Genomic DNA, 133,815 nt, shown 5'->3' with positions numbered 1-133,815 from the left:
GCAGCAAGGTTGAAAGGGCCGTTTAGGGCTGGTGTTGTTGCTGTGGATCTTGGGAGATTGCTGACAGAACCTGATGTTCCTAGAGACAAGATATATGGGAAGCCAAGTATATGAAGGTCTATCCAGAAGGTATCCAGCCATGTGATATGAGAAATAGAGACATTTATTGAAGAAGACACAGGATACAAGAAACATTGTACACAGGACAATGACACCTCAGTCCCCTTCAAAGTAGGCGCCTTGAGACCTCACACAGTTTTCCCAATCGCCATTAGCTGCCCCATCGTATTTTCCTGAATCCCATTGACAGTCTGAAATCTCTTCCCTTTCAAGGGTAATTTTAGTTTTGGGAAAAGTCGGAAGTTGCAGGGCACCAAATCTGGGCTGTAGGGAGGCTGAGTCACCTGGGTGATTTGATGTTTTGCTAAAAAACTCTGCATGAGACGTGATGCATGAGTGGGTGTGTTGTAATGACACTGCCAGTCACCAGTTGTCCATAGCTGTGGCCTTCTGATTCACCCAAATAGTTTCCATGGAGGAATGTTCAAGCTTAATGCAAAACTTGATACAGATCCATTGCTCTACTTGCTCAGTCATTTTGAATGTGACAGCCATACAGTACATATGTTCACTCAACGGTGTCTACCGCCCCCACTGACTAGTAGAGTGAAGTCATCATTGCTCACACACGCACATTCCAGTCCACCCGCCTTGGCTGCCAGGTTACCTTGATGTTGTGCAAACCGTTCTCATTATGTTAACAATGGCTGGACTTTTTCTGGACAGACTTCATATGTACAAATATATTACATATAAAAATGTAATGTATATATTTATATTCTAGGGGAGATGGGATACACAAACCACCCCCAAATATTTTGGCCACTGTATTAGGGTAGGGCAGGGGCATATACAGATAAAGTGGTAAGGGGTCCATGTACTCTGGCTTCTAAGTATATAATTGCAATGGCCATATTTAGCAGACGGAAGAATGCTCATTTCGGTTTTTTGATAAGTAATAGCTACTATAGTAAGAGAAGCCAAACAGAAGTCCCTGAAGCTGTCTCTTTCAGAAAAGCTAGTAAATAAAAGCCAATATTGCATCCAAGGGTCATGGTAGAGATTAGTGTCATCCTAAAAGACTTTTAGGTACAAGGGTTGTGTTTCCCACTTGTGCTTATATAATTTACCAGTTTGGCACCTGAAAAACCAAGATAGATCATGGCAAAGCATTGTGGATCTTGCAAATTGAACCAAGTTGTAACCCAATCGTAGCTGCTGTGTTGGATGTAGTATCTCTACCAGAGCAGCTTACAGCCTCAAGCACATAGACTCTGGCTAGATAAGTGCATTCTTTTCCAAGACCATTGTGAAAGAGGACAGAGGCATCTCATGTTTATATACAATGAATGATAATACACATGTATGGTCTTGCTACAGGTCTCTACAATTTTATATAAATGTGCCACAATATAGTCAGAAGGGACCCAGACCATTTGAACATACCACAGAACATCAACTTGTTCTACTACTGTACTGATGATATCGGGTAATAAACAATAGGAACTTGAGGATGACAAGTGACAGGTACCCTGGAGGCTGTGATTAGATACAGGAACTCCAGATAATGAGAGATAAATCCTATAAATTTTTGAGGGCTTGTAGAAAGCCAGGGCATCTCATTCAAAGGACAGTTATTATACGTTGCAATTTTACCAATAAGAAAAAAGCATTTTGCTTGTTGGGCTTGTCAAGTTTTTAAGGTAATAAACTCTACTTTGGGGGAGATTGTTCTGATTGCATTTGTTGAGTGACATGGGAAGCTCCCAGTCCTGAGTGGGGCCAGAAAAAGGGGGGCTCTGCAGCAGGAGCGGACTGTGGTGCAGCCGTTCTGTCCCTTGGGTCCTATGACTTAGCAGTCCCTATGGTAGGAGAGAGACATGGAAGAAACAATGTAGAGTCTATGGTCCTCTCCAGTAGGGGAATCATAGCACAGACCTCTAGGGTCCTGGACCAAAGCCATGCCATCCGCAACAAAGAGTCTCCATTAAAAAATAGCTCGTAGTATGTTATTTAGCCCCGGCAGACACGAACTGTGGTAGAATATTTAACCACAGGGTATCAGCTGAGTTTGGAGCCAGAACTAACCGTTGGGGAGTGAGTGCTGTTAGACATAAACTTAGGGTGGTCCAGAAGCAAGTCATTGTGAAACGGAAGTGGTACATACATAAGAAAATTCCCACTAACACGTGACTCAGACACCCACATAACTTAACTACCTCTACTGATCGCATCATGACCTCTCCCTCAGTCACACATTTGACCTCCTGGGGGAGCTCTCACGGTCAGACCCAGGAAGGAAATCCCTGAAGGCAGTTCTTGAACAAGTTGACTGGATTTGTGACTTCAAGCCAAAATTGGATTGCAACAGGGGAGAGGCTTGAGAAAGTACCCACGGGAGTGGGCACAATATATGAGGATGTGCTCTTCACATGGAGTGTTAACCCACCAGAGAGCATCTATTTACAAAGAAGCACGCAAAACTCCCATTCCACCGCCTTGCTGACATTACTCCCCTCACCGAGATTTTGGTAGGAGTTTCATTAAACCTGTGTATTAATTTGGGGAGAATTGACATTTTTACAATGCGAAGACTTCTAACTTATGAACAAGGTATGTTTCTCTAGTTATTTTGATTTCCTTTATCCATGTTTTGTGCTTTTTAGAAAGTAAGTCCTGCATATTTGTGTTTGATTAATACCTGAGTATTTTATTTTTGAGTGATTACAGATGGTACTGTATTTTTATTTTTAGTGTCTATGTGTTCATTGCAAGTATATAGAAATACAGTTAATTTTTTTTGGTGTGTATATTTATCCTACATCCTGTGATTTTGCTGAAATCCCTAATTAGTTGCAGGATATTGTTTTAAAAATTTTTTGAGAGTCTATATACAATCATGTCATCTGCAAACAGGGGAGATTTTCATTCCTGCTTCTTCCCTTTCTGGCTGTTATTTCTCTCTCCTGTTTTACTGCGCTGCCTAGAACTCCCAGCATGGTGTTGAATATGACTGGGTAGAGTGGGCTGGGCATCCATTCCTGTAGCAAAGGCCTTGCTCCCGGTCTTGGTGGGAAAACATTCTGCCTTTCACCATTAAGCATGTGAACTGTAGGTTTGGGTAGATATTCCTTATCAAGCTGAGTCCATTCCCATCTATTCTCATTTTTCTGAGGGTTTCATCATGGAGAGGTGTTGAATTTTGTCAAGTGAATTTTCTGTATCAGTTGATGTACTCCTGTGATTTTTCTTTAGCTGGTTGATGTGGTAGATGTCTAGATTGACTTTTGAATATTGCATGAAACTTGCATCCCTGGAATGAATTCAGCTTGGTCATGGTGCGTATTTTTTATGTGTTGTGGAGCTTTACTTGCTATTATTTTAAGAATTTTCACATCTATACTTATGAAGAATATTGATCTATGTTTTTATTTTTCTATATCTTTTTTTTGGTATAGGTGTAATAGCAGCTTCAGAAAGCTAATTGGGAAGTATTCTCTCCTCTTCTATTTTCTGGAAGAAATTGTGTGGAATGGGTGTTGCCTTCTTTAAAAGTTTGGTGGAATTCTCCAGTGAAACTATCTGGGCTTGGATATATCATTTTTGGGAATTTTAAAATAACAAGTTCTACTTACTTAATACTTGCAGCATATATAAATTATCTACTTCACACTGGGTGAACTGTGGTTCTTTGTGACTTTTCTGAGGAACTGGCCTGTTTCATCTAAGTTTTCAAACTTATTTCTGTTGAGTTACTTATAATACCTCCTTATTGTCCCTTTGATGTTTACCGGGTCTGTGCTGATAACCCCTGTGTCATTCCTGAAATTGGAAATTTATGTCTTCTCTTTTTTTCTTTGCCAGTCTTGTTGGAGACTTGTCAATTTTATCGATCTTTTTAGAGAACCACCTTTTGATGTTATTAACTTCCCCTATTGTTGTTCTGTTTTCAGGGTGATGGAAGGACTAAGTGGGCCGGTCTGAAATACAAAAAGCCAGCGTGTAGTCAGAAAAACGCTTATTGACACTTTAGCAGTTTGGCTTCCCGTAGAAAACCAATCTGAGCGGTAACTCCTTTTATTGACCCTGCATCACGCCTGTGCATTTATGTGCATATGTGTATGTGCATGTTATCCACCAGGGCTTTTGGTATGTTGGAGGTGAGGCTATGATTGTCTGCCTGGAGGTCCTCTACTCTGCAGAGAATGTTCAGGGAATTCAAAACCATAACCCAACTGGCAAGGAACCTAGGAGACTTATGAAAAAGAACTGGTCCACAATTGGGGTTGACATAAGGTTATTTGACAGATTGGGGAGCTCCAAGGAGGCTTGACTAGCAAATGAGAGCAGTAACAGAGCTGTGGGGCACAAGGCAGAGAGGGCTGAAGGTTGGAGGGGCCACGTGCCAGGGGCAGAGTGAGCTTAGGTCAGTCTGTTTGCATCTTCTCTGCCATTCAAGTGCCCGAGCACCCTGGGAAGAAAGAAATCTGTGGGGGTATGGGTGGCCTAGGTCTATGTGGGAACTTCTCGTGTAAAACTAGGTCACGAGAGGCACAGGGCAAATCTACACGGCTTTGCAGATTGGGAAAGCCGTGGAGCGCTGCAGCTCTGGGTCACGGGACTGAGGACCACAGGCCTGCCAGGAGTCCCCCACCCCACCCCTATGGAGCCTCCCAGAGAGGAAAATTAGAGAGGGGATTTATGGGGAGCACTGTTCTTTCATGCATGGTGGCCCTGGGAGACACGGCCCTGGGTGACTGGCAGGTAGGGCTGACCATGAGGATATTTGTGCTCGCCAGCTCAAGACTGGGGTGAATTCGTGACTTGGACATTAATACGCGTTGACCATGCATTGTGTGTAAGGCGGTGTGCCTTATACCCAGGGTGGGGCAAACGTAGGTTTACAGTCTATTCTTGCAGTAGTGTTTATTCATCGTATTATTTCCCACGAGAACAACTGTAAACCTACATTTGCCCCACCCTGTATATTACCTTTTTTCATGTAGAGGAGGTGTTATCTTTTTGATAAAGGAGGAAACAAAACTGAAGCTCAGAGTGGTAAACGCTTTGCCCACGTGTGTGCATCCAGTCAAGGCTAGAGGGGGAACGGACTGGATTCCAGTTTGGTGTTGCCCCCGTTACTAAAGCCCCGCCCAGACTGTAAGTCTAGCACTCCAGAGCTGGGACCACACAAGGGGCCTCTGTTCTTTCTTGCTCCTACCCTGCATAGTATTGTCTTCCAATTGGAATGTGGCAAATAACGATTGATTTGACTACATCAAAACAGCAGCTGCACTGTTCAGGTGTGGCGAAGGGGAGGCAGTCTGCAGGGATGTGCAGAAAGGGTGCTCTCTCCCAGCAGGTGGTCAGTAGGGCGGGGAGCATAGAGCTGGTGTCCCTGTGGGTTGAGCTGTTACACCTCCGCTCAGGAGTCTCTCAGAGCTTTCTGGGGCTGCACATGATCCTTGGGAGGGCCTTCTGTGGGCAGCTCCTTACAAGTAAATGGTTGAACTTTATATTATTTTTAAGGTCGATGATGAAATAAATCATAGGCCTGGGAATAGTGTGAGTCTGGAAGTTGGAGTTCTTCAAATTTCACTTCCTTTGGGGAGGGTTAGAGCTGAGGTTCTTTTGTTGCGATAATGATGGACTGTCAGTGTCTGTCTGCCAGAGTTCTGCTCCCTGAATGCACGCTGGTAATTGCTAATTGCTTTGAGGAGAGAACTGACTCACAGCCTGACAGTGTCTTGCATATCAACGTCGCAGGCCCCCTGTGCTGGCTTTCTGTGCGGAGCCGGACCGGTTGCTGGACTCCGCGCTCTTGCTTCTTCATCTTTCTGTGGGGCGGGCCGATGCAAGTGTGACTTTGGCCAAGAGGCATCGTCCTTGGAAACTTAACACGCGGGCAGTGGGATCAGACTCCGTGTTTCTGGCCATTTGGGCCTGCAGATCTTGTCTTTTCTCTCATACACAGTGGAGAAGATGAAAAGCACTTGATTACATTTCTGCAAGCCAGGCACCCTGGAGCCTCTGGGTGGCTACCCAAGCTTGCCAGAAGCATCCTTAAGCACCTTTCACTCTGACTGCTTCTCCGAAAATATATGAGCCTACCACAGGTCTATGGCTATGTTAGATAGACCCAGATGCAGCCGCAGGGACACCCTTTTCGTCAGGATGATTTTAAAATAAAAAGGGCAGCCCCCGTGCCCCACCCCACATTAGGGGCGTTTTCTGACTTGCCAGTGACCCGAGTGAACATGGGCATGAGACCACTCAGAGTCACTGCTATCGATTGCTGCCCTCTTCTACCTTAGCCATTCAACTCTGTGAATTTCTGGCTCGTCGTTTGCTCCGGATTGAAAGAAACTTTACAGGCAAGAGACTGTAAGGGGAGAACTCCATGAGCCTGAGATGCACCGTAAAGGGGAACCATTCTTAAGCCCCCCGAGGGAGAAGCCCTGCTCCTGACCTCTCCAGTGGAATTCAAGGTGTACCTCTGATCCCCTTCCCATCTTTTTTAAAATTTCTTTAAAGATTTTATTTATTTACTTTTAGAGAGGGAAGGGAGGGAGAGAGAGAGAGAGAGAGAGAGAGAGAGAGAGAGAGAGAGAGAGAGAGAGAGAGAGAGAGAGAGAGACATCAATGTGCAGTTGCTGGGGGTCATGGCCTGCAACCCAGGCATGTACCCTGGCTGAGAATCGAACCTGGGACACTTTGGTTCCCAGCCCGCACTCAATCCACTGAGCTACGCCTGCCAGGGCTCCCTTCCCATCTTTTATGCTGCATTCTGAGAGCTGCTGTGTGTGAGCCAGAAACCACCCATTCCGGGACACTGCCCTGGGCTGTCTCCCCTCCCCTCACACAGGAGAGCAGGACAGCTCCTTGTCCCCACTGTGCCACCAGCCCAGAAGGCACCCACGTGAGGACCCCCTGTGGAACTTGTAAACAGTCCTGAGGACCAGGATCCACCTCCAGACACTGAACTGATATAATTCATCCAAGGCTGGGATCAGGCATCCGTATTTTTTTAAATTTGAAACTATCAGGTGATTTAGATGTAATGGGGGTGAGAGTCACTTCTACACAAAGGGATTCTAAAATGTTAACCATCAAAAACCGCACAACTGTCTTTTTTACTGAAAGCTTTCTGCACATTGTTTCGTTTCATGCTCAGGTCAGTTGCTAGCGATTTTGCTGAGACAGAAGCAGGCTCTGAGAGGCTGAGGTTTATCTCTTTATTTGACCATAAAATAAATAGTCTTGCACAAGCCCTGCCACAGAAAAAAGCCTACTTAGAGATAATAGATATACTTTTAAGTAGTAAATATGCTCTTACCTCATCTTTTCTTTTTACTAGTGTATGTAGTGGTATTTTTCCAACCATAAGCCTACCTCTAGCTTTATTTTTCTCTTTTCCTTTCTTTTCTTTTCCTTTCCTTTCTTTTCTTTTCTTTTCTTTTCTTTTCTTTTCTTTTCTTTTCTTTCTTTCTTCTTTCTTTCTTTCTTTCTTTCTTTCTTTCTTTCTTTCTTTTTTAAAGATTTTATTTATTTTTTAGAGAGGAAAGGGAGGAAGAAAGAGAGAGAGAGAAACATCAATGTGTGGTTGCTGGGGGTCATGGCCTGCAACCCAGGCATGTGCCCTGACTGGGAATTGAACCTGCGACACTTTGGTTCGCAGCCCATGCTCAATCCACTAAGCTATGCCAGCCAGGGCCAATTTATTTTTTAAAATATTAAAATAATTATTGTTATTCAATTTCAGTTGTCCCCAGTTTTCCCCCCTTGCTCGCCCCTGCCCTACCCACCTGCCTCTCCCACATTCAATCCTCCTTCCCTTGCCCCCCGCCCCACCCCCTTGTCCTTGTCCCTGGGTCCTTGATATACATTCTCCTTGACTTGACCCTTCCCCTACTTTCCCTGCTATCCCCCTGCTCCCTCCCCTCTAGTCACTGTCAGTTTGTTCTTTATTTCCATGTCTCTGCTTCTATTTCGCTCGCTTGTTCGTTTTGTTGATTAGGTTCCACTTACAGGTGAGATCACATGGTATTTATAGACTTTTATTTGTATTTCCTTGTATGCCATCTATAAGCTTCAGGAATAGTTTTTCAAAGAAGGAGCATCGTGTAGAAGTCAAGAGCATAATTTTGCAATAACTTACTATCTGGGTGGCTATGGAGGACGTAATCTCTCAGCCTTGATGGCCTCGGTGGCAAACAGGATCCTGGAAGTGTTTCCCGATCAGGCTGCTGTGGAGACTAAATGAGATCGTAATTGTAAAGCCCTTGGCAAAACCCCGGTAAATAGTTTGCACTTGATGAGTGTTCACAATATCCTCACCAACATCTTAATTATCATCGAAAGGGGCGTGCAGTGAGTGTGCTGCCGAGGCACTGTATACTCCCAGATAGCAGTGGGCTGGCTGGTTTGTTTGGTTTTGGCAGGCAGGTGTGGGAGCTACCTACTCCTCTAATAGCCTCTCTTGGCCTCTTCATTGCAAGTGAACAAGGTCAGCAACCCTTCAAATTCCGGCTCCATCCACATCACAGGTAGGCCATAGCAGCTACCAGTTTTCATTGCACTCTCATGCTTTTGAATACAAAGGACTGTATATTTTTGTTGTACCTGCATTGCAGAATGTGGCTCGGCCACTGTCTGTGGGGGTGTTGGGCCAGCAGGAAAAGAGGGCTTGGGAAGGGGGCTGAGGGGATGAAGGTTTTGGTGGGACACGAGGTCCCCTAGCCATTCTAGAAAGAGAGTGTAAGGTGGACTTGGGAGGTTGCCTCGGGCTCAGCCTGCAGAACCACTTGGCTCTATCGCACGTCCATTTCCGCATTAGTCAGCTGAAGCTTGATACCATTGTTTTACTAGAAGGGTCACAGACGGCTGAATATCAGAAATTTCCATTGAGGTGTCTCTCGTCTCTGCTTCTGTCCTTCCACCTTAGACAGAGTCATCTCCATATGAAGTTGCAGCCTCAGAATGGAGCTCTGGTGCAGTCGGGGATGGGAGGGGCGAGAGGCTGGTGACCAAGAGATGGAGAAACAGCAGGCCAGGGAGACAGCTCCGGTGACAAGTTGGACACATGTGGCATTGTGCATGTGGTCCCTTTGATAAGGCTTTTTACTCTTGCATGATATCCAGGACCCACAGGTTCATTCAGCCATTTCTATACGACCAACCAGGATGCTCTGGGACATCATGTGTTCAGCTCTCCGAGTGGGCGGAACTGAATTATGTCTTTATAGGTCTTGAACACTCGAAAGATGATGGTTCCCCTGCTCTGCATAGCACATCAAAATAGTGAAAAATACTCAACAGTAAGAGAAGAAATTCCAGCCAGGATTTTGAGTTTTTCTATTATAATTCCATGGGTGCTTCCTTAGGGAATAGTATCAAAATTCTTTCAATTTTCTCTCTCTGCCAGTGTGCCTCTGTTGATGGTCCTCTACAGCAGTGCATACCTAGTGCTAACCGGAAAGCTTGAGCACTTCTGCCAGTTTCAGGCTGAGCCAGGAGAATTTTGGATGAAGCCCAAAGCCTCCTTGTGTCCCTGCCAGGGCTGGGAGGGTCTAGAGGCTTCGGGTACACGGCCCAGGTAGCTCAGAGAGGGTGGAGCCTGCAGCTAGTCCAAGCCCTTCACAGGCTGGTCACGAAGCCTGTCTCCAGGGAGAAGATGGGATTAAAAAAGGATTGAAGTTTCCCCTGGTTTGGACAGAGAGCAAGTCTGTCTTGTCGGTCTCTCTCAGGAAGGGCACGCAAACTTAATACGGAAGGATATCTAGTCCCATAGACTTCTAGTTACTGTGGTCTGTTTTGCTTTTGCAAAAGACATCTCCAATTAATTCTTTGATACATACAATAAACAAAGCCTTCTCAAGATGCAGATGATAGATTTGACCTACAGACATGGGCAAAGGCCCAGGTGGCCAGCAGATGGCCCCTGGAAGCCCCGTGACTCCACAGGAGATGGGGAGGAAATAAAACAGGGCTCTTGGATCACTTCTCAATATGAAATCTAACTTAAATAGGTGATTCCCGTCATTTCCTTTTGATAAGTGGGTTAACTGGCATTCCCATTTCTTCTCTCAAAGAGCATTTGCTTCTTTTACTCTTGTCCTAAAATGCATATGAATTTTTAAAGTCAGCTGCTGAGCCAGCCCACTTCTGCCAGGGAACTGTTTGTACTTTGCAGGCTGCCTGGCCGCTCCTGCTATCTGGGTCAGAAGTTGGAGGGGAAGGCGTCTGAGTCATGGTCGAGTATCTCCAAACAAGCTGATGTTTTGCGTGGGTTTCTGTGTACACACTGTGGCTTCTGGATGTATTATGCTCCCAGGGCTGAGTATGTTCCCTGCCTCAGCCCGGGGTCAGAAGAAGGAGGAGTTGGGGTGTGGGGTCATGGGTGGGCAATCCGAGCACAGCTTCAGTACTAGGGTCATCGCACCTGCTCTCATCCCCTTGACACCCAGGAGAACGATGCGTCTTCTGGACAGCCATTAACTGACTCAGACAGGTTTTAACACTTTTCTGCCTCCCGAACCAAGGGTGGCTGAATGCTGGTGCATCAGAAAAGAGCACAGGGCTGCTGTGTTTGCTGTAACAAAGGAGGCATCCTTTCCCCTACCACACCTAGGCATAAAGTGGTTTCATCTTTGCTTTGGGGTTCTGAAAGGAATAACTCATTTCCCGTACCTGACCGTGAACGTAAACCTGCTTCTAAGGTAAGCATCTGGGGATTTAGGTGTATAGAGCTGGGCATGGATGCTTCTTCCTGGTGAGCTTTCAAAAGGACAGACAGCTCTAATCACCCGACTTCTCTGCTTAAAGGCCCCTGTTGGCTCCCTGCTGCCCGCTGACCAAAGCATACGTTCCTTACACAACACTCAAGGTCCTCTACAATTTGGCTTCAGCCAAACTTAAGGTTTCTTCCCTCACTCAGCTCTCACCCCTATCCCGCAGTCACAGGCCATTTCTAGCAGGCAGCACTTTCCATTAAAAACCATTTGGCCTTTTCCGTGGAATAAGATGATTCTAAAGTTTATATGGAATTGCAGAGGGTCAAGAACAGCAGAGTCAGCCTTGAGGACCAAGAGCACAGTTGGAAGCCTGTGGCAATAAAGACTCGTCGCAAGGTGATGGTATCTAAAATAGCGTTACTAGACCGATGGGACAGCTCGAACAGAAACAGACACACACACACAGCTGCCTGAATTACAGCGTAGGTTGGATGGGTCACAGGCGTGAATGAGTCTTTCCAATAAATGGTGCTCGGCCAGTGGAGTGTTCATATGGAAACAATGACTATTTTACCTACTTTGCGTCATACATATGAATATATTTCAGGTGGATTATGAGCTTTGGAAGGTGAACGCTTGTAGAAGAAAACATAGGAGAATGACTTCTTCCATTTGTAGTGGACAAAGATGTGTTAAACAGGACATATGAGACACTGTCATTGATAAAATTCAACTCTATTACAAGATAGAACTTTCGTTCATCCAAATATGCCAGTTAAACAGAAAAAAAGAAGCCCCAGAGGGAGAAAGATACTTTCAATACATATATCCATAGAATGTGAAGAACTACATGGCACTAGAAAGTGACATGTAACCCAATAAAGAACAGTCAAATGCTTACGTAGCCATTTCGCGAAAGAGATTCCCAAATGCCAATAAGGATATGAGACACTCGGCTAATTACTATCAGAGGAATGCAGATTAACTTATCAGAACATAGCACTGTGTGACACTAAGATGTTACAATTGTTAAAAACTGAAAAGATCAGAAGTCAGCAAGGATGCATCACACTGGAAATTGCTCGTACACGTTAGAAGGAGGGTAAACTTTAGAGAACCACTCAGTGTTATTTACCAGGCAATTCCACCCCCAGGCATGCACCCAAGAAAACTGCATACGTATGTATGCGCACCAGAAGATACGCACATGCTAGCCTCGTTTATGATAGCCTGAGACCACAAACAACCCAACTGTCCATGCATGAACAGCAGAAAGAATGAATACATTATGGTACATTCACACAAAGTATGAAGGCCCTTGTAGGTCATGCAAAATGATGGGACTTGTGTTGGGACTGTATGTTTTTCTTTTCAAAAGGTTCATGTTTATAGTTCTTATTCTTTCCAATATGTAATCTAAAAAAATGTAATATAAAAAAATATTATTATTTTTGTATTGTTGTTCAAGTACAATTGTCTCCATTTTCACCCCACCATGCCCCTCCCACCCCACCCATCCCCACGTCCCACCCTCAGACCTGTCCCCTTTGGCTTTGTCCATGTGTCCTTCATCCATGTTCCTTGATGGCCCTTCCCCTATCATCCCCCTCCCCCTCCCCTCTGGTAACTCTCAATTTGTTATTTTTTTGTTATTTTTTTAGATGTTATTTATTTATTTATTTTTAGAGAGAAGGGAAGGGAGGGAGAAAGAGAGGGAGAGAAAGATCAATGTGTGGTTGCCTCTTATGTGCCCCCTACTGGGGACCTGGCCTGCAACCCAGGCATGTGCCCTGACTGGGAATCTAACCAGCAATGCTTTGGATCACAGGCCAGCACTCAATCCACTGAGCCACACCAGCCAGGGCTGTCGGTTTGTTACTTATTTCAGTGCTTCTGATTGTATTTTGCTTGCTTGTTTGTTTTGCTGATTAGGTTCCACTTATAGGTGAGATCATATGGTATTTCTCTTTCACCGCCTGGCTTATTTCACTTAGCATAATACTCTTCAGTTCCATCCATGCTGTCAAGAATGGTAGGATCCTGAAACACCAATTCAAAAGAACCTATGCACCCAAATGTTCATAGCTGCACGATTTACAATAGCAAAATGCTGGAAGCAACCTAGGTGCCCATCAGTAAATGAATGGGTCAAAAAACTGTGGTACATTTACACAATGGAATACTACACAGCAGAGAGAAAGAAGGAGCTCCTACCCAGTGTGACTCTGAAATAGCTGTTGTCTTACAATAAAGTGCTTTTGTGTCAGCTACTTCCATATTTTAAAAAAAATCACACATAACAACTTAAACTATGCTCTAAATTCCACCCTATTGAACTTCTTTTTGCTAAGAATGTAATTTTTGCTATTCTTAAAATAGCAAATTTATTTTTTAAAAAGTAGCTCAGAAATGAAATGTACCTATGTCTGTTTTCAACTCTAGATGTTACAGCAGAGGATTCTTTTCTCCATACAGTTCGTTGGGCAGTCCTAGATGAAAGTGTCATGCTTGTCAAGTTTTAAGGACAAACATTAGAAATAACATATGAAGAGGAAAACTCACTTCTATTCATTCGTTTTGAAGTGCTTACCCAGAATCAAAGTCATCTGTTAGTCTGGTCCTTAGACTCCTTACCTACATTGCATCACGTACCTGGAGAATATTCTTTTTAAACAGATCAGTTATCATGCGTGAACGAGAAAGACAAGAGAAAAATCTAAGTTTGTATCACTATCAGGTTTTCTTTATTAGATATATATGTCATTGTACATTATTACATGCAAGAAAATCACAATACAGCCTAAAATGTGTATATATTCTGGCACAACAAAAGTAGAACAATGCAACGTTTTTATTTTTGCATACAATTACCTTAAACAGTCAAATAGAAATAATGTAAAAATACCTCGGCGATATGCTTACTGATGTATGAGCCACCGTTTTGATCTGGGCATGAGACCCTGTGATTCGGCAGGTCGCCCCTCTGAAAGCTACAGCCGATTATCCTGCCCTGCTTGGAAATGCACGTAACATGTGAAATGTTAGCTTCGTCTTTACTGCAAGTGAAAATATTTTTCAACAGTGAGAAACATTGTGATGGGACTAACACACTAATTACAACCAAAACAACAAAGAGAAAACAAATTTAGCAGACCATCAAAATGAAAAGTGTTTGTTGTATATTATCAAACATTCCTCTCTGTGTGTTAGCACAACTATCAACATATTTATTTGTCTCTATTTTTGCAGCAGGGACATGTCGGTGAAATAGTGTACAGATATCCAGGCTGGCATTTTTGACTTACTGTGATAAAGGGAGATGCGGGAGAAGGTATGAAAAGAAACACAGGAGGCATGGTGTGCTCGTCGTTGTTAAGTCTGTGGATTTCATGCTATGTTTGAAAGCTGTGCTTTCACTTACTTTGATACAAAACCTGTAAAACATGGACTGTTCTACACTATGTGTTACAGGTGGGCACTTCCATTTGCTCTGTAGATGTTTGCCCGCTGCAGAGAAGCCGAGTCCAGAGGCAGAGCAGCGGGGCTGCGTCTCCCCTTCCAGCCCCCACACTCTCACGGGCAGTGATGGGTTCCGTTCCTCTTGCAGGCCCCTGACTGGGAGCCACTAGAATGATATCAACTGGTAGAAAGTCGATTGTTTAAGTTAGGTTTGCCTTCTGAAAAAGGAAGTAACAATTCTGCCTTCTGAAAAAGGAAGTAACAAGTCTTTGTTTGCCATTTCTATTGCTGGGGGAAAAGGTAGTTTGTGGGCTAGAGTTTTTTTTTTTTTAAATCTAAGAACTAAGTAAGCCACAGAGAATCTCATTTAATGAAACATAGTCTTTGTAATATTTTGATTTCTCTCATGGAAACATTCATGGGTATTTTTTAAAAAACTGTGTTTTTAGTTACCTGAATTTCAAATGTAATTAAAAATATATGGTACAGTTCTTTTCTAATGGAAGTTATCTTTGGAAAGCAAAAAACATGTCATTAATGTTACAAAAAAATTTAATGAGCTCTGGCTGATGTGGCTCAGTGGATTGGGTGTCGGCGTTGCCGGCCAGTTCTCTAGTTAGGGGCCTGCGAGAGGCAACCGATAGATGTACCTCTCACACACTGATGTTTCTCTCCCTCTCTTCCTCCTGTACTTCCCCTCTCTCTAAAAATAAATAAATAAAATCTTAAAAAAATCAGTGACAAGTGACGGAGCACATAGTCTTTGTTTTCACACATTTTAAGACTTGCCCATTTGCTACATTTGACAGAGAAGGTTTTTCAATTTTTTAATTTTTTAAAAACTTTTGTTCCGCTTCCAAAATGTCCTTTTTTCCCCATTCAACAATAAAATAGAGGGGAAAAAAGAAAAAACAAAAACACTTGAAATTTATTTCCAGAATTATTAAACAGATTAAAAGTTCAGAAAATGCATCGCCAAGCAAAAGGTGAGTTAGCAGAAACTGGAAATTCTTCTTTAATTGCCCCTCAAATTAATGGGAACTTATATACTGATATAAATACGTGGTAAGTTTGCATGGGTATATATAGGTATATACAGTCCCTTTATATATGCCATTTACATTAGGAATATAGTGGGAATATATATACCAATATTTTTAATTTAATTCCCATTAAGTTAATGGGAATTTATATTTTGATAGGCGTAGAGTAGAAGTTTTTATGGTGGCAGTATTAACTTATAAATTGTAACACCGAATTTTATGGATTCAAGATTTATGATCCATCAAACTTTTCAGTGAATTTGATGTCTTGAGTGGAGATAATAGCATAATTTGACATTGAAATGAAGATTTAAATCGGGAAGGCATCGTTGAAAGCGTTTTCTAATTTTTATTTTAAATTTATGTCCAGAGTTTAAATGTAAATAATGAATTTGCTAGGAATTTACTGATTGTGGACTTTCAAATAAGGAGCTAAGAACTTGATACATTTTGTTGATTGCTATTTTGATTGCAATCCCCATATAACTTCTGAGGCTCTACTCTGTTGTGCTGTGTGTGTGTGTTGGTGATATTTATTTTAAAATGTACTGCATAACGCAGAGCATTTGAATGGTAACAGAAACTTTGACCAAAGCAACCATTTGAAAAATCACAGGGTCCCCTCCTCCATGAGAGGCTGTAGAGTGATTCCAACAATCTGGGAAGTTACATGTTTTTCAGGCCAGGAACTAAATAAGTGTCTTCGAGAATGTATTTGTCAAATGCATGTAGATGTTCTCATGAGAAATAAAACGTACATCTAAAATGTTACTGGCGTTTTAGTTTTTCCATTATAGATTTTCCAGAACAGTGGGCACTCAACTCCAATTATACTTCTATGTGGGAGTCACCAATGTTATAGACATGGTTGCCATGAGCTTTTTAGACTTAAAAACAATATACAAATACAGATACAACTCAAAATTATTTTCTTTTCACATAACAGAGCCAAACTGACTTGTGTGTATAGATCCAACCTGATCTTAATTTCCTATTTTTATAATGATATCTGCGCACCATGCAGAAACAGAGAGGAAACACATTCTGTTTTTAAACTGATGTCCGAAACAGTGTGGCTGTTATGAGGCAGTTAGAATTTACTGGACTCCCGCTCCTCTCCCGCAGCTCTGCATGAGCTACAAGGCAGCCCTTTCCCGCACGGTGTCTGCCTTTAACTGCTCAGCTCCCGGCTGCCGCTAAGTGAGAAACCAGCCAGTTAAACAACCAGCACCGTAGCCTCCATAGTCTTCAGGATCCATAGGAAATGAACCCATTTGATTTCCCAGGTTCCTACTGGAAGCCTCAGTCTTGTCATGAGAAAAAGATACTTCAAAAGAGATACTCCTATTTTTTAATGTGCGTGTTCATGTGTAGGGGGTCGAGCCGCATCTGGGTACGAGTAACTTCAATGGGCTGTCCCAGTTCTCATTTTTCACTGGAATTTCACGGTAGTCAACATTACTTAAAAGGAAGAGATCATCAGCCATTATTAGGGATTATATTGTACCATTTGGTTAATGACTTTGGTGATGATAAGGCTTAGTTCATTCTTAGAGAAGGAAAGATTTCATAGTAAAGATGAAAAAGAAATGATGTAATCAGGATTATTTCCATCCCTATCCCCCCGTAAATGGATAGGATTTACCAAAACAAAGAAAAACCACTGGACAGTTGTTCATGTAAACACAAGTGTTTCTTATTTTTGTTCTTTCCCCCCAATCCATGTAGAAATTATGTGATTGGCTCACAGGTAGCCAGGGGATCCTAAGAACACTTGCCAGATTCCACTATTTACAATATTGACTTTATTAATCTTGAAAAGAACCTGATGCTGTTTGAAACTAATTTTTATAGATGCAGTAGATTGCAGTAGATTCAAGCTGGGTAAGAGGCCTATTGGTTTTCTCTGTTCCCTTGAGAAATAAGGGCCATGAATTTCCATACCCAAGCAAATGAGTTTTGAGTTAATATCGCAGTGATCAGTAGTAGCTTCCCACTGAGTCAGAGCACTGGGTGAGCCCAGAGGCAGATGGGAACACAGTGTCTCATACCCAGAGACGGTAATAGAAAGGCCTTGTTATATTTCTGTTTTCCGAAAGGACCCCTGTAGAGGCAGGGGCAGGCAATAGCAACCAAGCTTACCACCTGCAGAGGGGCAAGAGAACACCAGTAGGCTGACGGCTTTCTTGTGGTAGTCAGAATATTGGAGATTGAATTCTGACTGATTCTCAATAGAAATGATGTAGAGAAAGGGTTCATTCTTTAGCGAAATGGGAATGTAGGTGGCCCAACATGCTGTTAAGCCATAAACAAAGGTACATCCCAATTTCCCACCTTATTCAGGCTATGCTGACCCCCTACTCTGGTCACCACGAAGGGAAACCTATTCAGTAGAGAAAATAGTGGAACATGCATTTGCGATAACAAAGATTCCAAGAAGTAAAACATCTTGAGTAGCAACAACAAAAACTCCCCAACAACCAACTAACTGGCCAGCTAACAAACAAACAAACAAACAAATAAATCAAAGAGTGGGCAAATGACAAGCAGGCATTCTGAAACTTTTAATCGGCTGTTTTATCCAATGCTCTCTGTAAATGGAAACTCTTCTCTTTTGGAAGTCATCAGGTTCCTTATACTGACCAGCTCCTGATTTCAAAGAGTGCCAGGACCGTGACAAGAGAAGAGTCATATGTACCACTCTAGCAGAAAACTACAGAACTGAACACTGCACCTCACTTCGTGCTGTGTGATGCAAACTTCATGCAAATTGCCTTTTATTGTTTTAGGAAAGTAAGAACTCTAATGTATCACTCAAAAAAAAAAAAACGGTGGTGTTTTCACAGGTTTCCTTCTGATTGAAGATTCCTGGAAGGCATCAGGAAGACTGCATGGACCTATAACCGGAAATGTCCATGAAAACCAAATCTCCTCAGGGATTTGCAGACCGGAAAAGGTACTGGCTGAGCTCTAGGCTTGGTTGTTTCAGGGTCACAGCAGTCTAGGTGGTGACACGGTGGCCATGACCAGATACAGAATGTGGAAAGGATCTCTGCCACCTAGAATCCTACCTCTGAGGGAACCAGAGACAGGAAAGCCTACGAGACATAGGGGTTTTGCAGATATTGCATGGTGAGGGGGCACCTGTGTCCTCCTCTAAATGGGGAGAGGTGATTGCCATTCTTCTCAGAGACTCATCAGCTTTGTCCTCCACTGGGATGGAGAACTCACAATCGTCCGGCCGCACAAATGTAATCATCTCTCTCTTGCCTCCAGAGTTTGTTAATTAAAACAGTTTTACTGTGCTTAAGCTCATCAAGCACACTCACGTTGGTCGGTGTGTGTGACCGTGTTTCCTGTTGCCCAGACTCTTAGGAGAGGAGTTGTCTCCTCTATTTCCTCTTTTCCTCTTCTTCTATTTCCCTTTGTTTGTAACCTCTCCTCTCATTTTTATTTGGTGTTTTGTAATTCACTATACTCACTGAAGTTTTTCTAATATTAGTGGGTAATACTAATGAAGTAAAATGCTTCTGTATTTGAATCCAAACAATAGAGATTTATTTATTTTAAGAGGCTAGAAAGTAAATGTGATAGACTGTTTTGAAGATTTGTTTTTTTTTTTTAATTCAAATTGCAAGGTAGGAAGAAAAAAGTTGTAGGCAATGTTTGAAACAACCTTTTCCTGGAAGATTTTTGTTGCTAAACATTACCATTTTAGTTCACGTTCCAACACTAAGATACATTTTCTTTACTGTGTCCAAAAGGGCCTCTGTGCTCCTTCTCTGGAACCATAAAACAAACACACACTTTTCTTTGTAAACAGTGTATGTATTGCTAAGAACACTATAGATTGAACTTAACACTGTACTGTAGGGGGAACTTAGGCAATAACCCCTTTTCTCAACTGCACTGGTTCAGACTTCATGCATGTGTTTGTGGGGTAAGAAGCAAATGATATTTAATATAGGAGAGAGCTCTGAAGGACAGCCAATCATTGAGACATACAGACAGAGGCAAACTCAGTCACTGACATAGGCCTGGTTTGTGTTGTTTGTACAACAACAAAGGTTTTCCCCAAACTGAACTGTGAATCTATCCAGGGTAGCTGCTTGTGCTCAAGTATGGTTTCAGTAGGTCCTGTTTCTGGTCTGAAAGATTCTATAGAACCTTTCAACTACCTTCTTTCAGTGGCAGTGAAGTGAGATGCCAAGTAATTGGAATGGTAGAAGGATACAAACAAGTAAGCTTATGCCTTGTTTCTTCCTGAATATTGGTTCTACCTGAGTCTTAGCTCACTTTTTCTGAATAATAAATAAGTGTTTGTATTATTTCAGACTTAGTAGCACACCCTGGGGTGGTCTTAATCTACTGTCGTGACTTTTATTTTGTCTTCCAGTGTATGGGGATCTGTTTTGGATGTGAATGGATCAAAAACTCCTAAGTTTTTGGAGGTTGGGAGAGAAGGAAGAGCTCACTCTTTGACTACACAAGATCATCAGGCTGTTCTTTTTAAGTGTGGGGTCTAGGGCACAGGCTAAGCCGCAGTTTCCAGGTGAGCTGGCTCTGGGGTGCAAACCTGAACCTCTTCTGAAGTGCGGAGGGAGCAGTGACCCTCCCGATTGCCCCCCCGACTTCCTAACTTTGTAAAGTGTAAATGAAATGCCAAGGGCAGGATTCAATGGAGTTGCTTGCTATAAGCTTATAGGAAATGCAAGATGAATTGAAAAACATATTATTAAATTAGCATTAAACGTGTGATGAGATGAACCCCAGGAAACTGATCTTTCTCTGTTTATGTGCCCAGGGCCTGGAATCATCTTCTTACATACTTGAGTCAAAAGATACTTTAAAAGATTCATATATTAATTTAATGATTTCTGAATTCTTAAAATTTCTTTAAAATGCATATGGAGCTATTCAATGTTATTTGAAAAGTACCTTGTTATTAATGGGATGCACTTTTTTAAAAAACAGATGCCACCCTTTAATTCCTTCAGGGACTTTACTTTTAATCCATCCTTAACCCACTTTACTATTCTTAAAATCTCAGTGTCAATGGTCCTTATCATAACCCAAAAGCCTAGGTCACAGTAATATTGGTTGAATTAAGTTGAATTTGACCCATTTCCTGCTTTAAGAAATGTTATGGAATTACATGACAATAACTTGAATATTTGCCACATACTATAGCACACTAAGTATTTGGTTTTGCTTAATTCTTGAACAGTTAATAATGTACATAATTCTTTGAAGTTTTAGTATTTTGATTTCAGTGGAAAACAATGACTGTGGGCTGAAATGACTTCTAATTAAGTTCAACTGGCTCTTGGATGGATGTCCCAAAATTAGACTATTTAACTGACTTGTCACCTTAGGCCCTGAAGTCCTAATGGCAGTCGTCTTAAATATAGTCTGGATGCCACATTCTGTGACTATGGCTCCTAAAGCATCTTACACAGAAAAAGTACAATGGTTGGGCCAAGGTCCCGATGAAGGTCCACAATTGTTCCTGTTTCGTCTCCTAATTCAACAATATGGCCTGTTAGAATTTCGGTGGAGAATCTAGGTAAGAATCTTGATGCTTCCACCGTGGTAGTGAGGATTCCTCAAGACACCCACTTCCTGTCGATTGGTGCTTCTGTGTAAGGGGTAATGTTTTTGGCTGTATAAGCACAGCCACCACAGGGGATGTGTGGCCAGTAGAGCCGAGAAGCTGAGGCTACCATGCCCTGTCCTTAGCTTGCTTCGGGTAGGGTGCTTCCGAGTCTGGAGAACTCCGAAAGGTCACAGCAGCTTCTGCAGTATTTATGGCTGAAGCTGGGAGAATTGCTCACGGGCCAACTCATCTTGGTAACTGCCAGGAGACAGAGAAGTGTCTGTACAAACAGGTCACCTTTATTATAGAAGAAACTCAGCAAACGTATTTTGAATGAAACATTGAATCCAAGCATTTACCAAAAGGGTCTTGTTTTACTTTTGAACAAATAAGCATAGTACTGGACTTCAGTAAAGAACTCGGAATTCTTTGGGGGCTTGGTGATAAATGTGATAAAAGAGAGAACCTGCTTTAGCTGCCTTAGTTATGTATCTCTCTGAGGCATTGTATCCGTGCTTTTAAATTTTAACTTTTGCCTGGGTCTTGAGCTGAAAAGGGCACGTTGTGAAAATGCTGGAAATAGAACTTTGGTAGCATCTTTTAGGTGATATTAAATGAACTAATTGTGCCTTTTCAATAATGAAATTTGCAAGTGAATGGATGTCAGTTTTAGCAATACATGTCATATTCTCCAAGGAAATTAATATCTCCTTACCGACGCAAAGCTAATTTTTAGAAAAGTTTATTTTAAAACTGCCAACTGTCTCTTTCAATGTTGAGAAGTGTTTCCAATAGCCAAATTAAGAGTCACACGTCTTTCGATGGCACCTCTGGAATGCTGTGTCATTGCAGACGGAGGTTCTGCTTGAGACGTCCCCTGCCTTCGAGGGCAGGTCCCTCTTACGGTTTTGTGCCAAGGGTGGGGGACCACAGTGGTGGTTCCCAGTGAGAACCCACCAAGGTTACTTCCATTTTTGATATCGATGGTTTTCGTGTATAATTTTCACTACCACTAGGAAGCTTTTGCTGTATAGCGGGCCAAGCTTTTTACATATATTATCTCACTTGGTCCTGACCACAACCCAATCATTTGCTATTTTTGGCCCCATTTTTATATTTTTATTTTATTTATTTTTTATAGATTTGTTTTTTCACTTATTTGTGGTTTCACTGGTTGATTCTTTTTTATTTTTTAAAAGATTTTATTTATTTATTTTTAGAGAGGGAAGGGAGGGAGAAAGACAGGCAGAGAGAAACATCAATGTGCGGTTGCTGGGGGCCATGGCCTGTAACCCAGGCATGTGGCCTGGCTGGGAATCGAACCTGTGACACTTTGGTTCACAGCCCGAGCTCAATCCACTGAGCTATGCCAGCTGGCCCCATTTTTAAGAGAAGACTGAAGCTCAGAGAGCTTAACTATGTTGTTCAAAGACACAAAGCCAAAACATACCACAGCGTGTGCTCAGACACGGATGCGGGGAACCTGGGAGCTCAAACATTTAGCCTCTTCACTACCTCTTTTATTTTATATCATCAAATTGTTAATGTGGATCAAGACTACTGCAGGACAAAGTTGAGAACAAAAATGAGATCAAATACCCAGTGGGTTATTAGCGGTAGACTCCTGGTGACTCACGTTTGCCCCAGCTGCGAGTGGCACCTCCCCTCTCCTCTCCCTTCCAGTGTTTGGCAGGGAGAGAAGGATGCAGGAGCAAAGCAACCATGAAGTTCGAGACCAAGTGGGAAGAGGGTAACTACTTAGGACATGGGAGTGTCCAATTTTTTGGCGTCTCTGGGACACACTGGAGGAAGAAGGGTTGTCTTGGGCCACACATTATACCCAAACACTAACAAAACCCCAAAAATCTCATATTTTAGGTAAATTTACGGTTCTGTGCTGGGCCTCATTCACAGCCATCCTGGGCTGCATGCAGCCCCTGGGCCGCAGGTCAGACACCCCTGGTAGAGTCTCCATAGCAAGTAACGGCACAAAGCCGAACTTCCACGTCACATCCACAATCTCCATCCCTGGGCTGCCCAGCCGGAAGAGGTCTCATCCGCAAGGACGAGGATGGGGTAAGGGGGAAGGGCAAAGCAGGACATCATCACCTTCTCTTCGCCTTCAGATTTCAGAAGGAACTTGAGCCCGTCTGGCTCAGTCAGGGCTGTTACTTCCCTCCTTGCTAGGGAATCACAAGGTAGTTTTAGCACATTCATGATAGAAAATGGTTTGGGGTGAAAAGTATTGAAGACGCCCTTATTTGTTATTTAGTTCAGAACGTCTTCACTGAGAGCTGGCCATGGGGCTGCAACCATGATAGCGGACCGGCAGCCCACAAGCAGAAAGCGGCCCTGCAGTGTCCCTGGAGAGGGCTCATGTTATTTATTTTTTAAAGATTTTATTTATTCATTTCTAGAGAGGGAAGGGAGGGAGAAAGAGAGAGAGAGAGAAACATCAATGTGCAGTTGCTGGGGGTCATGGCCTGCAACCCAGGCATGTGCCCTGACTGGGAATCGAACCTGCGACACTTTGGTTTGCAGCCCGCGCTCAATCCACTGAGTTACGCCAGCCAGGGCTGAGGGCTCATGTTATTACAGCCATTAAGAACAAGAATTTTTCTCCCTAGTGACTGATACACAAATATTTTATTTCTCCTCATTGTGTTTCATTGGAATTATCCCTTTTACTTGTGGAAGCCCCAGTAGTACACAAATGTAAATACATATACACACAAATACATTGATTTAACATTCTAAATCTTAAGGCCCTAGTTTTAATGACTTTGATCCGAAAAATGTAAAAAAAAATAAAAAAGACTGCATGTACATTCTGGAACATAATATGTAGGAAATGGAGGTTATTAGAGACAATCATAAGATGTTATCAGAAGAAAACATTAGAACACTTATCTCAGATTTCCTTTCCTCCTCATCCAATGGGTCCATGGGCTGGGTGCAGTAAATTCAGTTATTCTGCCCCTTGACAGTTGTCTTCCTGAAACGTTGCCTTTGGATGTCTGATGCGTATTTGTGCCTCGTTAGACTGAAGAATGGATGCAACTTTAAAATCAGAGCCACTGGCAGCTTGTGGACTCCAGAATACTCTTGTAAGGGAAGCTGGCACCTAGTTTTCTACCTGTGTCTTCATGTGTAACCACAATGTATTGGAATCATTTAATAGATGCAGGCAAAAGTTACAGTGGAGAGTTTTTGGCACGGGCCGTCTGACTTGGATGCCTACAGAGATCAAACATAATGAACGGCTGCCAAATCTCTGCTGTATTTTGTACCAAAGAGAATTATCTAAGATAAACTACCCCGGACGACTGACAGTTTACAAAGAAAATCATGGCAGCTTGCCAAGATCCAAAAGACCAACATATTGGTGAAGACGTTATAGAGACACACTCTTCAAGAACGTATTCTTCGGTCATTATGAATATTCCATGTCCAAGTAACAATACGAGACTGAAAAACAGATCATCCATTTTTTCCCTATGATCACATGAGTATATATGTTTTGAGAATGAGCTTATTGAATCCGTATTTTTTAAAAAAATTTAAACTCTTCTGAAAATCACCAGAAACATCTTATCAGTGTATCGCTCTGATTCAGAAAGCGTAAGTATTCTGAGCAGAGTTAACAAAAGAGTAGAGTGTGTAAAAGGAGCATGCAGTATGGAGGAACCACTGAGAAACGAAGGGTACCTTGTCATGCTCGACTTCCTGCAGGAATAGAGGGATGAGCTCATCGACCCACGTTCCCTTTTGTGGACACTGAAGGAGCACTTGCAATACACAAGGATCAACCTTTCTGCGTGACTGGGTTCCCAATTACCTTTCATGTACATCTCTTCCCTTGCAAGAATAGAGATATTTTTCTTTAAAAAAAAAAATGAAGGTGGAAATGGTGTCTTAGCCAGAAGAAAATTTTAAGGTTAACATTAAAGGTCAACGGTAGAGCAGAGTATTCTCTTACAGAAGACTGGAAATTCTTGGATGTCCATACAAGGTGCTTGATCAGAGGTAGTGTTTACATGGGACTGTGTTGAACTAAACCATCTACTGTTTTTCTATGATGAGACCATAAATATTTGCTTGAAAAATATATTACCTACAGAAGGTTCGTCTTCCATGAGGACCTCAATGTACGTACCGTAGCTCGTTGAGGTCCCATTGGGCGTCTTCCGTGTGATTATGTACACAGGCTGACCTCATTAGTGTGGCGCAGTTCTTTCCTTCCTGGGCCTTGGACTCAGTTTGGGTGACCCTCTGATGAGGCAGAGTGGAGTGACCAGAGAAGAAAGCGTTCTGATGACTCGGAGGCAGCACTTTCCTAGGAAACTAGAACCTCCCACACATCCTGGCAGTGACCTGCTTCCACAGAAGATGGCGGCTTCTCAGCTCAGTGAGGGTCTGCATGGCATGACACCCAGTTAGGGCATCGGAGCAGTTTCTGCTTCCAGGTTTTCTAGCTGAAAGAGGAGAAATAACAGAGACAGTGAACGTTTCACGTGGGGTTAGAGCACACATGTGTTGGGCATCTTCTGTCCGTCAGAACTGACTTGAGAGCCTGTGTGCACTTTCTCCTGCAACCCTCACAGCGATTCCTCAATGGCAAGACATTATATCATCTCTTGGGTCACTGTGGATAATGTCTCAGGTCATTATGAACATGCGATTACATTTGTGTACCCTAGTGAATAAGAACTCTATACTGGTCGTCAAAGAGATATTATTATAAAATATAGATGTTAATCCAAACTCTTTATCTCCCGCTGTCCTTGACCCTCTTTTTCTCTCCTTATCCTCAAATTATTCATGATTTGATCAAAACTTCAAATGAGCCCTGGCTGGCATAGCTCAGTGGATTGAGCACGGGCTGCGAACCAAAGTGTCGCAGGTTCGATTCCCAGTCAGGCCACATACCTGGGTTGCAGGTCATGGCCCCCAGCAACTGCACATTGATGTTTCTCTCTCTCTCTCTCTTTCTCCCTCCCTTCCCTCTCTAAAAATAAATAAACAAATAAAATCTTAAAAGAAAACAACTTCAAATGAAAATTGCAGCACATAAAAAAATTTCTGGACAAAGATATTTTTATATTCAATTCTCAAAATTAATGGATCTTTTTCCTGGAGAAGCTGATTTGAAGTTCAATGATTTTCTCCGCCCTCCCCATTGCTAAGCTAGCATGTACGTATGTTGAGCAATAATGGAACATTTGTTCACAAGCATGAAAATGTGGCTTGATATTTTCAAATAAGGCAGGAGGATTATGGAAATGAAACAAGCTTTATAATTAAAAAATAATCATTGCTTGCCATAGTTATTATAACTTTGGGTGAGAAGAAAGGGAATTGTTTGTATAGCAAGTATAAAGAGATGAAAAATTCTTTCTTCAACTTTATTTTGGTAAATTTCAAACTTCAGGAAAAGTGCAAGAATATGAGTGGTACGAAGAGCACTTTACCCAGACTCACTTACTGTTGACATTTCACTCTATTTGCTTTACTATTTGCTTCTCTTTGTTTTTTCTCTCTTCTAAACACGAACATACCTGATCTTATGGAGCCATTAGATTACAAGTTAATTGTTATCCCTAAATATTGCAATATATGTTTCCTAAACATAAGAATAGAGAAATCATAACCACCATGTGAGAGGCAGTCTGCCATGGGCCCAGGGTGGTCCTGAACATGCTTGTTCATGCTTGTTCATGCTTGGCTCATGCTTGAGCCAAACTGTAAGGCTCACCTGTCCTCCGACCTGGCCCTGTTTCTGTGAATCAGGGGTGTGCGACCTTTTGATGTCTCTGGGCCACAGTGGAGGAAGAAGAGTTGTCTTGGACCACATATTAAATAATCTGTGACACATAATCACACAAAAAATCTCATAATGTCTTAAGTAAATTTACAATTTTGTGTTGGGCCATATTCATAGCCACCCTGGACTGCATGTGGCCTGTGGGCCGTGGGTTGGACACTCATGCTCATTGGCACATATGTAATTAAGTAGGTCAAGGTGACCACAGCATTAACCACTGTGTGGCTGCTTGCTTCAGGGGACGTTTGTGGACTGCTTGCTGCGAAAAGGCTTTAGCTCTTGGTTCCTGAGCTGTTATGCAACACACTGTGTGTGCAACCACCACCTGGTCCCACTGCCTTGTCCCGTGGGACATGGAGCAGGGACGGCACAGTTATGCCAAAGCTTCTGCTATTCGCTGTGCTGTGAGCAATGAACTGTCTAGGTCTGTATGCCTATAGAATTTGGCACTTGCTTGCTTGCTTACTCAGTCATCTTTGGAGACTTGTTACTTCTTGCCATCTTCTCAAAGGTTGACATTTTCCCAAAACTGACACAACACACAGTGTGCCAAGACAGACAATGACATTCTGGAAGAGAAAAGGCAAGGGCTCATGGATGAGGTGTGAGGATAGAGAGAGACTCCTTGGGAGGTGGTGGCGAATGTCCCGGCCTGAGTAGTGCAGACACAGGGAGTGGGTGGTCCACCTCTGACCGAGCTGTTGGTAAACACGAATTGAGTTGATGGCTGGAAGCTGGGGGATAAAGTCCAACCAGCTGCCCAAATGGTGCCATGGCTGCTGCTTGCTCTCCCATGGACTAGGGGACTGAGAGAATGCCCTGGGTCTCACCATGTAGGAAAGTACGACTGGACCCAGTCTGAAGTCAGAACTGGAAACACCTGTAAGATAATGCACCTCTGTGGTGAGTAGAAAGATGCGGACCCACAGTGAGAGGGGAAGGAAGGAAGCCCAAGGCTGTTCTGATCCACAGACTGAAGAACGGTTAAGACACGTGGCTGATAAGGGAGTGGGGAAGGTTCTGCTCTTAGAGGGGGAAGGAAGCACCTAGGTTGTTTGACATTAGGCCCCGTGACTTAAGCCACTGTGCATATCACTTAATGGGGACAGGATCACTTCTCACAATGAGGTTTGCTACTGCGGATTTCTGTTTTAATGACCACACTGTGGCCAGCCTAAAGCGAGTTTCTGGAGGCCAATAAAATCCCATGAATTCCATGGAGGAGGCTGTTCCAAGTCTGAGGGCTGATGTCGCTCTAGACTGCGTCTGTCCTGGATGGAATGACAGCCCGATTATAGTTCTTACCTAGAAAGTGACTGATAAGTTTTTAAGATCACTTCCTCTCCCTGCAAGGAGGTTTACTTCGCCATCTTTCTTGCTGGAAAAGCCTGTGCTGGAAGCTGTGTTAATTGGGGCATCAGATGTCCAGGATAGGACTCCCGAAATCGGACAAAGCTAATGAAATCTACGATGAAGCCCAGGACAGAGAACTATGAGGCCATGTGGCAGTGCCTATTAAGAGAGAGCTTCCCAATGCAGAGGCTAAGATAATGGTCACCACAGATGTGCAGCCCAGATAGGAGGCTGCGCTCGGCTGCAAGGAGGCAGGTGGCTGCAGATCAAGCAGTGCATGCCACTGCAGAAACAGATCCCTCCGTGGAGATCCATCTCTCCTAACGCAGACACTAGAAAACCAGGTGGCTGCCTCAGAATCTCTCCTGTGTGACCCCACACTTGAAAGCCTTTAAGGATAAGGGGCACTGGGGGAGGTCTCTTCATTCTCAAGAGATCTCAGAGGTCTTACACCTTAAGGAGGACAAAATGGGGTAGGGGAGAAAGATAAGCGTGGGCAATCATAAACTTTTATGTCTCCTTTTGATATCCACTCTCAAGGGGCTAATCTACCTGGCTCCCTTGAAGGGCAAGGACCACTCATTCAATTCACCAGATTTGAGACGAAGTCAAATAGGAGAGGAAGTGGCTGTGACCTTTGGGTGGGGCTGTTGGGACCACCGTTTCGTAGCACTTCTACTGCTCCCAAGGCTTGTTCTGTGAATGCCCGTCAAGTCCAGGGGTGCTGTTCCCAATCTGGAAGAGCTACTCATCGAGAGGTGAGGGTGGGACACAGCAGTTTGGCCCCAGGTTCCCTCCCAATATAATAGCGCCATGTGGCCAGTGAGGAAAGCTCGCGGTGTCTGGAAGCTCACGGAGGATAACTGCCAACTGCATTCGGCTTTTGCTTCTGCAGTTCTGGCTCTTCCAGACATCGTGACTGTAACTCAATCAATTGCCCATTATGGCATCTGGCATGCGGTCCTGGACTTGGGCCAAGTCTTTTTCTTAATCCCTTTGGCTTCCGAAGATCAAGATCCCGGTTCTGACTCAGCTTCCAAAACACAATCACTGTGCAGCCACAGTGACACTTGGGTTCTCCAGCTCTTTGCCACTAACGGGTGGGTCAGAACACAGACCAGGACCCCCTCTTCTTGCAAGTGACTTGGCCCCACTGCATTGATGATTTCATGTCGACGAGCTCCAATAGATTTAGCAGAGGCTAATAATTCACACGAAGGCCCAGGAGTGCTCATTAATTCTGATCAGATTCAGGGACCAGCCACCCGAGACAAGTCCACATTTCAGAAGCAATGTGAGTCACCACTCAAACGTGGATCCTACTGACAGTAAAGAGAATGTTCTCTGTGCTACGGGTCCCTGCCACCAGGAAGGAAGCCTGGCACTTCATTGCACTATTCGGGTGTTGGAGACGACATTTGTCTTATCTTTGTATGTGTTTTGTTGAGGCTGCAAGTTCATCAGAAAACCTGTCAACTTTGAAAGGAGACCTAAGCAGCAGGTGACCCTGCAGGCAGTGCCTTGGGATGTCCCAGCCGCCCAGCCCTGGGACACTTGCGAGAGACAGATTTCTGTAAGTGGGAGTAGCCTCCGTGAGGAGCGCCCCTTGGTACCTCCTTGGCGTCAATGCCCCCTTTGGTCGAGGAAGGAATACTTTAGACCTGAGGGGTGCTGGGAGGGGAAATGATTAACAGTCTTTATCTCCAGATGCCAGCCCTACCTCTGGTAAAGCAATCACATGCTCCACAGAGATGAGCAATAGCTCTGCCACCCTGACCTACTTCAGGGCTTCTCACTTCAGTCTGCAGGCTGTGAGGTCAGAAAAGCTCACATGCACTTGGCCAGCCCTGAGTGGCTCTATGTGCCTGATACTATCAAAGGCGGCTCCTAAATGGGAAGTCCCCGGTACATGTACAAACACACAGAGGCAGTCTCGCTTTAGTTAGGCTCCTACCAGTTCATATACTTTCCCCTGACATGTGAATGCCCTAGAGTTAAACCATGGATGGCTTTCAAGACTACAATTGCCTGGGGACTATCCAAATTAATGTCATGTTCAAATTCATGTAATAGTGATCCAAATGGGGTTTGTTTACCGACAAACCTCAGACTAAACATGCCCCCTTCAATTGTATGTTTTCGTGTGGGCAAGGGTGGGCCACAGGATTCCCTCCCAGGGGCTGCAGCTTGACTCATCTTTGCCCCCCTGCTGTTATCGACTATAATGCCACCCCTTGGATCGCATTCCCTTCCTTAGGCCTCCCGGTCAGAGAGAGCTGTCCTACCTCAGGGACACATGGATTCCTGTTTCCACACAGCAGTGTGAGCCTTGCTCTCTGGCATCAAAGTCCACATTTGACAGACAGGTCTGGAACCTGTCCTTGACTTTAGCTGCCACAGCTAATAAGATGGAACAAGCCATAGGGGGTCAATTGGTCAGGCTGGACTCCCTGATCATAAATGTACCATCAACTGGCCTCAGAGTACATTCTGGTTCAAATGGTCACCAACCACTCCTGCTGTGTTCTAGTGAATACCACCATTATGGTGGCCCAGTCCATGCAGACCGTGAGAAAGGAAGCTAAGAGGCTGTCTGAGATTAGGGCTATTGTCAGTCCCCTCTGGGACTCAGTCACTGAATCTAGGGTCCTGAAGTGTATGGCTGAGGGCAATACTGCCAGTTAATCTTCTCCTGTGGATGGAGACTCTGTGAATAAAAACTCTAATCAAGTATGGATTGAAATAAATGGAACAGATTTGTTCCTAGCCCTTGTCAGTATGTCTAATCCAAACTGCTAATGGGGTGACACAAATACATGCGAGTTGAATTGGGCCAAGAATATGCCCAGCTGACAGGGGAATTATGGGGAGAGGCAGTCCACCACGTGTCCCTGCCCATCGTTGCCTACTGAGCGGAAATGCGAAGTCTGTCTTTTGATTCTGAGTCGTTACTATAGTCACATAGTCAATTAAGAACTTCTGCTGCCAGACCCCATGAGGACCACAGCACGATCACTTGGTGGCTGCCTGCCCCTGCTCCCCGGGGGAGAAGGAGAGGTTTGTTTACTGCTTACTGCAAAGGTGGGGAACCCTAAGCTCTGGGCTCGTCAGCAGCGGTGCCCCCCACTGTGTGCAGAGCGGCAACCTGGGCTCATTGTGTTGCACCATGGGACACGCTGGCAAGGGAGCCGGCGCTCTCATGCCGATGTTTCTGCTCGTTGCTGTGCTGTCGGGAGCCAACTGGTCTCTGGTCCATTGAGTCCCGTTGTTTATTTTGTCATCCTCCGAGTCGTGGCCAGCTGCCTTGCTTGCTTGCTGAGATCTCTTTGGGAACTTGTGACCCCCTGCCGTTCTCTAAGGCTGGGCGTTTTTCCTGGCAAGAACCACAGCACTGTTATGAATTTCAGGAAACTTGACATTGGGCACAGAAACAACGTTTTACTGGACCATCAATTCCCAGTTTTGTCAACAGTTTTCCAAGCTTTTGTTTTTCCAGGAAGGCAACCAACAAATCCCTCTGGGCTGTCTGTTAGCCCATTTTGAAAAATCAAGTCTTGAGAAGCTTTCAGGTCCAAACTGACGCTTATTTAAAGCACTTTTAATTTCTATCCGCACGATGACTAGAGTGTGTTTTCTACCCCTGGAGGGACCTGAAGAGACTGTCTTTTCCAACTTGATCAATCTCTGGCAGGAAGCAGAGGTTTTTAGAGGTGAAGCGACATGCCCAACGATGTTGGTAGAGGGAAGCCAGCTTAATACTTTTATTTTTGCTTCTTGCGGCTACTCACTTCCACGTCCATTTTCCCTTTCCTCTTTGCGGTGCCATCCAAAGTTGCGTTGGAAGCCAATAACGGTCCGGAGTACTTTTGAAGCTGATCAAGCTTCCAGACAATAATAAGCTTCAAAATCTCATTTGTTACAGAACCATAAAAGCAGAGCCACACGAAATACTTCTGGAGTCAATGACTGAGAGGCAAAGTTCCCCATTTACCTAAATCACAGAGGGCTCCCCCCACCCCTCCCTCCACACTCCATTGATGGAATCGGACATACTGAGCTGCAGGTGTTACAAGGGGTCAGACGTGAGTAAACGAGAATTCAAGGAGAGGTAGAATAACATGGTAGTTCAAAGGATCCAGACTCTATATGCTCTATGTTGCCACCTGCTTTTAATGGGGATTTATTTTTTCAATATATCATTTCTTCTCATAAAAAGGAAGCTATGGTGGTTACTTTTGATGTTCCCTGGAAGATGTCAGCCCTGAGAGTCTGCACGGGGAAATCAATCAAACCCAGAAATGAGTCTTCATGTTTGTGAGCGTGCTGCCTCTATCTAGCTATATATATTGATGCATTTTGTTTTTTAAGCTGGTGTTCTCCAACTTATCTGAGCAGGGGCTCGGATAAGTCCCACTCATCAGTCAAGCGATCCCGGAGCAGCCAGTGGTGGGGGAGGCCCGGCTCGCCCAGCCGGCTGTCGGCTGACACTGGAACTTGTGTTTTCCAGCTTCCAGTCTGCGCTCTTCCACAGAGAGCTAGCAATGAATTGTTCAGCATTGGGTATGCTTCTCACAGTCCAGTATACATAGCTTTTGAAAGAAAGCTATTTTTCTCAAGGAAGTCTCATCCCAAACAAAAGAATGTGTCCATTATAAGGCTTCTTCTTAGCAATGCATAGTTTAAATCCGTGAAAACCTATCTGAAAGCTCCATAGACTTTTCCCCCCTTTAGCACTGTAACCAGAAAGTGGCAAGCTTTCAAACAAAAGTGGAAACCCAAACGAAACACAGCCTGTTCTGCTTTCCTAGATATGCAGTTTCAGTATTTTGATTTATTTAGATCATATATTTTTAAATGAGTGAGAGAACAAGAGCTCAACAATGTTAGAAGGCTGGTGAATGCCTGGCATCACGGATGTTCCATGTATTCCAGTACAACATGGAATGTTGAGTAGATTTGTGTCTAACGGCAACTGATAGTCTCCAGTGCCTTTCTGGACACTGCTTAGTGAAACCTTCATTCTGTGAGACATTACAAGGGGTCCTTTGAAAAACGGGTGTGTGCTCAGGTAAGTTCGAGAACTTCAGCTTAAAAGCTCCCTCTCACACACACAGTAGGGCTTTTCAAAGCCTTAAAATACTAATACAGAGTATCAGTTCTCATGACCAAAAATAAGATAGGTAATATTTCCTAACATTTGTCCAAGGAGCTCTTTTTTTTTCTTTCATAGATCACATATTAACATTTCAGTGCAGTAATGTTCTGTAGGAAGCCGGTAAAACTTGGGAGAAACTAAAATGTTATTGGGAGAGTTATCCCCTAGGATTCCCTAAGTATCAAAGGTTAACTTCCGAATTCCTGGAACGTCTCTACCACGCAGGCAAAATGCTGATGCTTGAAGAGTTGAGGCTTCTAGTGACAAGGAAATCCTTGTATGCCAAAGCTTGGAAAGTTCTTTCTTTGGTCGTATTGAAATCCCTTTCCCTGTAACTTCCCCCTTCAGCTTTCATTATTAGAGTCATATTGGATAAGTCTAATGATCTATTTGCACTCTGTTAATTATCTGAAGATAATTATTTTGTCCAGAGTTTTCTATTTCCCAGGGTAAACATGTGCACTTACTTCAACCATTTGTCATACTGAGGAATTTTAACTCACTTCATCTTTTAGTTGCTCATCTCTGAACACAACTTAATTTGTTCATTTCATTCCTGAAGTGTGTCGTTTATGAGAGCGAAGCTAATTTTTCTTTGTCTCTAGACATTAAGCTTCTGTTGATGCTGTAATTACAACAGTTGAGATGGATCCTATCATATTGTTAATCTGTGAAATAAAATCTCTGGGATTTTTTGGTTCATTTCTGCTATCATTTATCATTTATGTTTCTGTAGTTGGATTTTTGGACTTAAGTTTTTCTTTAATAATTACTATAGCTTAAGACTGGTTCATTATCTTATTATCTAGATTATTCAGCATTCTTCCACTGACTGGATATTTAAGATGGCAACTATGAATCTACATCATTATGCTATTATACCCAGATCATAATTCAACATAGCACAGCATTACAGAAATTAACAAAGGCTTGTCAAATCTCTGGTTAAAAATACTATGGATACTAGGTTAACTTGATTTTCCTGTCCTGCAACCCTCCAAGAAAATAAAATTGGTTTTGCTGTAACTAATTCTTCTTAGAGAACTTAGTTGCTTCCTAGAAATTACTACTGCCTTTCAAAGTGTTTTTTCAAAATATATTTTAATAATATGATCTAGGTTCTAAAATCAGTGCAAAGCTAAATATTGTGGGGTTTTTAGTTGCCAGAAAGTTCCCATTAAAATTAGGACTCTCCCCTTGATTTTTAGGACTTCTCCCTTTTTTTTGCGTTTGAAGCCATGATTTGTGTTTCATTTAAAAGTTCTCAATGCTTTAAGATCACCAGGAGATTTGACCTCATTCAGAGCCTCCCAGCATTTTCTAACAATTATCTTTACCTTTATTGGCCTTAATTCCTTCTTAATAATGTTTCAGGACAAAGATCATTTGCTCTGAAAGAGAAACTTGAAATAAAATGACTTTTGAAGAAGTTTGCCCTCGTTTTTGTCTTCCATTAATATTGTCTTATTCTTTGCAACTGACTAGCAGTAGAGCAGGAAACTTTCTTTTGAGAAGTCAGTGTGATGTTTCAGAGGAGATTTATACTAACCTCAGGGTACCTGGGGCCTAGTTTCAACTCTCAGGTACGACTTCACAGACCTACGGCTAATTTGGGTGTTGGTGTTTCTTCATCTGTTAAACATGGGTGGTTGAGTTATATCAGGGGTTGTCAACTGGGTTTTTTTTGCAACATCTGCAGACATTTTGGCTGTCACGCAGGAGGTGGGTGGATACTACTGACATCCAGCAGGTAGAGGCCAGGGATCTGCTAACCGTCCCCCCGTGACAAAATGTATCTGTCCCAAAAAGTCACTAGGGCCAAGATTGAGAAGCCTTGAGTTAAACCAACCTGAAAACTGCTTTGGCCCCATTATTTCACTTTTTAAAAACTGTTCTTTACAGGAGCTGTAGTTCAGCTGCTTGGGGGGAAAAAGGGAGGAGATGAAAAGAGTCAATCCGTATTAAGCAACTTGGTAATATCGGCTTGTTGCCTGGCGCTGTGCTACGTACTTTTCATGAGCACTTACACCACGTCCCTGTCCAAACCCAGTGTTAGGTGCCCTAGTCATCGCCATTCTTACCGATGAGAAAGCTGAAATACAAGGAGTTTTTGGAAACTTACCCAGGATATTTAGTTGGTCAGTGGTAGAATCTGGATAAATGAATGAGCCATCTAAAATTTTTAGGGTTTTATAATACACCTGCCATTCTTATCTAAATATAAACTTCCTGCTTACCTGACAAAATTTCAGGTCCAGTGTTCTAAGAACTGTGAATATTTTGCATCTGCTTGATACATCCAAATGCATGATTGGGATTTAAATGTTGATATTTACTTATGGTGTAACCATTTGGAAATGTATTTGTCCCATTGAATTTCTGAGGTAACCATACAAGTTCCAGTTGAAGCGTATGCTGGTGATACTGTACACTCCCATCTGCAGCATTTGAAGGTTTTATCTGTGACATGTATCTCTTTTATTTCCACAGAGTAGCTCCAAGGCGGCACTTTTTAAAAGCTGATGTCTTGAATTTGAATCAGCCCACATATAACTGTATTTGGGGTTTTTATAGTCCAATATATTGTAGCTATATGTTTGATAGATTTAATAGATTTCTAGTATCCCTAGGATTTCTTGTGTCTATATGGAAAACAGGGTAACAGGAAGAATGTAGCTGATTTTGGACAAAAAATGTGCTATGGGGGTCAGCTCTTTTTCCTACTCCCTCCCTCCCTCCTTCCCTCTCTTCTTTCCTTCCTTCCTTCCTTCCTTCCTTCCTTCCTTCCTTTTAAATAAATACTGTGTTTTATATAGACAAATGACCTGAAGTATTTTTAATATATTAATTCTTATACTGAAAGGGCTGTTATTTTAAATTATGATGAAAACTTTTAGCTTATTTTTATTTGATATTTGGTGATTATTCTATATAGGATAGAAAAATAAAGACTGGTATCTTCCAAAACACTGAATCCCAATAAATGAGAATTTTAAAATTATAAATCATTATAATACAGCAATTTACCACTTAAATTTAGCCAAATAGAATGACATCTTATTTTAACTCAATTTTTTTAAAGAAAAATATGTTGCTGTATTTTATCAGGTAGTTACATTAACAGAAATAACAAGCACAAGACAATGCTACAGTGATGACATTAGTCAATCCAATGATTAAAACTCAAACTCCCTAAAAGATCAGAGTATTTAGCCAGGGATGTCTCTAGTTAATTTATGTTATCAGCGTCTTCTGTACAGTTTTGTTACACAGAATAATCTCCTGGTTCAACGGACTGGTGTGAGGGTTGGGAAAGCTGAGTCCTTGCAAGATGGGAAGGTTTGTTTCATCACACACTCAGGTGGAGGGTGACAACCAGAACATTCACCTGACTCACTGCCCCGATCTCCCCCGGTGCCACCACCCCACCCAGCTGCTTTCTCTAGTAGGACAAACGTGATTGCAGTCATAATCTCAAAGGACAACTAATAAAAACACCAAACGAACCTCTCTGACATGAATAAAAAAACCGAACTTGTGAAAAAGCAAATGCTATCATTCAGTGAGAGTTAATATGACTTTACTGATGTCAAGAGATTTTAGTTCAAATAATTTGAGCCCATATGATGATCACCAAGATCCTCATTATTAAGTTTCTAATTCCCCATGCTATTCATGAATCTATCTGAATCTATGCTTATCTTTGCACCCTGACACACAAGCACTCTGTAAATACATTTAACAAACATACATAAAAACGGTACAGCATTCAAATTGTCAATAGATAAAGGCTGATATTCAGTTCTAAGAGCAACCACTGAGAAGAGTGAACAGTAGGCTAGAGGGACAGTGGGGCATATCGATTGAGAGACTGAGTCATAAGATCAAACTAAATGGATTCATTCCTCAGCTGCTACTTTTTAACTATGATCTTGGGCAAGTTAATTCCTTAAACATTGATTTTCTCAATTGTAGAAATAATCATACTTCATATGATTAGATAAGATATACTGGGCACAAACTGGTCAATAAATGTCATTACTAGCAGTCTTAAAGTCAAATGTTTTTCTGGGAATAAACCTATTTCCAATGGAATAATAAGTTTTCCTCCCAGCCAATTTATCAAAACATACCAAGGTCTGCTATGTATGAAAGACATTTTTCATTTTAAACCCAAATATACTCTAGCATCACACATGCACAGAGGCACACCCATACTATGCACACACACACACACACACACACACACACTTGTGGCTGGGACCGTCTCCTTTTTAAACCATAGAGCTAAAGAGTAGTCATTTTGATTTTATTAACAGAACACATATTAGTGTGGTCAAGCTCTGTGATTTCATAAGCTATTCTCATTTAGAGTTTTATCATGAGATTGAAATGCTTTCCTTCTCAAATTAGCTCTCCACAGATGTTTTATAATAAAAAAAAAACAAGACTCAGCTCTTGAGAGTCATGTGGTTGACTTCTTTAACAATTAGGCTTCTGCTCTTAGTTTAGCTGGTGATAATATAGTTTTATAGTCAGTGCAAATGCAAAGTATCTCCTAATTTTTTGACTTGCTGCTTGGATTAAAATATCAAGAAAGTGCTTTAAAACTAGATTTGCCATATTAGTGAGAAGGAGTGAGCAGGAGGTACCATAATGTTAGCTTTCCCACCAATGTAGTACTCTCTTCTATGAGACATACTGCTACATGTAATAGAAAGTTAAGGCTTTGTCCAAGAGTAGCAACATCATTTTACTAAACACAAGGCCCATTTGGTGAAAAAAAATTATAGCAACCAGCTTGATAGAAATGCTTATTCAGATTCACCGCAAAAGTGACTTTGGTAGTCTTTGGATAAAGTTATAGTTTAGTGTTCTATTTGAAATACAGACTCCTGGACTTAGCTTCCACCCAGTGAACCAGAATTTCTTAGAAAAGTTCTTCAGAACTGCCACTTCTTGGAGCTCATTATAAAGCTTGGGAACCACTAGATGAGACCGTACCATTTATATCTGAGTGCAAAATGGTATTGTATGGGAAGGCAGAGGAAAACTTTGGATTCATGTTAGAAGCTCAGACATTTACCTGGGTTCTGCCTTTACTGGTGGTGTGATCTTGTTAATCACTGAACCTCTTTGAGTATTTAGTTTTCCCTGTTTACCAATCAGGGTGGTTACAGGAGGCCAAGGCGGTGGTGCACGCGAAGAGGCTTTATTTTGTATCCAGTGATACAAATGTAAGGTGGCATGATTGTTACCATCATAGTTAACACGGACTCTAACTAATAATCCAACTAACCTAATAAAGTTGTTTGTTTTCCCATGTAATATTAAACACGCTAAATCATAATCTAGGTGTCGAAAGAGAACATGCATTAGGGAACGTGATCGGGGTGGAAGACCAGGAGCGAAGACAGGCTACATACAGCGGCCAGCATCTCAGATAGAAGCGTTCTCCACAGTGCGGAGTCCAATAAGGACATCAGTAGGGTGGCGCCTGCACAGAGAAGCCAGACTGCATGGAGAGCACGTGGGCAGTGAATGCTCACGGGGGAGTCTGCTCAGCAAAGAGCCAGTAGCTGTGAAGAACCCTAAGCCGAACATAAATAAACCAGGCACGGAGTGCTACAGCTGGAGCAGTGGCTGAGCCCTGACATACTCCAAGAACATGGCACCATTTTTTTTTCATACTTAGCCAAGGCAAGATCTCCTTGGACACTGAAAGCAGTTCTTGGCCTCCTCATCAACAGCACTTGTTAAAAATAAAACTGAGACAGCACAAGCACAAGTGCAAATAAACAAGTTTTTGAACAGTATAACTTCTGATCAGAGGATCAGCCAATAGAAAATGAAGAACTACTCCGTGAGTATTGTCTAGGCCCTTCTGAAGGGTGAGCCTGACATTGCCAGAACCCTTCATATCTCCTGAAATATCATGAGCCCTCGGGTTATTCATTTGGTCAACAGACCTTTCTGGACTGATCTGTAATGTGCCGGACACTGTGCTCGGTAGATACTGGAGGCACAGGACGGCAGATGCGGCTCGTGCCCCTGGGAAGCGACGGCTTGCCTGTCCCTTGCAGCATGCGCCTCCTTTAGAAGGTTAGCAAAAGCGGCTGCAGCTACTTCTCTCCCTATACCCACACCCCTTTGTGATGCGACAGCAGCTTCTACCACCAACAGGCCGAGTCTGTGTTCCACCCCTTGAATCCCGAACCTGGGACCCCCACGCAGACATGCTAGAGACAGCCATTCTTGCTGCGGTCATCCTAGATCAGCCAGTTGACAGCAGGCCTGGCTAGGGCCGCTGACCACAGAGTGAGTCCAGCGAAGGCTGGAAAAACCGCCCGGCCCACTCCAGTCCCAGTTACTGGTTTATAGAATCTCCAACTCAAAATTGGCACCTTTGAGCCTCTAAATTTTGGAATGACTTGTTATGCAGCAAAAGCTAACTGAGTAGCTCTTCACTACACGTGAGTATGACTCAAGAGTTAATTTCGGGCACAGAAGTTTGTCATATGGCTTATCAAATTACCTTGATAAGTGCCAACTCTCCACTTCACTTTGCGCTGTGTGGGCTGGGCCTCAGTGTACAGCTGTCAGAATACAGACACCCTGGGAAGGTTTGATATTGGGCCTCTGATCTGCAGAACATGAAGTGGACTAATGTGCTTGAGGAGTGACATATGTAGGATAACACATTTCTCGGAGAACACACAAATACGCAAGCGGACATTAACATCTGCGAGAATACAAAATTCGAACAAGCATTTCAAAAGTTAATGCGAATCCAATTAGCTTTGTTTTCCCGGCAGGATGGCTCACGCTGTTAAAGAAACACAATAAAAACAACCTTTCTGTCAGATGCCGCATTCGTACCATGAATCAATTAGGTCCTGCAGACACAGACACAAAGTCTCCAATTCTTTCCTTCAAATAATTGTATTATTTTGATGTATTATTGAAACCACCACCAAAGGCTGATGTATCGTCCCAGATGTCAGTGTAACTACTGGTTTGATTCTAATGATCACATTAGTGGAGATTAGCGAAGGGATCTTTGATTTATCTTCATTTTCAAATATGTCAGAGTGTCTTTTCCTCCTTTCCTGGCAGCCCCTCCCCTGTGTCCGGCTCTCCCAGCTGGGCGTTTCGGGAAGGCAGCCAAGTCCCGAGCTAATGCGTTTCTGCTGTGATCTGACACTGATGCCGCTCTACGGAGGCAGCGATGAAGATAAGCGCTAATTGGATGTATTTTTAAAGCAAACCTTTTAGTTACTTAGAACAGAGCTTCCCCAATTAGCTTCCTTGCTCGTCTCTCTGGCTATGCAGGAACCACACCAATGCAGGAAAGCTGCATTTGGAAGGGAGTCAAGGGCCTGGGGCGTCTGCAGGGCCGCCTGGCTGAGGTCGGCCGAAACTCTAGCTGCGGGGCTGGGGGCTGAACTGCCCGGAGAGCAAGGCGAGTGAAGGATGCTGGGAGGGTCAGAAGCGACCAGAGGCCCCGGTCGTGGTCCAGAGTACACTCCCTACAGCCACACCCTCAAGTGCCAGACAGCAGGGGGGAGGTGTGGGGAGCTCTGAAGGAGAAAGAACCAGTATTTTATACTGGCCATTCTGTGCTCCGGTGGAAGTATTTTGCTGCAATGCAACCAATTGTAACTTTAGTTTGGAAGTGAGACTTTTAAAATTGGATTCTTTAATATAGTCCCTTCAGGTTGAACAAAATCTACTTAAATCCCTGCCCTCTTAAGGTTACTCATAAGCTTTTGATAGCCGCTGAGAAGGAGAGCGGCTTAGTAACGGGGGAAGGGTTGAAAGTCTTGATGTGGAAAAAAATAGAAAAAAGAAGCAGGGTAGAAACACATTTCTTTCTGGCTTTTATTTCTGCGATGGATTTAGAAGTGAGACATAATAAGCTAATCTCCCTTTGGTTGGAAGTGGGTCTGCCATCATTATCTCAGACTTTCTAGGAGAAGCCAGTTCCTGTGTTCATTTCAGCATTATTTAATGTCAGGGGTATGAGGATTCATGACCCCGATGACCCACATTGCATTAGTCCAATTAGAAAGTGACTCTGGGCTCAGGCTGGGTGGCTGTAGTGGGCATTATGGGGGATGGCAAGGTGGGGTGTGGTGGAGGGACAGCAGAGAGGGGGCAGCAGCTGACTCTCCCTTTGCCTCGTGGATTTTGCCTTCCTGTGATTTTTATGGAAATGTCTGTCCCCACAGACTTACCCCTGACGCTAGGAACTTCATCTAAGCTTCTGACTCAAGATTTCACTGCACAGGAAGTTTAAATTTGAGTTCTGAGTTATGAAATTACACAAGCTGTGATTTTTGGATGCTAGCACCATTATTTGAAAATGTACTTACTTAAATTAACATCAATATTTAAGTGATATGTTTGATTTGCTTTAAAGGTCAGACTCCAAATTTTGCAAATACGCTTAATAAGCCAATATTAGCTCAGAGACAGATTTTTTCCTCTGATTTCTCATATAGTTACCATATTGTGGGTAAATCTTGAATAATTTTTCATACAGGCCATGCTCTTTACTCTCCTGCACACGGAAATACACCTTCCAACAAATCATTGCTCCTCATTTTTTTCTTCTTTTCTCTTTTGCTGTAACACCAATTTTGGGGAACAGCTTGTACCCATCACCACAGTCAGCAGTGTGCTGATTCTTTCTCTTTAACCATAGATTTGGAGCAGGACTGGCATTTGAGAAGTGACCCCTGTCATATTAGAGTGATATGCATGAAGTATATGACATTGAGGGGGAAAACGAGAAGAATTCTAGGTCAGGATCTCTTCCAAAGTATGCTAACTGTCATTAATTTTGCAAAGAAGACAAGGCTACGAAGATAAGGATTTTTAGAGGCTTTACAGATTTCTAGTTGGCATATCTCTACCTCTGAATGTCTACATACAGTTATAGAGAGATCAGTTTATAAATAAAGTGGCTTTCCAACACAAGGATCAGAATTTGTGCCCTTCCTCCCTCAGTCCTCATGCTGAATCTCAGTCCCCTCCTTACTGGTTTCCTTCTGATGGATTAAAATCTTGGATTCATACAAAGCTCTGTAATTTCATGTCACCACCAGTAGGTAGAATTAATTCTAGAAGCTACATACCTGATGGTTCGTCCTATCCACCGTGTTGGCTGTGGAGGGATGATCTCTAGTGTTCTGACGATTTCGAGCGGAGTTTTGCTGCTCGATGGTGGAGGAAGTTGGGATACAGAACTCTCTGAAGCATCGCTTGAAGTTTTCATCCAGAAACGCATAGAGGACTGGATTCAGGCAGCTGTTTGTGTAACCTAGGGCAATACAGAAGTGCCAGGAAACAGTCTGAAAAGTAGTTTCTGGGATGGTTATCAAGGCTTTAATGATGACGTAAATGTGGATGGGAGTCCAGCAGACGATGAACACCGCTACGACCACCAGCACCATCCTGGTGATTCTTCGAAGATTCCTGTCTTTTTCTTTGGAGCCAGAGAGCATACGGACGCTCTTGAGGCGTAATATCATCAGTCCATAGCACACCGTGATGATGAGGACGGGCATGACGAAGGCAAAGATGAAAACGCAGATTTTCAGTAGGTTTTCCCAGTACCAGGTAGGGTGAGAGAATGCTAGTGTGCAATCTATGGAACCTAGATGAAAAGAATTATAAGGAAGAATTAGCAGCAGCATTTAATTATGTCATTAGGTATTAACATTGCCATTTTGCTTACTAATCTATCACCTTGACTTAAGGTAACTTAAGGCTATTAGTACACAAGCCAAAATATTTAAAGAAACTCTGGGAGAAACTCAGCTCTTTGGTGATCTTCAAGGAGCGTTATTTTTATTTTTTCTAAATATCTCATTCTGCTGTCCACTTTGACCATATTAAGGTTGCATTCAGTCAACAATTAAGGGCCTCCCATCATAAGCTATGTAATCACTGCCCAAAGTCTTTAGGACTTCCCAAATAATGGATGTTTTCACTTCACTTTTGTTGGGTGGTTTGTCATTCTGATAAGAGGTCTAGAAAGATAAATTTTCTATGCAGGCAACCACTTGAAATTGTAAAACAGGTCTCCACTTAATGCTTTTAGGTTTAAGCTCTAATTACTCTGGAAAGAGCTGTATTTTTATTTTCTCATCATCTTGATGAAATGCAGAGAAATCAGGAGCCAGCTGATTATATTTTCTTGCAATGTTTACTGGGCTTAAAAGGGAAATTTTAATTTAGAAGTATTCAGAGGCATTTTGCTAGAAAAACAATCATTAAAGTTACAATTTGACTAAGACTTTGGATATCTCCATGAATTCTACTTAGTTTATGAGTTCCCTGACATAATCGATCTCTTAAATTCTCCAATCCTCAAGTCTGCAACGTGACTCACCATGCCTGTATTTTGTCGTTGCCATGAACATTACGGGCAGGCCAATGGCTGAAGAGAGGATCCAGTTGCAGACGTTGATGATTTTGGCATTGCGGGGAGTACGGAAATCCAGAGCCTTGACGGGATGGCAGACTGCAATGTAGCGATCAACGCTCATGGTACAGAGGGTAAATATGCTGGTGAACATGTTGTAGTAATCTATGGAAATCACTATCTTGCAGAGGATGGTTCCGAACGGCCATGTTCCCATGAGGTAATTGACACTTTGGAATGGCAGGGTGCTGGTCGCCAAGGCGTCTGCCAGGGCAAGGTTAAAGATGTAGATGTTGGTGGCGGTCTTCATTTTGGTGTATCTAGGAAGTGAAAGAAGAGGCCAAGTCAGAAAAAGACAGCAGTGTGAAATACAGATAAGCTTCCGATACTTATTTTAAAAATCTCAGGATTAGCAGAAAGCATTTGAGATTTGTCATGGATAAACTCGTTTCTAATACTAGATTGGCTATTTATAGCCATGTGCATATAGGCTACATATATAATTTCCCTACCGATCAGTTTTCTTACCTGCAAAATGGGTATGGCGATAGGTGCCATACTGATTCATTTATCATGTGCCAGCCACAGGAAGCTCTCAGTCAAGTATCCAGACACTGAATAATAATTCATTTTGATCCTAAGTACATAAAATTCATATATATCCATATATGCTTAAAATTGTGGAGCAATGTAACTATAAAAGAATGTCTGGAAGACGTCCAGCCATTGTTAATATAATGAGAATGGTTTGCACAATATTGATGTAACCTGGCAGCCAAGGCCAGTGGACTGGAGTGAGCATGTGTGAACAATGATGACTTCACTGTAGTAGTCAGTGAGGGCCATAGATGCTGTTTAGTGAGCATGTGTACTGTGTGGCCATTGCATTCAAAATACTGTTTTACGCATCTGCATCAAATTTTGCATTAAGCTTGAACATTCCTCTGTGGAAACTATTAGGATGATTCAGAAGCCTGCAGCTATGGGCAACTGGTGACTGGCAGCTTCATTACGATAATGACCCTGTTCATGCATCATATCTCATGCAGACTTTTTTTGAGAAACATAAAATCACCTGGGTGACTCAGCCCCCTTATAGCCCAGATTTGGCACCTTGTGACTTCTGACTTTTTCCAAAACTAAAATCACCTTTGAAAGGAAAGAGATTTCAGACCATTGATGAGACTCAGGAAAATAAGATGGGGCAGCTCATGGTGACTGGAAGAACTGTATGACGTCCCGAGGTGCCTACTTTGAAGGGGACTGAGGTGTCATTGTCTTATGTGTAATATTTTTGTATCTTCTTCAATAAATATCTCTATTTTTGTTATATTGCTGGATACCTTTTGGACAGACCGTGTGTGTATATATATACATATACACACACACATACATATATATACATATATGTATATATACACACACACACATATGTGCATGCACACACACTTACACACACCAGCTATTATGGGGGCATAGAGATGAGGCAAAGAGACTAGAAGGGTTAAGACAAGGAAAGAAGGAATGCATCCTGGGAGTGCAGATGCACAAGTCTGCTCTTACAGTTGCTAGGCAGAGAGTATCCAAACAAAGGCACAAAATTGAAATGGCATGATGTCTGTTTGGCACAGCTGAAAGGTGAAATCCCAGAAGGGAGGGACAATGAACCCGATAGAAGAGGAATACAGAGGCCAGTTCATGGAGGGACTTGTACGCCATGGTAAAAGGATTAGGCTTTATCCAATCTGTATTGGGGAAGCAAGGTTGTTTGTTTTGTTTTTATTTTTTAATAGCTTTAGTTATTGTATAATTAAAGTGTACAATTTGATAAGTTTTGACACATGCACACATTTGTGAAACTATTACCATAATCAAGATCAGGGATTGGCAAACTATGGCCTACAGACTCAGTTGGATTGCTGCCTGTTCTTGTAAATAGTTTTATTGGAACACACTCCTACCATTTAATTACTTCCAATCTATAGCTGTTTCAGTGATACAACTGCAGAGTTGAGTAGTTGCAAACAAGACTGTATGACCTGCAATGCCTAAAATATTTATTATCTTGCTTTTTACAGTAAAAAGTAAACTCTTTATCAAGATCATGAGCATATCAATTATCCTCAAAGGTTTCTTTGTGAAGGTCTTTAAACTTTCCATCCTACCCATCCCTGCCTTAAATCCCACTCTGAATGATCCTTAGGCAATCACTGATCTTGATTTGTCTTCTGTCACTGATTAGTTTGCATTTTCTAGAATTTTACGTAAATAGAATCATTGAGTATATCTTTGTGTTTTTTGGTCTACTTTCTTTCATTCAACATAATAATTTTGAGATTCATCCACATTGTTGCATGTATTAATAATTCATTTTTAATCACAGAGTGGTATTTCACTGTAAGAACATGCCATAACTTGTTCATACATTCATTTAACAATTGGAATTGAGTTAGGTCCTATTCTTAGATATATAAATTAGCTGTTGTGAACATTCATGTACAAATGTTTGCTTGAAAAAAAGTTTCCTTTCTCTGGGATAAGTATCTAAGAGTGTTATATGTGTTTACACCTGCAGAAATTAGAATTACCACATGGAAGGAATGCTGACAATACTAAGACATTTTACCCAATGGTAGAAGAACACCTTACAAATATATTGTCAGATATATTTGACACTCCACATCTGTTTACCCTCATTTTCCACTCTCAGTCTACATGCATTGCAATGGGCTCTAATACTAGTTCAGGACATAAAGATGTAAACGGATTGGGACAACGGGGGATGTTTAGTGATGCTTCAATGTCTCATGTTTCAAACAGAGTCAATGAGGTAATTTGAGTACTTCTGGTGAAAAAGTGTATTATTTTTCCCACAGGACCCAAACCTTAAATGATGGAAAGTGTGCAGTTCTGGAAGGGCCTGTCTGAAAATGGAGCCAACTCAGAGCATGCAGAATTGACAGAGAGAGAAACCCACAGCTGATGCCAGGTTTTCCTTGGACTTTTTATTTCAAGGTGAAATGAGTTCTATTTAATCTCCAATTGGTATTTATTGTTTTTCACATAAAATTAAGAGTCTAACCCATTCAGCCTGAGATGGCTCTTGGTTGGAAAAGATGGTATTACAGACTCATTTGTTTGGGGCCTTAATTCTTCATGCCATTTCTCCAACAATTACTACTTAAGAAAAGACATCGTTGATTATGACCCATTTGTGCTAAATGAAGACACACTGAATAAATTGTGTATGTTGATGGGTTTTGCAATATTTTGTTATTTCATTCTTAAGTTAATTCTAGAATTGCAATGACCCTATCTCTGTGTAGAAATAAAACCGACCAATGGAGCTTAAAAAAGAGGAAGAGCAAATTCTAGAATCCAGTTTGCCAGTTTTGTATCAAGTCAAGCCCTTTGCATGGCTCAACTACCTTTTCTGGGGGTTCACAATAGAGACAAGTGGAATGCACAGAAGACCTTCATCTCCTTTTGGGCTGATTTTCTGCTCTTGGATGTTTTTACCAAATGGAGTTTTTCTTCCTTTTGCTAATATAACAGAAGAAGAAAGCTATGTAATTCAATAAGGATTCATTCAGCACTGTGTTTGGGAAGATACTTGTCTTGTATCTGCTACAACTTTCATGTCCCCGTACACTCATGTAAAAAAATTTAGATTTTTTATGGAGAAAAACATTCCCTGCAATATCATCTTTTTTTAAGTAAAAGGGAAAAATTTTTTTAAAAATATTTTACTGTTGTTCAAGTACAGTTGTCTGCATTTACCCTCCACCATTCTCCCTCAGCCATCCCCACCTCCCTTCCCTGCTTCCACCCCCCTTGATTTTACCCACCTGTCTTTTACAGTTTTTTTTTCTGAAAACCCTTCTGTCCTTCCCATCTATTATTCCTTCCCACCTCCCCTCTGGTTACCATTAGATTGTTCTTAATTTCAATGTCTCTGGTTATATTTTGCTTGCTTATTTGTTTTGTTGATTAGGTTCTACTTAAAGGTGAGATCATATATTATTTGTCCCTTACCACCTGGCATATTTTACTTAGAATAATGTTCTCCAGTTCCATTCATGCTGTTGCAAAGGGTAGGAGCTCCTTCTTTCTCTCTGCTGCATAGAATTCCATTGTGTAAATGTACCATAGTTTTTTGATCCACTCATTTACTGATGGGCATCTAGGTTGCTTCCAGCACTTGGCTATTGTAAATTGTGCTGCTATGAACATTGGGGTGTATAAGATGTTTTTGGGTTGGTGTTTCAGGATTCTTACTATTTAATATCAGTAGTGGAATTGCTGGGTCAAAAGGCAGTTCCATTTTTGTCCTAGCCACAGCAATCAGACAAGAAAAAGAAATAAAAGGCATCCAAATTGGAAAGGAAGAGGCAAAACTGTCATTGTTTGCAGATGACATAATAGTGTACATAGAAAATCCTGTAGACTACACCAAAAAACTACTCAGCCTAATAAATGAATTTGGCAAATAGTGGGATACAGTCAATAGTCAGAAATCAAAGGCATTTTTGTACACCAAGAATGAAATAGCAGAAACAGAACTCTGGAATATCATCTTTTAATGCCCATGATCAATTGGATAAATCCAATGAAGTAAAGGCACTTGTTCTACACTTCAGGTTTTATTTAGATTACAAAAGTGATCATGTGAGTAACTACCTGAATTTCTCCTTTGTTAGTTATCAATTCTATTTTCATATCCCAGGCAAACGTGTGTGTGTGTGTGTGTGTGTGTGAGAGAGAGAGAGAGAGAGAGAGAGAGAGAGAGAGAGAGAAAGAGAGAGCTCAAAAGCAATAAAAACAAAAATAAAAATCATTGATATACTCTTACTAGGTATTAACAAAGAACTGTATATTAATTTATTCTCTGGTATGTTCTTCACTAGCTCAGTGAAGGAGGGCATGGGATTTCTCACTTTTCCATAAAATATTCTAAAGCATTTTATTTACATTTATTTCAAAGTGGTTTTGTGTGGTCAATGAACAAATTTACAATGAGCTTATACTAGCAAAAGGCAAGAGTAGCAAGTCAGACCGCTGAGCCCTGCAGAGAGAAAAGTAATTATTGTTTACTAGATTTCCTCACAAGAGAGGGCAAAGAGGCTTATGGAAAATTAGACAAAGATGTACCTCCCTCCAGAGGCCAATTGGCTCCTTCTGTCTCTGTGACACCAGCTGTAATGACCAGCAGAGTCTTTTGGTTGGGGGCTTCTCTCTCTTTATCCATACCCACTTCATTTTTTGTTATCTTCATATTCTCACTTTCTTCCTCCTCCTTGTCCCATTAATGACAACGCATGAGAAAGGCATCTTTCAGATAGAGCAAGGAAAAAAGCTGCCTTCTTGAAGCTACAAATAAACTTTATCAATAGAAAATGTGAAATGAATAACTGATCATATTTTTCTTTTTGCATTTGGTGCTACGAAAACTTAGAGTAAAATGTGTGTCTCCTCCTAATAATTATGGAAGAATTCTAACGCCATTAGAATCTAATATATTTCTGTAGTACTAACTTCTCTGTTAACTACATTATTTCTCTTTTGGTTTCCTATTTCCCTATTTTCCTTTCCATTTCTTATATTTTATTTTGTGCCTTTTTGTAAGTCTCTTCCAACCTTCTTTTGGGAATTGGACACTGAGGTGGAGGATGGGAGAAGAATATGGCTTTATGTCCCTCCATGTGTGCCATTTCTCTGGGCACATGGAGAACAGGATGTGAAACGAAAAGTTTCTACAAGGCCAAGAGGCTTTGCTTAAGCATTTTTAAATTATACTTTTTGGAAGTGCTAATTTCCTGCTTAATTTTACTTCTGATCATTTTATTTCAGGGTATGAATAGCATTTATCCTATCAGAAGTTTATATGAAAAATCATGTTTTACTTTCTTGATTCCTGTGTTCTGTGATAACTAATATTTATGCAGAGACCATGAACTATATTAATTACTATGCTAAACCCTCTAATGTATTTAAGCCATTGTTGTAGGATGAAATATTTTTATTTGTGACTTTAGATTTTTGTTTGCAGGTGTTAGAGATTTTTCATTTCTTTAGACCAAATGACTTCCAAAACAGCACCAGAGTATCTGTCTCAGGAGCTACTGCATTTTGTTTTCTAGAAAAAAATGTTTTGTTTTTCTTATGAAGAACTGGTTTTTAGAGCTTAGAAATTATTTGTTTTCAAATTTGAGTGTTCTAAGAGAAAATAAAATTCCTTCTATTTTAAAATCTGTAATTTTCTATATAAAAAATCAAGTACGTATTGCCACTAACCTCAAATAAAAGTATATCATTAGGTATTTCTTAAATATTGAAAGAATAAAAGAGAAGATGACTTCAAAATATGATAAACTTTTATCAATACTAATATTGGAAAATTGCTTTCTGAAGAAGCTTAAAATTTAGATTATAAATTTTTAGAGGGCATAGTAAAATTATAATCTATTGTACATAGTACAATAAATATAAAGCTTCATCAATATTTTTGGTGATGATATTGTCCATATAATCACTCACTGTAAGTAGAATATAAAAGATAGCATGAGCATAAAAGTTAAAAGAAATAAAAATAAGATTAAATAATCCATTCAGCATAGAACCCAGCACAAGATGAACTCAAGCAAATGCTTGTTGAAGGGAATTTAAGACTGGAGGTAGGATTTGGGCGATTTTATATTTTTTTTGTAAGATGAAATAAACCTTTTGAAGGAAAATCACAAGCTCTTGAAGTAAAAGCAAACAGAGAATATTCTTTTTGCCTGGTCAGTTTGTTGTTAAATTAAAAAGAACTCTGGCCACAGGTCATGAACCATTAGAAGGCAGGTCTGAAAGATGCTTTCAAGACCACACTGTTTGATCACCCTGCTTCAGAGACAGAGGACCTCAGGGACAGAGTGATGCACACACGTCTGAGATTCCCCCCCAGAAATATTTGGCCTACTCTCAGCTCAGACAAGATAAGCATGCAAAACTTTTTCATCTTCCTTTCAAAAATGGCAACCCTGGGGCTGCTAGAAATACTGAGACTTTTTTTTATATTGAACATTGTAACAGAATCATATCTTTTAATAAGAGAGCTGAGTTTATTCTAGTTCTTTTGCTCTTTAACAATCTATTGTTTAAACCTATGAGTTCTAGGTAGTTAACTCAATCTTTTAAGTTCTTTAACTACCTTTCCAACTTCCTTTTGTAAAAAAAAGATTTTATTTATTTATTTTTAGAGAGAGGGGAAGGGAAGGAAAAAGGAAGGGAGAGAAACATTGATGTGTGAGCGAAACATCGATTTGCTCTCTTGAGCATGTCCCCAACCAGGGACTTGGCTTGCAAATCAGGCATGTGCTGTGACTGGGAATCAAACTGGCGACCCTTTGGTTTGCAGGCCAGTGCTCAATGCACTGAGCCACATCAGCCAGTGCTACCTTGCCAACTTTCTTTTGAACATCTGCACCTGCTATTGGCTTCCCCAATGCAGTACTTCCCAAAGTGTGGCTGTTCTTTGTCATTCACCACCACCACTGCCATCACCACCATCGATAACAGCAAAATAATCAGTCGCAATTGTTGGAGCTAGGATTTGAGCTCAGGTTATTTGGGTCCTTAGCTGCAATGCTTTGCTAGTTAATAACCATCTCTTATTATTCCTGATTGCTTTTTCTTGTTTCATGGAATACTCTCTTTCATCCCTCTGAAGATATTAAATGGAAGTCATTTTAAAGTCTTTGTGTGATTGCCTTTTCATTATTTCCTCAAGTGTAAATTCTTTTGTTTGTTGTGTCCTCTCCTCAAGCCTTTCATGGTATGGTCATTCATTGAAAATATGATTATATTTATTTTGGGTTGACCCTTGAGTTCAATATTCCTTGGCAGATTGTTCACTGTCTCTGCGGTGTAGCCTCACTGGGGCCAGGAGCTGGAATTAGCTCCCAAGTCTTGTGCACTGTACCTGCGTACAGTTTTCAGTAAGAATGGAGGATGGGGTAGGCTTGAGGGAGACACAGTACCCTGGTGGTTACCTTCTAATCCCCCAGAGCATTGCTGGCCTCCCAGGGACAGCCAGTATCTCTGCCCCAAGCACCAGTGTTTAAATGGACATTGTTGGTTCTGTCTAGCCTGTGGACTGGGAAACACACCAGGGCCAGCTAACACGGCTATGATGACTGCGGAAATCTACCCCATTGAGGAAACCCCTTTTCCTGAATTCATATTTCAGGAACAAAGTCATCACTGTCTCTAACACTCTTGATCTCTCTGTCTGTTGGCTCATTCATTCTTTTCAAAAGGAGGAGAAGTGACTTATCTTGTTTATATGTTTAGGGTAAAGGGTTGGTACAGCTCCATTCCTTCCCTTGTCTCTTTCCGAGATTCAGCTGCTCAAAGGAAACACACATTATATCCAACTACCCCAGGTGCTAAATTCTAAAGGGTCTGGTCCCCATGTAAGGAGGTCACCAGTGAACCAGGTGTGTGACTAGGTGTGTTCATGCATTTCATTCTATGATTAGAATCAGGAAGCCATTATTACTGCCCAGCGAAGTCACAACCTCCAGCAAAGTAGTTACCAATAATAAAGATGATTTTTCTTCTCCATCGGCCCATTAATTCTGTTTGATCTCTCAGGTGGTCTGAACATCATCAAGGAAATAAGCAGTGACATTTCATCAGGCCCTTTAAACATCCACATTGCCTACCAAGAATCTCACTATGATTTTCGCAAATTTGTGTGTGGCTTTTCATTGATTTATTGCTTCAATTTTTCTAAAAGTCTCTCTAGAGTTTGGCAGGCTAGGGATGGAGTCCTGTGCTTATTCTGCATCGCCATCCTGAAAATGATAGATTGCACAGTAATTACTTCACACATGTTTTTTATTTGAGCATTGAATAAAAGCAGGTATTGTGCTATTACTGAATTTGAGAAAAACTTTCACCTTTTGCATGTTGCACATGAAATCTTAGTCTTTGTAATGAATGTGATAATAATATTGAAATTATGTTGGTTTTTTAGTCTGTAAGCTTCTGGAGTATAGAGACCTTGATCAGTTTGTGCTGTACTGTTCTGCCTGCGTGGCTGCCCAACATGATGAATTCTCTTGACCCTAAGCCTGCATCTGTTTATCTCTTTAAATAAGACATTCCTGTGCATCTCATACCCTTAAGGCATACCCCTCTCCCTGCTGCCATAGACATAAATTCTGCTTTTTCATCTCCTGTCAGTCATCTTACTACTCCCCACATCGATCCCCATTTTTATCTCTCCCTATTGCCTGAAGAGAAGAAGGGGTAGCCTGCAGACAGTGGTGAGGTGGAGTACTGGTGGGAAAGAGGAAATCCCCAGGGAGCTCTCAGGGAGCTAGTTGCATCCAGAACCACCAGACTGTGGTATTCATTTTGGAACATAATTCTTTCCAGTGTCAACCTCAGATGCAGACTACAATGCAACATGACAAAAAGAAGACATTTCTATAGCCAGTCCTGAACAGAGATCCAATCCAATTACCTGAACCATAAAAATGCCAAACATTTCCCTCCCCTGGATGACATTAAGTGACCAATGCTTTTTATTCAATGATAGCTTTAGCCCTACTTTGTTAGTTCTGCCTCCTAGATAAGAAATGACCAATGCCCACGTTTCTTGCTTTGAGACAACTTTCTGTCCAGACAGACCTTTGCTTCCTTGAGACTTCTTCCTTGAATCTTCTCCAAACATAGACTAAAATCTCCATAGTGTTCTCTCATCCCTCCTGCAGCAAGCTTAATAAGCTTCCTCTTTTTTGGTTCCAAGTCCAGTCTACTGGTTTTTGGCTGGTCAGCACTGAGAGCAGAGTGTACTTGGATCGGAAGGTTATCCCAGCAGCAGCTGGCCAACAGCAATCAGCAATTGGACAGAAGCATTAGGAATTTTCCAGGGATGTCCACAGATGGGTATAGACCACTTGGAGGGCACAGTAGCTGCAACAGCTGCCTGCACTACTGGACTTTTGGCAAATATATTTACCGATGTCTGTCTGTAGCAGGCAGGACCTATTCCAGATGGAACTGGGGGCTATCAAAGCTCGTATTGGATACCATCTTATTGTGGGGGGAGCTGCTCCCTGCTTTCAGAGCCCATACCATGCACTGCAGCTGTAGTTGGAGCCTCACCACACCCTAGGTTAACTCTCTGTACCTTGTTTGCATTCAGTTCAATTAGTCATTTAAAGTGGTCTTAGCATAATGCTCTCCAGTCGAGCATTATGCTAAGTGAAATAAGCCAGGCACTGAAAGACAAATACCATATGATCTCACCTTTAAGTGGAACCTAATCAACAAAACAAAGAAGCAAGCAAAATATAACCAGAGACATTGAAATTAAGAATAGTCTGACAGTAATGAGAGGGGAGATGGGAGGGCATAATGGGGGAAGGAGGGAAGGGCTTTGAGGAACCACTATAAAAGACATATGGATAAAACCAAGGCGGGGTGCAGTCAGGGGAGGGAGGTGGGGATGGCTGGGGCGGGGGTGGTAAATGCAGACAAGTGTACTTGAACAATAAAATAATTTAAAAAAAATAAAGTGGCTTTTAGTTTTAGAAATCATTGAAGCAGAGAGCTGCTTGCTCAATTGTAGTGAAATGCTTTCTATTTACAGTGCTTATTTTCAATATCTTCTATAGATATTTTGCTTTTTAACATTAAATGTTAGGAGATTCAGGAACAAAATCCCACCTCTTAATGCAGGAACATTCATGGCGATTCTCAAGTCATACAGACAGTTTACTTGATTTTAAGAGCAAGGCCAGTTCCATTGAGCGCTATGAACCTACAGAGCAGTGAGCAACTAAAACTACCTTGATTTTGTTGATTCCCACCTGCATGGTCTAGCAGAGAAAACCCTGGGTTTGGAATTAAAACACAAAGGTCGGAGCAAGGTTTCATGACCATGACCAAGACCAAGTGATTGAACTTCAATTTTCATAATTCTAAAGAAGTGATGATATTACCCCTAAAAATGATCATTAGAACAAATTAAATGCTGATGGTGATAGATGCTATTTTTGGAGTGTTATAACCCTAGCCAACCTTTACTAAATGTGTACTTTGTGCCAAGCATTGCTGTAAGCAGTTTACTTGGGTTTTCTGACTTAATCTCCATTACAGACTTCTGAATTGCGTGTTATCCCTTCTTTTGCAGATGAATAAACCGAGGTTCATGGAGGTTAAAGAGCTTGCTCAGAAATGACAGTGGCAGAGGCAGAATTTAAATCCACACCTTCTGGTTATAGTTTATGTTCTCCACTATTACACCGCACTGTGACAATACGCACCACGTGATATAAGCTATCTGTGTGATAAATTATAACTTTATACCACCATCACCTCCCTCCCCTGGCTCCTCTGGTCACTGCCAGTCTGTTCCACATTTCCATGCTCGTGTTTCTATTTTGTTTGTTAGTTTATATTTTGTTCATTAGTTTCCTCTTACAGGAGAGATCAGATGGTATTTGTCTTTCACTGACTGGCTTATTGCACTTAGTGTAGTGCTCTCTAGTTCCATGGGACAACATTGTGGGAACTGACTGTGGGGGTGGGGGTGGGGTGAGAGGAGGCGGGCAAAGGGGGAAAAATTGGGGCAACTGTAATAGAACAACAACAAAAATGATTCATAAATAGACAAAATAATAGCATGGAAGAACTTATAACTTTACAAAGTGCAGCAAACACTTCTGCCTCCATTTGTGTAAAACGCTGCTCACAAAAATTCTCTTAGTAGCCACAGCTGTGGTTGTGTCCTTGTTTTGAAGAGACCTGAGGATTAGGACACTTGTGAAGGACAAAATGGTTTAGCATCATAAATTTAAATATTTGAGTATTTGTTACTATGCAGACAAAATATCTAGGTGATTTAATTTGGGGGGAGGTGGTCTGTGTGTGTATGTGTCCTGTGGATGTAACCATTAGCAATGTTTAATACTAGTAGAATCATGTATCCGGGTGCTGTGTAAGAAGTTGAAATGAAATGTTCTCACTGCTTTTGAGTTTTGCGACAGACATTTTTAATTAATGTCCATAAAGACCTACTTTCGAATTTTATTTGTCAAAACTGTGGATGTGCATTCCTTGATTATCCTTTGAATGTGTCATAGGACCTTCTGATATGGAATATTTTGGCATTGGATTAATTCCTGCAGCAGTAGCTATCCCGAAACGCTAGGACCAATTGAAGGAAAAATAAAGATTATGCAGTTAGTTCATGTAGATCTTTGCTTATGTAAAATTATATATTTATGATGGCTGTTTTCCATCTAAGAATTATACAAAACTTTATAATGTAAGTACCATGCTGACCTGGGATTTTTCTAGGAAACAGAAAGCAGTTTACTAAGATTTTTTTTCTAAGTAATTTTAGGCAGAGAGATTTTTGGAAAGTATTTCTCTTCCCCCGTGGAGAATTCAATAGCACTTGTTAGGAGACAATATGATTCATGAATAAACCAGTAATTTGGCAAAGCAAATAAGTCCCATTAGTTTTTAAAATCTGAAATTGTAGTCTTCTGGTGCAATAAGGGTTATTAAATCAATTAAAATTGTCTTCCAACTTGGAATGGACTCACTTGGCACTAACAATATTTTTAGTCACTGATGACCCTGATTTACATTTTACTGAAAAAGCCTCTAACACAATATTTTATTGCCTTTCAGGAACATCTATTACTTTGGAAACTTTCACCTGTTTTATTGTCATATACTTGCATTTTTCTTTACTATATCGTTGCACATCCACTTAAAAAAACCCAAAGAATATAATTATAAAAAGTAAAATACAAATCACCATAACCTTAACATGTAGAGACAAAGTGATAACATTTTATGTCTAACACACTAACTTCGTGATCAAAGTTAGACATTTCACATTTCTCCCAGCCAAAGGTAAAAATTTTACTGAACTTTATATATGAAATAGAACAATCTAAAGAATTGTAGGCATGTTCTTAATTTTCATAGAACACGCTTATACTGTTATAATTGCTTTTTTTCCACCATAATACTCTCTTGAGTGTCAACCCTGAGGTAAACACACGTTTATGTAACACCTTTTTAATTTTAGTTTTTGCCAACTAGAGGACCATGCTAGGCCATTGTTCTCAACTGCTTCATGTCCCTCCTGCCGTGGGTGGACCTAGGTCTCGCGAGAGAACACAACCATGTGTTTACAGAACAGAATGTTAGCTATTCTGACAAGGCGGGGTGCTATGACAATGGTGAAAGGAACAAGTAACCTGCATTTAAGTGCCAGTGGCAATTATTCAAATTCAGTTTCATTACATGGAACGTGCCCATGAGAATATGAAACTTGTCGTGGGGTCACATGGCTGGTTCATGCTGCTGAGGGTTTTGTCTCTGGTCGTGGCAGGAGGGGCTTAGTAGAGGGCTGACTCCAAATATGTCTATCTATTCTGTTTTTTAGAAATAAATATAAATACAGTTTCTCCAATGAGTCTACATTGTACTGTATCTATTTTCCAGAGACAAATATAAATCTCTGTGAAGTCCATTTAAATAGGTAACTTTTACAAGCCATTTCATTGATAGTAATTACCAAATTTTATTGCCAGTTTATTTTTTGCTTTGTGAAGTTGAACTTCTTTTTTCTTTTTTTTTAAGCCCAGTAATCTTTTTTTTAATATTTTATTAATTTTTTTAGAGAGGGAAGGAAGGGAGATAGAGAGAGAGAAACATCAATGTGCATTTGCTGGGGGTCATGGCCTACAACCCAGGCATGTACCCTGACTGGGAATCGAACCTGTGACACTTTGGTTCGCAGCCCATGCTCAATCCACTGAGCTACGCCAGCCAGGGCTGAACTTCTTTTTTCAGACATAAACTTTGTACTTTTCAATGTCTATTGGGTGGCCGGATGTGGTAGAGGCCAACGAAGCTCCTGGGGTCACCTAGGGTAACTTCCTGGGCCATATGTCACCAGGATGAGTCTGGGCTCCTTCGACACTCGTTGTCTTGTGATTTCTTCCTTCCCCTTTCCTGGGGGAAGGCCCCCCACTCGTATTGTGGCCCTGATAGGATGGCTATTATCACCTCATCTTTCTTCTCTAGGGAAGTCATAAGTCCAGTGGTTTTTCAGGGGGGAAAAAATCTCACTTCCAATGCATACTAGTTTTGCAGTGTCTCATGATTCAAGAATAGTTTCCATTTATTGGTAATCTCCCTGGAAACCTCATGTGCTCTAATCTGCCTCTGAGGCATGGGAGTGGAAAGAACTGGGAAAAACTTGTCAAAAATGACTCCATTAGCCATTTGAAAAGCAAAGAAAGCATTACAGGCAGGAGCTGAGAGTGCGACGGAAGGATTTCAGTGCTTCTGGCATCGGGTTCCTTTATTTGGGCTCTGGAGTAGCACTGCCTGCCTGGTTACTTTCCCTTGCCCGTAATTCCAGGCCGTCCCCTACTCGGACCATCTCGTGTTCTGCTCACTAGGGAAGCAACGGTAAGAAGTAGGGTGGCTTTCTTTGAGTTTAATTAGGTGGATCTTCAGCAAAATCCTTGAGTGAAGGTGTATTTTTTTCCTTTCAGATTGATGCTTCTCAGATTCTTCTAGAATTAATTCTTCCAGATTCTTTTTTTTTCTTTAATCACTCATCTCTTCAAAGCTCCTCTCCCATTGACTCCTTGGTACAATGAAGCGGATGAAGGATGCGGCAGACACTCGGTGAACCCCGCTTCTCTTCTCAGCTTGAATATTTTAAATAATCATGTAAAATATCTTTGCTCTCACATTTACAATAGCTCTCCCTTTCATAGAAACTTTCCTGTTTGGAATTCCAACTTTCTTTCAACCATTCACTCTCAGAAGAACAATGACCTGCAAGTTATTTTCTCCACCTGAAAACCAGACACGGAGACACCAAGGGCTGAAATGAATCCGGCTTTAACATAATAGTATAACCACTTCAGCACACCGCAGCATTCCAGGTACAGTATGCCCTAGGACCATTTGTTACTTTGTACTTACCTGCAAGAAGCTTACATCCCCCAAATTGGAAATTTCCTTTTTTGAAAAAGTAAAAGGGATCACTGATGTAAATGGAAATATGAAAATGGTACTTAGCTAAATAATCTGGAAAGCCTAGCTCAATTTGTACCAGTTAGCACCGGATCTGTCACACTGGCTATTTCTTAACCAGTTTGTTGATACAAATTATTAGCATACACACAGTCACAGTGTATAGTTTTTGCTGTTAGGGATGAAGTATCAGCAACATTTTAGCTGATGTGTAGTAACTTTCAATAAATGTTAGTTAAGGTGATGATGAGGATGGTTATGATTCCAATTAGGTTTAAAATTTAAGGAGGCAGGTATGATTCTCTGAGAAGAAACAGGTTAAATGTTTATATTCATAAAAGTGTTACCTTTGTTTTGCCTGTGCTAACATTGTTTCTAGCATGTTTTCTGTTATGTGCTCAAGATGACCGATGAGTCCTTACCTGTAACTGTTCTGAAAATGCAACTATTTTACTTGACCAATTATCCCCACCAAAATATTTTGATTGTTAAATTCCACAACTTCATCCAGTTTAACTACAATGTTGAGCCATCCATTACGTTTCTAACATCAACTGAACTTCAGAAACGGAGTACAAAATGTCTCAGCTATACCAAAGCATGGCTTTTATTTTTGTACTAGAGTTAGAATAATTGTTTTGACAGATTAGAGGACATGTATATTTTACGTAATGTATGTTTTAAAAGGCAATGAAAGCAAGGGTATGTAGATGAGCATGTTTGTTTTTAATGTGAGTTTCTACATTGTTGAAAAAATAATACTTTTGTGGAAATTGTCATTTATATGTTTTATTTCTTTTTAAGTTTTCAATTACAGTTGAAATGCAATGTTAGCTTCAGGCATATGCATAGTGGTTAGACCTCCGTATAATTTGTGAAGTCATTCTGTGATAAGTCTAGGACTCACCTAACACCGTACACAATTATTACGATATTACTGACTATATTCCCTATGCTGTACTATACAGTTTCATGACTCCTCTGTGACTACCCATTTGTACTTCTTAATCCCTGCACCTTTTCCCCCGAGTCCCCCGTACCCTGTCCCATCTGGCAACCATCAGTTTGTTCTCTAGCTGCAAGTCTGTTTCTGTTTGCTTGTTTATTTTGTTCGTTTCTATGTTTTAATGTAAGCTTTCTGCCATTGCCTCAAGGCCCAATGTACCAATGTCTTTTGTGGAAATGTGACATATTTGTTTTTAGGCAGGAAGTTCTGTTCAAAGTGGTGGTCCTTTTTCTAAAGACAGCATGGATTCCTCCTTTGACACGTACACTTTAAATTCCACAAAAGGACGGTGATTTGAAAGAACAGACATTTCAGGTCTTGCACCCAGCTTGCGCCCTCTGATGCCTGTGACAGGGTGTCCAGGGACAGACTGGCCATCATTCCAGCCTAGTGAATCAGTGATTCTTGGGATTTTTTCCCTCAGAATCCCTTGTATTCAATGCTCCACCATTTCATCGCATTATACTGACACTTTGCAAAATGTTTATTTTATCTGCTTTGAGAAGCACTTGTAAATTATGGTCAATAGAATTTTCTTTTGTGATTTTTACGAAAATTGACCCAGGCCCTCTCCTCCCATGTTTTCTCTCTCTTGTCTCCGAGACATAAATAACACTATTAGCGAAATTTGGAAAATTGGATGGAGACAAATCATAAGTTCCCCCATTTCTGGGCTTGGGGATGGAGGGAGATGAGTGATAGTAATTGTGATAAGCTGTGGGGACAATGTTTCTCTAACCATGCGGTTAAAGAACACTAGGCTAGTTATTACAGTGCAATCCTTGACCCTTACCAACGGGTGGCGCTGTTTAATTTTCCTCTCCACCAGACTGTACTTCTGGGGAGAGGTGGGGCTGTACGGCTGGAGCTTCTAGGAAAGTGCTTTGTGTGTAGTTAGTGTTCAACAAACACAGCAAAAGAATAAATGAGCCTCAGGCTTATCTTCTTTAATATTACTTTGATTAACATTTTTCCCTGTCTACACTCAAAAACATTTTGTGAAAATCAAATTACTTTCTGTAGTGAACAACTAAAGTCATAGGAAACTTAAAGGCATGATCTTTATTCCTTTAGATACATGTTTTGTATATTTTACAAATGAGTAAAACAAGCCTCCTTTTGTTGTCAGGAGGAAAGGCTATTGGAAGGACCTCAATTATTGTGTCTGCGCTCAGTAGGACCCCTGACTTCAGGGGCCTTAGATTGCCAGCATCACCAGAGGCACGCTCAGATTTAATTTTATTCAACCCATGTGCTTTCCTTTTCAGAGTCAATGGGGGCTGAGTAAGTACGAAATTTTAATGTCGGTAATAATTTCCCTTGTTCTCTTGGCAGGCACAGTCAGGTTCTGATGTTCGGGTTACACTCCCGGTAGCATTTTCCAATTCATAGTTAATACACCCCCTTAACCTTAACAATACGTAACCTTTCCCTGACACTGAACTCAGTGTTCAGTGAAAAAATGCTCACAAGGATAAAAGGCCTCCTTCATTGTCCTTGTTCTGCACACCTTCTATCCTGGGGATACGCCTAGTTTTCAGGAGCACTGCACGCCTCAAGGATGTTATTTTGTATCCTGCATTTGCTTTATTTTAGAGGTTACTACTCCGATTTAGGAAGTTGACAAACATTGCTTTGCAAGTCCTGGAAAAATCCATAATGAAAGTGTTAGTCATACACACACACCCAGACTCAGTATATTGTCATTAATTCATGCTCTATCTTTGTCACCAACTTTACTGTGATCAGTGTTACTGTGACAATAGAACCCACGGCTAGTCACGGGGATGGTATTTTTCAAACCTAAGTTTCCCAAGTTAGTGCTCAGAGAACATCATTATTATGAGTTACTTCTTCTAATTCAAATCAACTACTCTGCTGCGAAAAAAAACGAGTTTTATCACATGAGGTCATTAGTTAATTTAGATTCTGTTTTAGATGCTTTGAATTTTAGATTTAGAGTCTGTTTGAGATGCTTTCACTTTGATACCAATTTAAATGAGAAATACTTAAGTAACGAAAATAGCATTTTTTTTTCCAAAAAATAATTGGTTTGTCTTTTTTCTTCACTCAATTCATTGAACAATACAAAAAGAACTTGTTGATAGGGAACCCAATAAATTGCAGTTACACACCCTTCAAATTCTTTTCACGTCACACTGGCTGCCAGCAAGGTGCTGGGGGATGACCCAGTGTACTGGGAGGGAGTGGTCTGGAGTGATGAATGATAGCAGTGACACCCAGGCAAAGCTTTGCTTTGCTTCTGCAAAACTGTGATTCCAAAAGGGTAAACTGTGTTTCCAAATACGAGATCAGATAGTGTATCGGACCCATGGAAAGGCCAAAGCACTGGGCAGATGACGAGATCCAGCTTGTGGATGGTGTGAGCCCAGTTGGAGGGAAGATAATTCTCAGTGGGAGAGAAGCCAACGGAAGTCCTGGTGTGATGTAGCCCTTTCAGAGTGAACCACACACTTCCATGTATCATATCTAATTGGGGTCTAAAATCCCCATGAGCTTAAACATGATGATTACTCCTTCAGCGCAAATGAGCCTGAGATTTAGGAAGGTGATGAGATGACGGTAACTAGGAAGGGGCAGAGATGCAAACATGAGTTTTCTTGTTCCAGGTTTAGCACACTGTTCTCTCCCCTGTGCCTGTTATGCAGAGGGCTTATTGGCAAGCTGGCTGGTTTAAAGGAAATTTTTTTAAAATGATTTTTTAAAGATTTTATTTATTTATTTATTTTTAGAGAGGGAAGGGGGGGAGAGAGAGAGAGAGAGAGAGAAACATCAATGTGCGGTTGCTGGGGGCAGTGGCCTGCAACCCAGGCATGTGCCCTGACTGGGAATCGAACCTGCGATGTTTTGGTTTGCAGCCCGTGCTCAATCCACTGAGCTATACCAGCCAGGGCTCAAGGACATTTTTAAAACTCCTTGAGCTTTAGTTTTTTCGTGAGAGATAGTTTAATTGACTACTTATTCTATAAGCAGCTTCCTAAAGTTTAGAGGAGCAAAACATGGGGATAAACCTCTTAAAACTCCTTGCCAAGCAGAATTCAGTTTTCTTACCCACAAAATGGGTGGGCTTGTTCGTATCTGTGCTTCTCGATCTTGGCTTCACATTAAAATTACCTGGGGAGGTTTTAGACCTACTGATGCCCAGGGGCTACCTCCAGAGATTCTGATTCAATCAGCCTTGGGCCCAGGTGGGTTTTTATTATTTTTTTAAGGCTTCCCAGGTGATTCTAAGGTGCAGCCAAGGCTGAGAAGCACTGAAATGGAAGATCTGGGAGGTCTTCTTCTATGCATCAGTGTGTTGCAAGGATCTAAGCAATAGCTTGATGTTTCATGAGCTCTTTGGAAGGCAAGTCCCATTCTGTTACTCATTTTACCCTTTATCGGTTCCTGGCTAGAATTTAGATCCAGTTCTCACTGCAGAGATTTTGGAAACTGCAGCATTCTTTAGCTGGACTACCCTATCATCCAATTAACACTCTCCCTAACGAGGCTCTCCTTGCAAACTTAAACCTGGTGGAGATCTGGCTAATTTAAAGAATTCTTGTACATGCCAGAAGGTTTTTTTCTGAGTACCACTCATCAAATAGCAGTCCTTTGGAGACGGGTAGAGTGAATGAAAGTGCGAAGTCAGGCAGGAAAGAGACTTCGGTGAGTGCTGAGGAGATCCTGGAGCAAAAACATGGATAGGAAGCCGAAGGGTCTTAAACACCGTGGGACACCTTGGCCTGCCCAGGTGTTCTTTATCCAGCTGGACAGTCCGAGTTGTAAAACACAAGAAATAACATTTTTCAAAGCCACTTTTGAAAACTGCATAAAACACTTTTTTTTAAACAAAGGAGCCACTTATGTAAGTTGTAAAGAAGAGAAAAAATTCAAGCTTTTTGTGCTTGGAAGGGCATAAAGAGAGGTTGAGTGAAATGAAGCTGCTAGTCACCACCTGGGTACAAGGGATGGGTGCAGGGCGGCTGGTGTGCAAGGTGTTTTTGAAATCAGATTTTACATTTGCTAAGAAGTTAATATGAATTTGCAGATGAAGGTTACAATTTTTCCTGAAAGCTTTAAATGATTGAAGATGAAAATACTGTGAGAAAGCCGAGAAAATTGCAGTGATATAAGATAACCACAAATCATATCCAATAAGGGAAAATTTTCAGAAATGCTCCTTTGTAAGCACCGACCCTCATCACTGGCTGAGGGTGGTAATGAAAATTGTGAGTCATCTGGGTCAAACGAAGTGCTGGGAGTTGCAGGTCGGGACCTGGGGTGAAACAGAGACAATCCCGTGTGATTACCAATTCAACCCAACTTCAACATCAGCTGCGGAAAAGCGGTGTCCTCCGTCACAATAATCTAAAATGACTCTCCTTGTTTGTGTTAAACTTCATATTTGTATTGCAATATTGTCATGTTGAGAAATACTGTAATTTGGCAATAGGCTATTTTTACAAATGGCGTTGTCTCTGTCTATTAAACAACAGCATGCAATCAAATTTGCCAAAGAAGGCAATACGTTCTTACTGCATGACCACCATGAAGACATAACTGTTATTTATCACATTCTGTACCAGAGTTTGGCAGATGATAGCTTATGGGCCAGATTTGGCCAACCACCGCTGTTAATAGCATACCAGCTAAAAGTGGTTTCATACATATATATAAAACCAATTTTAATATTATATATAATCATATATAATAATCACAATCATATAATTATGTATATGGAGCTTGGTTGTTTTTTAATCCCAAGCTGTAAAACAGAAATCATTTAATAAAATATATTGTGGAATAATATGCATTATATAAGCAAGCACACCAAAATGAAGATTAGCATTTTTGTACTGAGTGAAGTATCATATCGTTCTTGTAGAATAAGTTAATAATGATTATGTTTTTGATAATTAAGTGCATAGATTTTCCTAAAAATCAACTAAGAAATTAGGCAAAATTAGAAAAAATACTAGTTTACTAGTTAGAAAATCAATGATCTTGCCATTACCATTAATGAGAACTATTTTAGGAGCTGAGTTTTCATGTGTCTGCCCTTTACATCTTCATAATGCCAGCATCCTGGTAGAACAATGGTGACAATAAATTTAAAGAAGTCATGGTGACTTTATAGGCCATAACTACCATGAATGATGAGACTCAACCTATTAACCTTTTAGGTTTTCACTTTTTAAAATACTACTCTCTAAATTTAAATTATAAGAGTAACAGTCTATTCCCTGTTCAAAGTTTGCATACATGTATATATACATATATATATATATATATAGAGAGAGAGAGAGAGAGAGAGAGAGAGAAAGAGAGCATGTGTGTGTGTGTGTGTGTGTGTGTGTGTGTGTGTGTTTGAATTTATCATTTGCTGATAGTCCACTGGCATAACTCACTGTTTTTGTCTCAAGTCATAAAGGCTAAATATACATGAACACTAGAGTGAACTGAAGGGATTGTCTGACTCAGAATTTACATTTGAAGAATCTCTGAACACTCCAAATTACACAATATTAGACAAATATACAGTCCTGGTGCTCCACTTTGAAAGTCTGAATTTCTTAGCTGCCATAGAAAGATAGTTGTAGATCAAGGCTTCGAGGATTGCCAAGTGATATTTTGTAAAGCCATGGGAAAATGACAGATTTTAAAAACAATATTAGCAAATATGAAGGCTTCAAAATGCCTTATTGTTGTACATTATTCATTGTAATGAGTTTATCTTTCCTTGATGGCTAAAACAATTCGATTTCAATTAAACCTAAAGTGGAATACTAGAAGATATAACATTTTCTGCTTTCATGTGGGAGGTCCTCTAAGATGATCAAAATCCCAAAGTGAACATCATCCGCATTTGTCATATGAACGACATTGTGAAGTAGAAACCAATAATTTTTTATGTCCCATTTAGAAGTAGAAAAATAATTTCTTGATTATATTTATGAGCATAATGCTTGCTCCAGCAAAAAAATTTTCCTGAATATTATATTTACATATTAATAAAATATTAGTTAGTGCGGGAAAACACAGAGAAATATTTATGATAATTTTTAACACATATTTGGAGATAAGTGAAAAGTATTCAGGAAAGTTAATGGCTTCAGTTTCTGTTTGCTTTGTCTTTTTGTTGTTTTGTTTGACGTCTTGTTTCTGTCCCTGATTGATCTGCTGGAAGTAGAACGACTCTGGGCAAATAGTAAAACTAAGTGTATTAATACTGATGTAAGGTATAAATATTTAATATATTTACTTTGAAGAACATGTTTAAAGAATACGTGTGTATGTGTGTGTATATATGTATGTGTGTGTGTGTGTGTGTGTGTGTGTGTGTGTGTATCCTCCCCTGAGGCTTACTGATATTAGAGAGGGGAGTAGGAAAGGAGAAAGAGAGGGAGAGAAACCTCAATGTGAGAGAGAAACATTGATCGGTTGCCTCTCAACTGGGGGCTGCACCCACAACCTAGGCACGTGCCTGGACCAGGAGCTGGAACTGTGACCTTTCAGTTTATGTGATGATGCTCTAATCAACTGAGCCACACCAGTCAGGGCAAAGATTATATTTCATTTGTGGAAACACATGTGAAATAAAGGTTTGAAAAAACGCAAGTGAATAATGTCTGTCAAATTTACAATAGTGACAGTATTTGGGCAGGCAATATGAAGCGAGAATAGAGAAGGCTTCTATATGACTGCTGGTCAAGATGGAGGCAGAGGTAGACCCGCTTCACCTCCTTGTGCAACCCCAGAGAGAATTACAACTAAATAGTCAAGACAAATGACACCCAGAATTGTCAGAAAATCGAACTGTGTCCAACAGCCATGGATTTAAAGAAGCCACATTCACCCAGATGTGTATGAGGGGCGGAGATGTGGAGACATGTGGAGAGGCGAGGAAACAGATGTGGTATGGCATGGAGCAGCAGCAGTGGCAGAACAGGCGGTCCTACAGTCACGTGTGGTGGATAAAAATCAGGGAGGATATCTTGGGAGTGAGTGATCCCAGCCCCAGGCCAGTCTGCACAGGCCAGTTTTCCAGCTCTGAGCAAATAAATCCCTATAACTCCTGCCTGTAAAATCCAGGGGGGGTTGGGGCAGTGGAAAAAAACTGCTGGCTTTTCAGGAGACTCCACTTGAGGGCCTGCACAGTCTTAAAACATATGCAAACCCACCCACTCTGGGATTCAACACCAGCGAAACAGCTGGAGGGGCACCCATCTCATATGGGAAGTGGGTAAAGTGACCGAAATGGGACAAGTGCTGGGCAAACCTCCAGAAGCCAGGCAGTGACACTGTTCCCTCTCTGAGCCCTCCTCCCACACAGAGCCACAAGTGGTGAAGCAGGTTGTTCTGCCCTGGCGATTACCTAAGGCTCCACCCCACACAATTTACAGGTACATTTTCTACATAGGTGGTGTTATTAAGACAGGCAGTGTATATTAGGCCGTGTGTATTAGGTAGAGTCAAAGCAACTCTACCTAATACACAGACACAAATAGAGGGAGGCCACCATATTGGAGAGACAGAGAAATATGGCCCAAATGAAAGAACAGAACAAAATCCCAGAAAAAGAACTACACAAAATAAAGATAACCAACCTATCAGATGCAGAGTTCAAAACGCCAGTGATCAGGATGCTTAAAGAACTCATTGAGTATGGCAACAACATAAAGGAAGAAATGAAGGCTACGTTAAGTGAAATAAAGAAAAATCTATAGGACACAACAGTGAAGGGGAGGAAGTGGGATTCAAAGCAATGATTTGGAACACAAGGAAGAAATAAGCATTCAACCAGAACAGCAAGAAGAAACAAGAATTCAGAAAAAAAAAAGGATAGTTAAAGAAGCCCCTGGGACAACTCCAAATACACCAACATCTGAATCATAGGGATGCTAGAAGGAGAAGAGGAAGAGCAAGAAACTGAAAACCTATTTGAAAAAAAATAATGAAAGAACTTCCTTAATTTGCTGAAGAAAACAGACATGTAAGTCCAGGAAGCACAGACAGTCCCAAACAAGTTGGACCCAAAGAGGACCACACTAAGATACATCATAATTAATATGCTAAAGGTTAAAGATAAAGAGAGAATCTTAAAAGCAGCAAGAGAAAAGCAGAGAGTTACCTACAAAGGAGTTCCCTTAAGACTATCAGCTGATTTCTCAAAAGAAATTTTGCAGGCAAGAAGTATTCAAAGTGATGAAAAGCAAGGACCTACAACCTAGGTTACTCTACCCAGCAAAGCTATCATTTAGAACAGAAAGGTGGATAAAGTGCTTTCCAGACAAGGTAAAGCTAAAGAAGCTCATCATCACCAAGCCACTATTACATGAAATGTTAGGGAGACTCACTTAAGGAAAATAAGATTAAAACTATGAACATTAAAATGGCAACAAATTCACAACTATCAACAACTGAATCTAAAAGAACAAACTAAGCAAATAACTAGAACAAGAACAGAATCATAGATCATTTGGAGTATTATTAGCTGGATGGGGGAAGAGGGAGAATGGGGGAAAAAGTGCAGGGATTAAGAAACATGATTGGTAGGTACAAAATAGACCGGAAGATGTTAAGAATAGTATAAGAAATGGAGAAACCAAAGAACTTATATGCACAACCCATGGACATGAACTAAGGGGAGATTGCTGGAGGAAGGTGGGCTATCAGGTCAAGATTGGTATATAAGGAAAATTGGGAAAGCCTTAATAGCATAATCAATAAAATATAATTAAAAAGAATGCTTCTTACATATTATGCATCATATATTTTATATATTACTATGTAATTATCTGTTACATATTATATATGTGCATATAAACAATATTATACAAAGTCTCTCTAGAAAGTGTCCAACCATGTAATATAAAAAACAGAGACACTTATCAAAGATATAAGATTCAAGAAACATTATGCATAGGACAATGATGCCTTAGTCCTCTTCAAAGTAGGCACCTTGGGACCTCACACAGTTCTTCCATTCACCATCAGCTACCCTGTCATATTTTCCTGAATCTCATTGACGGTCTGAAATCTCTTTCCTTTCAAAGGTGATTTCAGTTTTGGGAAAGGTCAGAAGTTGCAGGAAACCAGATCTGGGCTGTAGGGTGGCTGTCGCCTGGATGATTTGATGTTTTGCCAAAAACCTCTGCATAAGATGTCATGCATGGGCAGGTATGTTGTGATGAAGCTGACAGTCACAGTTGCTCACAGCTGTGGCCTTCTGAGTTATCCGAATAGTGTCCTCAGAGGAGTGTTCAAGCTTAATGCAAAATTTGATGCAGATTTATTGCTGTCCTTGCTCAGTCATTGGCCACACAGTACACGCGCTCACTCTATGGCATCTACCACCCCCACCAACTAGTATAATGAAGTCATCATTGTTCATGTATGTACATTCCAGTCCACTCTCCTTGGCTGCCAGGTTACATCGATGACATGTAAACCATTCTCATTATCTTAACAACAGTTGGATTTTTTCAGGACAGACCTCGTATATTGTTATGTATAATATGCGATATATTGCTTTGGCAGAAAATTTGTTTTTTTAGAAAAATATTTTCGTTAGGTGGCTCTAGTAGACCTTAGATGTCTTTAACTTCATTTGAAACAATTTTGTTAGATTGTATTGTGACAGCTGTCATATCAGCGTGCATTTAAAGAAAAACCTATCAAAATTGGTGAATTTTGTGTAGCCATTTTAATGCTGAAGATGGAAGAAAACACACAACATATTCAGCATATTATGCTTTATTATTTCAAGCAGGGTAAAAATGCAACTGAAGTGAAAAATAAAAACCAATTTATGCAGTGTATGGAGAGGGTGCTGTGTCTTGTCGAACATGTCGAAATGACTCATGGACACACACAATGGAGAGGGGAGTGACTGTGGGCAAGCGGGGTGGGCTGGGTAGAGGAAGGCAAAAGAGAAATAATTGGGATGACTATAATAGAAAAAACAATACAACATAAATTAAAAAACGTAGTTTGTGAGACGTCATGCTGGAGATTTCTCAGTGGGTGATGCTCTGTGGTCTGGGAGACTAGCAATCAAACTGGTCAAACTGATGTGATTAAACTGAGATGCTGGGAACAGCCCATGTTCTACCATGCAGGAGATAGCCAACATCCTCAAAATATCCAAATCAATGAAGTTATTGGCGAAAATGAAAAATGTGTCCTTTATTTTATGGAAAAAACTAAATAAACTTTTTGGCCAACCCAATATATTGTATATTACTAAAGGACATATGTGTGTGTGTGTACATATACAAATTAGGATATAATTATATCCTAATTATAAATGTCAATTTTTAAAGATGAAGAATCTTTTATTATTCTCTATACATTCCTTTATGTTGGGAATACTTCATAAAACATAAGATACCCCATTCTTTCAAAAAAGAAAGGAGAGAAGGAAAAGAAACTCAATGATAACTCTATAAAAACGACAAAGCCACTTTTTTCAATATAAAAAGTTAAAAGCAATTTGGTGTTCTCAGGACATGCTGAGGAACAGTTGTTGCCAACAGCATCAGCAACTGTATTGGAGTGAGTGGTTAAAGTTTAAATTGTAATAGTTGACACTAGGAGCTCTCTATTGAGAAGTAGTAGGCATCCCATTAAATGTTTATGTTTTGATGGTAAGCTATTATGTTAAGAACAGAATTTCATTTAGAAGTTATTTTTCATTTAGTTAGAAATACCCTAACTTGGATATTTTATAGTTAAAAAAAAAAAGAAAAATGGGTTTTGTAAGTATTTGAGTTTCTAAATGAGCTATTAACCTTTTTTATTTTATAAAAATCACTAGTGACCATATTCAGTGACATATGCATTCAAATTAATTCATATGTGTATATATGAATACATTCATATATATCCTTAAACTAAATAAAATTATTATTTCTTATTTTCTAAGCTACTTTTATCTGGATTGAGTGAAAAATGTATGCTTCTGTTTCAATCAGGTGTGACTGATCATTTTGTAGCTTGACCCTGAATAGAAGATTTAGTATATAGAGCTAGTGTAAGCTCATAAAACTTGATTTAAAGTAAAAAATACAGTGCCGCAGTTTCGATTCCCAGTCAGGGTACATGCCTGGGTTGCAGGCCATGACCCCCAGCAACCGCATATTGATGTTTCTCTCTCTCTCTCTCTCTTTCTCCCTCCCATCCCTCTCTGAAAATAAATAAATGAAATTCTTTTAAAAAAATCAAAAATACTTTTAGTGAAAGAAAAATTGCAATAACATCATGCATACATTTAAGTGCTCTTCTCTGATAACTAGTCATATTAAGAGTTTATCTAGTCAAATTGAGAAGCAATCTTAAAAATGAAGGCAATTTCAGGTGATGCTCTTTATTAGAGCTTCCAGAGAGATACAAGACTTTCTAATTTTTACTTTTTTCCCCATCAGTAGCTGCATACCATGGCCGTGACTACATGATCAAATCGTTTTGGAAAAAAAATCTCACAAAATAAGCACACTTAGGACTACATCAGTTTTACAGTTATGGTTAATTCTACCCTTTAATTAGATGTTTTCAATAAGTAAAACACTCCTGGTAACTATAACTTTGTGCATTATTTGGATTGTTTTCTTTAAATATTCCTGACAATTATATACTATCATCCCATTGTAAATGATTGCTACATTTAATAATATTTTATCACCATGTTTCCCAGAATCATTGCAGTGATTTTATGATATTATCCTGCAAAATTTTTCTTTAAAACCAAAAAAAAACCCCCCACAAACTTTCAGGTGATGAACAGTTATAGTATTCCATCATTTAACATTTTGATTTGAAATCTGTAGGTCAGATAACACTATCTTTTTTCTTTCTTTTCATTTTTTAAATTTTTAATGTATTTTATCGATTATACTATTACAGTTTTCCTATTTCCCCCCTTTATTCTCCTTCACCCTGCATACCCCCTCCCACCCTCATCCCCCCTTTAGTTCCTGTCCATGGGTTGTCCATGTACGTTCTTTGGCTTCTATCTTTTTTCCTCCCTTATGTTCCTTAGAACAGCACCAGCTAAGAATCCTACTTGTTATGCTGTTATACTTGTTATACAGGTGTTATACTGTTATGATGATGGTGAAGTTGAGACACGGAGCAGAAAAACATTAATTATGGCACCTGAATTTCCAGCTATTTTTTCTTTTTTTAAAAGATTTTATTTATTTATTTTTAGAGAGGGAAAGGGAGAGAGAAAGAGAGAGAGAGAAACATCAATGTGTGGTTGCCTCTCACGTGGCCCCCACTGGGGATGTGGCCTGCAACCCAGGCATGTGCCCTGACTGGGAATCGAACCTGAAATGCTTTGGTTCACAGCCCACGCTCAATCCACTGAGCTATGCCAGCCAGGGCTATTTTTGTACTAACTATTCTAATAAATATTGCCTTAATCGGGTTAGAAAACTGTAACTACTTGACCATTTTAAAGTACCTATTAAATTTTAAATAATAACAGGAACTGAGCATTTTATGTCAACTTGAAAAGATGTAGCATTATACTTATATTTTTCAAAAAAATTTCATTAAATTTATTGGAATGACATTGGTTAATAAGATTATGTGTCAAGTGTACAATTCTACAATACATTATCTATGTACTGCATTGTGTGCTCACTGGACCACAAAAAGTCTAGTCTCCTATTACCATATAGTTGACCTCCCTTAGCCTCATCTTCCTTTTAAAAGATAATACTATCCCTGAACTGATCATTTTGTAGAGGAAACAACACAGCCTGGAAACAGTCCAGTTAAATATTCTCAGCTAAACAAGACATACTTTCTTCAATTCCCAGTTACTTCCCTCATCACTTCATCGGTCTCTGAAATGTCTTTTCTGTTTCACAGTAATATTCTCAGGGGGTTACCCAACCTTGGATTAAACACTTGAGTTGCCACAGGTTGGTGTTTGTGGTGACCTTTGAAATCCTACTGGCATTTTTTGGTAGAACTTTCAGTACAGAGAAGTAAAGCATAATATCTTGTTCTCAGTAAGCTAAAATGTCACCATCATTTCCCAAGTCATTAAGAGGTCAGAGGTAATCCTTTTAAGATAAACTCACCAAATCAGAAATCTATTCAACTCCAGAATAAGACCATTTGCGTATTTCACAGCCAGTTGATGCTTTGTTGGCTGTCTATTTATTGAAAAGCATGAACTGGGGGCAAGAAAAATGATGAAGGAAAACACCCCCCCAAAAGAGAGAATAAATATAATATTTTAGATGGCAGAATTTCTAGAGGTTTTGGTAATCTCTCTTTGTCCTTTATTCTCCAGAATTCCAGAGATAAATATGGAGAAATTTATTATTTCCACATTATTACTGCTAACTTAACTTACTCTGTCAATCTTTTATATAATTAACCAAAATCATGCTTTGCTGCTCTAATGAACAGAAAATTATACTGGCCAGAGAGATTCAGTGGTATTGAACTAATAAGCTATCTGTCCTTGGAGAAATCATTTATATTTTCTGTGCCTCAGTTGACTCATCCAGCCTAGATAATCTCTAGGGCCCCTTCCAGTCCTAGAAGCTTTTGATTCCATGAATTTTCTTAGGAAAATCAGAAACATATTTTCTCTTCATAGGGCAGACCTTTAACTATGATTTGATTATCATAAATTCAAAGGGAGACACAGTTTTTATCTTTGGCACAAGTCTTTGTATTAGACTACATAAGTAAATAAAATGTTTATTATAACAAATGTTTAAAAAGTAAATGTTTGGAAAAATGAATTCTTCCGTTGATTGCCTTCCTGCATTATCTTCTGTTGTTAGCTTTCCCCTCAACAGATGGTGCTGTTTTGTCAGAGACACTACTTATCTTACTCTTCATCAAAAGATCAGGGATATTAGTATTACTGTTTAATAATCATAATTAAAGAAATCAGATATATAAGTATAAAGAATTGATTACAAGCTACATGCAGTACATAGGTAATGAAAGCACAATGAAGAAAAGAAATTGTTAAATGATTAAAAATGCCCCCTAAAATCTGCAATATTGGCTGAATAGATGAAGCAAATGTTGGAGCTAAACATGAAAATTCCATGTTCACTACATACATAGAACAAATAGAACCTCTCTTTGTAGGAAGGACATCTTCAATCAGGGACCATTTGAAAGTGTTAAATTCTTTATTTACTTTAACAAGATTGACGGTATGGTCGCCCACATTAACCTGTAGGATCTGAGGACACCCATCAACACTAACACTAATACTAACACAATCTACAGCAATCTCAACTCATATTGAGAGCTTGCACACGCTTTGCCAAGTAAACCTGGAGCATCTGGGAAAACAGAAAATGGGCCACAAACTCCTTTGAAATAATTTCCCAGGATAAAGACACTTTTTATTTTTTAAAGAACAATCATTACAACTTCCTATATAATAGTCTGATGCTGCTTAGAGTCGCGTCTACCGGGTCCCCCCTTGGGAAGCGGTGAAACAGTGTATCCTGCACCTCTCCTGAGCCCATTTCAGTGTGTGACGCCCCTGGCTGATCCATCCACAGCTGCTCCCTGAAAACCGGCCCAGGCAACACAACCGTCATACTTGTTACAACAAAGCAACACCGTGGAGAGACACACAGGCAAACGTCCTTTAGAGTGTGGCCACAGGACGGTGGGAGTGGGGTTTGGCCAGGGAAGAGGAGGGTGGCAACCTCCGACAGCAAAGTGCATGGAAACCAGCAGGAACACAAAAAGTTGCTAAGGTTCATCTCTGAAAAGGACGGAGAAGGAGCCCCGGCCTGGTCCCCCAGGTAGAGGAAATAAACTATTTTCCCATTATTCGCAAATTACTGTTTCCACAGCTTCTGCTAAAAGGGCTGTGGGATTGTGCCCAGGGGACATTTCGGAGCAGTATCAAGGAGCTCTAAGAACATTTTTTTTTGCCAGAGCTTCAGAGCTTTTACCAAAGCAACTTCTCCGTCTCTGAAATTTTGGGTTCTACTTCACCAGTGGGGGGGGGGGGGGGGGGAGGGAAGAGAAAAGTAGGATTTCGCCCAACACTCTGCCTGGAGGCTCAGGTACCCCTTTGCGCCGCTGTTAGCCACCGGAGCCTCCGCTGGGAGCCCTGGCGCCTTTCTTACCTGACAATCACGTACATGACCAGGAAGTTTCCGAAGAGACCCACGACGCACACGACGGAGTAGAGGGCCATGATGGTGACGGCCGTGATCACCGAAGGGCTGCCGCTGGAAGGGCACAGGCTGTCGCCCCCGCCCAGCTCGGTGCGGTTGGGGCCGCACGGGTCGGACAGGTTACCCTCCGGGTGGGACAAGTTGACCCAGGACCCGGGGCTCGGGGCTGCGGCCGCGCAACTGGCGGAGCGCACGAAGGGATCCGTGCAGTCACTGGCGTTCCCGGGGCCGGGGCCGCTGTCCATGGTGCTGACGGCCGGTCCGGACCGGGCTGGGAGGTAGCCGCGAGCGCACCCACTTTTCGGGCTCCGCGCGCCTCAGCCGCTTCCTCCCGCGGCTGCCGGGGCTCCGGCTGCTCTGACAGAGCCCACCCCTGGCGGATCCAGATGGGAGCGCCAGGCGGAGGGGGAGCACGGAGCATCTGACGTTATCCTCCGCTTGCAGCCCCCTCCCACCCTAGTAGTACAGAGACTGGTCCCCAACCCCGCACCGCTAGGGGGTGGGGAGGGAGGGCAGGGCAGGACGCGGAGGCTGGAGGGGAGGGACGGGAGAGAAGGGGTGGATTTTGCGCAAAGCGATCCAACCAGTTGTTCCCCCGCCCTCGGCACTCATCTGTGCAAACACCCCTAAGGAGGAGCGGCAGGGAGAAGGGAGTTGGGAGGAAAGGGTGGGGAGTGAGACAACCGGAGAGTTAGTTTTTGACAGCAGTAACGCGTGAGAAAGGCGGCTGACATCACTGTGTTTCCAGCGCAGATTTCTCTGTGTATAATGTGATAGGGCACTGGCCTCAAGCGACTCGAGCGACCCCTGCAACCCTACCCGCTTCCGTCCCTACTGCCTTCCGCAGTCATTTAAGGCAGAGGGCAATCAATTCCTGTTCGTTGGTTTTCCTTCCTGCACATTCAGGAAAAAGGGAACTGTGTTTTGCATGTGATAAATGGGAATTTACAACCCTCCAAACCTGCCGGAGACGACAGTGCTCTTTTCTCCCAAAAAGACATGAGGAATGTATCAACTTTCGTGGGTGGAACCTATTAATTTTATCCTCCAGTCCCTGGCTTTCTCCCAGCGTAGAGGCTCCCGCTGCCTCTGGGTTCTGTCCTGTGGGCCAGAGGCACCAGAAACGAGTTGCAGAAATCAGGGCTTGGTGGTGGCATCCAGGAAAGCCAGCCAACAGTGATGGGTAACCTCCACATCTTAAATCTCATGGATTCATTTGAAGTGATTGATTACCCGTGTTATCTGCAGACTTCTCACGTGCGAGTGTGAGTCTCAGGAAAATGGTGTCAAAAACCAAACAGCGTTTGCATTGACTCAGGCTGTTTTCTTGTGCGGAAATTTCAGGAGGAAGCTCGTAGATTTCTTAACTGTAGTGGCTCACACAAATTTAAAGAATATTGATATATTTTAAGATATGATACCTAATTTCCAGGCACATAAATACTTCTATTTTAGAAATAAATGTGTAAATCAATCCAATGAGGTTATTTTTTGGTGGGGGGAGTAAAATTAATACTAATTCTGAGGTAGTTCTCATTTTTATACATGTGTATACTTGTGTATGCATATATTTTTTAACAGTAAGCACTAAATACCCCCAATTGGTTGTAGAAAGTTATACTCTTTGGGAGCAGAGAGAGGGGTGGGTTAGGAAGTTTGGAAGGAATATTTAATCCTAATATTATTTTTTATCATCTTCTTGAAAACAGGTAACTCATAAGTAAAAATACCTTACCATATTTTGTCCTATGAAATAATGTATCAGTTCACTCACACTGAGCTGCATGCAGTCTGTCTGCCATTGTTCAGTTTCTTGAGGGCATGTAGCAGCAGTCTGAATTTACATCATGTGCACAACAACTGTGTACAATGTAACAAAACCTGGCCTTGGAGTGGAATCATGTTGTGAACCTTAGATTTGAAACTTTTTAGGTGTATGAGTTTGGATATGTTACATTACCTCACTGAGTGACAGTTTTCTTACAGTAAAAAAAAAATGATAATACCTCACATGTCTGTTAGGATTAAATGAGATAATGCCATAGTAGTTGTTTAATAAATCATAAATATTATTATTACATTTTATGTATTTGAAATAATGTAGTAGTTTCTTCTACAAGTTAAACATTACTTCCTTTGGCTATTTCTTTTTATTTTATTTTATTTATTTATTTTGAGAGAGAGGGGAAGGGAAGGGGAAAGAGAGGGAGAGAAATATCAAGGTATGGTTGCCTTGCACACCCCATAGTGGGGACCTGGCCTGCAACCCAAGCATGTGCCCTGACTAGGAATTGAACCAGCAACACTTTGGTTCACAGGCCCTCACTCAGTCCACTGAGCTACACCAGCCAGAGCCCTTTGGTTGTTTCTTATACGATATAGTTTTGGGTTTTTGTTCTAATAGTTTTGTCTTTTATCTGTTCACTTTATAGTTTGTCTATCTGCTCCTAAAGTATGACTCCAGAGGTAAAAATAGCTGTTTGGTCTGACCCATAAAAACTGAGCAAGACTATAAACTTCTTCTTTCTACCAATATAGTTATTGGAAGGTCACATCACCCCCACCCCCCACCCACACTTTAAAGTTACATTGGTCTCCTGACTCTTCCTTAGACTTAGTATTGACAAAATCCTCTAAACGTGACTCAAGTCAGTTTGGCATATACTCATTAAAGATCTACTCTGGACCAGGTGTGGAGTTAAAAACGATAGCTGTAATTGTTTCTGAACAAAGGAGCTTGCTTTTTATGCCTGATGAGTCACATTTTTCTTGTCCCATGAACATATGGTTGTTTTAAAAGGATCTCAGTACAACAGTATAGGTTTTTTATTTTAATATTATATCTTGTTAGATGCAGTTCCTGGTTCAAATCTAGAAATCTCTTGGCATAGTGATTGTCCTCTTTCATGCGCATGCTTCCTACTTCATATGTCCTACCTGCCCAGCTTTATATCACCTGAGGGTTCTTGAGGGCTGGTCTGCTCACAACGTAGTACTTAATATACTGTGGACTCCCTTCCTTTTGCTTTCTGTATGTATGCACCTATATAATATTTTAATTTAGTTGAAAAATAAGTAGCGTGGTTTTCACAAAAGCTATGGACTGAATATTTGTGTCTCCCCAAAAGACATGTGTTGAAATCCTAACGTCCAATGTGATGACATTAGGAGATGGGGTCTTTGGGGTGTAGTTAGGTCACAACGGTAGAGATTTCATGAGTGAGATGATTGCCCTTATAAAAGAAACTCCAGGAAACTCCGAGCTGTCTTTCCACCGAGGGTGCAGTGAGAAGACAGCAGACTGAGAGCCAGAAGAGAGCCCCCACCAGAACCTCACCGTGCTGGTCCCAAGGTGTCAGACCTCCAACCTCCAGACTATGAGGAATAAATTTCTGTTGCTTATAAATCACTCCGTTTATGGTATTTTGTTGTAGCAGCACAGACTGACTAAGATAATAACATCATCTAAATTAATCTGGGTGGTTTTAAAAAACAAAACACTTCTATGAATACTTTAATGATAATACTTAAAAAAAAAAAACACTTTGTATATTCTGCTAATCAGCCAGGACTTAAATGTATATAGGCGTATAGACTAGCCTTGTGACTTCTCTTCTGGAAGTACTCAACAAGCAACACAATTCCTATTGTACTTCTCTGGAAACATTATTTGTTTTTTCATTCTATTTTTTTTTAAATATTATTGTTTGGACTAGGCATTTGAACTTTGAGCTTCAACTATATGTTTCTAAGTGAAATTTGATGTTTTCTTTTTCTATTATTCTTTTTTAAGTTTCATTAAGGATAACTATTTCTCTATTTTAAATGTAGAATTTTTGAAAGTAGACATTGTTGAAAGTATTAAATTTTACTAACATCTGTATCGCTGTATCTCACATCTATTCAATATACAATTTGGAAAAATGCAGAACAAGTTTAATTTCTCTTTCAAATATCTTAAGACAGCCTTAGGGAACCCAGGGAAGAGCTGTGAAAGAATAAACAATTAATACCACTTAATACATAGTATACAAGACCTCAAATTCTAGCTTCCATTATATCTTAGCTGCCATATAGGATGTTCTCTGTTTCCATAATTGCACATTTTCTGCTGGAGGGATCTCAAGTCTGCTGTGAAATCTCAGGTCTCTTGTGAAAGGAGGTGAACTAACTGTATGTACTTGAGTCAGTTTACTACAAGCCTAGCTATTTTAGGTAACATGGATTCTAATCAAATAACACTTCATTTCCTTTATGTATTATTTGTATAATAGAAATATCTGCCTTTATGTAGAGAGTCCTTGCCTAACATAGGTTTTCTATTTGAAAAAAAGAAAAACTTATCTGTCAGTCAAAATTTAATGTTGATATTAAGTCCATGTCATGCATTTTTTTTCAAAATAATATTTGCTTCAAAGAAATGCTTTTAGTAATAGCTAGCATGGATCTAGGCACGTGCTAAAAGTTACTCTTCTTCCTTGAATTTCAAAATATGTTGACTTTAGTTATTCATGTAATTGCCATCATCCCACACTTATTTCAATAGCTTAGTCTTGATTTTGTTTTTTAGAGTGCTTGTTAATGGAACACACTACTAACAGGTATTAACGTAGAACATCGACATGAATACTATGCATGAGACTATTACAATGGTTTGAAGTTCAGGAAAAAGGGGGATATCCAAGGCTTTATTAAAAGAATATATTATGTGTTTGCAAATATTTTCTGTTATCTAACATCTAAATTTATAGAACTAATGAAAATATAAACAAATTAGGATACAAAATTATCCTTGATCACTGTATTGTCACATAAACATCCAGAGAATTGGAACAGCTACCCTTATTTATAAGGTAAAAATAAAACAAAAAAGAAAAAAAGAGAAATTTTACAACTACCTCAACCTGATAAACCTAAAAGAAAGACATCTGGGATAGAGTGGGTATAAGCCCTTGACTTTAAATAACAAAGCAACTCAAAATCCACACCCTGCTACTTGCTTCCTTGTGAGATATATATATATATATATATATATATATAGATATAGATATAGATATCTATATTATATATTATATCTATCTATCTATCTATCTATCTATCTATATATATCTATATATAATGCTCCCTGATACTTGGTTTTCTCTTCTGTAAAATAAAAATAAGGGAATTAACTTCAAAGGAGTTTGGCAGGACTACTTATATATGAAAGAATTTATCCTTTGCCTTTAGCTCTGTATGTCTTGTTGTATGTGGCCTGGAGATTAACAAGAATTATTAGAAACATTACATTATATTTCATACTGGTATAGAATGGACCTTAAAGGGCTTGATTCCCTTAAGGGCTAGATGCTGGTATTTATGACTCCGACTCAACTTTTTTGAATAATTCATCCAAGGGCTAGTTTAAGTGATTTGCAGAGCTAAATATTTTCTTAAAATCTGGAACCTCATTACTATTCGAGCCTTTCTCTTCCATTTCAGCTTCAGATAACTGCCATTGCTTTAATATAGTCTCATCACTTTCTCTTTGGACAAAGAGCTGTCATATTTTTTGGTCTTAAGATAATACTTTTAAAAATTACTGAGAATTAAAAAATCTTTTATTTATGAGGGCTACATTTATAACAGTTTATCACACTAGAAATTAAAACAAAAATTAAAAAAACATTTCTTTATCAATTCATTTCAAATAACATTAAATTTATTGCATGTAAACATAATATTTTTTAAGGGAAAATAACCTCCATTTTCCCAAATTGAAAAATATTTAGTGAGGAGAGTAGCATTGTTTTCCATCATGTAATTGATTTTAATGTCTAGTTTGATAATGTGGACTGGCACAGTAATGGAATATAGCAGATCTTTTGTAAACATTTTTGTAGCAACTGATTGCCAGGAAAGCAGCAAAGACCAAATAGTTAGATGCAATCTAGATATAGAACAAAGAATCTCAGAACTTAATGCACTTGTGTGAGACAATTGATTGTTTTCCTTAAGAACCTTTAGTAAAAAAATAATTTTACTAAATATTTTATGTTAAAATTAAGGGGTTGTATTTCTATTTTATTTATTTATAATTTTAAAAAAATTGAATTTGTTGAGGGTGACATTGATAATAAAATTATATAGGTTTAGGTGTACAGTTCTATGATACATCATCTGTATATTATTGTATTGTGTCTTTATTACCCCAAGTCAAGTCTCCTTCCATCACCATTTATTCCCCCTTTACCCTCTCTCTTCTACCTTCCCACACATCCACTTTCCTCCGACAAGTGCCATACTGTTGTCTATGTCCATGATTCTTTCTTTCTTTTTTTCCCTTTGTTTAATTCCTTCACCATTCTACCCAGCCCCCAATGCCCTCCCCTCTGACAGCTGTTAGTCAGACTCATGGATACAAAAGAAGCTGTGTTTTTGACAAAACATTGAAGAGACAATGCCCTGGCTGGTGTGGCTCAGTGGACTGAGCCCTGGCCTGCAAACCAAAGGGTTGCCAGTTCGATTCCCATCAGGGAACATGCCTGGGTTGTGGGCCAGGTCCCCAGTAGGGGGCACTCGAGAGGCAACTACACATTGATGTTTCCCTCTCTTTCTTCCTCCCTTCTCTTCTGTCTAAAAATAAATAAAATCTTTAAAGACAAGCCAGTCAGTGAAAGACAAATGCCATATGATCTCACCTATAAGAGGAATGCAATGAACAAAATAAACTTACAGACAAAATAGAACCACAGGCATGGAAACATGGAACAGACTGATAATGACCAGAGGGAGGCAGGGGGGATAGTGGTGGAAAGAAGGTGAAGGGAGTAGTTAAAGAGCATCTATGAATGACCCATGGCCATGGACCACAGTGTGGGAATTGACTCTGGGAATGGAGAATGGGCTGAGTGGAGGAGGGCAAAGAGGGAAAATGGGACAACTGTAATAGAATAACAATAAAAAGACCTTTAAAAAACATAGAGACATAAACTCCTACTTGTAGAATTTTTTATAGGGTTAAGCTTCCATGTATTTTTCTTTAATTTTTGTTTTTGCTGTTTTTCTCTGATTGATTTTAACATAAAATTAAAACGAATTTATGATAACCTTACCAGTAACTTACGTTTAGATTCTGTGTGGGTATAAGCTTTACCCATTACATTGGACTACCTACTCCAGCTTTCCACTGCATCCATTTGCAGCTTCAGAAAGATGTGTTAATATAACCTTGCCTTATTTTTCTCTTTTCTGTGACTCTTCTGTCTATAGGAACAATAGAAGCAATATGTACCATATAATCTCACCTATAAGTGGAATGTAATCAACAAGACAAGCAAGCAAAATATAACCAGAGACATTGAAATAAAGAACAAACTGACAGTAACCAGAGGGGAGGGGGAGAGGGGATATGGGGGAGGAAAAGGGAAGGGTCATCAAAGACACTGTTTAAAGGACACATGGGCAAAGCCCAAGGGGAAAAGAATTGAGGTGGGAGGTGGGGAATGGGTGGGGTGGGGTGAGTAGTAGGGGGAAAATGGAAACAACTGTACCTGAACAATAAAAAGAAAAAGAAAAAATATAAAAACAACACCAGCAAAAAAATGAAAGCAATATGTATATTTTAAAAGTTGCTTTTAACTCTGGATCCTTCCTGTCTTCATATTTTTTTTCTCTTTTCAGTGAATAGAATGCATTTGGGGGTATGGCAGTATCTATCACCCCAGTTGTTCCTGCAACCTCCCTTTACTTTCCAAACCCTATGGGGAAAATATCCTTGAGTTTCCTTTACTAAAAACAAATTTGTTAGGGGGAAAGCTGAGTTCGTGTCTTTGATTAACATGACTTAGTTTCCTTTTGTTTTGGCTTATAGTTTTACTTTCCATTTCTCTAGGCATATAGTAAGACTTTTGACTCAAGAAAACCACAACTTCCAAGCTCATTCTTGATAATATGCTATTAAAAACTGTAATTTTAAAAGAACCAGACAGTCCTATTTTGAATTTAAAATTTTTTCTGAGCCTAAAAATTCTAATATACCAGGGTCTCCATAATGCCTATCTATTTTATTTTTCTAAACAGGTGTAAGAACCTCAAAAGCAAAAAAACAGGATTTACCCTTCTTCATATACATGTTAAAACGTCTTCTTCTTAAGTATAAATGTATGCATGACTACCTCCAGAAAGTTCTCAGCAGGGTACGATGTATCAAGTGTTTTATACATTTTTAAGGAAATTTACCTAAACATGAATACAAATGGAAATGTGTCTCTTAAAACATTTCCTGATTAGAAGTCACAGAATTATTAATGGTAGCCCATAATATTTCTAGCAAAATCTCTGAAACTGTGCTTCTTTCTAATGATTGACATATCCTTTGATATAGCTGCAAGTGTTACATTCTCCATTATTTGAGGGTAAAATTTATTTTCTAAAATAAAAGAAGTAATTTAGAACCAAGAGTACTTATATAATTTTATTTCAAGTTTAAAAAAGATAGCTTTAGAATATAGAGAGGGATCTTAAAAAAACAATTTGTTTATACATTTTTGGAAGCTATTTAAAGATTAGTTCTTGAAAAAGCAAGTATTTCTAAAAGTGTATAATCTCACAAAATTACCATTTTGAAAAACTAATTTCATTGATATTATCATGTTCTAAATTGTTTAATTTTTTAAAAGAAACATTTAGTTTACTGTCATATTGCATGCATACTAACTTAGAAAATATCTGTCTTATATACATTAAAATACTTTAAGGCAAGATCAAAGCATAAAGGGGAATTTTTATTTAATTATTTTTTATTTTTTAAATTTTAATGTTTTTATTGTTGTTCAAGTACAGTCTCCATTTTCCCCACACAACTCTCCCACATCCCACCCACCCCCACCTCCCTCTCTCAATCTTACCCCCCCTTTGTCCTTGCCCATGGGTCCTTTATACATGTTCCTTAATGACTCTTCCCCTTTTTTCCCCATTATGCCCCTACACGCATGAATTTATATTTAAGCTCCTATGGATGGGGTAAAGCCCCATGGATGGGATATAGAGACCTACATAAAAAGAAATGGAAGCTATACAGTAGACTAGATAATATGGTAATATTGTCAAATAGGTGGTGATATAATGAAAAAAAACTGAGGGAGAGAAATTCCATGTTCAGAAAGAAAGAAAAGGGCTGCTAATGGTGTGGAGGTGGTGTGCAGGGAAGAGCAGCTTTATGTTGGATCTAAGGAAGGAAGAAGACCTTGCACTCAAATAGAAATGTCTTCTTTTCCTAAGGATGTATGAAACATGAAGGGAAAGGTTATCTTAGGCATTGTAGTATTTTGGGGACTTCAGTACTCATTACTGGGCCTGAAGATTGGATAAGAAAATGATATTGTGCTTAGAAGAGAAATGTAATGCTTTCTCCTGGGACAGTGTCAGTGACCTTATATATTCTTATTATTTACCAGAACTATAATAGGCTTTGAACTCTCATATTTTCAGTGAGAAGGACCAGAAAAGATGGGAAAGGGAACTGTTGGAGGACAATAGAAAATGAGAAAGGACACTGAACCTGGGGTTGTGTTCTTCATGGAGAAGAATTCTCAGGCCCTGGCTGGCATAGCTCAGTGGATTGAGCTCGGGCTGGGAACCAAAGTGTCCCAGGTTCGATTCCCACTCAGGGTACATGCCTGGGTTGCAGGCCATGACCCCCAGCAACCACACATTGATGTTTCTCTCTCTCTATCTATCTCCCTCCCTTCCCTCTCTAAAAAAATAAATAAATAAATAAATAAAAAGAATTCTCTTCTGTGTTTACATGTGGGTGCTAGCAGCTGAATGTTAAACAAAAATCAGAATAAATTACCTGGTCTTTTTGTGGTTTCCTTCGGTCGTGGCATGAATAACTGAATTATTCATTCCACATAGTGACTACTTCAGTGCTTTGCACATGGTGTGTGATCATAAATACGTACTGTTCAATTGACTGATTGATTGATTGAGCAGTTGACTTATTGGACTAAATGGTGTGAGTGAATACATGACAAAGGACACAGCATAGCTGTGTCATAACATAGCTCTCCACTTAAGTGGTCTGATTTGATTTTCCAAACAACTCAGGTGTGGTGTGTTGAGCAGGAATTGTTTTATTTCCATCTTACTAATTCAGAAACCAAAACTCAAAGTATTTCAACAACAACCATGGTCATCTGTACGGAAAATAGCAGAATGGCGACTTGAGGAAGTTTGTTAGGAAGACACTAGGATTCCTTTGGTCTTCTTCCCTCATCCCCTTATCACATATGAGTGTGAATAAGATTTTTTTCTGGGAGCCCATTGTATGTCAGGCACAGTGTTGGGTGCTTTAGTTAGAATAACCCTATGAGGTAGGCCCTGTCATGAATTGCTCTCTCCAGGTGAGTAAACTGGGCTCCGTGAGAAGGTACAGTGAGTGACTTTGGAGATTATTAAGCAGCTACATTCCAGCCACTGAGCTCATGTGCACCTGTGCACCCATGCCAGTAAAAGCCTAGCGGTGATGCTGTGATCAGCTGGGTTTATACACATGGCAGAACACACTATGACCATGTCACATGTTGGGTAGACACTAGGCCAATGAATAATATTAACATATTCATTTACTTAACAGATATTTATTGGGTGACACCCATTGCTAGGTTAAAAGAGTGATCAAATCCTGCTTCAATGGAACTTACATTCCAGAGGGAGGAATTGAAGGAATTGGGGAGGGTAGAAGAGAAAGAGAGAATGCACAAATGATTCTATGAAATAATGTCAGACGGTGGTCAGTAATAGGAGAAAAACAAGTCAACTTGGTGTCAAAATAAGGTTGATAGTCCAACGAGGACCCAAACTAAGAGGTATACTGAGATATTTGTGTTTGATACAAATACAAATATAAATGAGATCATAGCCATTAAGAGAATACACCCCAACCATATTTTCTTTGCATAATTATCAACTATTGGGGTTTTTATTTCCAAAGAACTTTCTTTTGGTGATAAGCTGATTCCCAATGGCTTAACTCTCCACCAGACTCAGTCTTCTCCATTGTATCATAGTGCACCTTTCACAGTGAAAAATATAGTCTACATATATTGTGTATTCACACATGTCAAAGTATCTGTTCCATTTGACTAACTAAAAAATAATTTGATGTTATGTTACAAATGTTATTGGAATCTGGACTTGAAAATGACTTTCAGTATAAATTTTTCAAATTCAGTCCTGCAACTTATTCTAGATATTTTATCAGTAAAAAAAACAATTTAAATTATTATTGTGAAGTATACAAAGCAGAGTACATTCAAAACAAGCTTAGCTGCTTATACCCACCATCTTTTTTTCTCCTTGACTTAAAGATGGTTATTTAAAAAATTATGTTTTCTTCATAATTTTTACTATAAATAACTGTGTATATTAATACTTCCCCTCTTTCATTCTTAGATAATTATTACCACATCATGCATTTTTCTCCTCTTTTTAAAAAAATATTTTTGCATGTTAATTTTATAATCTGTTACTTTAATAATAAGTTTTACTGGGGATAGCACATAATGAAATGTAGAAATATTATTCACTCCATGTTAGAGCTGTAAGTAACCCTTTGTGTGGCTGTACCAGAGTTTATTCAACCACTCCTTTTTTCCATTGACATTTGAGTTACTTTCACATTTTTGCTGTTAAAATATGAATGCAATGAATAGCCCTGTGCTTTTCATACCTTTTGCCAGCATGTTTTTGGATAGACTCCAAAAGTTATTGATCCATTTATGATGTTGATGCCTCCTAAGTGCATGCATGATACATCCTCTAATTGGTTTACATTGACTCTTGTGTCTTTTTTAAAAATACTTATTTATTTATTTATAGAGAGGGAAGGGAGGGAGAAAGAGAGAGAAAGAGAAACATCAATGTGCGGTTGCTGGGGGCCGTGGCCTGCAACCCTGGCATGTACCCTGGCTGGGAATTGAACCTGCAATACTTTGGTTTGCAGCCTGCGTTCAATCTACTGAGCTACACCAGTCAGGCTGACTCCTGTGTCTTTTGAGAGTGTTTTATAGATTTCCCCATGGAGGTGGGGATATTTCTTGGTAAAGGTTAGCCTAGGAATTTTTATTATTGTTATTATTATGTTTTGCTGTTGATAATATGGTGTTTTCTGTTACATTTATATATACATATGATACTGCTTTATGTTAACTTTTTAAACTTGCTATTTTATTCAATTCCCTTATTTTTAATGGAATATTTTATTTTAGGGACTTTCAATTCGTGTTTGTATGGAGGTACCTACTTTATATCATTGTAATGGTAAACTTGCTTCACTTTAAAATGCAAAACTCCAGAAAACTTCAGAAATGCATATGCGGCATAACGGAAGAGACATCTGTGCTCAATGAGCCTAGCTATAATACATCAAAGGCGATAGCTCAGAGTAACGTTTTGCTTAGCTGGACCATTTTCTAAATTCTGCATAAGCAAGTTGTAAACTTCTTCACCTTGAATAGCTATTAGATTTTCCTTAAGGTGTTATACATATTGCTTTGTATATCTAGTCCAATGTGTAGAATTGACCAATTCCTCTTATTTACTGTAAGTACATATTTCTCCAAGGTTTTCAATTAATCTTCCACTCTTCATGACAATCGTGAGTTCACTCAACATTTTGTTAGTTGTAGTAAATCCCTTAAACATTAAGACATATTTTGTCTTTTTTTATAACCTTAAGTGATTTCTCATCTTACTCAGAATAAAATCAAAATTGTTTCAAGGGCCTACAAGGATCTGTTAGATCTGTGTCCCAATCCATCCTCCACCGCCTCTGTCATCTCATTTTCTACTACCCTCCCCTTATTCCCTCCGTGCTGTCTCGTGATCACTGCACTTCAAATATTACTCCCAGATATCCCAATGGCTCAACCCGTCTCCTCAAGGAGTCTGATTAATTGGATCAAATAGATCAATGACCCCTTTCCTGACCACTCTTTTCCAGTAGCCTTCATACCATGGTAGATGGATCCTTGGCCCTATTTTTCACCCCTCCCTGTGTTTTCACTCCTTATGATTCCTCTGCAGTTCTCTCTCCCAGCAGGTGGGGTAACCTACACTGTTCTTTGAGTCTACGTTTGGTAATATGACTTTTTTTTTTACCAGTTGAATGCATTAGAAGTGACAGTATGCCAATTCCAAATCTAGGTCTGAAGAGCCTTGACTTAAGTTACATGCCCAACAACAAAATGAATACTTCCATATGAAGCTGACCTTATAGATATAAGATATTTTAAAACTGACGGTGGGGAGCGATAGCAGACTGAAGAGTTGGAAAATTTTAGTTTAAGGTAAATAGCTATAAGCCTAATAAGCAATGCATATGTTAAAACTTTGTTTTCAGAAACTATGGATGAGGCCCATCCTGGCTCCTGGGAGAAACAGCCGACCTCCTGGGGCACTGCTAAAGATTACCTACCGCCTGGGGACAAGTGGGGGCATCTGGGCCATTGTGTTCCAGGGACAGACAGATGACCACTGCCCCTGGGAACAGCTAACTGCCCTGGAAAAGAATGCTGAAGTCTCTTTCACCTGATTCTCCATGAATTTCAAGGCCCCTCATAGCACCTTGTTCATTCCTTGTTTTAAAACATTGGCCCAGAAAAAAAAACATAAGATAGTCTGTTAGGGTGTGAACCCACCATCTTGTCAGATCACTGGCCGCCTGAATAAAGTGCCCATAAAGACTGAGAAAAAAAAAAGAAGGCTAGCCTATTTCCATGTGTACTCCCACATCTTTTCCAAGACCCTGAGAGCCTGTCTGGACTGGCCCACTGAAGGCTGAGAACCACACGACTTAGAGCTGAGCTGCCCCAGCTACCTCAGGAGATCCACCTTGGTCATCCCACGCTGGCCACCCCCCGCTGAGATGAGCATATTTGACACACATGCAATTCATACTCCCCACCGAATGCCACCATTCGGAGATAAAACTTAATACACATACCCTTGACACTTTATTTTGCTCCATAGCACTAAACTTGACTACGTATCATTAGCCAATCTATTATATATTTTTCTTGTGTGTTTATTGTTTTCTACTGTTCAATACTGATTCCATGAAGTCAGGGATTTTTTCTCACATGAAGTAGGTTCTCAAAAAACATTTGTTAGATGAATATACCCAAAACATATTTTCATAAATTTTGCCAACATACATTGATGATTTCAAGCACTCAAATGATATTGCGAATAGACTTTCTCAAACTAATTTTTCTCTTTCACACACTTACAATGGTGATCTAAATTAAACACACATAACTGTTTCTCAACTCCTCTTAGAATTGCATACGTTGTTCTTTGGAAGTGTCCTGGTCCAAACGGGTTGATACTCCATACAAAACTCTCTTTATTGTTCTTGTTTTCTCCGGATTATCAGCTGCCCTAAAAGGGCAGGAATCAGAATGTTTGGGGCTCAAGGATAACACCCACTTGAAAGTCTCGTCCCCTCACTTGCAGGCCTAAGTGATTAAGAATATCAAGGAATTCCCTGGCTGGCCTAGCTCAGTGGATTGAGCGCGGGCTGTGAACCAAAGCATTGCAGGTTCGATTCCCAGTCAGGGCACATGCCTGGGTTGCAGGCCATGACCCCCAGCAACCGCACATGGATGTTTCTCTCTCTCTCTCTTTCTCCCTCCCTTCCTTCTCTAAAAATAAATAAATAAAACCTTTTTAAAAAAGAATATCAAGGAATAAATATTACTAAATAAATTCACTCATATTTCATGTGTTTTGGGGAAATACTTCATAGAGCCTATTTTATTTTGTTGAGGGTGTACATTGTGGACGATGAATTAATTTAAAGACAGAATAAGTGTTTTTGATTTATTGAAGTATAATAGAAAACAGACCAATCTTGACCAAAACTCTGCCTTTGAGACTCCTGGCTAGATTTTCAGGGGCTAGAACGTGGCGTTATTTGCCACTTTAACTCTTTGGAAGCATGATGCCTACCAAGGGCTCTTTAAATTGGATGCCATTATAAACGTCACTGCTGTGCCAAAAGTGGGCTCCGCAAATTTGTATTCGCAGCTTCAGTCTGCCCCACAGCTATCAGAGAAAGGAAAGAGGCGTGTCTAATGATGAACCAGACCAAAGGTTGGTAATATACCCACAGCTCCCGTCTGAGCAGTGTACTTCAATAATTTATAAGTGGTAAAAACTGTCCACCCTGACAGTAATTAGTAGACAATTGTTTATTTCTGTTCATTTTTACTTACTTGGGACTATTTCAGAGGTTTGTCAAATATTCAAACTTTACCTTTGTAAAAATCCTAGCCTGTTATATTTGTATTATTTAGACCCACATCAAGCCATTTGTTGAAGTAATCATTGTAAATAGTTCCATGGGTGTTATTGAGTTGTTCTCATCATGTAAGTGCTGAATATGCAATTAGTTTTCCCCTTCACCTGTGTTCTTGAGGTGACTCCATGGCATACAGAAAAAAATTGAAGCAGATGTACACGTTTTTACATTTGGAAATGGAAGTCCAGTCACTTAAATTATTTTGTCAACAGTTGAAATATGGCTTATGTTATTTAGAAGGATGTCTCATCTTGAGTATCAAAATATCACTCTTTTTAGTTCTGAATGAACATTTTTTCATCTTTGAATTATTCCCAGAGCCTATTTACTTAAAGCTACTAAAGATTTTTTTTTGAAAAAAAAAAAAGTTCTCAAATAATCTACACATGATTAAAGTGGAAAACTGAAACAATTACAAAAGCTTTTGCAGTCAGAATATTTTTTTTTACTTTTTCTTATAGCATCCAGATAATTGGGACATGTGTTATTTAAATTCAAATTTCTTGGCCTTAAACTTTTTGTGTGTGACCACATGTTAATGAATGCATGCATATGCACGCATACAAACATAAACCCATAAAGTAGTTTATATCTACATTGAAAAACAACACTTTTGTGACACTTTTCATTTGTTGAAGCTCTTTCCTTTTGCCTTTAGCTGATTTTTTGTAAATATTTAATTCCCATAGCCAGGAGGCCTAGGTTTCCGTGTGTTTTGCAAGCTTCCAAATGCATAATAAAGTTAAGAAGTAACCATAGGTACTTTAAAATGATTTTTACAAAACTATCCTTTGGCATAAATATCATTTATTCCATGGCCACCATGGAAAAATGCAGACTTGCACGCAATACATGCCTTATCATTTAATTCTCAAAGTTGTCAGTTGCTCTATGTTTGCTGTGCCTCATCTGTCTTCTCTCAGCTCTTTCATCAAAAAGATAAGGCAGAATGCTTAAGTTCAAAAGATTACTGTTAAGTAGCTCTTACTCCTGCTTTTTCAACAATTCAATGAAAAAGACTACTACAATAAAACGAGCGAACCCCGTCTCCCCTGAACCACACGATTTCAGCGATGCGTCCTGCGCTGCTGCGTTTCCGCCACAGCGTGAGAGGATATCAGAGCTCTACGTGCCAGGTTTCGGGAAAGATTTCAACGGGATATCAAGGGCCACTTCTTGTCATAGAATGACATTTATTGCATATAACAGCCATAAGAACAAAGGCTGCAATTATATAAAAGTCAGGAGTTCCTTGCTGTCATCTTAGAGTGACCCAGTTCTGCCACATCTACCTGACTGGCTTGTCGTGTTCACAGGAGAAAGGACAATGTGTGCAGGTTGAAGTCATTCCTGTACACTGCCTGGCCCAGCTGCTCCTTCTGGTTTGCTTTCCCCTTTTCCCAGTGAGTTTTGAGAACGCACACTCAGTGCAAGCTTCCAGTAGTGTGGCAGATCACACTTGCCCCGAGCTCTGTGGGCATTCTCCAAGTGAGCTTGGAACCCTTCCCCGCTTTGGTGCCGACGGGGTTAGTCATCATCCTTCTCTTTACAGGGAGAGAAAAACTTACTGGGATGTGGGTGGAGAAAGTTTGAACAACAAACAAATATATAAGCAGTGAAGAGCCAAATACGTGGGTTTTTTTTTGGTTAGGATTTTTTACATTAAAATCCTGGTGGTCTGTATGTTCAGATAGAGATCAAAAGTGGTTTAAAGTGATGTGACTGTGAAGCATCTTTGCTCACGAAAGTCGCTAGGAACACTGAATTAAAAGGGTGACCTTACCAAGTAGAGAAGACCCATTCTTCTTAAGAGAAGGCTGCATCATAATGGCTGTCCATCACTGAGGCCTATGGTCCAAGCACTTTTTAAACTCATTTAATTCTCCCCACAGTCCTATGAAATCAATATTATTATCCGCATTGTATAGGTGGGAAAACTGAGATGGGGGTGTTGAAATGACTTGCTCAAGCTCACAAACTTAGTATGGAGTGGAAGGAGGTGTCTCACTTAGGCAGTATGATTGTTGGTTACATGCCTACCCACCCCCCTCTTCTGCCCCTTGTCTTTTCCTGCATAGCACCAAATGCCAAATTCGTATTTAAATAATTATTTGTTTATTTGTGTGGCATGCATTTGTTCACTAAATTATATACTTCATTAGTACAGAGACTATTTTTTGTTTCATGCATTATAAACGTAGCGTCTCACACAGTGCCTTAACTCAATACATATATCCTAAGTAACTATGTAAGTTAAATAAAGTAGAAAACTACTTTGAGATATGAGTGTGTGCCAGCATTCCTCAGAACAAAGAAAAATAAAAAAAAACAATTACAGTTATAGAATGTGGGGTATGATTTATGAGCTTCTTGGGTTTACATTTATTAAAACCTTTATGAACTTCAACCCACGTATGATATGAAGTCCATAAAGCAGCAGTAACAGGGAAACACAACTGAACACTCTTTATAGTCTCTGCTTCCCTGAATCATTCCCAGAGTGATCAGAGAATCACTCTTAATATTTCTCTCACTGCAGAAAAATGTGTCCATAACAAATGAAAGTTATCCAGTCACTCCATTTTGTGAAGCATTCTCCCTTGAAGGTAGCTGCTCAGAGAATTAGTAGACCATAGCAGTTGAGAAAATAAAGGACGGGACTGACTCAGATGCCTTCTAATGGAAGAAATACTTCTTCTTTCCTTTTTTCATGTATGAAATGAAAAAAAATATTAAGAAAATATCAATCCTTACTATTCTTAATAGCCATCCATACTCTTTCTCCAATAGTTAAATACTTGTGCAGAGCCAGGGCATAATGTATCATACTTGCATCCTTTTCTTGTTGGTAATCAGTATTTTGTAAATAGACATTCCCAATTCTGGGACTTCTGCTTCCAGTAGAGATGCAATAAAAAGAACTAAAGCTAACCTCTGAAATAACTATAAATATATGAAAGTGGCTTTCAAAATATTGGACATAAGTCCACAGAGGACAGTGATGCCTGGGAAATGGGAAACAAACAAGGTGAACTTGAATGTAGCCCCAACATCTTGAGATAGTTCTATCGGGAGACATTTCCAAGGCTGCATGGAGAGAAGACCCAGATAACACTTGGTGGTCACCTTCACCTGAGAAGGGAGGGCTTGGAGTCCATGGAGGCCGAGGCAACTTGAGTTGGCAGAGCAGAGCATCAGAAGAGAGAGCTGCAGAGTTCCCACTCAAGTCTTTAGGAACATACTGATCAGTACCTTCATGCCAGGGAACTATCTGAAACCACAGGAAGAAACACTTGAAAGGATTAGAGAAAACAGTACTTGCACTAAGGTTAAGAATAGGTCCTATTCCCACCAGCTGGAGGGAAACACTCTTAATGCATGGGGCACCAAGAAAAGTACTCGAAAGGCTTTAATCTCAGCAGTGGGGGAAATTCACCATAGACTAAATATTGCTCTGGTCTTGTCTAACAATGTTTGAAAGCAAGACCCAAAAGAATTATATTGTTTCCAAGTAACTTATCTCTGCCAGAATAAAGGTGAAGAATGTTTATAGAAATACAAATATGTCCAACATACAATGAGGTGAAATTCATAATGTTGGCATAGAGTAGAAAATTATCTGGCATGCCAAAGAGCAGGTACTAGGACCCATCATGAAGAATAAAACTAAGAGTCAACTAAAATAATTTCACGTGACAGAGTTAGTGGATCAGAAGGTTAAGATAGCTATTGCCATTATAATTCATGTGTTCAAGAACTTGGGGAAAGATTGAATATATACAGACATTGAAAAATATATATCTCTCCATATCAAGCTTCTCAAGATGAAAATTATAATGTCCAATATGATAAATACACCAAATGAGATTAAAAAATAGATTAGATTTGCCAAGCAAAGAAATCAAGGACCTCGCAGAGATTATCAATAAAAATACTCAAAACAAAATTGGGGAAAAGAATGAACTAAGTGAAGTTAACATTGGAGAGTTGTGGAAAAACTTCAAGCAGATATGTACATATGTATATTTTTATATATGTATATCTGTACACACATACATATATATTATATGTTATGTTTTTATATAATGAAGCCATCAGAAAATAAGGTAACAAGAAAAAAGCATGAAGAAATATAGAAATGGTAGAAATAAATTAAAAGTAAAATAATGAGAAAATATACCATGATAATACTAATGAAAAAAATTGGGGTGGCTATATTAATATCAGACAATATATGTAGGTTTTAGAATAAATATTACTAGCAATGAAGAAAACAATTTCATGATGCTCAAGAATCAATTCTTTAAGAAGACAATTCTAATTATTAATGCATTCAATAATAGAGTCTCAGTGTATATCAAGCAAAAACAAAAAAAATAAAGAACTGAAAAGAAAAATCTACAATTATAGATGAATATTTCAACATCGCATCTCAATATTAATAGAAATTAGACAGGAAACCAGTAAGTATGCAGAGAACTTTAATAATATGCTTGACCAATTTGAGGTGACTGATATTTATAGAACATTCCCTCGAACTAAATTGCACAGATTAAAGCAGTACTTGGAGAAAAATTTATGGCATTAAGTTCCTACATTAGGGAAAAAAAGGAACCTCAAAGCAATGACCTTCAGCTTTCACTTCAAGATACTAGGAAAAAGTAAATTAAATCCAAAGCAAGCAAAAGAAAGAAAATTGTACATGTAGGGGGGAAAATCATTGAAATAGAAAACAGGAAAAACAATAGAGAAAATGAGTAAAAACAAAGGCTGGTTTTCGAGAAGAAAAAACAGGAAAGTCTTTCCCCTTCCAAACCCATGTAACTCTGTGGGTTTCTGAATATTAGGTAAGAGGAACTTCATAATACTCTATCTGATACCCCATGTTATATATTTGCCATTTGGCTGGTAGTTACATTGTGCCATTTGACTGGTAGGAATGAGCATTGTTTCCAGTCTTGGGTGACTGCCAATTACTGTTACCTCTAAGCCTTTTGGGTGGTTTCTTCCCCAGCCTCTGAGCTTTCCTCACACACATGCACTGAGCAGTACCACATCAAATAAATACTCAAGAGGGTCTTCTGCAGCATTCAGGGTTCTTTCTCTGTGGGGCCAGTTACCTCCTCTCTGGAATTACGAGTATGCCTGGTGAACTCCAGCTGCCTTACTTTAGCAGGGCTCTTAATCTCATCTCTTATCAAAACTCAGACTCTTTGCCTAGGTTTTCTTTCCCGTGTGATGGCCTGGAAATTCTTTCCAGGTAGTAAGTTGGGACAATTGCAGGAATCACTTTTTTTTTCCCTAAGGAATCACTGTTTTTTTTTTTTTTCCTGAGGAATCACTGTTTTTTTTTCATTTCTAAGGAATCACTGTTTTTTTTAAATTTTTAATTTTTTTTTTACCATTTGTCTAATGTCTTGAGACTCTAGTTCCACATCTTTCATCAGCTATCACTATTAATATGACTATCATATGTCAAGTAGAGATGTCATATACATAGTTGGATACTAGCAGATATGTTGAAACTAAGGGGTAATAATGGGATCACTATGCATAGGTAACACTAACCTATGGTATCAGATGACGTCATCTTGAGATGAAGTCTAGTCAGAGAACAGCAATGGTCCAGGACGAAGCTCTGGTATTTATGCTGATATTTAAAAGTCAGGAAGATGTGTAAATCAAAAAAAAAAAAAAAAAAAAAAGGAGGCCAAATGGAAATGGCCCCAGTGAGAGAGGAGGAAATCAGAAAAATAGAATGTTCCTAAATCCAAGTGAAGAGGTATTTGAAAGAAAAAAGTATAGATGGTAGGGTCAAATGCTCCTGAGAGATCATGTAAGAAGAAGGCCAGCCATGACCACTGATGTGACGTGATTGTCATCATTGACAGAGAACAAGATTAGTTTCAGCAGAGTGGTGAAGATGAAAGCCTGAAAAGGTGAGGTCAAGAGAGAGTGGGAACGAACAATTGGAAGCAATAGGGACAGCAATGGTCCCATTTCTTTTTTCTACTAAAGGGAGCAGAGAAATGTGCTCAGAGCTGGAGGTACATAGAGTTGAAAGAGAATTTCTAAGAAAAGGAAGCTGTCCCACTTTTGCCAGGTTGTGAGAATAACTCAGTGAACAGAGAAAACTGCAGGCAACGGAGATTTTCTGCAAAAGTTTTGTTTGGAATTGTTCTAAATTAGTGTTTCCATAAAGCTTATTTCTGTAAGCTGAGAAAATTGCTTCAAATGCCGTACCCGATGGTGACAGGTTCAGGGTGGGTACCATTGTATGAGATATTGGTCAGGACACTTTGTGAGGGTCTATACAGACAGGCTGTGGGAGTAGCTATGCCTACCATTGTGAAAGTTTCCACCACACAATATAGAAAACTTATTTCACAGCATTTGATTTTGGAGGTAGAAATGTAGATGTTTTTGCTGTGTATTTGCGGAGTTGTTGCAGCCCTTCAGCTGGCCTCAGGATGGTTCCTTGTTTGGACAACTCTGAATTATTATTAGTGTGTTATTCTGCCTTGCTGTTCTAGAATTCTCGCCAACACACTTTCATCCATCAACAAAGGTGATTTTTTAATGGTTGACTCTGTATTTATCAAGGAAAAACCACAAACTTACAGAGAAATTCTAAGATCTTGAATACCATTGGTTAGAGATATCCAAAAAAGCCTGGAGATACACACACATACACACAGCAGGTTCTCAAGTAACATCATTTTGTTCAAAGGTGCTTTGTTATAATATAGCTGAGATGCTGTAGGAACTTAACTCATATATATTTTATGCCTATGATAAAATTTGGTTTCATTGTAGGTTGTTTCATTTAAAGTTGCAGAATCTATCAACATTAGGTGAGAACTCTGTGTGTGTGTATAGACAAAGGAATATATATGTATACAGCAAGAGATATCCAGCCATGTAACAAGAAAAATAGAGACATTTATTGAAGAAGGTACAAGATACAAGAAACATTGTACATAAGACAATGATGTCTCAGTCCCCTTCAAAGCAGGCTCCTTGGGACCTCACCCAGTTCTCCCAGTCTCCATCAGCTGCCCCATTGTATTTTCCTGAATCTCATTGATGGTCTGAGATCTCTTCTCTTTCAAAGGTAATTTTAGTTTTGGAAAAATCCAGAAGTCACAGGGCACCAAATGTGACCTATAAGAGGGCTGAGTCACCTGGGTGATTTGATGTTTCACCAAAAAACTCTGCACGAGACGTGATGCATCAGTGGGTGCATTGTTGAGGTGAAGCTGCCAGTCACCAGTTACCATAGCTGTGGCCTTCTGAATCATCTGCATAGTTTCCATGGAGGAATGTTTAAGCTTAATGCAAAATTTGATGTAGATTCATTGCTCTACTCATTCAGTCATTTTGAATGCGATGGCCACAAAGTACACGTGCTCACTCAACAGCGTCTACCACTCCCATTGACTAGTACGGCGAAGTCGTCATTATTCACGTATGTGCATTCCAGTCCTTCTGTCCACTCTGCTTGACTCCCAGGTTACCTTTCTCATTATATTAACAATGGCTGGACTTTTTCTGGACAGACTAAATCTATCTATCTGTCTATCTATCTATCACTGCATCATTGGTTTTTAAAATATAATCATTCAATTACTCATACAGTGGTAAGTAAAAAAATGCTAGTAGAAATCTAAGTTTTAAAAATAGACTAGCTACTGTCTTTTTTCATAAATAGAACTATCCAACACTGTGGAAGAAACAAGTAGGGGTGCCTTACTGATGGGACCCAAGAAGAAATAAGAAGGAAATAAAGTTTGTCTTCTTCAGGGGCCAAAAATAAAAATGATGACAATCTAATTTTGAGCCATAACTTAATATAAAAAGTAGAGCTATAGGAAAACAAAATCTTACTTGTCAGAACAATAAGTAGTGATACGTCATAAAACACATACTGATACAGAGAATATATTTATAAATGATATATTCTGGGAGCTAGTTCAGAAATCTCTATGTGTTTGAATGTTAAATAAAGCCCTTTGGCTAATTTCAGGATGTTATTTTCTGCATTTTATGCATGGCAGTGTTGTTATAATTTTAGAGGAAATAGAGGACTTTGCAATTGGGGTTCAAAACACCTGACTTTGAGTCATTTAATTGCCTAATGGAATAAGCAGTAGAAGCATTTAGAAGTGATAATGGGTATACAATTGAAATACCCTCTTTAGCTTCGCTAGCTTCTCTAGGGAACAAATACTGCATTTCATTCTGTGGAATGAGAATGACCTTTCCAAGTACCAGTGATAGCGGCCAGAATTTTCCCAGCCCTATGTCTCTAGAGAAACTACCTGGTACAATAAATTAAACTTTTGGAAATGGGACTGGTAAATGCTCACAGGCTGGGGTTCAGCTCAAGCCAGAGTCCGGCAAGAAGTTACTTCAGCCTGTAAGGAGTCGGTGTAGCAGGGCACGGCTGTACACCAACTACTGTGAGACATGGCCAGGGCAGCTGAGGGAGCATGTGGAAGTTTTCCATGCACTGGACAGAAAGGCCTGGAGGGTTCTGAGAATGTCTGCCCATGGTGGAATAGAACTAGAGAGAGATACTCTGTCTTTCAGTATAAACACTGAGAATGAGAATTATTCCTGCAGCTGAATCAAGCAACAGGACCTATTGTGTATTTCCTTACCTATGAAATAAAGCCGCATGATATTAACTTGCATTTTAATTATCTTCAAATATTGCACCTTTCTCTTGATACATACGATGGATGTGCTTGGGGTATGTTTCTGATCTACGTGGATGAGGAATGCAGGCACTATGTAGCAGTGGTAGTAAAGATTTCACTGTGCCAGCCCAGCTGCTCCCCGATGTGTAATGCTCAGGAGGAGCCACAGGGAGAAGGCTCTCAGGATAAATGTCTGCTAGCAGCGTGCCAAGGCCGTGTTTGTAGCAAGAGGGAACTAGCTTTCCTCCCTGTATGTGTGCTTTATTCAGGAGATAGGGGGAGTCTAGTTCTAATTCCATTCTGCCTGCCACAGCAAATAAATAGAAATTTCCCAAGATTTGGAAAACTTAACACTATTTAATGTACAGAAAACCATAAAAGCCACAGATATTTACTGGTAGCCCTGGCAGTTGTAGCAACTCTCCTCACTCGTAGTGCTTAGAGAAGCAATATCTAGAGGAGGGGGGGCAATCAAATTAGTCTAATCCTGAGGGCCATGGGAAAAGTTTTGTAGAGAAAAAAGGACAACAGCAATAACAACAACCTACTTCTAGAAAACAAACGGCATTTTTAGATGGTTAAATAAGTCCAACTATCAACATATTTTTCTTGCTCTCATAAATAGCTGTATGAGAAACAAGTTGTTGAAAATAAAGCAAAAAAAAACCCCTACAACAGTGGGTCAATAGGCAATCAGATACAAGGAAAGCTACCTTGGGCTCTGTGCAGAGATGACAGTGCCTGGAATTCTGGGGTGAGCTCGGGAAGTAGGAACCTGGGGAGAACTTACTGTAGGGAGGGTGGTCTGCTGCATCTCCCCCAACACCAAGAGGGTCAGAATAGGCCGAGGTAGGACTAAGTCATTCTTGTCCTTGAGACTGGTATGGTCCAAGATTCTGAGGAGCAGGGGGACTTCCTCCAGGTGCACCGGCAGGAGTAGGCCCAGTTCTGCACGACAGGTACTCGGGATAGAAGCCACTTTGCTGTTTTTTCACTGTCGGTGATGTCTGGGTAAAGAGTACCCCCCCTTCCCCCCTATGTGAGAGGCATTCTTTCACACAAGGGGATCCAACATCTGGAAACATAATCAATTAAAATGAATAGAACATTTGGTATAATGGAATTGTTTTTTTTAGGCAGATTTAAAAAATTGTGGGGAACATCCAGCTTTTAAGGAGCTATAAGTATAGCACACAAAATGTTTTTCTGGAGTTACAAACCACGCTTTCCCAAATAGATCCAGTGAGTAGATGAGTTGAGGGCCATGAAGTCACTGTTGAGGCCTGAATTAAGAGCCTTTGAAGTCAAAGAACACGACTTATCTCAAGACCCAGGATAAAGACAGGGAGGTAAAAATTATGAGAGAAGAGCAATGAAGGATTTAGTGGGTAGATCCATGAAACATGTGTATACATCAAAAAGGAAAGAGAAAAACAAATAAAGAATATGCATTAGTTAAAAAAGGAGAAAAAAATTCCCTGAGCTCAAGACAGAGTATAATCTACAGATTGAAAGGTTTTATCACATTTCTGCTAGGAATGATGAAGAAATGAAGGTGTCCAAACACATTCTTCTAACAGGGTGCAGCTAAGAGGGGAGCCCCAAATAGGGATTTGTAATAGGGTCCAGAAGACTTTGGAGATAATTGGCTCCACACCACAGGGCCACACCTGCCCGGAATGCTGGCAGCTGTGACCAATTGTGAGAGGAGCCGGAAATGGGGCTGCAGAGGAAGATTGGCGCTGGGATTTAAACAGAGGCACAGCAGCCATTGGGTGTTTCTCTTTTTGGGACCACACATCTGTTTAGGACCACGCGGCTTTGGTGTCTTGGTTGGGACCATGAGGCTTGGGTGAGAGTCAGAACCAGGAGGCTTTGGAAGTGCTCCCTTTTGCCACATGGAGGGTGCTGGGAGGACTGTGTGCATTTGTGGGGAGCTTTAGTTTGTGTTATTTGAAATGAATAATAAATTCCTTTCCTTTTCACTGATCTCTGGTATTAAGAGACATCTTTCTTCTGGCGGCGGACATAATGAACCTGAGGGGTTCCTTTCAGGTAATAGTATATTGCCTCAGTTGCCCTTGGCCCCACCTTTTGTACTATAACATTCTGATAACCTTTATAAACCTAAGGGTACACTAAAAACTTATAAAAGTCAATATAAATAAAATATATTAACCTACAAATAAGAAAAATTAATCTAACAATTGACTGTTCATTAGTAATACTGGATGCTCTAAGTCAGCCGTAAACTATCTCCTGACTACTGAGAAAAAAATTATGACTCTGGAAATTATTGAACTGTCACAGTAGAAGAATTCAGAATGGCTTTCTTAGAGCAAGTACCCTTGAAACAAAAGAACCACATAATTATAGATGAAATGTTTAAAGAAATAAATAATGACATAAAAGCAAACAAAGCAAAAGACAGTGGAAAAACAAGTAGGTAGATCTGAAAAGGAGCCAAATGTAACTTTTAAAAATAGAAAATATTGAGATAACTCAAAGGATGCTGATTGGACATAGCACAGAATAAATGTGCTTGAAGGTACTGAAGTAATGAACTAGAATGCATCCCAGAGAGACAGGAAATGAAACATAGGAGAAAGGTTGAGATATAAGGAGAGAAGAATGAAAAGGTTTAACTTATTTAAGTAGACTTCCAGGAAAAGAGGGTAGAAAAAAGCAGAGAGAAAGAACTACTTGAAGAAACAATGTCTGAGAATTTTCTGGACAAACACACAAAAAATTATCTTTATATAAAATTGTGGCAAAACTACAGAAAACAAAAGATAAAAAGAAGAATCTTAAAAACCATCAGAAATAAAGCAAGTCACCTGCAAGGAATAAAATTTTGACAGTGAATAGATTTCTCAACAAGACAAAAAGAAAATCAATGCTAGAATTCAATAGTATAATATGTACAAAGTCCAGAGAAAAGATATTTGACAACTTAGAATCATGGGTGCAACAAACCTATATTAAATAGCAAGGAAGAAATGCAAACTCTTTCAAATAAACAAAGTGCATTATATTAGAATAACTCTAGGTTATGATTCAGTATAAATTTATCTCAAATCTCAGTGGCTAAAGCATTAAAAATTTACTTCTTAGTTGTCCAAATTTTGCTATGATTTTAATGGTTCTTAAGGGTAGTTGTTTTCAAATGTCTTACTTAGCAGTGTGTATAGGTCTGCCTTTTGACATCATATTGGCAAAGAACTCTCATGTACCACGGGAAGAAATTATTTTCACTTCCTCGGCCAAAAAGTAGTCAAAGGGATCTACCTAACTGCGCAAGACTCTGTGGTATCATGGAAGTGAAGGGCATTGCTGAATATAGTAATATCTACCAGAAATAGACTAAATTAAATTCTAAAGGATGAATCTGAGGAACCAGGGAAATGATTCCAGAAGGAAAACTGATGCAACGAAAAATGGCGTGCAAAGAAGTCATCAAAAACAGTAATTAACAATGGTGTCTAATTGACCAGGGACACTATGACAGCACCGGACCAGTGATTTTCCACCAGTGATTTTCAACCACTGTTTCCCAAGGATTTTTAAGCACACAATATCTACTTAGTCAGGGGCACTGACCTCTTTTCCTTTGGACTGTCAGATTTAAAAAAAAATGACGGCAACCAACACAACAATAGCTTTTCAGTGTGAATGAATCAAAATAATATCTAACTTTTTGTCAAATTATAAAAAATATAATTTTTGGTGTGCTGCAGAATTTTGGTGATTAGTTTATACATGCCGTGAGATGAAAAAGGTTAAAACTACACTAGACTGTGAAACAATTACGGCATGTAAGGCGGGGAGGGTGCTAATCTACATTCAAGCACTCAAAATTCCTATATTGTTTTGGAGGGTTAAAAAAATACAATATAGACATTTTTTACTTTAGCACATATGGTAATAGACTTTATACATTCCAACTAGATAAAACAAAATAATACTATGGAAAACAAATAGTAAAATGCCATGAAAAAGGAAAAAAATAATAAAAATACCTGAAAGTATTCATAATAAAATTAATGTATAAAATGAAATTTATTAGAAAAGGACCGAAACAACAGAAAAAATCAATAGAAAGAAACTTTTCATAAAGAATTATTTGGATGGGTACAACCAATGTGTCGTTTGATAGTGAACTGGATAAAAAAACATATGGACATATATGTATACAATGGAATACTAGAAACACTTGGAATACCATAAGAAAAGATGAAATATTGCCATTTGTGGCTACATGGATGGATCTTGAGAATATTACGCGAAGCAAAATAAGTCAACTAGAAAAAGCTAAGAACCATATGATTTCACTCACTTGTAGGATATAAAACTGGAGTCCATAGACACAGACAGAAAACAGCACAGTGGTAGCCAGAGGGAAAGGGGTGGAGGTTAGCAAAGTGTAAAGGCGACCAAATATTATGGTGACAGAAGATGATTTGACTTTGGATGGTGGGCATGGAATCCAATATACAGATCATGTATCATAGAAATGTACACTTGAAACCTATATAATCCTATGAACAAATGTCACCCCAATAAAAAAAGAAGTATTTGTTAAAGAAGGGATTCTATACCAAAATAATTATGTATCTGGAAAATAAAAATTATTAAAAGACTGCATATCAAAGTCTTTGGTGTACAGATGGAATAAAATAACTGTAAGTAAATAATTAAGAAAAATTTTAAAAAACCAAGCACCCAACATGAGAACTTAGAAAAAATAAAAAAAAAAACCCTGAAGAAAATAAAGAAACCAATAACAAATAAAAGCAGAAATAATGAATTTGAAAATGAAAATGATAAAAAATAATGAATAAACTTTGTGCTGGTTCTTTGGGGTAACATACAGGGCTGAAATTTGTTAAAATTGTTAGCAAAACCAGTCAGAGAGAAGAGAGGAGTACACACCAACAAAGAATAAAAAATGATAATGTGGAAATAACAAGATATAACGAGGAAATGTGAATATGAAAATGAGATGATTCTGCCCATATTTTGAAATTAATTTATTGAAAGACACTTTCTACAAGAATGTAAGTTACTCAAATTGCCCCCAGAAGAAATGAAGTGATAGCACTAAATGTTGTTTACTCTGTGCGAGGCACTGCTCTACAAGCATTCTTTTAGTCTTAATTCTTTTAGTCTTCCCAATAACCTTACAAGGCCAGTGTTATCATTACCACTTATTGTTTCTCTTCTTCGGTGAAGAAACGGATGCATTGCAGGATGTGCAAGGTGCCTAAGGGCCCACAGCTAGTGAGTGATGGAGCCCAGACTCCAACCGAGGGATGCTGGCACCAGAATTTCCATGCTTCCAGCCAGTTGTCCACATTATCTCTGAGAAAACATGAGAAGCCAAATGCCACAGAGAGATTACTGTTGTGTTAACTTCCCACAAAGGCATCAATCAGGCTAGACCGAGGAAAATACCTTGCTTTGCATGGGATCTAATCAATACAGTATGATCAGTTTCAGAGAAGAGAAACAAACAAAAATTCCAATTTATTTTATGGAGCAAATGACTATGATATTAGTGCCCCCAAATATCGCACATAAAAGTAAATTAACAAACCAAGCTCACCTATGCATACTGATAGAAACATTCTCTTCTAATCAAAGAGAATTCTAAGCAAATAGAATTGAACAATACATTAACAGCAGAATAAAGTTTATTTTATTCTAGTTATACAACAAATGTTCAGCACTAAGGAATCTAGTAATATAATTCATCAGCTAATACATGGAAATGTAGTAATTTTATGTATAGGGTCCAGCACAAATGACACCCCTTTTGATTACAAAATCTTTTATTAAAAAATTGTAAGCATGTAATTCTGTAACATAACAATATCACATTCAAGCACACTTTATGACATCTTAGGTGAAATGTTTAAATTAAAACTATACATTATGTTACAAATTATCTGTTATTAGCAATTTTTTTTGTTAAATGTCTTGGAACAAGAAATTGATTCATCCACTGACAGTCTATATGCAATAACTTTAGTACTGTGGTATTCCAGGCAATGCCTTCCTCAAAATAATTGATAAAGAAGCCAGAGAAATGAAGTTAAATATTGAGAAAAAATAATAAGCACAAGGTAATTCGGCTACACACTCATGAGAACAACTATAATTAAACAGCCCAACAATACAAAATCTTGGCAAAGATGCAGCACAATTAGAGCTCTCATATGTTGCTCTTCAGAGTGTAAATTGGGACAACCACTCTGGAAACCTGTTTTGCATTATCTACTCGCACTAGATACACACACAAACTTGACCCCAAAATTTGACATGTACCTACATATGTATAATACATTACATAAACATGTTCAAAAGAATTCATTTGAGTGCACATGTCCACTCAAAAACATATGTGAAAACATGTTTGTAAAATTCTTTGTAGAGTTCATAATGGCATATTCATAGTAGCCCTAAACTGGAAGCAGCCCAAATGCCCATCGATAGTAGAATGGATAGACACATTGTGGTGTGTTTACTCAGTGGAGAATCACACAGCTACAACATAAAACTACTGCTAACCGCAACGCCATGGGTGAGTCTCACTGTCATAATGATGAATGGATAAAGGTAGATGAAAGGAGCGTGTAATATACGATCCCATTTATATGAATTGGAAGAACAAAGAAAACGAATGTCGGGTTGTAGAAAATCGCCCTGTGAGTGTGCAGAGTGGGGACAGGGAGTGGGTTTGATTGGGAAAACCTGCTGGGGAGTGTCCCGGGGTGCTAGGAACAGCCCATTATCTTGATCTGTGTGGCCTTACAAGGGTTTACATGCACATGGACATTCATCAAACTGTACACTCAAAATTGGTGCCCTTTATCTATATTCGATTTAAACAAAACGTTAAAAAATAAAATGTGCTAATACAACCAAAGTAAATACTTTTGTTTTATAAATAACATCACTGACAAAATTCATGGACAAGTGGTGGACGTAAAGATGATTCTGGAACAATATGTAACTAAGAAGAATTAAAATCTTAAACATAGAAGGAAGTCCTTCAATGTAGAAAGAAAAAGACAGAAACAACTACTAATTAGCCAAAAATGAGACTGATTAGATCAATTGCATTCATGGGAAGAAACACGAATGCTTAAAAGGTATAGAAATCATTCAATTTCCTTAGTACGAAAAACTTTCAAATGAAAAAAGCAATAAAATACCAATTTTTGCCATTATAAGTAAGGTGAGACATCAGTGAAGAAACTTGAATCTCTGCATGCTTCTGAAATATAAATAGGTTTAACTACTTTGCAGAGCAAGCTGTAGTGAATTTGTATTTGTATTTGAATTTGTATTTGTATTTGTATATATGTTATGAATCCTCATCAACTCTATTCCTTGAGATGCATGCTTGAAAAAAATCATGCTTCATGTACACAAAGAAATTGTACAGCATTGTTAGAGAAATCAAAGAGTAGGAAACAATCTAAATGTCCATCAACAGGAAAATGGAGAGGTAAAGCATGGTATTGCAAATGCTGGAATACTATACTACCATGAAAAAGAAACTATTATATCTCCGAGGGACAGAATGGATGACTCAGAAGAGTATTCTGAATGAAAATTGTGAAGTGACATAAGGAAATGAGTAATCCCAAGCCATTTTGTAAATTGTATTGCCATAATTTATGATTACATGATGGATTGAGGTGAAGATGAGGTGATATTAAAAGTGATACAAAAGGAATAAAAGGGAGGATAATAAGAGCAGATAAAAATAAATTTAAAAAGAGGAATGCAAGAAGCAAGCACTATGGTGTGCCATAAACTGTGGCAGATGGCCCCAAGTCTATGCACTTGAACTGTAAAAGAATAAAATAACCTCCAGAAAACAGAACAAAATAACAAAAGATTTCTTTTTTTCCTTTTATGCAGCTAAATCACATAAAAAAGGAACAAATTGCACAAGGCCAGACAATGATCAGAATGTCATCTATAATATTCTTTGTTGCTGGGTATCATCAAACCTTAATCTGTTTAGCTTATGTAATATTATTTTAGTATGGGAGTATTTGATTGAAATTAAAATGTCATTAAATCTGATTCAGTTTGAAAGATAATACAATATGGGTTTTCTGACTTCTAACAATCTTGGTGCCAGAAAAATTGACTAGATTTATTTTTACTAATCTAATCTGATGGTATAGTTTCTATAATGTAATTATATGCTTTAAGAAAATCTACAGCAATACTCCTTTATCTATAGCATTTGAGTAATTATATTAAATAGTCAAATCTTACGGCAATGAATTGCGAGTATACTTGAATAATAATCCTCAAAATGGTGTTACCTAAGTGATTTGTGATTTCCTTATTGCATATGTGACTTTTCTATTGTTTCAAGAGAATAGGGAAGCTGTGTTGCTAAAATAATGCACCTGCTCAAGCTCTAATTTAATGAACGGTCAGTTCTGGAAACTAAAATTCTACTTGTTTCACTCTGAGAAAAAAAAATATCCAGTACAATTTGATTGATGTAATTAACACCATGTTAAAATGCTAAAAAATTTTAAACTACTGCTCAAACTACAACTTAAAATCATCACAATTTTCATCATATCATTCTGATATATTAAACTTGTGTTAAACTAGCTTCTCTCAGTTCATTATTTTAAGTAAGGAGAGCCAGAGTTACAGTGGGTTGCAAAAGGCCATTTCTTTAGTGCAAATCTGTAGATGTTTACAATCTGTAGATCAATAGGTCACACCCCAGAGACTGTTAATATCAACACAACATATCCATTCTTTTCAGTTGTGCCATTTTTATTTCCCTTTAAGAAAGCCAATAACTGTCTCTAGAATGTGGGGCACCAATTCTGCAACCCCATTCCCCGGTTTCGAATCCTAGCTCTCCACTTTGCAACTTGTGTCACTGTGCAGAAGACATTTGATTCACTGTGGCCCGGTTCGAGCAAACGTCATTACAACCTCCTATTTTGGATCTACTTCATTGGTGCCAAGATTATTGTGAAAAGAATCAAAGAGTCCGGCAATGTAGAGCTTAGCCAACCACCTCCAGCTGGTTAAGCTTTAGCAGGAAGCTCCCCAGAGTTCTACGAGCAGAGCTCTGACACGCTCAAGTTCTCTGCAGGTGGCGAACAAGATGAGCGATATCACAGTCACACTCTGGTCAGCAGCAACCACCTTAACAACGTCTTTACCAGCTGCCTGCCAAGTATATTTTAGGCCTTGGGGATCAAGGAGTCTGTGTGTTCTAGGAGGAGGGGTGTTTCAGGAGCCCAGGGGTTAATACATGCAGCTGTGGGTGTGTGTATTGAGGTACACCGGGCCCCGGGTGGGTGCAACCGCCCATTCTTTGAATTTCTGTTTTCACAAATATTGATATTTTTATCCTTTGTGGCTGATGTATACCTTTGATGATGTTTATCCTCGCTATATTGTTCTAACAATGTATGCATGTTCTGCAAATTAAACCTTCATTAGTAATTCAAAATAGTTGTGTTGACAGTATTGAAGTGGGTTTCAAAATCCATCTCTGTTTCCATAAACAATTTCAACATTAATTTGTTAGTGAAGGAAAAGGAAAAGCTGTTGGAACCTTCAAATATAATTTCTGTGGAGATAATTTTATCTTTTTCTGCAAACTTATGGTGAACAGTTTTATTGATTGATGATCACATTAAGAACTTGAACATCTCATCATTTAAAAGCCTTGACAAGAAACCATATTTTACTATTTCAAGCAAAGGACCTGGTATTAAAAAGACATGTTTACAAAAACCAGTTTCAAATTTCTTATTTAAATTTTGAAACAGCTATAATTTGAATATTTCATAAAAATTCACCATGGAATACAAGGCTGTACACATTAGTTTTGTAATAATTAAATACTATGAAAATGTAATTTGTTTTCAACCAAACACCACGTGAAGCCTGTTAGCATGACCCAATCCCCCAGCACGGGTCCCATTTTTCCATATGTGCTGTGGTGTGCATAATTTTGGAAGGAACTTATGCCAAAATATGGCATAAGGCAAAATTGGAATACACTGCAAACATTGGAAGTGGAAAGTATATTTGTATTATTGATAAGGAAAGATGTCCAGGCATGGTAGACATTACTAGCTCTTACCAATACTGAATTTTCTTTTGCTTCTGAGGCTTTGAAGACTGCACCTCCCACCTCTCTATGGCTCCGTATGAACTACTGACTAGTTCTGGAGAGTGTCATGTGAGCAGAAATGACGCGCATCACTTCTGGTGTGACATATTTTAGTTTTCTTTCTTTATTCCTGCCATCGCAGCTAGCAACATTCTAAATAGCAGGACACTGGCCACCCTCAACTCTTGAGGGACTGTGTGGAGCAAAGTAGCTGTCCCTGAACCCAATGACCTGAAGCAAATCGTAACTTTCACGTGTGAAGCCACGGATCCCTGGAGCTGGTTGGCTTCCTCCAGCAGAAGCTTAGCTCATCCAGACACACTCGCCAAAATGTTCCTTTACAAAGAGTTTGGAAAATGGAACGAGGCTTATCCAGACTGTCTTAAGAATTATTTAAAAATAATGATAGATGATGTAGTAAAATTATGGGCAAGTGTCTTGGACAGAAAAGAAGGGACACAATGTGCAATAAATATATTTTTAAAAGGTGGTTAGAGAAATGTAAATTAGAACATAATGGCATGCCATACACATGCCGGAATTGCTAAATTCAACCAGCTGACAATGCCAAGTGTTGCAAGGATACAAAGCAAGGAACACTCAGGCAAAACTGTCAACCAGAACAACTGTTTTTGCAAAACTGTGGCATTATCTGCTATGGCACAACTTAGTCCCAACGACTCAACTATGTATTGACGGGAAGTCAATGTGAAAGACCCAAAACCTGAAAACAAAAGTAGATGAGGTAATTAAAGAGTGGTGTAGTCACACGCTAGTATACTACTCACTAATAAAGGTAAGCAAATAACAGCAAGACATAACTGTGTGAAGAAATCTTATAAATATAATGTTGAGTAAAAAGAACCAAACCTAGAAGACATGCCAAGTTTTTCCTTTTCATAAAATTCAAAAATGTATAAAAGGAATGAATTATGCTATAAATCAGAATCACGTTATATGTGAGGAGGAAGGCATAGTGGTCGTGAGGGGCGTCGAGGGTCATTCTGTGGTCTTTAAACTACTACTCTCTTCCTGAGAGTGGCGGTTACCTGAGTCCATTTCCTGATATTTCACCGAGATAAATATTTGTGCTGTACCTGTGTTCTGTGTGTTTGTCACATTTACATAAAAATAGTTACAGGAAATATTATTTAAGCAAAATCTCTTTCTGATAAATATGCTTATAGACAAATAAGTCTAGGAATATATATTTTAAACAAATTATAGTATATGGTAACATTATAGATGATTTTATATCCTTCAATTTTTTTTTATTTTATATATTTTGTTGAATGGTTTTGTAATTTGAAACAAAATAAACTATTAAAATGAAACAAATAATTCAACCTTATGGCAGGCAACAACATTTTCTTAAAATTGTATACCTCTTTCTTCTTTTCTGGGAGCATTAAACTCAACACACTATTTTAAAGCTCAATCTTTGCCTTGCTTTTTCATTTAACTTCTTTGGTTTTAACAATGGTAGCTATTTAAAAGTTTACTCCATCACCAGTAATTTTGTTTCAACTTTATTAAAAAATTTAGTAGGCTGGGCTGGGAGCTTAGCCACCATTTTAATTAGTTTCTATCAGAATGTACATTATTAAGAGGAACGCAAACTGTTAGAATGTGAAATCCCTTTAGTAATTTGAAGCCTTTGCTTTTAGAAAGTGTTTATGTGAATATCTACCACAATCCGTGCTGCGGGAAGGCAATTCTCTTAAATGCATGTGAGTGCACATAAACACATATTTTACATTTTGTTTCTCCCTGTGCATTAATTAGTTTGAGTTGCCTGGTGCTTTTTATTATTTCACAACAAATTTTCTCCTAGAAGGTTATAACTAAATTAGTATTTTGCAAAATATGTGTTGCAGGCATTAACCTTAACAGGTTCTACAGACACCTGTAGGCACACACCCGCACTCGAGCTCTCTGTGGAGGTTAATGAATCACACGAGGATACTTAGAACTTTAAATAGTCCTGCAAATGTGAACTTTTTGGACTAACCTTAAAAGCACACCTTTCCTCAGATTATTTGAAACTGAGTATTTTTCCTGCTTACTGATGTTCTTAACATACCCATCCCATGACATAGAGGCTTCCCTCCAAGACCTACTGCACAGCCCCACACTTCCATTAGTGTGTGGTGCCCAGTCTCGTTCTAACTAAAAGTCGTCAGGGAAATCCCTGGCCAGGAATCTCAATAAAAATTCAAATGATTCTTGCCTTTCTCCTTTCTTCCCTTTATAAGCCTTTGTTTTATTGCATTTTAATCCTTATGGTAAAACCAGGATGGTCTGGGGTAAACCCTGAGATGCTTTTGTTCATCTCATTTGCTCCCACAGCCCAGTGTCCCCACAGCCTCCGTTGACCGGTGTCTCACCCGAGGTCCCTGGCTCTGCTCAGCAGCCCCCACACGACCCACGGGGCCTTTTTCAGTCAAGTCCAAAAGCAGACTTTCCTCTTGACTTCTACCCCATTACAACTTCCATTTTTTCAGGGATAGTTGTTGGGAGAGAATCATTTTCACAATTTCACACAGAGAGAGATGACACAGTCTAATGCATTTTTTCCATTAGAATTGTAGCTTCCCCCCCTTTTTAGAACAATGAGACTTCTAAGGACAGAATTAGAGCTGAAAAAGTCATCTAGTACATTTCCTCAGAAAAGAACACGGGGAGATATATTCTTCAGAATCCATGTAACATACCACGTAGGGGTGATAACCTCCAATACGTGTAAGTTCTGTCCTGGGCTCACCCAGTCCCGAAGACTTGAATAAAAGAACCCAGTTCTGGTAGGTTCTGGAAACCTACTTACACTTGCTCTGCCTCGTGCAAGGGTTGGGAACTGTGGTTGAAAGTCTGGGGGCAACCCATGAGCTCAGGATGATTTTTACATTTTGAAATAGTTGAGTGAATGCAGAAAGAAGAAGAATATTTTGTGGCATGGGAAAAGGACATGGAACGCAGATTTTGGGGTCCACAAATAATGTTTGGGAGAATATATCCCCTGCTATTTGTCCCCCTGGTGTGTGTGGTTGCTTTTGTGCAGTGGAGTCGAGTAGCTGCGTGACAGAGCCCCTTTGGCTGGCCAAGCCTAACGCAGTCACAGTCCGGCCCTTTAGAGACAAAGTTTAACGAACGTAGAACTCAGAAAATCACCCGCGTGAACCGGAAAAACCAACGTCAGTTTCCGATCCAGAGGAATACTATGTGCTTCTGCATTCACACTACCTTATATGTAAGTTCTTCAGGGAATACGGTTTTTTAAAGATTTTCTTTTTGTGGGTTTAAGATTTTATATTTTACATTGACACAAGAATACTTGCTTTTTATAATGGATCAAAGAATTAAGAGATGGTTTTAGAAAACATTAGCATCTTTTTAGCAAACCTGTAAAATCCCTCCACCAGAAATAAGCAATAGGAACAGTTTGATGTATATATTCCACAAGTTGCTCTAGGATTAATTGAGCAGAAACAACCAACATAACATACACGTATTTATATGTATTTAACAACTATGCATTATATGTAAATCCGCAACCTAAAGGGTGGTCCCTGATGGATTTTCTGTAACCCATTGTTCTTAGTGGCTCCTGCTGGATTCAAGTTCGGACGCACCACGATTCACGCAGCCTTCACTTTGGACACACGTGTATCTCGCCTCCAGTCTTCTAACCCCGCCCCGCGGTGGTAAACGGTATTACATATAAATCCTTACCCAATGGGGATTCCATTGCTGTGAGAATCCCCAAGGAAGGGTTGCTGGATTAAATTACACAAATGATAGGTTTGTGTAGTTTTTTTAAAAAGTCCAGTTTTATTTGTGTTAATACATAGAAGAGAAACACTGTTCTAAGAATACTATGAGACATTTAAATGCCTTTTGTAATATCTTACTTTTTTTTAAAAAAAGCAGACTTGATATTGTCGAGTTGCCTAATTCCCCTTTTTAGGTTAATTTTTAAGTTTAGTTGCCCCTCTTTGATTCATTTCACAGGATCTGCCATGAGCCCAGCCTCGAGTTGACATTGTTATTACAATTTCAATATTCTTTTTATTACTTGCTTAATTTAATAGCTTCACCCTTTTACTTACAATCTGAGACACCTAGTTTTAGTTGTGTCATTTGTATAAAACACGTAGCTTGCGTCAGTGTATTCAGCCAGATATAACTTTATATGTTTCCATAAAGAGGTGAGATTACCCTCCACTTAAAATTCCTGGTAAAACTGATATAATTAGGATTAATTTCTAAATCCTCTCTTATGTTCTGCTTACAATGTTTGCTATACTTTACTTTTGCTGGATGGATGTCCTTTTTTACGTGCAATAGAGTGGATGTGTGAGTTTCTGTGTGTCTTTTTTGAAAAGGTTCATAGCCTGTTTTTACTTCTTCTGGTGGATATCTTTGTATCTGTAGCTGTTAACCTTTTATGCAGGTGCATCTAATTAATGTCTTATTTTGAAAGATGAGAAAATCAACATAATTCCAACACATCTTTCATATTCATTTTATAGGTTTTATTTCTTTTGTCTTTTTTAAAGATTTTATTTATTTATATTTATTTTTAGAGAGGGAAGGGAGGGAGGGAGAGAGAGAGAGAGAGAGAGAGAGAGAGAGAGAGAGACATCAATGTGTGGTTGCTGGGGGCCATGGCCTGTAACCTAGGCATGTGCCCTGACTGGGAATTGAACCTGGGGTGCCTGGTTCACAGCCCATGCTCAATCCACCGAGCTACGCCAGCCAGGGCTTCTTTTGTCTTAATAAATTTATTTAATTAGCTTACACTGTTCATCCTTGATTTATCCTTACAAGAAATGACTGTTGAATTTCCTTTAAGTAATATTAGGAAAATACATACATTCTTCAATTTATTTTCTGTCACTACCTCAGAGTTTTTACTTGTTAAAGTGTTATTTTTTATTTTCCTACTTTATAGCTGTCATCTTCTGTGGCCATACATCTCATGGTTGTTTATAAACCACCAGACTGTTGACTGTGACTATGTTCTCCTGTCCCTTGGTGACCTGGATTCCAGTGCTGAGTTCTGTTTTAAAGGATAATTCAAGGCATTCAAGAATAATACCCCAGGATCCTTTCATTTTTTGTTATATGCAACCCCCAATATAAAACTTTTATAGTGTAATTTCCCTCTGCATTTTATTATTCTAGCTCAGTAGTTCTCCGCCATGGGGCTTGTCTTGGTCTGTTTGAGATGATAAGACTATAAACTGAGTGGCTTTATAACAACCAACACTTCTCACAGTTCTGGTGGCTGGGAGTGTAAGCCTGGGACACCAAGAGATTCAAGATCTGATGAGGGCCCATTTTGGGATTCATAGGTGGTACCTTCCCACTGTGTCTTCACATGAGGAAGGGGACAAGGGAGTTTTCTCTGCTTCTTTTGTAAGGACACGAATCCCAATCCTGAGGTTTCCCCTTCATGACCTATCACCTCCCAAAGGTCCAACCTCCTGATACCATCACCTTTAGGGGTAGGATTTTAACACGTAAATTCCAGAAGGAAAAAAACACTCAGATCACAGCAGGGACATGAGGCTTCTGCAGTCCTTTTTGCAGGGAGGACAGTGTTACTGGCATCTTGTAGGCAAAGCACAGGGTAGCTGCTCACAACAAAGAATTATCTGATCCCCAAATATCAGTAGTGCTGATTGGACAAATCTTTGCTTCATGTTCACTTCACAGAACTGAAGGCAGCTGGGCAGGAATAGAAAGCCAACCCCATTTTTATAATCTTTTTGTAACAGTTCTTGATTTTTTTCACACCAACATCCAAAGAATTTACTTTTCAGTCTTGAGATTCGTTATCTCACAGAGTTACTGTTTCAGTATGAAATAATTTGCATTCATTTTTATGCAAGTTTGTTTATTTGCTCTCCAGATCAGCCCTGACGTACAATCCCACGACCTGTTCTTCTCACCACTGCATAGATTTTTGCCTTTGGGATGAGCAGTCTAGTATTTGGCCAGAGGTACAATGTGGATTGTAGCCTCTCTCTGAGAGGCTCTTTCCTCACTGTTTCCCCATACTCAGCCTCCTTTGAACTTGATTTGTTTCTTCCTCTCAATGAGATTGATTCTTCCTGTTTGAACTTGACCTCCCTTGGCCACGGTTTGACAATTGCTGTCAAGCAGGAAGCCAAGATGAGCACTGAGATCATTTCATATATTGATTTTCTCTCAAGCATCACGGTTCTTTCTTTAAAGACTTTATTTATTTATTTTTAGAGAGAGGGGAAGGGAGGGAGAAAGAGAGGGAGGGAATCATCAATGTGTGGTTGCTTCTCATGCACCCCTGACCAGGGGAAAAGGCAACCCAAGCACGTGCCCTTACTGGGAATCGAATGGGCTACCCTTTGGGTCACAGGCCGGCGGCACTCAGTCCACTGAGCCACACCAGCCTCAAGTATCACAGTTCTTCACTGCCTCCCTGTCTGCTATTCAGCCTCTGAAAATGGATGCTTTGTGTGTTTTGTTTTGTGAGGGTTCTGGATGAGTTTGATATCGTGACTCGAGCATAGCTGAAACCTGAAGTAGATTTTACACTTAAAACTGCTGTTCATTCAGTTACAGAAATGCATTCTCTTATATTTTATTGAAGTCATTTTAGTTTAGAATTTTATACTTTCTTTAAAGCGTATGTGAAAATTCTGCGATGTTCATTTTATTTTTACTGTGTATTAGACTCACTTTCCCAGCACCAATCAGTGAGTTACCGTCTCCTTCCCACTCACCTGTGGGAAAGGCAGCACGACAAAATGGTTGGGACTCCCTCATTTTAAGTTCTGGCTCTGCTGTTTCTTGGTTCTCTGACCTTGGGCTAATCACATCATTTTTCAATGTCTCAGTTGTCTAATCTGTGAAATTCAGATAAAAATACAATATATATCATGAGTAGTATTGGCTTATTTTCTAAAAGGAACTCCATCATATTGTGAGCAATTATATGAACCTCTATAAATACATGTCAAAGTATTTCTGGACTTTCTATTTTCCTCCACCAGTATTATTTACCTATTCTTATTTAGTATTGTAGTATTTTTTTCAGTCTCTGTAGTTTCTCTTATTATTTTAGATGAAGAAAATTCATCTTTTTATAGACAGTTGGATTTTTTTTAAAAATAATACATAAAGAATAAAAATAGCATGGGTTGTGGGTCAAGTTTAAAGAAAGTCAATTTTTTATAGCTTTGTGACATGTCTTAATATCTGTTAATCTGCAAAACCCATAAGTATTATTGTGTCTCTGTTATTCAATATATTTAGAGTCAATACATCAATTCCCCCCAAATACTGCTGAAATTTATTAGGTAATTCATTCATTTAACAATATTTCAGCATCAGGTATACCTAACAAAAAAGACAAAAGTGTTTGACTTTATGAAGCATAAGCTCTAATCACAAGGAGAAATAGATAAATCTCAAAAAGTATGAGATATACCTCATTTAAAAATCATTCACAAAACCGATCTGAAAGATATAGAGAGAAACTGCATCCATGAAAGATAATGTAAATTTACTTTTATCACATACCAAATACTCGCAGGGAAATCAATCAAGGACTGGCCCCAAAAGAAGCCTTAGTGTATTCTAAAGAACTCACACTGTATTAACATTCAATTTTCTATTAGAATGCAACCAATTTAAAATCAGTGACATCAATTAGGCACAGAAATTCCAATGACCTGGTACCTAATGACGTTGGTTCTCAATAACTTACTCATTTATTTCTGTGATTATTGCTTCATATATGAAAATGTTAACTCTTTGGGCTATTATCTAAATGTTACAGTTTCAATTAAATTTATGGTTGGCATTGGTAAAGAAATACTTTTTTTCTTTAGTGAAGACACATCATGTTCAGTTCTGTAAAGCAAATTTTAATAGTGTTTATGTTCTTTGACCATTTTTCAAATGTTTTCGTGTTAGCAGTGGAACATAAAGAGGGACTCTTCACCCGTCCTTTCAGTTAAGCTGGGAGGAAACTCCGGCCTGGGAAAGGATTGTGATTGGAGACACACACGGGTGCATATTTTCTAGAGTGTAAATATCCTGAATATTTTCTAAAATAACTAAAAATAAGAGGCATCTATCTCTTCATATATGGATTGTAATGGACTATTCCAATGATTATTGAGTTATTAAAAATACTGATCATTGAAATATATTTCTATGTGTTATGGAAACTAGATAAGTATACTGAAATTGGGTTTGCTATACAACCATTGTAATTCAGTATGTGTTGAGTTTGATCTTTGCTATAATGCAGATTTGGCAATTTCTTTTGTCAACATGTAGTGTTTCCTAATGCATTATGAGGGTACCCCCTGATGCCTTTCAACACCGAGATATCTACCTGTGTTTATTTGTGGGTATATATATCTCAACAGTCAAATCTCTCTATCTCCTACCTTTGGCTAATGGGATTCAAGAGTAACCTTAAATATAAAGGGGGTATGTTGATATCCAAATCCACTTATTTCAGAGAATGAGTAAGGAGATTTTGAAGAGTAAAGCATTCACCAAGCATTTGCCTAAAATTATTTAGTTTGAAAGTTTAGAAAGCAAGATTTCCAATTGCCAGAGGTAACTGTACGCAATTGTTTTATACAAAGCTGACAGACGTCAGAGCTTCGGTACGGTTATGACAAAAGGTGAAACACAGAGGATTAAATGTAAGGGAAATGCCAGTGATATGCTTTATGTACCAATTTCTGCAGTAGGAAAGCTCACACCATTTCAGGATTAACAGTGAACCTGACAATTCATTGAAGGAAAACCAAGTGTCATGGCTAAAGGAGGCTTAGTTCTCAAGAATACGTGAAATTCTAATTCACACTTTCTCTTAGTGTCACCAACTTCAAGATGAATCAAAATCTCTGACTGAGGAAACATCTCTAACAGTGTTCAACCATTATTCTTACCCGTTTTATGGCTTAAATTAGAGCCTTCAAATTGCTCGCTCGCTCTATCTATCTATCTATCTATCTCTGTATCTATAATCTATCGAAGTGATAGACAGTTTGGGATACATTCCTGGTAGTTCCTGAAGGATCACACAAACCCTCTGCTTTTTGTTTTTCCATCATGAATTATTTTTAAGGCCCTCTTGAGTTCTTCTGAAGAACTGATATAACAAATGTTTAAAGTTAGATAAATTAGTATTTTCATAGAAATCTGTAGCATAAGATTATCTTGATCCATTTGCCAACCCTGCTTTAAGGAGTAAATCGTCACTTGCTTAAGATAATCCATAAGTCTTTTGTATCAGCCAAACTTCAGATAAGACACTCATGAAATTATCTGATATAAGCATAAAGCCTCTCTATATTTATAGAAATACATTACAGTAAAACTCCTTTAAAAGTAAGTAAAATTTGACAATTACAGAACTATGAATTACACAAAAAGAAACATAATTATATGTATAGTATCAAAACTAATACCTCATTTGTTTCTGTTAGGTAGTGACCTTTTAGAGATAATGGAGTTAAAAACTGAAATACAAATTTGGAATGAGAAAAAATGTATTTCTCATATTTGTATCTGCATGGTTAATGTAGGTTTTAGTGCTCTTAAAGAGTTCATAGCCTTCAGTTGGTTTGCATTCTTTCCTTCCACCCACAATCTAGTTGATAGTTTGTTTGGGATTCATTATTTTCAGGACATAAAGCAGAGCTTAGTATAATAGATTCTAAAGTACTACATTTAAAATTAAGAATGTTTAGGCTTCATATACAAAGTGGCTTTGAACAAATTCAGAAAACATTATAAATACATAGTACCACTATATTTCCTAGTGTATCCTGGGAAAACACTATTATATTATTATTAACATTATCATAATGGAAATAGGTTATAATAACAGAAATAGATTATAATGTAGTTATATTGGCTGGAATGTTATTGATCTGAATGCCCCTTACACCTGCCCCATAGTGTGCTCAGAAAGAACACTGTAACAAACACAATATGGCCCATAATTTGAGCTGCCAGATGGAATACAAGATGGCAAATATTGCACGTGATGCATGTTATTTGTCTGAAATTCAAATTTGACTAGGCATCCTGTATTTTTGTTTGTTACATCTGACAACCCTAGGCATAATACCAACAGAGAATGGCTTTTTATTAGAGCACATAAATTACTAAACCTGGTTGCAGGGATATAGTAAATTTTCAATATATGTTATCAAGTATTAGTAACAATAATAATGACAAAAATTAAAGTGATAAACTGTAGTATGTTGACAAAATATGAAAATAACTCTCCACTATGTACCCTATGCATGGAGTAGGAAATGCTGAAAAAATATACCCCAAATGCTATTAAGAATAATATGACCTTTCAAGGACTGATTTCAAGCTATAGATATATACTGTATTGCTCAGGTATTTGCAAAGAAGGGTTATTCAAAAAATCTATGAAAAACAACAATTTCTGTAAACAAATGAAAACGGGAATAACGATGGAACCCAGCCAAGCCAATATGTACAGCCGGCTAACCGAGGTGCTTTATACTGTGTCATTTCTTCAGGCCATTTCGAGAATGTTTAAGAGAGTGCTTTAAAATGCAATGGGACATGACTTGGCCATAAAACAGAATGAAGTCTTACCATTTGCAACAGCGTGGATAGACCTAGAGGGTATTATGCTAATTGAAGTCAGACAAAGAAAGACAAATACTATATGATTTCACTCATATGTGGAATCTAAAGAACAAAATTAAGGAACAAAACAGAAATGGACTCATAGATACAGAGAACAAACTGATGGTTGCTGCAAGGCTGGGGGTTGGAGCACTGGGTGGAAAGGTGAAGGATTAAGGAGGGCTACCTACTAATTACAAAACAGTCACGAGTATTTAAAGTACAGCATAGGGAAAATAGGCAGTAATATCATAAAAATTATGTATGGCATCAAGTGGGTACTAGACTTATTGGGGGGACCACTTCTTAAATAATATGAATATTTAACTACTATGTTGCCGAACCTGAAACTAGTATAAAATAATATTTAATGTCAACTGTCATTGAAAGAATTAATAAAAACAGTAAAAAGCAATTTGAGGATTTCTTGCAGACAATTTTTGCTTGCATGCATCCTGTAATTTTTAAAAATATTAAGATTACATTTAAATATTACTAATGAGCTTACTGTTGTGTTTCCAAGTTGCCCTTCTGGAGTATAAACACATAAACTTAAAAGAATAAAATCAAAATACTCTTTTACATGACCATTGTTTTCTCCTTGAAGATGAAACAAAAAAAGTCACATAACTGAGGCATTGTCATACATCTAGTGAATGGGATTGAAGGGTCTCAGACCCAGGTTGCCCAATCCCAAACCTTGCGCTTTTTCCTAACTATATGACAAATGAGAGACAGAAGAGATTGTAATATCAGGAATAACTCAGTGCTCAAGAGTTTATTAAAAATTATTACTTGATGTTTCAGGTCTTGCACGTTATCACTGTCTACTCTCACCCACTTGAAAACTCCAACTAAAAGTTGCATTAAGAAATTAGCTTCAGGCAAGTTGGCGCAATAAGATTTGCTGGTATGTTCTTGAGAGACAGATGGAAAATAATATTTATTAGGAGTCAGGAAAAATGGGATAGCTATGTCATTTACCAGTAACTGGCAAGGGATGACTTAGAAATTAAATTTCATTCAAATTTTTATCTTTCCTTGCTCATTTATTTGATGACAATCAAGTCAATTTTCCTTTGTCCCTAGTTTTTAGTTTTCCGCATTGATAGCCTCCTTGTTACTCACGATTAAATGATTATATTTTGGTGCTTTGTCCTGTTATTTTTTCCATTCTTTATGTGGTATATCTAATTCTTAAGTCTATTTCTGGTAGCTTGATGGCCTGAGGCTTTCAATCAACTAAAACTTACTGGATTTTTTTTTCATCTGCTAGAGTCTGCAGAGAAAATCTCACAATATTTCTCAGTAGTAGCTATCCTGAGCGGGCAATAGAATTTGAAGGAGAAAGATTCTTAATTTTGGAGAGATCTAAGACGGGGGGATGGCCGAAGGAGAGTCTTTCAGCACCTCACATAGCACGTTATGGGGTAAGAGCTTTAAATTAGAATTTCAACTTTGCCAGGAAAGCCACTTGAAGACTTTCTATTTCTTTTTTTTAAGATTTTATTTATTTATCTTTAGAGAGGGAAGAGAGGGAGAAAGAGAGAGAGAGAGAAACATCAATGTGCGGTTGCTAGGGGTCATGGCCTGCAACCCAGGCATGTGCCCTGACTGGGAATCGAACCTGCGACATTTTGGTTCGCAGCCCGCGCTCAGTCCACTGAGCTAAGCCAGCCAGGGTTAAAGACTTTCTATTTCAATCAGCTGTGTGATGCTCCCTTTCCTGTGGTGTGCACCATGTGGTGCTTTGTCAGGGACTGGGCATCATCAGTGGCGGAAGCCCTCCTCCTCCAAGGATCGAGTCTACCACCTGTCAGCTCGGACCAGTTACTTTTCCACTTTAACTTGGGTCCTCACCTCCCAGTGATTTTCACCCTTTCATGATAATTTGGACAATACCTTTCATAATAATTCTAATAAATTAAGACAGGGAGTCATCATGTTCTCTTAACTTCTCTGAACTCATCGAAGACTCTGTGTGACATGGTTTCCAGCTCATCACCCATCACCCATCTGCTTTCTCTATCTGTGTCTGTACCTATTTTATGTGTGGTCCAACATCTGGATATCATCATTCAGGGTATTCTTATCAGTGCAGAGTAAATATGATACCATCTCCAATTCTAGAAATTATGCTATAGGATCACATCTTATTTTTGATCATTCACATTGTATATGTGGCATTTTTTATTTTGATGCAGGAGAAAATCAACTAACTTGGTTTTATATAAGCTGTGCAAAGTCAAAATCACTCAGAACTAAAATGTATATAGCTGTTCTATCTGGACAAAATTATACCAATTAAATTCTAGAGTGTGGGATTTTTGCCAATTATTGCAGCCTAAAAAAGTTGTTTTTTAAAAACGATTAATCCCATTATGCAACCTATTTACACTCCTGCTAAGCTTCTTTTTATTTGCATGTTTGGTAAGTATTTTATTTCTACTTCCAAATCACTTGCGATAATGAAGACTAAATAAGATTTTTGGTCAGGAGTACAGAAATGTACTAGTTACATTTAAAAACCTAATTTCCACACTGATTGCCATTGTGTATTACCTTTTTGGTCTATTTTACTTTACACAGCATTTTTTTCTCCTGGAGGGAAAATTTTTAAACAATAATCACTCATAGCCTGTCCACTCATAGTTATCATAGGGGAGGAAGAAAATTAGCAATTTCAAGCAGTGTGTTTTAAGAAACCTATGAAAAATATTAACACAATGTTATAGATATTCGGAGGCAGGCGAAAACACTTTGGCCCAAAGCGAAAGCTGTAGAGAAATAAGGAGCTCCTACCCTTTGCAACAGCTTGGATAGAGCTGGAAAGCATTATGCTAAGCAAAATAAGCCAGGCAGTGAAAGACAAATACCATATGATCTCACCATTAACAGGAACCTAAACAACAAAACAAAGAAACAAGCAAAATATAACCAAAGACACTGAAATAGAGGACAAGCTGACAGTGACCAGAGGGGAGAGAAGAGGGAATTTCAGGGGAGAATGGGAAGGGTTTACAGGAACAAACTTAAAGGACATATAGACAAAAACTAGGGGAAGGGGGGTAACTGGAGGGAAGTGGGGAGGGTTGGGTGGGTGGGCTGGATTGGGAGTAAAAGGGAGAAAGCTGTACTTGAACAATGATTAGAATAAAAAAAAGAGAAAAAAAGAATACACATTTCGAATACATGTTTTTACATAAAATATTTGTTTTTGTTTTTTAAAACTTTTTAATTGAATGTAGTGGGGTGACATTGTTAATGAAATTATATAAGTTCACAAGTGTTGGCAAGGTTGTGGAGAAAAGGGAACCCTAGTGCAGTTTTGGGAATGCGGTCTGGTGCCACCACTGTGGAAAACAATATGGAGTGTCCTCAGAAAATTAAAAATGGAACTCCTTTTGACCCAGCAATTCCATTTTGGGGAATATACCCCAAGGGCATTAAAACAGCAGTACATAAAATGTATGCAGCCTTATGTTTACAGCACGGTTATTTAAAACAGCCAAGATTTGGAAAGAACCCAAGTGCCCATCAGTAGATGAGTGGGTAAAAAAGCTGTGGTACACTTATACAATGGAATACTATACAGCAGTAAAGAAGAATACATTTTTACATTTTGCAACAGCATGAATGAACCTGGGGAAAATTATGCTAAGTGAATTAAGCCAGTCAGTGAGAGAAAAATACCCCCTGACTACACTTATATGTAGAAACTAATGAACACAATAAACCAACGAACTAAATAGTAACAGAAGCTTAGAAACATAAAACAGACTGACAGCTTCCAGAAAGGAGGCAGGGGACAGGATGAAAGATGGTGAAGGGAGTAACCAAGGCACATTCATGCACAACCCATGGATGCAGACAACGATGTGGGGATGGACTTGGGGTGAGTAGGGCTGGGTGGAGGTGGGGAAAGGGATAAAAAGCAGGAACAACTATACGGCATAAACAATAAAAATAAACTAAAAAATCAATAAGCGAATAAATAAAATAAAATTAAAATGTAAAAAAATAAAATTATATAGCTTTCAAGTGATTTTTTTAAGATTTATTTATTTATTTTTAGAGAGGGAAGGGAGGGAGGGAGACAGAGAGAGAGAGAAAGAGAGAGAAACATCAATGTGCGGTTGCTGGGGGTTATGGCCTGCAACCGAGGCATGCACCCTGGCTGGGAATCGAACCTGGGACACTTTGGTTCCCAGCCCGTGCTCAATCCACTGAGCTATGCCAGCCAGGGCTTCAAGTGATATTTTTAACACTTACTATGTACCAAGCTTGTTTCACGCATTGGGGAATAATCGAAGTGAACAAAAGAGGCTTGAGCTTTAAGGAACAGAGAGGTTATTTATGGGCAAAATTTGGAGGAGGATTATTTCTGGCCAAACAAGTAATAAGAACAAAGGACCTAAAGACAAGAAACTCTGCTCTACATTTTGGGAGTGGAGATCTACGTTGTTCTCAAATGAAATAATGAGCATGTTATTTGTAACAAGGGTTCTCTTGGAGTAGTTTTTTAGGCCAATCACCAACAGAAATGTAATTAGGATATTTCACTGGATTATCACTCATAAAGTTTCATTCCTATTCACTAGGGCATGAATGTGTCCTTGCAAATATATGCACACACACACACATCCCCACACTGACTTTCACGAGTGGTTTATTTTCAAACCCATGTCTGGTGAAGAACATGGTGTTTCTCTCCTCCGACCTCTAGGGAGGATGGTGGGCAGCGAAGCAGGAATACTTCTGCTCAGAAGAGTGAGTCCTGCATCTGAACAGGGCCAGGGAACAGACAGCGAGGTTCACCCTCGGAAAGTCAGTTATGTAAGGAAATCAGTGTCAAGTCTGGGCGAACAGGGGGTTGTCCCTGAGTGTACCCAATTACTACTTGAACGATTTCTACCTCCACTTTCCCCGGTTCTCCCAGTGGCTGCAGAGTCCTCAGTCTGTTTAGCACTTGGCAGGGAGTATTGAACATAATGGAAGGTGTCTGGTCTTCAGAAACTTCTGTCACTTGGTGGAGCGAAGTTATTGAACCTGCTGATTCTGAAAAACTCCTGGACAACGGCCACAGAGAGGGAGAGCTGTGGTAGCAGTTTGAGACCCCGCAGGGTAAATCATGAACTGCCGGGGAACTGATGGTGACACTTCACACCAAGAAAGTGACACTTTGGCAAGTTCAGTTACACTTCTGAAGGGTCAGCCTCAGCTGACGTGCTGAATTCAGATTGCGTTCAAAATGGGCTGGCTCAACTCCACGCAGAGGACAGTGCCTGCTATTTTTGTAATGCATTCTTGGTTCCGTATTGAATGATTTTATTTAAAAAAAAAAAAGGAAGGAAGGAGTCCATTTACACTTAGTTGTCTTCTTCTATTAATTGCTGTTTCTGCCAAGTGCATTGGCACAAAATGTTTCTGATACTGACTGACGGCACAGTGTCCGTCTGCAGGTCAGAGGCATGGCTGCCGCCTAAATGGCTGGGGGAAAGAAAGCAGAGTTTAAAGGAAAAATACAAAAATTAATACTGTGTTGGACTGTACTCGTGCACATGGATGTTTGACGCAGGATTATTGTTACTTCAAATGGTTTTGTTGCAATTAGAGATTTAGACACTGGTTTATATATGGACAAGGGACAGGGGTTGCAAAGAAGAGGAGGGATTCTAGATGCATCTGAAGAGTTCATCCATCGCTATGGAAACAGATACATCCTAGCAACAGCTGCTTGGTACATAGTTGACATGCAGAGCTTAAGGCCTTAAACAAGAGGAAAATGAGCCACGAAGACATCTTTCGTATAGATAGAAGTTATATTTTTCAAGGTTTGAGATGAATAGTGGAAATTTATGCATAAATATGTCCGAAGAATAGAAAGTTACAAAAATCAAACTTTAGTTTCTCACCATCACAGACCCAGATTACTACTTGATATATTGTAATAGCTGCTATTGTCCTGACTGTAAGGCAAAATGCCACTTATCAGATGGCTGATGTTACTTGCCTTTTTTTTCTGAGTCTAGGAGATAGTATTCAACAATACTTTAATGCACATTCTTTGTTCTCAGCAATTCTAAAGACTCTTATTATTCTAAGGCATTCCAAACACCTCTATATGAAAGGTGAAAATCCAGGCAATGACTTAGAGTTTTTATTCAAGTTTGAAAGACGTTGTAATAGTAAATAAAATAAACAGTATTTTATTTTAGAGAATAAAATAGTTTTCTCATCCTTTAGATTTTCTGGCTAGCCTCTTTTTGCATGTTTAAAAAATTATTTATACAAAATGAAAATACCAAACATTTGTTATAATTTCACATCATTTTGTATGAGTGGTGTATGTGTAGGTGTGTCTCCAGCAGTTTAGATAACTGATTAATTCATTAGGGCTTGCCAAGTGGTGGTGTTGCCACTTTGTAATTCCTTCCTCATTTAACATCGAGATTGCTTTGATTAAATAAATAAATAAATAAATAAACGACAGAGTTCATTCGCCTTTATTTACCAGAGTTTAATTATCTACCAGTTTTCAAACCAGTAACTGACCAACGATTTTTGACATTTTACTTGGAATCTTTATGAATTAATGGCTGACATATATGTCATGCCTTTCTGGTTATTTTTTTCTTACTAATGTTCAAAATGTCCCATTTTATGCCAACGGGAGCCTCTGTAAGTTGACTCCTGAGTTCTTTTGGTGACTTTTCCGGTCTTCTCTTCAGTATCTGGTGTTACAAAGTGCTTCAGGCTCAGCTTCATGTCCTCCCAGACCTGGAATCAGCCATTTCTCCAGTGAGTTACTCTATTCCTTTGAATAGAAGATAAAGAGTGTCATGATTCAAATTTATATTTTCAATTTAAATTCATGATCATTGAATTTATTTATTTATGGTTCTTCTTACTCCTACGCTGAGAATCCTGATTCTAAAGCATATCCACTGTGAGAGAGTGACATAGTTATTCATTCAACGTATCATGCATTATACACAATCGTGTCAGAGTTACAAAATAAACACCACCAACATATGATTTACAAACATAGCTCAATTTAGTTTTTGAATTCTTTTCTCCCTTTTGTCCTAAGGGTATATGTATTGATGTTAAATCTCTATAATGTGTTTTCAAGTCACTTAATATAGTTCTTCTCTGTGTGGATACATCACTGCCAACTACATATGTGATTAAATTCTGTTGTTTCATCTTCCTATGACTTTTTTAAGATACTGAAAATTTTTAAAATTAAATGTTTTATTTTTAATTATATAAAAATATTTTCACAATTTAAAAATAAAAACCAGATATATTTAAATAAGTCTATTGTTTACCTCTATATCCTTGCTTTTAACTCCTCCTTCACTTACATAGATATCTAGTTTTGAAATCTTATTTCCTTTTATTTTTTAATATTAAGCATGCATACCTACTTAATAATTACATCAGTTGTTTTAACGATAGGTTGCAGCCTGTTATACTGACTCTTTTTCACTGGAAAATATTTCTCTGAGATCAATCCCTAGTACTATATAGAGATAGTTCTTATTTGTTTTTATAGCCACATGGTAATTTATTGCGTGGTTGTATCATGCTATTAGACTAGCTCACCACTGGTATACATTTAAATTGCTCTAATAAATACTTCTGCAATGCAAAGTCTCATGCAGAAGCCTTTTTACTTTTGGCCAGTGTAGCTGTGAAATAGATTCAAGCAAGTGAGATTACTGGGTTAAAAGATAAATTCTATATGCAATTCTGCTAGATATTTCCATGTTATTTTCCGTAGTCATGGCTCCATGCCCCTACTCTCTAATGATATACGAAAGTGCTTCTTTCCCTGCAGTTTTGCTAACATAGTATGTATTCTAATTTTGTACCAAAGTAATAAGTATAAAATGTTCTCTTGCTGTAGTTCTAATTTACATATTCTCTTATTTTGAGCAAAGATGAACATCTATTCACATGGTTAAAGCCATTTGAATTTTTATATCAGTAAGTTGGCTATTAATTTCTTTAACCTATCTTTATAGGGCCATTGGATAGTATCTATTCTAGAAGTACTTAATATATTAAAACATTACTTATTTCTCTATGGCTTAAGATGTAAATAAGTAATTTGCTTATAGTATTTTTAACCATTCAAAAGGGTTTTTTAAATGTAATTGGATTTTGGTATTTTTGTCTCTGGACTTTGAATCTTAGATGATAAATTATTCTCATTTGAGGTTACAGAGTATTTTGTCCCATATCATTCTAGTACTTGTATGATTTTTCTCTTTGTTTAACTCTCTGGTCCACAGAACCTTATCTTCCTGCATAGTGTGACTGGTGGACCCCATTTTTACTATGTATCCAAATGCCTATTCAGTTATCCCAACATCCTAATTAAAAAAATAATAGCAACAAATTTATAATGGTTATCTTATAATACATTATTTGTGTATGTATTTCAGAGTACTTATCTTTTTCCATGGTTCTGTCTGAACAACAAAACAAATCCCAGATTGTTTTAGAAAAGAGGCTTTATAGATGAGATTATTGCGATCTCTGGTGGGGCTAGCCCTCCTTCCTGTTGTTCTTCAGGATTCTCTTGGGTTTTATAGCTCTCTGCTGGGTGTCTTGAACCTGAATAACTACACAGGTGTTAAGCATTTACCTCTTGCCAAATTTCAAGAATGGAGCAAAGGAGATAGATCAATCTCGAGTTTCTAAAGTATTTTTTAAATTAAACACCAAAAGATAAATGTGCAAATCAATACTTCTGATAATTTAGGGTTTTATTCATTGACCATTAAAATAGAGGGAATCCTCATGCAAATGTCTTATTTATTGGAAATGTAACCTGGTATAGAGAAATAGGGCTTCTTTTTTCATTTTTATGCTATGAAAACATATCAGTAAACTATTTTTGTTAGTATATTTTTACATTTATCTAGCATATTTTGACTCAGAATTTGTGCCATTGTTTAACATAAGAATAAGTCATTTTCTAGGTCTAGTTCCAAATACAGATCTCAGTTTCAGAACCTTGACCTCATAGAGTCAAATCCACACTTATATCCTGGAAGTAATCAGTAAGTGCTACAGATACGGTTTAGGACCATCGTCCTAACCATGGTCCAGACACATGATTGGTACAATCAGTATTTCTCTAGATAGAATATCTTTCTGAAAAACACTGAAAATCAGGAAAGCATAAAAGTTAAATTCTTAAAATTTCAAAAACCGTTAATGTAGACATTATCTCCATCACCTGGATTATTGTAATTTAAAAATTACTTAATTTTAATAGCTATTTTCAATATTTATATATCAATTCAACTTACATTATTATAGATCTGACTTTGCATTTTATGGCTACAGAAAAATGATATTCCATAGCTATGGCCGATTGGCTAACTTTATTTTTTCAGTCAAAATAATAATATAAAAAAGGTGCACTGCTTTGTACTATGGGTGGAGGGGCTCTGCAGTCTCTCCTAGTCTTAAAACATCTCCCTCTCCTACCTGAAATGAGGGTAAAACTTTCCAGAGGACATACTTCTTTACAGGAGGCCCTAAAGGTCTTAGTTAAAATTCATTTTCTTAAATGTTAACATATAAAGATGGATTTTCACTGAATCTTAGCTTGGAAATCAAGCTATCCTATGCAGTAGGACCCTAAAGTATAGATCGCAAGATGAGCAAGTTATAATTAGAAAGAAGAAAAAAGAACTCTAATATCTTACATTTAAGTAACTAACTCTCTGATATAAATCCCATTTTGCTTACAGATAGGAGGCAGCATAAAATTATCAGGAACTTGAGAAACCAGGTACTCAAAGGAGGCAACTATTGCATGTCAGCATATGATATAGCAAGACTTGGTCGGTGTCTTTGAATAGTATGATTATAAAATTTGCACAATAATTTTCATATACTGTTTCATTGTACAGATACTTATGTGTGCATTTATATATGTATTTTACACACATGCATGTATAATATAGGTAGGGTAACTTATATCCCTGTCAGATCTCCTGTGTGAACTCCTTGCATGTTCTTACCTGTCACCGTAGCACAGTGCCTGGAGCAAAATCAATGCTCACGAGTTTGCCGAATGAGTGAATAAAGAAGTAGAGACCAGACTTGGCCTGCTGTGCATGCCCTAGGTCTGTTCTTATACAGGAGTCACCTGCGCCTAAAGAGAGGCTGCACAGGGCAGAATCTCTCTTTGCAGATATAATTCTGCACGGAGAAAAATATCATTGCTGTCCTGCCTTTTGTGTTCCTGAAATGGCAAATTGGCTTTTGCATGGAAAATTGTACAATGTACAAAAAATTACTGCTACTGGAGCTCAGAGTGGAAGCTTCAAATAGTGCACCTGAAAGAACAAAGTCCTACAGCTAATTAGCAGGTCAGTGTCAAGAGCGCCTCTTAAACCAGGATGCAGTGTGCTCTCCGCTGGGATGACAAGAAGTGTAGCTGGTCTTTGTCTTTAAGTGGTTTGGATTGAAGTGGAAGAGCTAGAGCAGAGTCATGGAGGGTAAATGAGGTTCAGAGTCCATGAAACTTGAAGGAAATACTTAATTTTTGCATGCTTCCTCTGTGAGGCACACACTTTATGGGCATTCTTTTTATGCAACTACACAGCAGATGCCGTTCAGTCATTTAGTACAGTGAATCATGTTTTACATTTTCTTATTTTCTCATGCTCTCTTTATTTTGGCAGGCACTCGCAGCAACCTCCTTTCTGAGTAAGGGGATCGGAGACTAACACTTCATTTGTTCATAGTTCCGGTGTTCATTCTTCCCTTCGAGAGTGTTCTGAATCCTGAGGGATCGCTATAACAAATGAAACGTAAACACAGAATGCCACAGTTTAGCAGAAATGTTCTGATGCATTGGAAAAGACAACACTTTGTTCACATGTAAACTATTATTTACAAACCTACAATCTGATTTACCTTTGATCTACATATAGCAAAACAGAGTGCCTGTCTTTGAAAGGTTTAGGCATGGCTTATCCACACAAGTTTTCATCCAAGAGGAGAAAACAACAGTGGAGAAAAGATAAAAATAGAAACCTGGGGAAAAACAGCAGGTGAAAGACAGCACGATGTCAGACAAAATTAAAATGCATAAATACAGAAAGTGTATCAGAGACAAATTAACACCCAAGGCAATTATTTGCATAAATAAGTGCCCATTAAAGCACTAAAGCACTTCAAAATTAGTATACTTAAATCAGTTGAGGATATTTAAAAACACCCCACATATTTCAAGTCTTTACCTTGCACTGAATACAAAAAAAAAAGAAAAGAAAAGAAAACTTTGCCTCAAACACATTAATCAGCTCTCAGTTAAAAATTTCCAATTCTAGAGGGCAGTAGGAAGGTTATAAATGTGTTAGCTCGTCACTGGCTACTCTAAGATGAGAGAGCTCGGCGGTAAACCGTTATCAGATTTTTCAGCTGATTGAGAGATCAAAAGACAGCTCAGACCACATCAGAGAGAGAATGGCAGAGTTTCAGAATGACCCGGGAATTTTTTGATGTGCAGTTCTAGCTGATGACCAGAGATGGCGCTGAGTGTACAGGGAACGTAGGGCCAACCTGAATCAGAAATTGGGACGATAATCGCTCCAAAATCTGTGAGCATAAATTTTCATTTAACCTCAGCAGCACATCTAAGTTACTGAATGTGGAGGAAGAAAAAACAAAAACATTAAGAACAAAGAAAAATGATTTGTTTTGGGGGAATTGCATATTGGAGAGGAGAAGGAATAAAAATCCTGGCAGGTTAACAAGGGAAGAAGCCAGAAGCCTGTGAGGCATCAGGAATGCTGGTCCCAACACCAAGAGGAGAACTGGGGCATCGGCGTAATTCCTCAAGTTAGATATCCTGCTAGGGAACCTTCTCTTATATTTCGTAAATCTTTATTTGGCCGAGGACCAAGGGGGTTTTATGTTTTTATGTGATATTCTAAAGGCATGCAGGCTGGTTGTTATTTTTTTTTCTGTCTTTAACAAATAGGAATACAAAAAGTAATCTGAGGTGGTCATAGAGTACTACCCCCAAACTCCAATCAATGCACCCTAAATCTCCTGTCAGTGAACAGGTATTCATTAAAAAAAGGCATCCGTAGTAAGTGAGAAAGGCACAAACCGCCCAACCTGTGAGCAGCAGGTGAGCTGCGGTGTGTATCCCTGCACTTGCACCAGAAAAAAAAAACAGAATTGAGGATGCGACATAAAAGTCAGGATCAAAAATTTTCTCAAAGTCCCTTCAATAAGTGCATCAACCTTTTACAGTCATTTTTGTGCCTTTTGTATTGCTTAACCCTCTGTTTAAAAAATGAATTAAGTAAAAGTAGAGACAAAACATTTCCCAATCATACCTAAGGATATTAAATAGAAAACAGAAGTAGCCCCCTCCACCTTGCTTGTGCACCTTCTTCTTCCATCTATGCACGGAATCCATAGCCAGAGCATACACAGCTGTGGTCAAAAAGGCACCAAGTACTCCGTCTTTGCTTTTCAAAGTGCGGTCTGTGAGTCAGCAGCATCCATCAGCATCACCTGGGAGCTTGTGAGGAATGCAGAATCTCAGACCTCAACCCAGACTTAAGGGATCAGGATTTCGATATTAACAACACCCCCAAGTGATATACATGTTTTCAAATTTGAGAAATTCTGCTCTGGATTCCAGAGAGCCTTGAAGGCAAGCAGTCCTCTTCCAGCTTAGCAAGAAGCTATAGAGATGGTCCAACCATAGTCAATGCCCCCATCCTCGGAGTATAGAAAGAGAGCGCCGGAGAGGGGGTCTACATCAGGCATCATTAGGACATTGAGAAGTGGTGTGCACAGTGAGAGACTGTCCCCTTTCCAAGGAAGTACCAGGAGCTCCAAGAGGATCAGTAATAGAGATGGGTGGCGCTGACAATACAGGGACACTCAGGCTGGATGTGTGTTGATGTGCAGAACCTACAAGGCCACCCCTGAAGCATAAGGGAGCGTGCAAGTTTTGGCTGAGCTTGTTAATGTTTCTACGGAGTTTAGGGACATACATAAATTTAGAGGCTGTGCCCATGTATGGCCTTGTGACTTTTAATGTGGGATGCTTCTTGGAGTAGCCTGTGACGGCGGTGTGAGATGGGACTGTGGTGGACTCTGGGAGGAAGATGGGGCAACCGATTCCCCAAACACTCTATCTCAGCTCCTGATGATCTTGGGAGGGGTACAAAAGGGGACTTGTGCAGTTGCTGTTGCTCCATGACATGGGGCATAGAGATTCCATCACTCCAAGCAATTAATGTTGTAACTCCAGCCTTTTCTCAGAAATGGACATAGAGGAGGAAAGAAAGAGCTAAGATTTAAATTGAGTTTGGAGTTGTTGCTTTAAGTTAGGCTGGCATTTATTAACTAAAAGTGTCTAGAAACTTATAGAAATGTCCCAGTAGCCAAGAAACAAGACAGAAAGATTCAATGTATATCTGCTGAAACCAGTGATCGGAGAGATATAAAACCACTGACTCTCATTGACCCACTTTTCTTTAAAGAGAACTACAAATGTCAATAATAAACATACTTATATGTATTTCCCCAAAGCCTAAAAACATATGTGTATGTCTGTGTAAATCATCCTTTTGTTTTTACATGATAAGCAAGATAAGGAAAGTTCACTTTTACTACCTCCCACTCCTCCCACATTTATATCTCATCATCTGGGGAGCTTCATTAAAGCTGTTTTTTCTTGGTGGAGTGCTATATAACTCTATAAAAAGTAATGTAATATTTACTTATTATTTATAAAAACAAAGTAAAACTGATTTTCTGCAAACAAGTTTTAGAAAGTAGCGAATGCCTTTGTTCCCTCTCCACATTTTTTTCATAGCAGCCACACATTTGGCTTATTTATTTAGAAGATGTGCTTTGTAAATAATTTTTTATTTTATTTTTTATTGAATTTATTGGGGTTACATTGGTTAATAAGATTATATT

The 133,815-nt window shown here is 39.3% G+C and overlaps 1 protein-coding gene across 1 annotated transcript; it reads right to left on the bottom strand.

Moving 5' to 3' along the window:
- Positions 1–24,778: 24,778 nt before the first annotated feature.
- OPRM1 (opioid receptor mu 1) lies at positions 24,779–75,365 on the bottom strand. The gene is made up of 4 exons (XM_028510468.2): positions 74,868–75,365; positions 43,623–43,975; positions 42,364–42,884; positions 24,779–25,366 (listed from the first exon to the last, which is right to left on the bottom strand). Exons 1-4 carry the CDS (start codon positions 75,161–75,163, stop codon positions 25,328–25,330), a joined length of 1,209 nt encoding a protein of 402 aa, XP_028366269.1. The 5' UTR covers positions 75,164–75,365; the 3' UTR covers positions 24,779–25,327.
- Positions 75,366–133,815: the final 58,450 nt, after the last annotated feature.

This window comes from Phyllostomus discolor, chromosome 4, assembly GCF_004126475.2.
Source record: "Phyllostomus discolor isolate MPI-MPIP mPhyDis1 chromosome 4, mPhyDis1.pri.v3, whole genome shotgun sequence".
In the NCBI taxonomy this organism is placed as follows: domain Eukaryota; kingdom Metazoa; phylum Chordata; class Mammalia; order Chiroptera; family Phyllostomidae; genus Phyllostomus; species Phyllostomus discolor.
The sequence above is the reverse complement of the archived record's forward strand: the minus strand, read 5'-3'. Positions and strand labels throughout refer to the sequence as shown.

Coding starts and splice junctions, on each gene's coding strand:
- OPRM1 (XM_028510468.2), bottom strand. CDS start 75,163: ATGGACAGCGGCCCCGGCCCCGGGAACGCCAGTGACTGCACGGATCCC. Junction 42,885..43,622: donor AACGACAAAATACAGGCATG/GTGAGTCACGTT, acceptor CTTTTCATCTAG/GTTCCATAGATTGCACACTA. Junction 25,367..42,363: donor TGGATAGGACGAACCATCAG/GTATGTAGCTTC, acceptor CTCCTCTTTCAG/CTAGAAAACCTGGAAGCAGA.